General features: G+C 40.9%; 1 protein-coding gene across 7 annotated transcripts; it reads left to right on the forward strand.

The window, feature by feature from the left end:
* Nucleotides 1-47,857: 47,857 nt before the first annotated feature.
* Nucleotides 47,858-111,170, forward strand: ATL2 (atlastin GTPase 2). 7 transcript variants are annotated; one of them, XM_060168493.1, is made up of 14 exons: nt 47,858-47,995; nt 48,916-49,041; nt 77,851-78,095; nt 94,439-94,573; nt 94,870-94,974; nt 98,277-98,327; nt 98,627-98,683; nt 100,146-100,238; nt 102,438-102,576; nt 103,351-103,478; nt 104,844-104,900; nt 106,135-106,206; nt 106,889-107,320; nt 109,461-111,170. In XM_060168493.1, the coding sequence occupies exons 3-14, from the start codon at nt 77,895-77,897 to the stop codon at nt 109,578-109,580; spliced, it is 1,590 nt and encodes a 529-aa protein (XP_060024476.1). In that variant the 5' UTR covers nt 47,858-47,995; nt 48,916-49,041; nt 77,851-77,894; the 3' UTR covers nt 109,581-111,170. The 7 variants fall into 7 exon arrangements, with proteins under 7 accessions (XP_060024476.1, XP_060024478.1, XP_060024479.1 ...); XM_060168496.1 differs by lacking the exon at nt 48,916-49,041 and adding an exon at nt 108,862-108,876 and having other exon boundaries at nt 47,866-47,995; nt 108,974-111,170; XM_060168490.1 differs by lacking the exon at nt 48,916-49,041 and having other exon boundaries at nt 47,866-47,995.
* Nucleotides 111,171-111,388: the final 218 nt, after the last annotated feature.

Genomic DNA, 111,388 nt, shown 5'->3' on the forward strand with positions numbered 1-111,388 from the left:
GCAACACACGAGGGCTTACGTGTGGATGGAAGGCAGGGTAGGCAGGCTGGGGGCCTTATCTTGAGGATGCTAACACCCTATACCTTAGATCATGTTCTTTAGATAGATAAAAAGAGAAACAATTTTTTTTTTTTAACAGATGTCTTCATTCACATTGTGAAAATATCAGTTGTCTCTATTAAAGACCCTCCCTATTTTTATCATGATTTGGAGGCCTGGGGAGAACTAAGAAATTGTATCTAGCAGGGTGCAAGCAGGAAGTCAGAAATCACCCAGAGCGTTTACAGAGGGAATTGAATGGAGGGAATTGGTTATACAGGTGATGGATGAGACTGAGAAACCAACCAGAGGGCAAGGAGACAACTGGAAAATTAGCAAGAGTTGGATGTCACTACCATCCTTAGCCTGGAGGGACTGTGGAAGGGAGGAGGTGAATTCTCAGAGCCCGCAGGCAGGGGTCACCTCAAATACAAAAGTGGCCACTGCTGTCGACGCAGCCCAAGACAGAAAAGTGGTGAGAAATACCCTAGCTTCTCCTTTTCTTTTGTCTTCCAGTCTTCTGCCAGTGCTTCCCATTGGCCAAACCCAGCTGTCAGTCAGTGACATGGAAGCCTTCCTGCCATACAGAGCAGGTGGGGAAGTGGGAAGAATGGAGCCGAGGTCATTCAGGCCAGGACTGTGTTATGTAAATGAGCCAAAGAAGACCTCTGTGTGTTGGCCCCTAGATAGTTTATTCACTGCAGCCTGGACCCCTTAGCTCAAAAGCTAGCCGGCACCAGATTCAAATTTTTACACGTCCAGGGCTTCCCTGGTGGCGCAGTGGTTGAGAGTCCACCTGCCGATGCAGGGGCACGGATTTGTGCCCCGGTCCGGGAAGATCCCACATGCCACGGAGCGGCTGGGCCCGTGAGCCATGGCCGCTGAGCCTGCGCGTCCGGAGCCTGTGCTCCGCAACGGGACAGGCCACAACAGTGAGAGGCCCGCGTACAGAAAAAAAAAAAAAAAAAAAAAATTTTACACGTCCAGATATTTTAAGAATAGCCCAAACAGGGTATTCCCTGGCTGTCCAGTAGTTAGGACTCTGCACTTCCAATTCCAGGGGCCCAGGATGGATCCCTGGGCCAGGAACTAAGGTCCTGCAAACCACGTGGCAAAAAAACCCCCCAAAAACCCAAACAAGCAGTTAGTTAAGCCGTTTAGAGCCTGTCTGCTTTGCATATCATCTAGCATCTGCCGGCCATTAATAAGATAGAGCCTTGTGGTTACATGACCACCCAAGGTGGTAAGGCCCTTTGGAGTTCTCCGATCTAGAGACTCCCCACCGTGCTGCTGAGAGACATCGCCTAGCTGTGTATGCCCCGTCTCGGACTCCCGCCCACCATGCCCTCCTCTTATGGGTGGTGGCCCCCTCACCATAAGCTTCTGGAGAGTCTTCCCCTCTCATGCAACCCTGTCCAGGCACTGTTCAGTAAAGCTTTTTTTTTTTTTCAGCACTGTTGCTTTTTTATTTTTTTAAATTTTTAATTAAAAATTTTTATTTTTATTTTTGGTCGTGCTGCTTGGCATGGGGGATCTTAGTTCCCCAACCAGGTATCGAACCTGGGCCCCCTGCACTGCAAGTGTGGAGTCTTAACCACTGAACCACCAGAGAAAGCCTTTTTTTTTTTTTTTTTTTGCGGTACGCCGGCCTCTCACTGTTGTGGCCTCTCACGTTGCGGAGCACAGGCTCCGGACGCGCAGGCTCAGCGGCCATGGCTCACGGGCCCAGCCACTCCACGGCATGTGGGTTCTTCCCAGACCAGGGCTCGAACCCATGTCCCCTGCATCGGCAGACGGACTCTCAACCACTGCGCCAGCAGGGAAGCCCGAGAAATCCCTTTAAAAAAAATTTTTTTTATTATTTATTTTATTGAAATATAGTTGATTTACAATGTTTTGTTAATTTCTGCTGTACAGCTTGCATATTAATGCCTCTAGTGGTCATAGCTTTCTTTGATCAGCCCCAAATCCCTCGAATCCTTTCCAGATTGTCCTAGAGATTACAGAAGGGAACTAAAGCCCTTCTAGTCTCCCCTTGGAGTCTCCACTGGTTTCAAAGAATGAGTGACATACTACTACACTGATAGAAACAAACTTAAATGATAAGGACATAGCTTTTATTGATTTCACCATTAAATTGAGCTGTATGAATTGCCAATATTCATCCTGTTTTGACCCATAAAAATAGCTGTGTTATATGGTTCTACCTTATACTTTGGAGTTGACTTCTCTCCGTCCCATCAATCCCTGTTTGTATTGCATTCATTCATTTACCCATCCCATAAATATTATTGGGCAGCTACTTTGTGTGACAGGGTGTTTGCTTACATGTTTCTTTACCAGTCTCCTCTTCAGTATGGGCCCTGTCTTCTCTTGCCCAGGCGACTGCTTGCAGACTCTAGTGTGCCCCCAAATGACCAGGAATGCAGATTCCTAGGTCTCTCCATTGAATTCAAATTCAGTAGGTCTAGGGCGCAGCTAAGATGATGCTTATTCATTTTAAAGCAGCATCCAGGGTGTTCTGAAACGGGTAGGTGTTTGCTACCCTTCAAGAAAGGCTGTTGTCTTCCACAGTGCTGCCCAAGTGATCTTTCTAAAATGGTATTCTTTGTCACTCCCCAGCTTAAAATACCATAATATTTTCCGATTGACTACAAGATGAAACCCAAATTCCTTAGCTAACAGGGAAAGCCCGCCATGATTGGCTCCTGCCCCACTTTCTGGGCTGTCCTTCTGCCTCTTCACTTCCCTAAGAACACATGCTCCTGTTCTGCTGGGTACTTACTGTTCCCCAAACACCCACCCCTGTGCCTGGAAACTTGTCTGTTCTGGTCCCGCACTTGTAAACCAGACCAACCCACTAAGGGGCTGCCACCAATAAACAGGAGCCTGCTTCTTTTCTAGGTCTCCTCTCTCTTCCTGTTCTGCCAGCTTCTGACCCTTTGCCTCTGCTGCCAACCGATCTGGACTTTGTCGGTGATGACCTCCCGACTCTCTAAAGGGCTTGGCTGGCACTCCTCCCTGGCTCTCCCCACTCTGTAGTAAGCTTGACTTCGAGGTTCATGGCCAGCTTGCCTGCCCCACGCCCTGGAGGGGCCCACTCTGGCTCCAGGCAAGCAGAGATTCAACAGCGCTAGCTTTCTCTTTCACCTGGAATGCCCTTTCCTCACTTCTCAGCCAGGGGAGCTTTCTAAGACTTAGCTTAAAAGCCATGCCCTTAAAGATACCCTTTCCGATGCTCCCAGGAAGAACTAGCCATTCCTTTCTCTGGGCTCTCCTGGTACTCTGTGCAGACTTGGAACTGCCCTTATCATACTGATGTGCACAGTTACCTCCTTCTTGGGGCCAGGAACTTAATAGACCTGCTACTGTGCCAGGTGTTCAGTGAGTGCTTCCTAAATGTTTATGCAATGAACAAAGGCTTGCTGACTTCCATTCTGCCCCAGGTTGACACCCTGGGTGCCATATGCTGGTTACCTAGGGGACGCTAACCACAAATTGCACCATCAGTAACAGAACGAAGTTTAGAAATGTGCAAATCCTAATGAGGCTGTGGTTCTTTCTTCCTGGGCTCATTCAGACCCCTTAGATGAATTTATGGCCGTGTTGTTCGTGGTTACCTTATTCATTATTTTCTATACTGCATACTTTGACATCCCTGCTCAACATCACCTGACCTTAGGAATTAGTTCACCTTCTTTTTTTTTTATTAAGATATGTGCTCCTAAATTTTTTTAATTAATTAATTTATTGTTTGTTTTTTATTTTACGTTGGGTCTTTGTTGCTGCACGCAGGCTTTCTCTAGTTGCGGCGAGCAGGGGCTGTTCTTTGTTGTAGTGTGCAGGCTTCTCATTGTGGTGGCTTCTCTTGTTGCAGAGCACAGGCTCTAGGGCACACGGGCTTCAGTAGTTGTGGCTCAAAGTCTCAGTAGTTGTGGCGCACAGGTTTAGTTGCTCTGTGGCATGTGGGATCTTGCAGGAACAGGACTCAAACCCATGTCCCCTGCATTGGCAGGTGGATTCTTAACCACTGCGCCACCAGGGAAGTCCTAGTTCACCTTCTTAAGAGTTGTGCACTCTCTGAGTGGTATTCCCAGATGACAATTATCATGAGTCCCTCTGCAACTTATTAATAATTATAAGCAGAAATAGGCTTAGCAATGTTTAATACATGTATTGTTAAAACCCAATACATAATACTTACAGAAGAATAAAGCACAGCTTATTCTCATGGTTAATTTCAGGTTTTTCTTTTATTACTCATCTCACTAGAGGGTGACCTGTGAAAGGGTAGAAATCTGTGTCAGGACAGGTTACATCTTATCTGAGGGTTTTTTTTTTTTTTTGCGGTACGCAGGCCCCTCACTGTTGTGGCCTCTCCCGTTGCGGAGCACAGGCTCCGGACGCGCAGGCTCAGCGGCCATGGCTCACGGGCCCAGCCGCTCCGCGGCATGTGGGATCCTCCTGGACCGGGGCACAAACCCGTGTCCCCTGCATCGGCAGACGGACTCTCAACCACTGCGCCACCAGGGAAGCCCGCTGAGGGTTGTTTTTGTTGGCTATACCAGGAAGAGCTCATTATAGGAGTTTTACTTGTGACCTGATCCCACAGCATGGCCCCTAAGGACAGTGCTGGGCCGCAATCAGGCTCCAGTGAACACTGTAAAGTCTAAAAGTCATGAGGGGTGTAAAAGGTACACCCAGGTCTCCACTTGAGATGCAATACCCAAACATGAGACAAACACATATGATGCCCAGCATTATCTTATAACAGACAATGATTTGATATTTAGGAGCGAGGACTAACTTTTGCTTAGAGGTGGGGATATTCAGCATCTTCTGAAAGTAATCATGAGAATGTCAGGAAGAATTTGAATGATACTTTTACATTTTATAGGCATTGTCTCATTTATTCTCTACAGAGTTATAAACTCTGTTTGTAGGCAAGGAAAACAAAATTAAGCATTTCGACCAAGATCACAGGACATAGGGACTTTACAAGTAGGTTTCCAGCTTTAAAATCCACTATTTTATACATGATGCTGGATTTTGTTTCCTGTGGAGCAGCTAGATGTGCCAATTGGATTGTCATGGCCAAGGTCATGGGTTGTATGCTTAGCTGGCTCACTTAGCCACCTGGAGAAAAGGACTGTATGTTTCATCTTCATTCCTTCCAGTGCACATGGTTTCACAAATACGTCATTGGTGTTTTAGCAATCAAACTTTATTGAACATCTGTTTTATGCCAGGCTCTGTGCTTGGTGCTGGAAATGTAGTCTTGCCCTCAAGAAACTCAGGATTTAGTAGCAAAGACAAACAAGGAAATACAGTGTGATAAGGACTTTGATAGAGGCACACATGGGCATAAATGGAGCCAGGCGAAGCACATCTAATTCAGAATGGAAGCTGGGGTCAGCAAAAGTTTCCAGGAATCTCCTGATCACACAAATCTTGAAAACTGGTTAGCTAGGCTAGTTGGTGACAGCCAGGGGAAAGGCACTGCAGGAAGAGGGGACAGCATGTGTGGACATGCATTACTGTGAAAAAGCATGGAGATCTGGGCAATAGCAAGTGGTCTAGCTTGGTGAGAGCTTAGAGTAGACAAAGTGAGGTGGGAGAGGTAGGTAGGGTCCAAACTGAGCGTGGCCTTGGGGTCCATGCTAAAGAGTTTAACTTTGGCTAGACTGTTTTAATGAGTCATGCAGGATTTTAAATTGGAGTGGGGATGTATATTTCATAAAGATACCTCTGAAAATCATACATAGGAAGAGTAGATAGGGAGCAAGCTTGGAGGCAGAGCCCTGCGTACCCTGGGGAGTGGCCAGAGGGGGAATGAAGAAGACATCAGAAAGGGACAGAGACTGTCACTGAAGACCGAGTCTATCCAGCGTCATGACAAGCCTTCTGCATGCCAGGTGTCGTGCTATGTGTTCTTCATGCACTGTCTCAAATCGTCACACCAGCACCAGGCGGTGGATATCAACCATCCTCATTTGTAGATGGTAAAACTGACACTGTGGCTTGCATAGCTGTACATGTTGGAGCAGGCATTTGAACTCAGCCCTTAATTAACTTCAGAACCAATGAGCTTAACCTCTCTATCCATTGCCTTTTGTCGAGGATTGGCCTCATCCAGAATACAAAACAAGCTCTTTGTCTAAGACACAGGGACTCTTCAGACTGGGCAGCTCAAATTTTTTTCTCCATCGCATAGTGATAGAAAAGGGATCCTCTGTATTACAAGCCAATAAGTGGTAAGGATTCCACAGTGGCTTATCTAAAACACACTGCAGCCTCTATCTTTTGATGTAGCTGAGACACAACAGAGAAATTATTATTTTGCTAGATGGGGCTGGGATTGGTAGAGCTCAGGAACAAGTTGAGGTGATAATCCTCACTTATTCTAATCAATTGTGGCAGTTCCCTTTTTCTGGGGGGGCTATTGTGCCATGCTGTGCCATGCCGTGCCCTCAACCCCATCAAAGGCCTGTAGTGGAAGCAGCCATGTTACAAAATGGACTGATGATCTTCTGAAGATTTAGGATGGCAGACCAGAAGGGAGTGGGATGGAGGTCCTCTCTCCAGTGGAGGAGGCCAGGAGATGAAATAGTTAGGAGCTGTTGGTGGCCAGGTTTTCTACCATGAGGTGAGAGCTGGACTTCAGAGAGGAATAGGAACTTGATCTCCTGTAGGAAGAAGCAGAGACTGGCAGAGACAGGGTCCTTGCTTTTAGTTGTTTCTGAGACTCAGCTGCATCCCAGCCTTTCTTAAGATTAGATTCTTTGATTCTTCCTTGGATCCTATAAATGCCCCCAGTATCCTTCTAATACAAGCTGTTCTTCATTTAAGCTAGTTTGAGTTGGTCCTAACTAATTCATCAACTTCATCCCAAATTCTCTGAATAGTAATTGGCCCCTAGTTTCAAAAGGAGAATGATTTGGGGGAGATAAAAAGTGACCACTAGGTGGTAAGACCACCTCAGTGTGGGCAACTACACATAAAGGTTCAAACAGGTGAGTAGGGAAACTCTCAGCAAGAGGACATGTTTATGCCATGTTTGCAGCTGGTTTTCAAAAAGAGGGTTTACCTTAGTGGGGCTCCTTAGTCTATGTAGCCTGACTGGTGAAAGAGCTTGGCTACTTTTGGTTCTCTGTGTTGTAGCTGGATATCTGAATGAGGTGGGATTGTAAGGAGGGCTCAGTAGCTGCCCTTTCTGGTTGTAACAATTGACTTACTTTCCATTTTTGTCCAGCCCTCCATGTGGGAAACTAGAACTTGCCCAGCAAGGGGCTCACTGGTGTCTGTAGGCTGGGGTGTGTTCCCAGGGGAGCTTCGGGGTTAGTGCAAGTCCAGTGCTGGCAGTCAAAGCAAGGGAACTGAATTAGATCATATTCTCCAGGGATCCAGGAACAAGACACAAAACCCAAAGGGTCTCAGAAAAGATGTGACACCAAAATGGAGCAAAGGTAGACAATCTAAGAAAGTGGCTGCCAGTGGGACTGGTGTGCCCAAGACTCCCTTTGACTGATGTACGCTGACCTGTGTATATAGGTCTGTTTTTGTTTGTTTGTTTTGGCCACACCTCTCGGCTTGTGGGATCTTAATTCCCCAACCAGGGATCAAACCAGGGCCCTCGGCAGTGAAAGCACGGAGTCCTAACCTCTGGACCTCTAGGGAATTCCCTATAGGTCTGTTTAGATTAAAACCCTGGTTGCAGGTGGACAATTGTAGTACCCACTCAGGATTAGGTTACCTAATGGACAAGGACCCATGGACTTGGGGGAGGACCTGGTGGGTGCACACAGAGAAGGCAAAGAGGAGGGCAGCAGGTTAAGCAGACAGATTCTTCGACGGATCCCTAGTCCCAGGAAGCCCCTCCTTCCCCTTTCCTTGGCCATGGAAGCCGTGCAGCCATGAAGTGGAACACAATCAAGTAGCGTTCCATTATATGTCAATTTGTGTAAAAGTGACAGATAGGGGATTTCATACAACATCTTTATTTATCCAAATATTTGGCTCGTGTGGGTGAAGATCACAGGCATTTATCTGGGCTTTCTGTGGAGGCTCACCATGACATAAATAGACACAGTTGCCCCAGAGCATGAGTTTTGTTCTAATAGCTGTCTGGCACCCACTAATCAAGACGGTTGAATAAATAATGCTTCTCACTGACATTCACTTTATCCAGCATGGTGTCTGTGTCTTTCCATAGTCAGAGAGTTTAGTCTTTGTTGTTTTTTTTTAGGAGTTTTCAAAATTTTGTTTTTGAATTTAATTTTATTTATTTTTTTATACAGCAGGTCCTTATTAGTCATCCATTTTATACACATCAGTGTATACATGTCAATCCCAATTGCCCAATTCATCCCACCCCCACCCCCACCCCCACCCCCTGCCGCTTCCCCCCCTTGGTGTCCATATGTTTGTTCTCTACATCTGTGTCTCAAAGAGTTTAGTTTGTTTTTTGTCTTTTCCTGATCTGAGCAAATAAAGTACAGAAATGGTTGTTGAATCAACAAACCCAGGGCCTCCGTGCTGCTTTCTTGTGGGGAAGGAGGCAGCAGGTTGACCCAGACAGTGATGGGAGTTACTCTGGAGGTCTGGAGAATTGGGTTTGACCATCAAAGGAAAGTCAGAGTGCGCTGGTGGGAGGTGGATGAGGAACTCACTCAGCCGGCCCCTCACTCCCCATGTGCGAAGCAGACCCCTGATGTTCAAAGCTTAGCTGCTTTTGTTTTACCCTTGACTGTAGAGATAGGTAGTTTATAAGATGCATCAGAGTGAAGGAAGGCGAGGTTTCTGCACTGCCTGGAAATTGAAAGCCATCCTTTGTTTTTTGTGGGGTTTTTTTGTTTTTTTTTTTTTGGCGGTACGCGGGCCTCTCACTGTTGCGGCCTCTCCCGTTGCGGAGCACAGGCTCTGGACGCGCAGGCTCAGCGGCCATGGCTCACGGGCCCAGCCGCTCCGCGGCATGTGGGATCTTCCCGGACCGGGGCACGAACCCGCGTCCCCTGCATCGGCAGACGGACTTTCAACCACTGCGCCACCAGGGAAACCCCATCCTTTGTTTGATGGTAGTGAGCAGAGGAGAGGGCACTAGAGGCCACGACCAACCCCTCTGTCAGCTGTAGAGAAACAGCGGCTGGCCGGCGAGTCAGCAGACACCCACTTCTCTTCCTCTTTCCTCTGAAAGCGGGATGTGGCACAGGCGGCAAGGGACGTTTCTCAGAGTCTTCCGCCTAACCTGGCACAGGGCCCCACGGCTGCTGGACAGATTTAACACTTCTCACGTTACATCAGGATCCTGGTTAGAATTCTTTGGGGGTCCTCATCCACTGCAAGACAAGGTCCACACTGCTAAGCGGGCGTACGCTTAGCTTCCATCCCAGTGAGGCCCCACCTGCCTGTCTAGGTCCAAGCCACAGAAGGCTCTGGCCTCATGCCCTGTGCATGCTGTCCCTGGATTGCTTCTCTCAGTCTGCTTGGCTGGGGTCCATTCATCCTTTAAGACCCAACTCAGAGCGTGTTGCTGAGAGGCTTTCCCTGACTCTCCTGACCCTTTGCCCAGGGATACCGTTCTCCTTGGGGCTTCTCCTTGCTCATACACAGTCCTTTATTGTCTCATGCAGTACTTAACTGTCACTTGAATGTCCCCAACCCATTTCCACACTTCCCCAGCCTCACTAGGTTATGGGCACAGATGAGGTCACATTAATATTTAAAGTCAAAGCCCACTGGCTGCCCAGCCTCACCAGGATGGTGGCAGGACCTCAAGTCACCTTCCTGGGTCCCCTTCCAGCCAGTCTCTCCAGTGGGTCTTCAGGTGAGGTGTCATGGGACCATCACCCTGGGTCACTGCCTATTCTGCAGTATCTCCTCCTGCAGTTCTGGGGAAGCCACAACTGCCCTGGCCCCAGGGGATGCTGGTGCTGGGTACCATGCTAGCCCACAGGGTGGCCTGTCCTTAGTTCTACTTCGCTGAAAGCTCTGGGAGAATGGGAAGGAAAATAGACAGCCCTCCTCCTGGCTTCTAGACATGTTGGCTCTCAGAGCCCACAGGCCCAGATCTGTTCTCATGTTTCCTTATAGGGGCTTCCTTGTCAAATGGCAGAGAGACCTCCCAGCCTTCCCCTCGTGGGCTCCCTGCTCAGAGCCAGCTTCCCTCACCACCACTGGCAAGACCAGCTCAGTGCACAGCTCTAGCAGGCAGTGTTTTCATGAAACACAACACGAATGGCACCCACTGGAGCTGTTCAGTAGAGTAACTCTGACTGTACCTGTTTCCCAGACTCCTTGGGATACAGGCTCTAGAGAGTAAGCCCAGAAAGGCCAGGGAGTTCCTGCCTTTCCCTGTCCCAGGCCCTCCTTCCAAGCTCTCCTTGGATATGTTAGCTTCTGCCTCTTCCCAGCATGCTTGACAGTGGAGGGAGCCTGACCCTCACCCACAGATTGGGGTGCCTTTTGGGGCCTAGTAATTAACTAATACAAAGTCCATGACCAACTTCTGTTAAACAATTACATTTATGTGTCTGTCTCCCCTACTAGATTGTGTGCTCCCTCAAGGCAGGGACTGGATCTCATTCATCTTTATATCCCTGGAACCAACTACCATCAGTGTTGGTGAGTGAATGGGTGACTGAAAAGCATTAGGTTTAATAGGCATCAGTAGGTGATTTCTGAAAACTGTCCAAGCAAGGCTTAGCCCAGTTCTTCTCACCCTTGACTGCACATTAGATGTTAATTTTTTTTTTTTTTTTTTTGGCCGCCCTGCACCCCTTGTGGGATATTAATTCCCCAGCCAGGGATGGAACCTTGGCCCTCGGTAGTGAAAGCTCGGAGTCCTAACCACTGGACCGCCAGGGAACTCCCTTGACTGTACATTCGAATCATCTGGGGAGCTTGAAAAATATACTGATGCCCAGACCCCACTCCAGACCAGCTAAAGCCAGCTGGAGTTGAGAACTGCCCCCTTAGGCCCCCAGAAAGCCTCTCATGGCATTCTCAGAGGAGGCAGTCTCTTCAAAATCATCAGCTGGTGTTCACTGCACTCAGCGTCCGCAGTACACGTGGCGAGTCCAGAGGGGAGTAATAAAAAGTAGGAAGGGAACGCAAAGCATGTTTCTGTTCTGGATAAGAGCCACTGGGCACCTCTATCGGGACTGTCTACTGTGAGGTACGTCTGTACCTCTGCCCTGGGACTTTGGTCCTGCAATCCACCGTTGCCCAGCCTCCCGTGCACCTTTCGGTCACCGTGTGCCAGCCTGTGGCCAGTTTACTGAGGCCCTAACAGCCGCTGCACAGCAGAGTCTACTGTTCACTTACCACTCCTGGAAGCCAGGCTGGCTGCCGCCCTCAGCAGGCTCAGGCGACCTCTAGTTTAGTTGGCATTGGCGTCCTCGCAGGAGGTTGAGCTGAGGTTGCCGGCTGATTACCCAAGGCCTCGCGTCCACTTTGGGGGGAGCTGAGTAACTGCATAACCATTAGGGCGGCATGGCCATGGCCCAAGGTCAGGCCCACTGGCTCCTGAGCACGTGAAGCAACTTAATTTGGACTTCGGCTGCCACTGTGGCCGTGAGCCCCTGGAGCAGTTTCTGTTTGAAAATTTACTCATTAACCCTGTCATCATGGTTGTCTCTTGCTCAACCCCCTTCTGCCAGGGGCCCAAGGACTTAATTAAAAACCTTTAACCTTTTTGAAACTCACAGTCATTTTAATGGGAGCACTTGAATGGCGTTCTGTCCGGAGAAGCCAAGTCAAAAAACGGTTACCTGTTGTTTCTCAGAGGATCATAGGATGTCAGAGGTGGAGTCTTAGATCTCACCTACTGTGGGGTTCTCAAGCGTGACAACGCATTAGAACCCGCTGAGGAGTTTTAAAAAGCGCTGATGGCCGGACCTGACTAATTAAATAGAACCTCTCAAGGTGGGGCTCAGGCACCCGGTGTTTTTAAAGCCCCCTCGTGATGCTAATGTGTAGTCAGGCTTAGAACCATTTGGTGATTAAGATCCCTTTTCATATGAGAAAATTAGGACTGAGGTGTTTAAGGGCAATTCTGAGGCGTTAGCTCTGCTCCGATGTCCAGGGTGTCCGATGAGCCGGAGCGATGAGCAGTCATCTGTGTGTTCTGCTCTTTTCTGCCAAGTAGATCCCTCTGGACCACATGCCTGCTCTCTCACTTCTTTCCTAAGTCAGAAATCTCAGAGGCTTTAGCATCTGTCTTCTTCCTCAGTCCCCAGTCTCCTAAATTATAGATTCCGTAGATGAGCTGCAGCAGAGGGTGCCTTGCCCAGGAACCCCCAGCAAGTAGCTGTGCGAGGGTTCCATTTGCTGTTCCCACGGCAGCAATCTGCTCAATTTGACCTACTGAAGCCTGCGTGCCACAACCACGCCTAGAGCCTGTGCTCTGCAACAAGAGAAGCCACTGCAGTGAGAAGCCCGCGCACCGCAACGAAGAGTAGCCCCCGCTCACCGCAACTAGAGAAAAGCCTGCGCACAGAAACCAAGACCCAACACAGCCAAAATAAATAAATAAAATAAATTTAAAAAAAAGAAAACCCAGATGCCTAGGGCACACTCTGGACCCGTAAAATCAGAATCTCCGAGGGTAGGACCCTAGCATTATTTGTTTTTCAAGCTCTCTAGGTGATTCTAACGTGCACCAAAACTGAGAATTAGTGAACTAGATGGTCTTCATAATCCTTTCCACTCTCGAGCTTTTGCGTAGTGCAGAAACCATGTTTTTGGACTTTAGAATGCATTTCCATATCAAGCAATAATGGGTGTGTTTGGGAATTCAAAACACTCTGAAATGAAGTCTGGAAGTCTCACATCAAAGGGCTGATATAGGAGGATTTGGGAAGTTGTTAAATTTCCTCATTCTGACTTCTTCCAACTCTGCTTTACTCTCTTCTTAGTGTGTAGAGCCAGCATGAGTTTTCAAGTGGAGAGAATCACCATGCTTCTGAACCAAATCTTTTCTGGATTAGGAGGGATAATTAAGTGGACTTGGGTAAGGCAGTAGAGAGAAAGGGAGAATTAGTGGGGTTAAGAAAGAACTTTTCCCAAAACAAATGTGACTATTTAGAAAAGTACGTGTACTACTTGTATATGGAAAGTACAGAAAAGTACAAAGAATAACATTTAAATCACTCACATTATCAATTTTAGAGATACAGACTACCAACATTTCGGTTTACTTAGTTCCCCTTTAAAAATTTACATAAAGGTGGAATGATGGTGAGTATAAAAGTTTCGTATCCTGCTTTGCCACTTACTATTAATGTTTTGCACTAGATGTTGAAATCCTGATTTGAGTGGCTACATAATATTTTATCATATGGTTCCGTATTTTAGTTACCTGTTTTCTTACAAGTATCATGAAATATTGTTCCTTTTTTATAAATTTCCTTTCTAAATGGATATTTTTGGGCTTCCCTGGTGGCGCAGTGGTTAAGAATCCACCTGCCAATGCAGGGCACACAGGTTCGATCCCTGGTCTGGGAAGATCCCATATGCCATGGAGCAGCTAAGCCCGTTCCCCACAACTACTGAGCCTGCGCTCTAGAGCCCACATGCCACAACTACTGAGCCTGAGTGCCACAACTACTGAAGCCCACGTGCCTAGAGCCTGTGCTCTGCAACAAAAGAAGCCACTGCAATGAGAAGCCTGCGCACCGCAAGGAAGAGTAGCCCCCGCTCGCCGCAAGTAGAGAAAGCCCACGCACAGCAACAAAGACCCAACTCAGTCAAAAATAAATAACTATATTAAAAACTAATAAATAAATGAATATTTTTGTCCAAAATGCCTTTAAAATTACCTTTCTCTGTTGTGTGTGTGTGTGTGTGTGTGTGTGTGTGTGTGTGTGTGGTTGGGCCTCCTTCAGTTAGCCGAGGGCTTGCTACCACACACAGCAAAGATCATGCATATTGTTTGGGAAAGTCTTGCTTGTCTCCTTAGAGAGGACCAGAGGCCCTAACAAATACCTATGGCTTCCTTCTATTCATTTCATACATTTTGGTACAAAGATTTCATAATTCCGTCCCCACCCTGGCTATTCCCTGGGGCTACGAGAGAAAAAGAAAAATATTTTTTTAAAGGTCAGGGATTGTAGTGTCTCCTTGGCATGTTCCCACACAAAGTACTGTGCACACTTAAGGCTCTGTCTAAATAAATAACACAAATATAGATCTTGTCGGGGAGGGCTGTTGTTTGCTCTTTCTCTTGGGGCCCAGTGTAACTGTTTTGTTCACATGTTTATGGATTGAGGCTGGTTTGTGATTTGAATGAGGACCAAGTAGAGATGTATTTACATATTTGAATTAGGACAAAGTAGACAAGTAGATACCGACATTCACACGTAACTTGTTCTGGGAATTTGAGGAAGAAGATGATGAAAGGTGAAGGGGAGAAGAAGGAAAAGAAGGAGAACAAAGAAAAGGAGGAGATGAGGTTGCAAGGGCTCTAAAAAAACGAGGGCTCAATTTACTGTGCATCCAGTTCCCTAGGAATTCTATCAATATGCAGATTCTGATTCAGTAGGTCTGGGGTGGGACCCGAGAGTCTGCGTGTTCTAACACGCTCGGGGTGAGGCCAATGCTGCAGCCCCATGGACCTCCCTTGAGAAGCAAGGCTCTAGCTTGGGTTGTACCTTTTGGGAACTGGTGGAAAGGCGTGTTCTCTCACTGCTGCTATTCTTATGCTGCTTCTCTCACACCTGTTAATTACCTCTTTCATCACTAATGATGCTTTTTTGTCTTCGTGTCAAAAATGAGAAAGCATTTACAAAGCTTCTCTCAACATTGCATGGGAGTCACCTTCACTCTCAAAGTCCCTCCAGTAGCTTCTCCTTCCCCCCCGCAGCCTGATTCTTATTTCTCGATCTCATTTCCAGTCCTTTCCTGGTTTGAGTCACTCGTACATCAAATCTTCTGTCCTCCTGCCACTACCACACCTGGTTTTATTTCTCTAGAGATTTTAACGCACAGCCCTTGCACCAAGAACAGGCTTCCACCTTTTCTTTCTGGTTCTGCCTCAGAGCAAAATTACAAATGGAATCTCCTAACAGTGGATGGATTTAGATGAGACTCAGTTCATGGCTTTGGTGAGACAACTTTTGTTCAGCTCGCACACCACTTCTTCATGAAGTAATGGTCACCACAGTATATGGTTTCCAGAAAGTCTGGAGGAAGACAGATGTTTTCCCTAGAATGCAGTTTCTGTGTTACTGTGGTAAACAGGAATTTTCAGACTTGCTGGTGATGAAAGCCTTTAAAATTCTCTTTCGATGAGCCTAATCACCAAGGCTGCCTAACCTCCCTGTCACTGAGAATCTTACAAGGCTTGTTGCCCAAATGTTTGATTTTCCTGCCTGAAAACAATGATTTGCATGTGAATCACTGACCATACAGTGTAATGCCTAATACCATCCCTTTAAACCCACTGGGGACTCATACACGGTGATTAAACTGACAGAGCTGGAATGAAGCTTTCCAGCCCTAAGTCTGCATTTAATTTGTGAAACCTTAACACTGTTTTGGTGATAAACTCATTAGGTCTTTCCATGGTGTGTCAATTTGAAAACAACACAGTATTATTCAGAAGTTGGCTTACATACCATTCTATCAAATGGAACTTTCTGTTAACTGGCATTTTCACAGATTTATGGTGTAATGGTAAAGAATGTTTATAATGAGCCTGAAGCACTTGCTGAAATACCTTCTGAATCATCAAAGAAAGGTGCAATTTTTGCTCACTATAATATCTTTGAGGCTCATTCTTGGGAAATTGGTCAATGTATGCCTAACAGTACCTTACACTGGCAGATCAGTTTCTGGTTTATTTACTATTTTAAAGAACACTTTATCATTTACATTTAAAGCCGAAGGAATTGAGATGAAGTGACTTTCCTTAATTCCACAGGAGGCAGTCAGTGGAAAAGCCAGGACCCTGGACCCTGGTCTCCTGTTTCTTTTATGCTGGTTCCACCTCTGTCAGCTTAATCACCGTGTGCTCACATCAGAGAGGCTGCATGATTTTGAGTCCCAGATGATACTTACCTGCTTTATTTACCAGACTCGGCCCAAATAGTCAACCACATTACTTTACGGTCAAGATAAAAAAAGTAGGGAATTCCCTGGCCGTCCAGTGGTTAGGACTTGGTTCAATCCCCGGTTGGGGAACTAAGATCCCACAAGTTGTGCAGTGCGGCAGCCCCCCAAAAAGTAGAGACTTCCCATGAAAGAAAACAAAGTGTGAATCCCTGTTCCAGATGCTTAGATATTCTAAGTTTTGGGGTGTGCCCCTCCTTGGAGTTGCAAGATTGGTGAATTTTAGACATAAGTAGATCGAGTTATGATTCCAGGAGGAAGAGAAATGATCCAGACCCACTTGATGCCTAAATGGCTCCCTCCTTGGCCGTGTGTCGAGGCAACAACGGCTTTGTCGAAAGGTGCCCCAGCTCCTCTCCCAAGTAGACAATTTCCTGTCTCTGCACTTAACCTCTGTCTTTCTAGTTTGCCTCCCAAGTGTCCAATCCAAGGTCCTGAAGCTACTTATCACCAGCTGCCACTTGGTTTCCAACCAGCCTGGCTTGGCATCGGTGGGGGACGTTAGGTCTCAGGATGAAGCCTCCAGGATCACTCTCCTCTGCTCCAGAAACAACACTTTGAGGGGCATTCCATCCCCTCGCTCAGCCACCCACAGTCCACTCCTGCCTGGCCCAGCAGAGAAACAGCCATCCCATGCCATATCTGCAAACTGTTAGGTGAATAACAAAAGCCATCTTTTGTTTGGCCTAATAGCCTGTTATCTTCTTTGTGCTTATTTGAGGATCACCCACCATCTCAACGGAGTTTATACAATATAAAATCATCAATGATACGCGTAGTGCTTACAACGTGCAGCTTTGACAGGCTTTCAGGGTTCTCCAAACTTTCTCATTTCAATAAGCTAGGTTGTTGAAGTAGAAAGCTTTTTTCTCCCCCTGTTCAGGGGCAACACACTAATTTATAATTTAAAGAATATGCAAATATAATTCTTATTTACCTATGCGCCCTTCACTAATATTTTAATTATCTTTGATTCTTCCTTTGAAGGATGAAAAATTTTAAAGTACATGCTTCATATTTCTTTTGAGCCTTTTATCTTGTGCCTTTCTTGTCTTTGCTGATAGTTTTAGAGAAAGGTATTAAAAACTGTCATTGTACATACTGTAGGCTCCCAAAGGGGAGGAGGGAAAGACTTACAACTGATGTTAAGTTGAGGGTGGAGGGGAACTAGCTGGGGGTGGGGGGAGATGGCTGCAGACCTATCCCCACCAGGAGCAGAATCCATGGTCCAAGCCACTAAGCTTGGGGAGTGAGGCTGAGTCTGCTCCAGGCTGGGCTGGTGGGTAGGGGATTCTATCTGGGTGGAGCAGGCAGAGCACAGGGTGGCATTTCTAAGGAGAGTTCGGGTGCCCTGTGTGTATCCAATGTGTTTATCCAAGGGTCCATGTGTCCTGGGGAAGAGACTAGAATGAACAGGGCCACAACCAGGGGAACCAAGGTTCAGGGATGGGCCCTGGACCCAGTAGGGAGCTGGAGAGGGAACTGGAGTCAGAAATTATGGCAGAGGAGAGTCAGACGCATGGGCCAAATGTGGTTATAATGATGATTCTCCTCAGAGACTCTTTGCTCTTTGTGGGATGTGTAAGTAAATCTCCACGGCACACGTGGGAGTGCTAAAAGGTGATGATGAATTCCATTCAAGTCACAAACCAAGTCAGAGATGAGACAGAAACAGGCTGTAAATCTCTTTACTCCTAAACTCTGTCTCTCTCTAAAATGACAGACAACACTGGAGAGTCCGGATCCTTCTTCTATTCGGCTGGGATCAAAGAGCTAGTTATAAATCTCCTGCAGTAAAAAGTGTCAAGAAAATGATCAAAAGAGACACGATGCTACCAGTCATTCTTTTCTCATCTCTTGGTTTCTTTTCTAACATCCAAAGCAAATGTTTTAGAGAAGATTCTAAGGGTGATATGGTCACAGTGTAGGGTTTTACCAAGTACTCAGTGAAGTACTCAGTACTTCACTCTCCCACTGCCTAATTCCAAAGGTACATATGGCTCTTAATCTGTGGACTTTGCTCGGGGCCCAGGTTGGGCCTCATGCCAGGATGTTGGTCATGGGATCACATCTCTGCAGTCACCTGAGCATCAGCTGCAGTGGGTCTTGGAGGCTCATGGCTTTTTGACTGTGTTTGAAAGTGGACCAGACAGGTTTTGAGATAGGAAAGAAATGACACTTTTCTTATCACTCTGTGTCTTAGGTCAGGTACCCTGGAAGCCAAGCCCCAGGCAGGGGTTCAGGTGTGCATGTCTTGGTGGGGCAATGCTCTAGGAGAAAGGGTGTGAGAGAAGCTGAATGAGACAGAGGGAGAAGCTAAGCAAAGATATCTCAGCTGGAGTCAAGCTTCAGTCAAAGAAGCATAGATTTAAAAATTGTGAATCTCCGCCTGCCAATGCAGGGGACACGGGTTCGTGCCCCGGTCCGGGAAGATCCCACATGCCGCGGAGCGGCTGGGCCCGTGAGCCATGGCCGCTGAGCCTGCGTGTCCGGAGCCTGTGCTCCGCAACGGGAGAGGCCACAACAGTGAGAGGCCCGCGTACTGCAAAAAACAAACAAACAAACAAACAAAAAAATTGTGAATCACTGTGTTCCATACCTGAAACTTATATGATATTGTACATCAACTACCTCAATTAAAAAAAAAAAGAAAGAAAAGAAAAAGAAGAAGAAGAAGCATGGATTGCACCACAGAGCTGGTCCTACCCTGAGACAGGACTGCAGCCTTTTGTTACAGGGAGGGGGCCACTCTCCATCACTCAGACATTGGTTCGCTGCCCTGCTTGAGGGTGGTGGAACAGCCTCCAGGACGAGGGGCTCCTATGCAGTGGAGGGCAGTTCTCTAGAGGAGGGGAAGCTGTGAGCCTTTGCAGCCATCCAGCAGGGCACCAACAGAGCCTACTGACTACACAGGGATGAATGGTGATCAATAAGGGCCATTTGACAGAGCTGAAGTTGTAGAGATGCTTGTCATAGTCCTGCTTTCTGGTAATAGACTGAGCAGCTATTATTAGGAGACTGATCTAGGTTTTGTGGGTCCTGAAGCTTATTACAATTTGGGGATCCCTTTTAAAGAAAAAGGACACAGGACTTCCCTGGGGGCGCAGTGGTTAAGAATCCGCCTGCCAATGCAGGGGACATGGGTTTGAGCCCTGTTCTGGGAAGATCCCACATGCTGCGGAGCAACTAAGCCCGTGCGCCACAACTACTGAGCCTGTGCTCTAGAGCCCGCGAGCCACAGCTACTGAGCCCACGTGCCACAACTACTGAAGCCTGCGTGCCTAGAGCCTGTGTTCCGCAACAAAGAGAAGCCGCTGCAATGAGAAGACCACGCAACGCAAGGAAGAGTAACCCCCGCTCGCCGCAACTAGAGAAAAGCCCGCACACAGCAACAAAGACCCAACACAGCCAATAAATAAATAAATAAGTAAATTTATTTATGTATTTAAAAAAAGAAAAAGGACACAAAGCTGAATTCAAAATTAGGTTCACAGCCTGTGCAAGTGGCATGTCCTAAATCTAAAGTTTCGTTGGCTTCATCTGTCTCTAGGTGTTTAAGCTCCTTTGTGCAGAAAGGAAAACTTAAAGTTTAGAGCTTAAGTGAAATTGCCTAAGTACATCAATCAAGGAAGCGGTTGGAGCCAGAGCCCATCCTTCTGACTCATAGTCCAGAGCCTGCTGTGATAGCACCAGCCAAGCCCATTGCAGAGGACTACTCAGAGGGTGAAGAGATACCAAATGAGAACATGCTTTGTAAGCTCTCCCTGCAATGTCATGTGACTACAAGGCATTATGACTAAATGGGCAATTGATCTGTGAAATGAGATGATGCCAACTTGAATAATTTGGTAAAAGGGGAGATATATATATATATATATATATATTTCTCTCCTGAGGTTTCCACACTGGCTAGCTAGGTTTGTGTAATAGTAGAGCTCCCTAGTTTGATTCTAAGTTGTAAGCTTCAAAATTGGCATGAATAATAAATTGATAAATCTCCCAGGCTTGTGGCTACTTACCCAATTGGGGAAGCAGAAAACAGGCTTTATCACAGAAGACAAGAGGATTCCTCCTTATCACTCAACCAGAATGAATAGTTGATGAACACTCAGTGGTTCTTAAGAGGCAAGGCTGAGGAGATTAAGAGAAGTAAGGGGGGAGGGGCTCTTGAATTTTGGTTCAGAGCAATGATAGAGTAGGTTCCTAAAAACATCGTCTCTGTCCCAAAACTGTAGCCAATAGGCTCAGCTAACTCCACGTCCTGGATGCTACATTTTATGCCCAATGAGTTTTCCTTCATCCAGGTTTTCATCAGCAGTGGGTCTGAGGGGACCACCAATCCCCTGAAAGTGTAAAAAAGCCCTTCTTTCAGAGAACTTTTATTCACTCTGTTGGGGGTGAGGTCCAAGACTACAGGACTTGAGAATCTGAGCTGGTAGAGCTAACCTCCTACCCTGTGTGGGCATCCCTTGTGGAGTGTTTCTGTCAGGTGGTCATCCAGCCTCCAGTTGAGCCCTCCCAGTGACAGGGACTCACTTCTTCATGATGCTGCCTCATTGTTGGGAGCTCAGGACAGCTCTTCTTATTCTGCCCCGGAATCTGCCTCCCTTTCACTTCTACCCGCTGATATTTCTACCCATGAAGACTCATTCTGTCTTACTCAGGACTAAGACCCAGACTCCTTGTCATCTCCCTTTACTACCATGCAAATTGTTATACTTGCAATGATTTCTTTAAAATCTGTCTTCCTTGCTACACTGTGTAGGTATATTTGGCTTGTCTCTCACTGTTGCCCATCCCCTAGCTCAGTGCCTGGCATGTGATTGGTGTGTGAGAAATGTTTGTTGGATGAATAGATGACTGAATGAATGAACAAAATTCAGTTCTTTTTCTGCATGACAGCTTTTCAAATATTACAACACAGTTGTTAGACTTTCTCTCCTATGCCCCATCTTGCCTTTTTCTAACAGGCTGATTACCCTTCAATAGTCTCTTGCATTTTTCAGACCCGCCTAGACTTGTCAACTTCCCTCACTGGTATCCCTATTAAATTGTGGCTCTTACAAGTGTTCACAACACCACAGATGAGGCCTCACTAGTGTGGAGTAGAGTAGGATCATCTTGTGGACACCATGAGCCTTTTTCAGAAGGAAGGCTCCACGAGTTCTTTTCAGTATTTACGTGGAGAAAGCGAGGTTGAAGGAATTTCCATGTCCTGGCTGTTCCTACTCAGGCGAAGCAGTATGTCCTATCACTGCATTTGGAATCAGACGTATCTGAGTTTGCATTTGGGTTCTACCACTTGCAGCTGTGCTCTTGGATGTTACTTATACTTTCCGCCTTTTAGATTTGATATCTGTAAACTGGAGATAATACTACAAGTCTTCTGTGAAGATGAAATGAAATGATGTATGTAAAGTACCTGAGACATTTACTGACCTGCACATAGTAGACACTCAATTCATGGGGGCTAGAATATTTTTCACGATCTTTGGTTAGGGTAATATCAAGGGAATCAGATTCAGGTCAGATTCACACTTAATTAGAATACATGATAGTTAAAGCATGCTAACAAATAGAGACTAACTTTCAGAGCTTTGGATGTGAAGAAAATATTCAATATACATTCTGCATTCAAAAAGCAATGTGTATAGCGATTATAAGATCACCTAGGTCAACGTGATAATACTCTTTGAGATTTCCCAGAAGTTTTTATAACATAATCTTTCTAGGTGAAATAAGCCTGGGTACATCTACAAGGGCATATAGGCAGGACAATAAATAAGGTGACGCACACTTGGGAGGTTTTGCAGCTCCTATGGGCTACAGATTAGGCCACAGAACTGTCTTGTATAATATCTAGTAGACCAGAAGTACAGGACACAGCACAATGCTCACACCGAACTCAGAGCCACCGGATGAGCAGAAATAGTGTAAAATTGGAGAACTTAGAGGCCTGTTTCCTGGGACTGGTTTTCTCCTTTCCTGTGCACTTGACAACTAGGCTCAGATCCCTGCTCGAGAGCTCTGACAAGTGCTTGCCAAGGGTATCTAGACCTGGCGCCCTGAATTTTGCCTTCCAGCACATTAACTGGAAGGAATTGCTCCACGCTTCAGGCCCCAGTAAGACAGTGGATGTTTTGGGTTCCTTGAGTCCTCTGCTCTAAGGTACCCGGCCCGAACTCAGCCAGCTGAGAGGCCAGCACTTGGTTGGCCTGTTTGCTAACAGAGGACAGGCCATGATCAGCTCATAAGGTCTATGGAGAATAAAGGCATGAGGGCTTGAAACTTGTCCCTCTCCTATTTATGTCAGTGGCCTACTCATCTTACGTGAGTAGAAATTACTGGTGGCATGCTGTTTCTCCCTCATCTTCTAGCCTTTCCTGGTTTGCATGCAGTAAGGCCGTTTCTTTTAAGTGTCCCTCAGCTCCTGGGGGGATGGGGATGGGGTGGGGCATGTGGATATTTTTTCTCACTCACCACTCTGTTTGCAGAGTTCCTCTCTGCTTGGCCTTGGAGAAGGTTCTTCAGGGCCACTAAGGTGTGGGAGGGATGGAGAAATGAGTGTGGGTGGGTGTTAGTGGGTATGATGAAGCACAGAAGTTGAGGAGACTGGGTTTTCAAGGTCCTGGGATTTTAGTATCTTGTGGATTCAAAATGTGATTTTCCTTGCCCAGATTGTATACTGAAGATCAACCCCTCGAAATAGAAGTGGGCCATTCTGGGACTTTCCTGCTGGTCCAGTGGCTAAGACTTCACGCTCCCAAGACAGGGGGCCCGGGTTTGATCCCTGGTTGGGGAACTAGATCCCGCATCCCGCATGCTGCGACTAAGAAGCCTGCATGCCACAGCGAAGATCCCAAGTGCCGCAACTAAGACCCGCTGCAGCCAAATAAATAAAAAATAAATATTTAAAGAAGTGGGCTATTCACTGAGGCTGAGATGGGAGCCAAAGAGGGAACCATATCTTTTTGGAATCTTCCTAACTTTCCTTTTTGTGCGTCCCAGGGCTGCAACCAACAGTCCCTTAGATGTTACATTTAATGCGGCATTTTGACTAGGAACTTTATAGAAGTAATAACGAAAGCCAGTTGCAAAGAACTCCAAAATTAGAATGTGCACCGTTCAGACTTTTGTCCGTGGCATGTGACACTGCTTGCTCCTGCCTAAAAAGTACAAAGGTAACGCAAATTGATTTTTTTCCTTCCTTTGAAAGAAATAACACACAAATAGGGGATGCAAGTTAGAAGGTCTGGACTTTCTGTCTGTGCTAAAATTCTCTAACATTGGCCAAGATCAGTAAGATGGAAACCGCTCTCATCAGTAAATGGAAAGGACAATGGAAGTTACCTTCTTACCTCAAAAGAGGGATTGTGATTAGAAATAATTGAAATGTGAGTGTACTGGAAATAATAGGGCTTTGGGTGACATCACAGGCGTGGTCCCTATAGAATGGCCATCTCACTCCTCCCCACCTTCCCATTTCTACCACTGGTAGGACTGAAATCGGCCATGCAAAGGGCCCCTTTCCTCTCAGCACTGCTTGGAGAATATTGGAGGTGGGAGGAGCCAGGGTTTATGGAGCACATTCACGGGCTTTATCCATATGTGTTCAGAGCTTAATCAATATTATCTCACTTATTCCTCATGATAAGCCTTTGCGGCGTCATCATTTTTTAGATGCAGAAACTGAGACTCGGAAAGTTTAAGTCACTTGCTCGAGATCACACAGCAAATAGAAATATAATTCTTTCACTTCCTCCAAGTGTCTTTCTTATTCACTCTGGCTCAGATCAGCTTTCTGTTGTTGTTATTTTGCTCCTCTCGTCCTTTTCTGAGGTTTCCACCTTAGCTGCCTGTTAATTTCATCGGTGTATCTATAAATTCAAGTGGATCCAGCTGGATAAATCGACCAAATTGCAAACTCTATGAGAATAAGGAATTTTGCCTGTCATGTTCATGGCCATATCCTTTGACACATAGTAGGTACTCTATAGATATTTGTCAAGTAACTATTTGTTATTTAATGAATGATATATCCACAAAAACTCAGATCCAGGGATATGTTTGGGCTAAGGTCAGGCTTCTTGAAGCCCTGGGTCTGGGTTGGCTGTCCATGGGAGGTGTCCCCTGCGATTTGAGAGTCTGGGCAGGCAGTTTCTCCCCAGAGCAGGCCTGATAAACCACAGATGCAGGATCCATGCAGGATATATACCTGGGTTCTGAAGACCGTTTGCAAGAAACCCCATAAGGTAGCGTTATGGTTCAAGAGATGTATGTCTATCCTCAGGATTAGGACCAGAATGAAATTTGTCCTGAGGATCCTCAAAAAGAGGGTCTTGCACGATGAATACACCGTGTCTTCCATGACATTCATACAAGAGACACCATGGAGATATTCTGTGGCGCTTTCCTGTGGCTGCACTCAGTAGAGGTGGATGGCAGTCTTCAGAAGTTCCATGAGAAGCCATCAGGCGCCGCGCTCAGATGTTGCTGGAGAAGCAGCCCTCTCCCTGTTTTAACCATCCCTTCTTCCTGGCTGACTCACAGTATGGGTTTGCCCTCTGGGAACACTGGGCACCCTGGGAAGATTTCATCCTCTGATTGTTCTAAAAGCAGCACTAGAAATTTAAACACATGCTCTCTCTGACCCCATTACTTATTTCAAAATATGCTGGACCTAAAAGACCATTCCACTTGGAGAGAGCCAAAAGGAACGAGAAAGGTCTTAGTGCTTTCTAAATCAGATGATGGAAAAATGCAAAACAACCCAGCAACAGCCACCCAGTTTGAGGCTTGTATCCTTTGTTTTGATGCAAATCTAAGACGGCCACTGCTCAGTAAAGAGGAAAAGGGCAGCGCGGGACCTGGTCCCTCAGAAATGCAAGTTGTCATTCTCTCCCGTGCACTTCGCTGGTATGGCAGGATTTTGGAAAAGCCAGTTATTCAAAACTAATTCTTCTAAAATTCTGAAGCCTACGGGGAGTCTTACAATTTTCTCTGGAGTGGCAAAGTAAATTTCAGACCTATCATTTTGTCATTTAAAGCCCCCAAATCTAGAGCCAGAATGATTAGGGATGCTGGCAGAGTTGCAGGGAAAAAGCTCTTTCCCAAGGCCTCATTCCATTCCAGGGAGCCTGCCAGTTCGGCCTGTCCATCCAGCAAGAGATTGTGTAATTCCCAACACCCCTGGGACACTACCAGTCCTGCCAGAGCCTGCCTCCTACTGTAACCTGGTCCGGCAGGTCCCTGAGACAAAGAAGCACTTCATTGTCCATAGAACCAGCTTGGACCATTCTGCTGGATTTAAAGCACTAAGCCACCCACCTACTGGCACAGGTGGCTCAGAAGTAGCCCTTTTCTCTTTGTGTAAGTCAGGATTTCGGAGCTGACCAGTGTTGTATGTCCCCAAGGAGAATAACACCAGAAGACATGGCCTCGGATTACAGCATGGCAAATATAGCTTCCACTAAAGGAAGAGTCTGGCCAGGGCAGGTGATGGACCCCAGGATGGGATTACTGGTCTCTGAAGGAGGTGGTGCGGGCCATTGGGTAGCTCTGATTGCCCTTCGAGCAGCGGGAGGGAGACTGGACTGCCTCTAAGCTATCATCTAAGGGAGGTCAGGACAGCCCAGTCTCTGAGTATTTATCTGTTAAATGTGTCCACTGTCACGACTCTGTTTCTTGTTGAAAGCTGTTGGGTGTTAAAGAGTGCCCTATTGAAATGCAGTTATCTTGGGAAGGGTTCTGCCTTAAACCTGACTGGTTTTCTAGTACTGTACTGATAATTGAGGAGGTTGCGGGGGGGAAGGCCGGGGGGCAGAGGAAGGGCCACTAGGTGGGGCAAGGCTTGGACCGGAAGAGAGAGAGAAGAGTAGGCTGAAAGAGAAAGAAACATTTTGTTTCCGGACAACACTGCCTTCCAGCGCCACCAAGAAGAGAAAGCAGGGCTTCCCTGGTGGCGCAGTGGTTGAGAGTCCGCCTGCCGATGTAGGGGACACGGGTTCGTGCCCCGGTCCGGGAAGATCCCACATGCCGCGGAGCGGCTGGGCCAGTGAGCCATGGCCGCTGAGCCTGCGCGTCCAGAGCCTGTGCTCCGCAACGGGAGAGGCCACAACAGTGAGAGGCCCGCGTACCGCAAAAAAAAAAGAAGAGAAAGCAATGGCTAAGGTGCCTCTGTGCCACCAGCGGGTTGAAGACATAGCCAGGGGAAGGGAAGGAGGAGAAAGAAGAGAGAAGGAGAAGAGAAAGGAAAGGGAGGAAGGAGAAGGCTTCAGGTGGGCAGGTTGGGGGCTAGTGTCGTTTGTTGGGGGCAGGGGGCACACCCAGTTGTCACCTCAGCCATCGATTGCCGACCGCGGGCCCATGGAGGTGTCAGAAGGTGCAGGTAGTGTGGTGGAGGGGAAGTGGCCACAGCCTGGACGTCAGCAGGTCCAGTCCTATAGTAACTGTGGAATGGTAAAGATTTTGAAACCCCATACTTATACCACCGCGGGGGAACCATGACTTGCCCAGAAGATGCCCTAATTAACCCCCGGGAATGGCTAGCTGTGTAGCCTCTGTCACCCCTAGTTCCCAGCGCTGAGCTTCATTGTTGGCAGAAAGTATATAGGAAAAGTGCTTGGAAGCTGCCCCTAGTCTTAATCCCTTTCTCTAACCTTGAGATAGGAACGCCTTTGTTCGAGTCTCAAGCAAGTCTCAAGTTATGTAACTCACTCTTATGAAAACTCTCCCTGGCTGTTTTATATTCAGCCTTTTCGCTGCCCTGGTTTGCAGCTTTAATTGAATAGGTGGCCTTGTATTTGTGCTAAGTTTTTTTGTCTTTCTCTTTCAGATCTTGACAGGATAATCACATTGGTTTGTTTAGTAAACACTGAGGCCAGCTCGGCAATTCAGCGGCCTGACGAATGGCCAGTGACTGCTCTGGAAAAGAAAGCTTTGTTCCTCTTGCAGGACGTCAGGAAAAGCTTCCAGGAGAACAAGCTCTCACCAAGCCAGACCCCCTTAGAGAAGCAGACAGTTTCCCCAAGGACAAGATTCATTTATCATTTACACCTCAAGAGAGGTCATCCCTTACGCCCTCTCCAAGCTAGCTCCCTTTCCCGATCTGTAGTCCTTTTAAAATGGTCTTCATTGCACTTACCACTGAGATGATCTTATTACTTATTTTTGTTTAGAATGATTGTCGTGCTCCACCTGGCACTGGAGTGTGGGCTCCTCCCAGGAGCAGGGGTGCTGAGTGCCCACAGCCTCGCCTGCGAGAGTAAGTGCACAACCAAGCGGTCCATAACCACTTATGGAGCACCTAGTATGTACTAGATATTGGGCTTGCTGGGATGCATGCGTCTATAAAAAAAAATGAAATGAAATGAAATAAATGTGTTACATGCTTAGAGGTCTGTTGGCAAAACTAGAAGTTTCCTCAAACCCTCGTGTTCTCTCCTGCCAAGAATTTGGGAAGTTGCCATCCACTGATTCACCACTTGATGTTGTACCGGGTCCTGGGATGGGCAGGGGAAAGCGGGAGATGAACAGAATATGTTCTCAAGGAATCCACCCTTGCAGTGTAGGGTGGGCATCCGGGGGAGGACAGACGTGGAAATGAGAGCCCCACTATGTGAGATCGGTGCCTTCCTTCATCGAGTGATACACACGGTGTCCTGGGAGCAGCAGTCAGAGGAGGGGGACAAGACGTGACTGAACCCTCGTGCTTTACAGCTTTAAAGCTGAACCATGATGCTTTACAGAGCATGAGCATTCAGCAAGAGCGTGACAGGAGGAGAGAGGAAAGAGCCTTCAAGGCACGAGGAAGAGCACGTGCAAAGAGACGGAGCCAGGAGAGGACCCGCGTGAGACTGGAAGCGGGATAAGTTGGTAGAGCTTCGCACAGGCTCGGGGAAGGCTGTGGAGGTGGAGGAAGGAGGCGGCTGGGAGAAGCCACAGGGAACCGGGCTAGAAAGGCTAAGTGAGGCCAGACTCTGGAAAGGCTGGCTCCAGGGCCTCGTAAGGAAAAGAGAGGCGAAATAGCATCTCAGACTTCTGGGACTGGACGGGGGACCCTGAGGCAATCAAGGGAGACAGAGTTCCAACCCTCAGGGTCCTGACTTGTTGCTGCAGCTCTGATTCTAGAAGTTTGCCATGGCATTTGGATGCATTCAGTGGTAGGGGAAGATTTGGGGAGATCTTTTAAAGAAAAAGAGTATAAAATTTGATGGCAAATACGCCAGGGTGCCTCCCAGGGCTTTGGAAGAGCCTGGTACAAGTGAGGCGCCCTGAAGCTTATACTCATCAGCTTCTTAGTGACGCCACCTCTGGAACCTGCGTGGTGTTTGTCCTAAATTGTGCAAGGCAGAAGGAAGGCCTGATTTTATGATTTCACAGCTATTTCCCTGGGAGGAAAGTCTTTTGCTGCCAGTTCTTCCTCTGCTATAAACAGCGCTTGGTCCTGTGCCCTCTTTTCTACCTACACCCTTTCCCTAGGGGACGCGCCCTCACCACGTCTTCTGTGGTGAAGTCCCTGCCCGCCCTCTGACCATCTCGAGCCTCTCTTCCAGCTCCAGCCACACTGGCTCTCGCTCTGGTCCTCAGACTGTCAAGCTCCCTCCCATCTCAGCACCTTTGCATCTACTGTTCCCTCTGCCTGGAACACTCCCCAGAACTTCTTTGTCACATTCAGGACGCAGCTTAAATGCCACCATCTCAGAGAAGCCTTCCCTGATCAACAAATAAGAAACCTCCTAGTCACTCTCTATTACACGGCTTTGTTTTATTTTCTTCCTAGCATTTTGTTTTTTTTTTTACTAATCAAAGTCATCTTATCTTTTTGTTTGCCGTTTTCCTGTCTGTCCTCTCCCCCCACATGAGCTGCTTGATAGCGGGGACCTTGTTTGTCTTGTTCACTGTGCTATATCCTGCAGTGGTTCACATAGACACTCATTTTAAAAAGAACCCAACAGAGTTTACTGCGAGCATTTTCCCATAATTATAATACTTTGTATAGCACTTTCTCGTTTCCAAAAAATTTTTAAATACGTGATCTCACTTCCACCTCAAAACAACCCAAGGAGGTAAGTAGGAGAGGGATTGATACGGCCCCAAATTAAAGAGGAGTAAATTGAAATTTAGAGAGGTGAGACGACTTGTCTAAAATTTTCTAGCTATTAAGTGATAGCACAAGGTCTCTTTCCATCAAAACCAACTCTTAGGCTTACATTCCTAAGACTTGTTACTTCTCCTGGCCCCTCAGAACCAAAGAATCTATCCATGTATGGAATGAGAGGACACCTCTCCCCACTCCTCTGAGAGGGAAGGAGCAAAGGATTTGGCTTCCACATAAAGGTTCATGGCAGACAGCCCAGTCTTCACCTGTGCGTTCAGCAGAGAATCAGCACAATTATTATGTAGTGATAATGATTAAGTTTGTACAATAACAATACATCCCTTAGATGCAGTAGAATTTTGTTACCTATCATGAAAATGATGAGGGACTTGAATTTTCATTTTGATTTATTGTCAAAAGTACTGACTGCTGGGCAATTTCACATATCTCACCCATAAAGGTAAATCTATTAGATGGTGAATGAAGAATGAAAGCCAACCTTGCTGTTTTTTAAAACAGAGGCATTGGAAGTAATGTTTTCCTAAAACTGTCTGGAGAATCAGTGACAGAACAGGGAGTTCAGAATCCTGAAATTCCTGGTCCTTGTCAGAGACTACTGAAAGTCAATTTCTACAACTCTTTTGGGCTTTACTTCTCCACTGATAGAAATCTTTAGGAAAATGTTGATGCATTTGTGATACTTGATGAGACCCTTGTATGGAGTTTTTAATTGACAAATTACATGCAAATCACATAGAGTGCAATGAATTTGTACAAAGTGAACACACTCATGTAATCAGCTCCCAGATCAAGATATAGATCATTACCAGTACCCCAGCATCCTCCTCCTGGCTTTCATCTCAATAACTACTCTCCCGGAATGGAATAAGGGTAACCACTGCCCTGAGTTCCACCACAATAGATTAGTTTTACTTGCTTTTGAACTTTAAACAAATGGAATCATATAGTATGTAGTCATCTTTTTCTGTCTGGCTTCTTTTGTTCCACATCATGTTGGTAAGACTCATCCATATTATTGCATACGGTTGTAGTTTGTTTTTTCTCACTGGTCTATAATAGTTGCTTGCCTGACTGTGCTGCACATATATTCTACTACTGATGGTCATTTGAGTTGTTTCCAGTTTGGGGCTATTATAAACAGTGCTGCTGTGACCACTCTTATACATGTCTTTTGGTGAAAATATGTATGGATTTCACGTGCACATAAATCCAGAAGTAGAACTGCTGGATCATAAGATATATTCGTAGATATAGGCAAAGAGTTTTCCAAAGTGGTTTTACCAACTTATTCTCCCATCGTTGAAGTATGAGATGTCCAAATGATCCATGTTCTTCTTTTTTTAAAAAATATTTATTTATTTATTTGGTTGTGCCGGGTCTTAGTTGCTGCACGTGGGCTCCTTAATTGTGGCATGTGAACTGTTAGTTGCAGCATGCATATGGGATCTAGTTCCCTGGCCCGGGATCGAACCCGGGCCCCCGGTGTTGGGGGCACGGAGTCTTAGCCACTGCGCCACCAGGGAAGTCCCCATGTTCTTCTTAACAGTTGGTGTTATCTATCTTCTAATTTTAGCTCTGCTAGAATGTGACCTATGATGGATTTTAATATATTTAAATTATAATTAATTAAATTTGTTATAATTTTGTAAATACATTTGTGAAATGGTAGATAAGGAACCTGAGATTAGGTAGACATTGGATCAAAAAAAATTTTTTTAATTGGTGTATAGTTGATTTACTACTTTAGATCAATTTTAATGCTCAGTTATATTCTTGTGTTGTTCCCTAATTCCTTCATGTGTATAGGTTCAGCCCACCCAAAAGATGACAAGTTCTGGAGGTCAAGGGCTTTGTCACAGGCTCCTTTCATAGTTGTTATAGCCTTAGCACAGTGCTGGGTACAGAGTAGGCACCCAGTAAATTCTGATTGAATTGAGCTGAACTAAGTGATGGAGGCAGACCCACCAATGTCTCTCTGTTCATGGTTCCCTGCCTAGTCACTCCACTTTCCTAGGGTGATAAAAGGACCAAGAGAGAGGAATTCTAGAAAATGTCCAATTCCTTCATGTTCCTCTAGAGCCTGCATTCCAAGCGCTAAAACTTTTTAGGTAGAATGAGCCCCTCTATTTTCAACAGGATTTTCCGGAGGCATGTACCTAAGTCCACTAGAAAGCGGAACAGACAGAAGACTGTCTTACCCAGGGCTGTCAGGAGAGAGCATTGTTTGTGCCCTTCCATGCTTGAAGGGGTGCTTTGGACTCAAAATGTCTGATCTTATTACACTAACCTGATTTCCCTATGGCTGCATCCAGTTTGAAAGAAATTTCTCCAAAGGCCACAGTAATCTCTAGGATACTTAGTTCCTTTTTTTGCTGATTTAAAAAAAAATCCGTCCTAATTGTTAAGAACTGTTTCTGTCATCTCATCAGCTGAAGGATCCGTACTCGGTTTTCTGTTTCAACACGCAGCAGTGTGTCACATTACGCACATTTTTGTTCATACCGAATATTAGCTCTTTCTGACTGAGATCCTGAGATGTCACGTTAGTACATTTTAACTGTTCTGATTGAGTTTGGAATTAGGCACTTATTGAAAACAATTGGTGGAAATATCCACCCTCCACCCCCTTTCTTTCAGTTTTGGACTCTCTCATTGGGAAGATGGGTTTTAAAGGGCGTGGTCATGAAGGGGGGATGAAAGAAGGAAGAAAAGATGGATCTTGAGAAACATATATAGCGCGCTGATCAAACTAAGCCAGTTTTCCAGACTCCATCTGGGCCCCCTGCTGTCAGGCATATCAAGGTAGAGAGTGTGTGTGCTTGTGTCTGGGGGATGGTGGCAGAAATGAGAAATCCCTGAAAAGAATATTGTGGTAAGATCCCCAAAGCATATCAGATTGTAATTGTATACAGTCACTAATGGGAACAGGCTTGTTCTGCAATCTGCAATCATGATCAGCAGGTAATCAGATCTAGTGCTCTGGGGCCTCCCACGACACAGCGATTGTTGTAGACTAGACTCAAAAACAATGGGCTGTTTGACTCTCTCTTATCCGGGCTGGGCAGCTTCCCAAGATTTGTGGGGAGAGGGAGGGGGGCTATGAGTTTCAGAATGTTTTTCCTCTGGGGATGGGCCTCATGTCTCAAATCTCCTGATAGGAGATCACATGTCACATACATATATGTTTCTCCCTTCGTGTATGTATTTGCTTTTCAATCTCAGATTGAACTGGCTCTGACTCTTGGGTTTATTAAATTCAGGTCCATTAGGTTACTCCATGGGTATATTTGTTAGGTAGCCAGGTGCCATAAGTTCAAATGCTTGGGGTAGATCAAGCAGGCAGCATGAATATGAAGTGGGGTTTGTAGCGAGCTGGAGAATCTATTTCTCTTCCAAAGGGGGGATACACTAGTCAGCACCAGACAATGGTGACTATGTAGGTAGGCTGGCCCAGGGGGCCAGATCTTCTGATTTTTCAAGAAAAGCCTGAAATCCAGATTTTTTAAAAAAAAGTGTGTAATTTGCTGATTTTTCCAATGTTTATAATTAATTCAAAATTAAAAAAAAATCATTTTGCAGGCCAACTGTGTAACAAACAAAACAAATCTGCAGGTCTTATCCAGTTCCCAAGCCTCAGCCTCCAGGTTAAACTGATTTTCTGGTGGGAAAAACCCAACTTATTCAAGTCACTTCAAGTTGTAGAGGACTATATAGATGGTCCCTGACTTGTGATGTTTCGACTTAATGATTTTTCGACTTTATGATGGTGTGAAAGTGGTATGCATTCAGTAGAAACCGTACTTTGAATTTTGATCTTTTCCTGGGCTAGTGATGTGCAGTACCGTCCTCTCTCAGTGATGCTGGGTAGTGGCAGTGAGCTGCACCCCGCAAGACGCCACACCATCATGAGGGTAAACAACCGATACACTTACAACTGTTCTGTTCCCAGGCAACCATTCTATTTTTCACTTCCAGTATTTAATAAATTATATGAATATTCAGCACTTTCTTATAAAATAGGCTTTGCGTTAGATGATTCTGCCCGACTGTAGGCTGATATAAGGATTCTGAGCACGTTTAAGGGAGGCTAGGCTAAGCGATGATGTTCTGTAGGTTAGGTGTATTAAATGCCTTTACAATTTAATGATACTTTCAACTTAAGATAGGTTTATGGGTTTATCATGGATTTATTCCATCGTGAGTGGAAGAAGATCTGTATTATAAGGATACGTGTGACAATAAGATAAACAGGATTTTCAACCACACGGCAGGGTCTCGTAGAAAGCCAAGAACTCTATAAACATGCCAGGTCAAGGGCTGAATAGGAACAGCACATAACTGGTACTTACTGAGAATTGGAAGGTTCTTTGTCACCATCAGTGGTGTAACTTACGCTTCTCAATTGGTGGCACATTTCAATATAAGCTGCCTATGACTGCATTAATTTCTCTGGTAATTGTAGACTTCTTGAGTGAGTCTCAGGGCTTCCAGGCTGCTCCTAGCTTCATTACTTCAGTTATGCCCAGATTTGGGGGGTGTGGGGCTAAGTTTATTTTCCTTGTGGCAAGTGGATTGTTGGAGCAGAAGAGGAGGAGCTGCTGGTCAGGGTGTATTTGGAAGTCATGCCCCATGTTCTGATCTATGACAGACAGAACTGCTTCTCCATTGACCACGCCTCCTTTCATCCTTGCTAACAATATCCCAACTTTGTTCAGGTATCCGGCAATTTATGGGCTTCAGAGAAATCTGCTCCCAGCCCAAAGCAGGATGGATCTTAATTACAACAAACCAGTCATGGTAAATCCATTTTCCTTGTCAGAGATTAGTTTGAGAAATCAGCACGGGTAGCAATTCTGAGCATTGAGATAGAGAGAAAGCCTAAGGGAAATTTTTGTCCTAGATTTAAATCCCCCTCACTCATTGAACTGCAAATGATCTAAAAATGATCAAAGGATCAGTGAGCCTAGGAAGTTGCCTTTTGGCTGCGATCTCCATTTGCAAGCCGCCCTGAGGCTGTCTCCCAGATCCTAGCTCACTGTAGATCCTGCACTCCTCTCTCCCCAGCAGCACCTCCCAAGTCTCTCTTATTAAGATATTTGCTGCCTGTTGTCCTTTATATTTCCTTCCCACCTTTGGGGTCTGCATCCTTCTCCTTTCCTCTGCCACCCAAGAGAGAATAGCTGGCCAGATTGCTTTGGTGGATGTTGGAGAGGATAGACTAGAAACCAAGATCTTATTCTTTATTTCCTTGCTTGTGGGGCTTGGGAACACCATCATTTAGTGAGCAGGTGCAGATCGACCAGACTCACGAGGGACTCCAGTATATCCCACTTATACTCTCTCTTTTCTTTTCTGGTTCCTGAATTTTTGTTGCCTAATTTCTCCTTCTTCGCTCTTGACCCACAATGGGCTTTTGCTCACCTTTATAAGTCTAACTTCCTCTTAGCCTCACTTTCCCATTCTTGACTGCTTACAACTAGCTCTTTTATCCCCTAATATCCCTTTTCCTTTCTCTTCACCAGAGGCCCGTTATTTTCCTTCCACTCTCCCCAAAGCATCTGTGTGTACATGTGGAATTTCTCCTGACTTAATTTGGAAAATAGCTGTGTATTAGTCTTCTGCACATACTACTTAACCTCCCCCCAGAGTGACTACCAGCTCCTCAGGCCTCAAGTAAGCATCATGAAAGATATTAAAACCACTCTGTAATCATTTTCCTTGTTAAAGTATTACACTGAGAGGCTTTGTGTTCTCTTCTACAACTACAAGTTTTATTGTGGGAAATAACCTGCTTATCTTGTAAAGAACGAGTACCCTACCTCCAGTCATGGTGAGCTTCCCATGGTTTTTTCCATTGACCTGAATTTGATAAATCCTATCAGTCATCATCAGTGAAGGATGAAATAAAAGAAAACATGAATGTATTCAAGGAGAGAGTCCCAGCATGGGATCCAGGGTGCTGTTGGTCATGACCTCCAGATTTAAATACGTCCATGATCTAAAATTTTTAAATGATGTTTCCCAGATGGACATACCCTTTTTTGGTTCTGTATCAGTAAAACAAGAACAGGAGGAAAGTATCTAATCCATGCTGAAATTCCTAAGTGTGTTTATTTTTAACATCTGTTACAGGACAATTTTGCCGTACAGAGCTGGGGCCAAAATACAGTTAGTAAGGACAGTATTTCTCCTTCAAATCCTTTTCAGCTTTGCACCCATTGTCATCACTAATGTGCATCGTTTTGTGCTGGGTTGGTCAAATATCCAGTGCCCTTGATGGGAGGACAGGTCGGATTAGTTGAGAGTAGGGCCTGAGAGGCAGGAGGTAGAGGAGAGGCACAGCATCTGCTCCCTGCCTGTCTTCTTGGAAGCTGCTGGAGACCTTGGTTAGAGGGATGAGACCAGAAACTGAGGAAATGGCTTCATGGGACTTTGAGGCAGCAAGAGGTGGGAGGAGAAAACTGCAAAGTCTCCCTTCAGGAAAGACTTTGGGAATCTTCAGGCACACGCAGAACTGCTTAGAGCAAAGCATAGCAGGGCTGGTTGGAGGCTGATCTCGCTGTCTCTGTATGGCATCTTTCAGCCATGGTACCCAGTAGACCAGAGGCTCTAGGAGCATCAGTAATCTGCAGGCTTGGCACAGATCCTAGCTCTCTCTGCCAGCAAGGATATGGCTTTGTCCTCAAGAGCTCTGAAGAAAGCAGATGCTGATGAGTGTTGGAGGAGGTGGCAAGGCTGGGCAGAGAAGAACCCTGAACACGAATACTTGCTCAAGAAAAAACAAATCAACCAGCCTATAAATGATAGTAGTATGTTGCACCCCCTTCAGTTTGGTGGAAATGAAAGTCCATAAAGGTTAAATATGTTTTCAAGGGTTCTTATCACGGAGTCAGAATTGCAATCTAGACCCCTTGCTGCTCCAGTTTCTGGGTTATCCTTAGCAAGTGTGGTTATTTTTAAGGATGAATTTCCATGGATTAAAACATGGTTGTGCTGGAAGTGAGCATGTCTTTAAAAGGCACCATAGGCTTCTGGAATGGAAGGCGTGGTCAGCCACTGCCAGCATGCCCCAGTGTGGTATCCACAGGGTGGTGACAGCTGATGTGTAGTTCTTCTCCAGCAACAGGGGACCCTCCTCCAAAGCAGTCTGGGCTCTGGATTTGAGAAGCAGACTACCCCTGATACATTGGAGCAGCAATCTTATATTCTGAGCTCTGCCATTGATGTCACGTGGTGACATGTAGTGGGGGATAGTCAGGCCAACCCCAAGGAGCTGGTGGTATCATACACCTGGAATTCCTCAAGTTGCTACAGGAGAACAGAATTTAGTAGTTCCAAGTGTGAACTCCTGAGTTCTACCAGTGGGTTCAAAGCCTAGCTCCACTATTTTATAAGCTGGGTAACCTTGGGCAAATTATTTAATTTCTCTTGGCTTCAGGCTTCTTGGTATAAAATGGAAATAGTAATAGTACCTCTGCTTTGGAGTTATTGTGAAACTTAACTAAAAATAAAAAGTAATATAATAGAAATATATTTATTATGGTAACATGAATTACCAGACACATACAAGTACCTGATAAATGTTACTTTTTTTTGTGCTGTGTACAAGAAATGCACTTTATTTTTTTCTTCCAATTTTATTGAGGTATAATTGACATACATCACTGTATAAGTTTAAGATGTACAGCATAATGATTTGACTTACAGACATCATCAAATGATTGTCACAATAAGTTTAGTGAACATCTATCATCTCATACAGATACAAAATTAAAGAAATAGAAAACAAATTTTTTCCTTGTGCTCTTATAAGTCTTAGTAGAGGATTCCAGGGATCTTCCCCTGTGACTTGAAAATCCAATTCTAGTGTGTTAGGTTCCATTGTTTCTACTTGCTCCTAAAGCACTAGCTAAAGGAACACAGAGGGTTGCAGACAGAGTGGAGAGCTTATTCGGTTGACCACTTGGCAAGGGGAGCGTCCCAGATACACATCTGGATCCCAGTGGTCTTGTTTGGGGCCTTGCTGGACTCTGCTGTGAGGTAGCTTGGCTAGTCTGATCCCTAGGCACCTTGCACTCATCTGCGGAGCTGGAGCTGACCTGCCTGTGCTTTGTTCTTTGGTGTGTCCAGGACCCAGTGCTCTTTTTTGCTGGTTCAGGGCACCGTGGAGTGGCATACCTGTATGAATCTCGCCTACAACCTCCATCTGACTCCTGGCTTAGGGTGAACACTCTGTACTCACAACGATGACCTCTGGTTCCCAAATCAGCTACCTTCCTAGTCCTCCATGGTGTATGTGGTGGCCTCTAGGCCCCAGCCAAGGGGATCTCAGAAGGGATAAATAAGGCCTGTTTCCACTTAACCTCCGTGCACCATCGTTTTTATTTTTTATTTTTTTGGCTGTACCACTCGGCCTGCAGGATCTTCTTCTCTGACCAGGGATCAAACCTGAGCCCCCTGCAATGGAAGCGTGGAGTCTTAACCACTGGACCCCCAGGGAAGTCCCGCACCATCGTTTTTAATCTGCTATGACCATTTCTTGAAGGAGCAAGGACACTTAGTGGAGCAGTTTGCTCCCTGAGTACTAAATGGAGGAGAGGGCACAAACTCTCTCTGCTTTCTGTTTAACATCGACTTCCTGATATAAGCCCTAGCGGGGCAGACCAGATCACATGTCCCCTTTGTCTCTCTTCCTGCTCTCAGACTCAGAGGAGATAGGAACATGTGCAAGGTCAGGAGTAAAAGTGTCGACAGTGTATATGTGGGGAGTGGAGGGAAAATAATGTTTGAAAAGTATGTAGCCAGAAACTAGCCTCTGGAAGATTCTTCCAACCACTAGATGGGTACAAATGTAAAAAGAGGATTTTGTACTCATCAGTGATGATGAAAAATGGAATTTCTCTCCTGTTAAGCCTCTACTGCAAAATGCAGCACATACAATTATAAACGCCCCATGCATTTTCAATTCAAAGAGTATGTGAGATTAGTCACTGAAAAGAAAACTTGATATGCCCTGAAATCTGAAGCTCCTACTTGAAAGAGACCTGATAGAGATTTTCCCAAATTTGACAATAATCCTAAAAATTTACATATCAATAATAAAATGTTATGAAGCTAAAAGAGACTTTTCTAAGCTATCAGTAAATGAAAATTTTATTAACTATGTTGGAGGAAAAACTAAATTGTCTTTATTTTCTCTTCAGAAAATATCCCAATTCACATAATATGAAAAGGTAATCAATCAAAGACCATGCAGCCAAAAAAGTCAGAAAAAAAGTATGAGATGTATGCCATGAGCTTAATCAATAAAAATATAAATTTTCTGTACATTTGTGGAATGTTAACTTTATAAAATTTGTGATTTCTTTTCTTATTCTAAATATTTACTTTCAAATCTACTTTTGATTCATAATCTGTTTTCTTAAAGAAGTTCCCCAAATTTGTAGATGCTTTAGACCCCACAGATCCTGGATCTGCTCCTGTCGGGAGTTGCACAGCCAGTAGTCTAATTGACAGTGGCCAACAGGGGATATTTGTGCATGCCTACGGGAACACGACCTGTAAATGAATGCCACTTGTTATCTGTATCACTGTCAGATAAAACAAAACAACAACAAATTAAGAACCACTGCTCTAACTTAAATGTCCATCAACGGATGAATGGATAAAGAAGGTGTGGCGCATATATACAATGGAATATTACTCAGCCATAAAAAGAAATGAAATTGAGTTATTTGTAGTGAGGTGGATGGACTTAGAGTCTGTCATGCTGAGTGAAGTAAGTCAGAAAGAGAAAAACAAATACTGTATGCTAACACGTATATATGGAATCTAAAAAAAAAAACGGTACTGATGAACTTAGTGGCAGGACAGGAATAAAGACACAGACATAGAGAATGGACTTGAGGACACCGTGGAGGGGGAGGAAGCTGGGGCGAAGTGACAGTAGCATCGACATATATACACTACCTAATGTAAAACAGTTACCTAGTGGGAAGCAGCCACATAGCACAGGGAGATCAGCTCAGTGCTTTGCTAAGACCTAGAGGGGTGGGATAGGGAGGGTGGGAGGGAGGCTCAAGAGGGAGGGGATATGGGGACATATGTATGCATATGGCTGATTCACTTTGTTGTACAACAGAAACTAACACAGTATTGTGAAGCAATTATACTCCAATAAAGATCTATTAAAAAAAACAAACCCACTGCTCTAGACAGCAAAAGCAAACAAGTAACTATACCAGAGTGATAACCACTGTCCTGAATTCAATGTTTATTATTGTTATGTATTATATTAGTTTATACTTTTCTATGTATATATGTTCATGTTCACACATCGGTAGTACACTCTGTGCATGTGGTCTGGTTATCTATTGCTTTATAACAAATTACCCCAAAACTGAACGTTAAAATAACAATCATTTCATTATGGCTTATAATAGCTCACCTTCTTAGAGGGTGATCAGGACAAGCTTGAAAGATAAATATTCGCCAGTCAGATCAGGTGGCAGTGGTACCACCTGCAGATATATCAGCTTGAGCAAGGAACTGTCATGGGAAAAGAAAGAAGGAACTCACTTTCTGAGTGTTTATACCTGAAGACAGACCTCAAGAAGATTGGGGGTGTGGAGAAATGGCACTGGGCTGGGGGGAAGTGTTTGAGGTGAGGTGCAGCTTTAACAGTCAAAATATGATGATGAAACTACACTGGTGGCAGTGAACCCAAGGATTAAGTAGGTTACAACAGAGACAATTAATTCTAAGGGTATCGTCAAGGTGGAGTGTTTTGCCTGCCAACTAGCCAGCCAGTTTTGGGGAGTTTGGAATTAAGCTTGGGTGTGAGATGGAAAGAAAGATTTCGCTGCTCTCCAGTTACAAATACACTATGTTGATTTTAACAAGGCCAAAGTGGATATTGTCTTAATCTTAAAAGAGGCTAAGATGTGTAGTTCCTTCTGTGAAACATGGTTTTCCCACTGACTTCAAAGGCATTCCTGAGGGCGGGAGTAATGCGGGGGGCTGTAATGCGGGGGGCTGTTAGGTGTGTCTGGATGGGCTGTCTGGGGTGGATATCATTCACTGCCCTGTTCTCAGAGGAGTTGAAAGCACATGGCAGTGTTTGCTTCAAGCTTCTAGCACATTTTCGGTATCCTAGTGGCTACATTCACTCCCTCATCGTTATTTTTGAAAAGGTGTTATTGAATATAGTATAGTTCCTAAAGAGTTCTCGCCAGTGTTCTTTGCAGTACGCAGGCCTCTCACTGCTGTGGCCTCTCCTGTTGCAGAGCACAGGCTCCGGACGCGCAGGCTCAGCGGCCATGGCTCACGGCCCAGCCGCTCCGCGGCGTGTGGGATCTTCCCGGACCGGGGCACGAACCCGTGTCCCCTGCATTGGCAGGCGGACTCTCAACCACTGCGCCACCAGGGAAGCCCTCGCCAGTGTTCTTTTGTATGCTGATCTTAATTTAAAAACCAATCACTAACTACTTCTCAAAATGTTCTCAAGCAAGTTCAGTTCACGAATTGGGATTTTTGTTACTCCCACTACTAGACTAATTTAGTGACCACAAGACACCCTTGAATTCCATAGAAGTCGATCAGCAAGTAATGTTTCCATTGCATCAAGGAGAGTGCTTGTCATGGTGCTCATGGGTACACTTGTGCAGGACTTTTCTTAAAATAAATTTATTTATTTACGTATTTATGTATATTTTTGGCTGTGTTGGGTCTTCGTTGCTGCGTGTGGGCTTTCTCTAGTTGCGGTGAGTGGGGGCTACTCTTCGTTGTGGTGCACGGGCTTCTCATTGCAGTGGCTTCTCTTGTTGCGGAGCATGGGCTCTAGGCGTATGGGCTTCAGTAGTTGTGGCTCGTGGGCTCTAGAGCGCAGGCTCAGTAGTTGTGGTGCACGGGCTTAGTTGCTCCGTGGCATGTGGGATCTTCCCGGACCAGGGCTTGAACCCGTGTCCCCTGCATTGGCAGGCGGATTCTTAACCACTGCACCACCAGGGAAGTCTCTTGGGTTGGACTTTGAGTGATGTTTACCTCCACTCCAGCTACCTGAAACAGCTTCCTGGATATCCAGAAGCTGTTTCTAGCTACTTAGTGGTCAGCATAAATGGTTCTTATGATTATAACGTTTCCAGCATCTAGCCCCTAGACCATGTGTTATCCGGAGCTAGACAGTTAAGAAAATAGACTCTGGAGGCAGACAGAGCTGCATTTAGATCTCAACTCCTCAATTTACTAATCATGTGGGCTTGAACAAATTATGCCACCTTTTAAAGCCCCAGTTTCTTGTCCTGTAAAAGGCTGATGGTACCAATAATGCTTGCCTCATAGAGGTATTTTATAGATTAAATGAAATTATGAACAGGTATTATCATTTTTAATTATGCTCCCATTCTTCAGTTTCTTCTTAGACTTGATTGGAGTAATAATCATGATGGTTATCATTTATTGCCATGTGCCAGCCACTGGGCTAAATACTTTATATTATCTGTAATCATCATGAAAAAATGCTAGGAAGAGACCTTTACAGCAGAGGAAACTGAGGATCGAAGAGGTTACTTAACTTTCTCAAGGTCATAAAACCAAGTGGCATAGCTGGGGTTTGAACTCTAGAGTTGGTGTTCTTTTCACTAAGTGACACTGATGCTCATGTACCCAGTTCAGATAATTACATCTGAGGATGAATATAGATTGGAAGGGTCATTATTTCCCTCTCACATTCATGAGGGACAGCTGTCCCTTGCTTCAGAGAACAATGGACACCTAATATTAAGCAGCAAGCTGGATGGAAACCCATCTGGCCACAGTGTTCCATATGGAGCAAGTGCCTTTCAAGATGTCCACAATTCTCAACATGAGTTCAGCACGGCTGTGTCAGAGAGGCGTGCACCCACGTCCGGGGTGCTACTAGTATTAGCCTCAAGGAACCCTTGATGTTCATGATTTGATCTCCTTTATAAGATGTAATTCAGTGACCCTGGCATATCAGCTTTGTATATAAGTAAAATTTCCCTGCCAATCAATAATTCAGAGTCCCTCTTCTTTTTTTTTTTTTGCGGTACGCGGGCCTCTCACCGTCATGGCCTCCCCCGTTGCGGAGCACAGGCTCCGGACGCGCAGGCTCAGCTGCCATGCCGCGGGCGGCATGCGGGATCTTCCTGGATCGGGGCACGAACCCGTGTCCCCTGCATCGGCAGGCAGACTCTCAACGACTGCGCCACCAGGGAAGCCCCAGAGTCCCTCTTCTTGTTCACAGCTACTCCAGCAAGAACCTTGATTTCCGTCCTTCCTTGCAAAAAAATTTCCTCTTTGGCCCCTCCCTCAAAATGGTAATCCCAAAGAAAGCCAAAGCCAATGTGGCAAATCGGTTTGTTAGCCACAGTCACTGTACAACTTCTGGGATCAATCAGTGACCACTGCCCCCGAGATCAATGAGAGGAGCCTGCAAAGTCCACCAAGAGATGCCTATGATTGGATTAAGCTACTAGTGCTCCCAACGCTGCCAGGGAATTTCCCAGCTTTGTTCTTCTTTTTGTCTACTGGCCCCTGAAGCAGTCCTGCCTGTGCCCAGATCTGGTCTCAGATAGCCTCCTGGAAATGGCTCATTCATCTTCTGTCAACCATTCTTGGACAAAAAAGCACATCTCTTCACACAAAGGAGCAATGGTATGCAAACATGGTGGTTACCTTAAATTATACTTCCAGTAAACACATCACTGAAAGGATAAGGTCTACAAAGATGCAGTTTGCCCCTAACACAACCTTTTTCATCCTCAGAGAGCATTTTATCTTTTAGCCACAGCAATATTCAACGTCTTTTCTATGGTGGTCACTGTTTTATATTTGTTTACCTGTTCCCCTACTCTCACCCTGCCCTATCCATCTGATGCCCCTAAATCAAGGTAATGGTTTCCATTAATAGATACCCAAATCTCTAGCTCTTACAGGGAGAAGATTCCTTCTATCTTACACCATTTCCATGAAGGTGAAAAAGATCCTAGGGTTTGTTCCAATCACATCTCATATCCCCAGTACCCTGTGCTTTCCTTCCCTAGAAGACTCAGAAAGAAAGATAGGCTCCATCATATTTTGGACTACCTCCTTAATTTCTGCCACAAAGATGATGCTCATGGTTTGCCTTGTACCCACCCTACCCCAGCTCTGGAACTAGCCGTTTCTCCAATGACTCCACTTCTTTTTAGAAGGGAATAGTATTAGAGATCAAGAGTGGGCACTAGGTATGATCATTACTACCCGGGTGTCTTTGCTTAGGCCTTTTCTGTGGACAGAGCTAGGAAATATATGCATGTATACACACATCTGTACATATGCAACACATATACATGAATGTTTACACTTGCATACACACACATATTCATACATATTTTAGAAACCTTTGGTCAGTATCAATACCTCCAATTTAATCCATCCCATGTAGTTTATCTTACCTCCCCCTTTTGTTATTTGTATGTCCCTTCTTTCCCATCAAGAACGCTGGCTCTCAACAATAAAACACACTTACTCATTTGTTTACTTCTATAAAGTGTTGAAAATAGGTTCAGAATTGCTTTGCCCATACATCTACAAAAACAAGCCTACTAAAAAGGGTTCAGGACTTGTTTGCTGTTCTCCCTCCACCCTGACCAGGACCAAGAAGTATTTGTAGTTCAATACTATGTTTGTAGGTTACTTGGATTAGTTGGCTTTCTTTTCTTCCCTCTTCAGTTTGGTTCTGTTATTCATTTAAATACTGTTAACATTTATTTGGTTTGCTTTCAGTTTTAGTACCCCCTTCCCTTTCTTGTTGATTTAATTTTATTTTTTTATCATGTAGAACATGTTTCCAAAAGTCAACACGAGATAAAAAGGTGTACTGTGTTCTGTGTTACTTCTGTCTTATTCCCCCCACTCCCAACTCCTTGGAGGCCACTAACTTTATTATTTAACCTCGCCGAGTTTCTTTTTGGATAGGCAAGTAGATATTGTATGTTTTCTTATTCCTCTCACACAAAAGGTAGGCTCTACATAGGCTCTTTTGCAGTTTGGCTTTTTCACTTAAGAATGTCTCTTGGAAATCACTGTATATCAGTTCATAGAGATCTTCCTCTTCTTTCTTTACAGTTAAAAAGTGCTCATCATGAGTAATTATCATAGTTTACTTAACCAATCACCTACACTTGGATATTTAGATAGTTTCCAATATTTTGCAACTGCAAATAATGCTGCAGTGAATAACCTTCTGCAGAAAAAAATTTTTTTTGATTATTGGAGTTGTATCTTCAGGGTTAATGCCCAGAAGTGAGATTGGCATGTCGAAGTGTAAATGGGAATGAAATTTGTAGGATGTTGCCAAGTTCTTCTCCATAGGGGTTACACCATTTTGCATTCCCAGCGAGAATGCAATGTAGGAGAGTGCCTGCATTCCCCCATACCCTTGCCAACAGAGTGTAATCGTAAGCTTTTGAATTTTTGCCAACCTGACGGGTGAGAAATGGTGTCTCAGTGTTGTTTTAATTTGCATTTCTCTTATTATGAGTAAAACTGAACCTTTTTTCATATGTTTAAGGTCCACTTTGATAATTCTTTCTGGTGAATTGCCTGTGGATGTCTTTGCCCAATTATTAATAGGATTTTAAAAATTTTAAAGTTGTTTATTTGGTAGAAATAGCTTTTAATACAATTTACATTAACTGAAAGCAGAATCCCAAAGACCTGGCTGTGGATAAGCTATGGATTCTGCCCTCCAGGAATTCACAGTCTATAAGCTGGGCTTCCCTGGTGGGGCAGTGGTTGGGAGTCCGCCTGCCGATGCAGGGGACATGGGTTCGTGCCCCGGTCCAGGAAGATCCCACATGCCGCGGAGCGGCTGGGCCCGTGAGCCATGGCCGCTGAGCCTGCGCGTCCGGAGCCTGTGCTCTGCAACGGGAGAGGCCACAACAGTGAGAGGCCCGCGTACCGAAAAAAATGAACAAAGACAAAAAGCCACAGTCTATAAGCTGAACACTGTTAGGGTGGATATGAGCATAATCTCTGGACCCAGATTGCCTGCCTTCAAATGCCAGTCCTGCCACTTAGGCAAGTTTTTCACCACTTGGTGCCTCAGTTTCTCTATCTGTAAGATGAGAATAGCATTAGCATTTACCGTTTAGGATTACTGTTAGGATTAAATGACTTACCATATGTAAAGTACTTTGAGCAGTAAACATTCCATAAATGTTGGCTATTTTAGAGCCAAGAAAATGCTCTCTATATGTTGATTTGATCCCATAAGAATCCTGTTATATAGTTATAAAAATGAGGACCTGGAAGTTTAGAAACATTAGGTGAATCAGTGGTAGAATCAGGTTGTAACCCATTCATTCATTCGTTTATTCATTCATTTATTCCACAACTATTTTTTGAGACCCTGTTATGTACTAGGCACTGGCTTAGGAGCTGGAGATATAGCCTGAACAAGACAGATATTTGAGCTCTTGGATGCTCACTTTTTTGTGCTGGGGCGGCCTGTGTGGGTGTGGAAAGAAACAAAAACCAAGGAAACCAATTTTGTCTGTCTTGTTTGTCCTTGTCTGTTCAGCACACACAACAGTGTCAAAATTCATTTGTTAAATGAAAGAATAAAGGAATAAATGACAGAGTAGTGAAAAACGAGGCTTGATGCATAGGTAGGGCCCAAATCATGAAAGGTCTTGTCAACTATTTTGAAGAGCTTGGACTTTATCCTGAGCAGAGAAATCACATGAATAGATTTGCATCTAAGAAAACTCAAGCCAGTCTGTGTGGAGGACCCACAGGAGAAGGGGGAACAGCAGGGAGGTTGTTGTAATAAGTCCAGTGGGAGATAATGGGGTCTGAATCAAGAGGGAAGCTGAGGGGATGGAGAGGAGATGAGCTGGAGGGAAATTTAGAAGTCAGAATTGACTTCACTGGGACTTGATGGGTGTAGAGGGAGGGAGAAGTCTGCAGTAACACTGAGGTTTCACTGTGATAAGAAATTGAAGAGGGATGGCTGACGGGGGAAAATGGAGGAAGGCCTTTTAAACATAGGGATTTGAGGTGACCATGGGACAACGCTCAATCTCTTGACTGTATTTGCGTTTGGCTTCTTTACACTCCTTGGAGTCAGGAGATTTGGACCTGTCAGGGCACTGTAGTAGCATATGGGATAAACTGTCTGATAGTGGAACGGACACTGGTTAGGAGGTCACTTGACTAGTAGTGCAGCCTTAACCCTCTGGGGGTCCCTAATGGGGTGTGCTCAGGGCTAAGTTAACTGCTAACTTGTAACTGGAAGTTTATTCTTTGATGGCAAAAATACTCATCTTTGCATCTTGTCTCACACCTTAGATGATACCCTGCATAAAGCAGACTGTGGCAATATTAAATAGATGCCTCATAGGGAGATTATGAAAGGAAATCCATCATCAAGCAGGGCTTATGGCTTGGGGCTTAGGTTGTCCCGGGGCATCAAACCAGGATGCAGGGACTTAGGAAGTCCGGGAGGAGTTCCAAATCCCTTTCCATTAATACAGAAAACAGATGAATAAACAGCCCCCCAAACCCCTCTAGAATGGCACCTTGCAAGCTTTGGTGACACACAGTGCTTTTCTAGAGGTCATGCTGGATGAAAGTCTGTGAGAAGACCTGCACAAGGCAGCGATTTGGACACCTGGACACATGCCTTTACCAGAGAGAAGGAATTTCTAGTGCAGCTGGTGATAATGGAAAAAATCCAAAAGAATAGGGGCCATGTTTCACAGAAGCTTCCACAGGCAGATAGTTATTTTTAAAAGTGACCTGAACTTTCTATAGGATGTCACTGGATCCCCACAAGAAGGTTCATCACAGTTAGGAAAGGACCAGCTACAATTCATTTTCTGATTAGAGTGCTTTCTGGTTTGAACCTGTAAGGGGCTAGGAGCAGCAGGGGAAGGGTATGCACAGTAAGAAGACAGGAGGAGGGCCTCATAAGTAGAAGGAAGCTATGCCAAACAAAGCATAGGATGGTCTCTAGATGGGAAACAATATTAGAGACCTGTGCAAAGAAAGATCAAAAGGAAAAGCAGGGCACCAGCAATAGCTTGGGAGTGCGGGGCGGGGGGGTAGCGAAGGAGGGAGGGGGGAGAATAGCAGAGGAGGAGGTAAAAAGGAGAGAAGGAAAGGAGCATGAAAGCAACCTCACGTGCAGTGCACGAGTCAACGATTATGGAGAAGAGCTGCAAAGAGAATTGGGTTACTCGACTGGGAAGGAGGGACTTGGTTCTCTGGAGAGCCCTTCGGTTTTTACACAGACCCGCTCAGCGCTAAGGGGGTGTGGTCCTGGGCTTACGGCGGTAGGAGTGTGAGACGATTGCGGTGGGGGCGCCGCCCAATTTCTCCCCAAGGTGGAAGCCTGGGAAAACCGAGCGGCAGGCTGCAAGGCAAGCAGGGCGGAGGCGGAGCGAGGGCGCCGAGGGGCGGGACGAGGGAGGGCGTGGGGAGGAAAAGGAGGCCCTGGTGAGGGCGGCACTAGGACCCGCCGGCGCCCCGCCGGCTCCCGGGAGGTTGATAAAGCGGCGGCGGCGTTTGACGTCAGTGGGGAGTTAATTTTAAATCGGTACAAGATGGCGGAGGGGGACGAGGCAGCGCGGAGGCAGCAGTCGCACGAGGGGCTGCGGCGCCGGAGGCGAACCAGCGACCCAAACACCGGGGTTAACCACGTCTCGTCCACAACCCTCCTAGGTACGGGCCGGCGAGGTGTAGGCTGCAGGGCCCGGGTGGGGAGAGGGCGCGGGCCGCTCGGGCTCGCTGGCACCGGCCGCAGGCTGTAGGGTCGTCGTCCGCCGCTGGCTCGGCTCTCCTCCAGCCGCCGCGTCTGGCCGCCGCGCCTAGCCCCCGCCGCGCCCCCGCCGCGCCCCCGAGCTCTCGCGGCGCGCGGCCTGAAAGGGCGGTCCTCCGGCCGCGGCTCCCGCAGCTGTCGGGTGCACGGGCGGCGCGCGCGTCTGCGCCCGGCCCGGCCCCCTGCCTTCCCGCCCGCCGCGTGGCTGTAGCGGCGTCCTTCCCCCCAGAGGGGGCGGCCTGGAGCAGGGGTCGCAGACCCGGGGCGCGGGGAGGTTGGCGGTGGCGCGGGGAGGTCCTAGGGAGCTCCGGGCGACCTGTCACCCGGCCGGCACTCGCTGTTCTCTGTCCTTCGCGCGGAAAGGGAGGAAGGGTTAACCAGGTCGTGATGGGCCCAGCAGAGGAGGAGGACGCGCAGCTCGCGGGGGGAGGAGACACCTCGCTGCCAGGTTGGAAGGTTCTCCAGACACCCTTCCAGGAGGGAACCGCGGTCCGCAGGCCAGGGTTGTGTCTGGGGGCTCGGATTCCGGGGACCCTCGGTTGCCGAACACATTCATGCGGATAGCGCGTGTTTAGGATGCAAGTTCAGATTTAATTGTCAAAACTGGGGTTATGAGCTGTTTACTAATATTGAGATCACAGTAAGGCCCGATCGGACTGAAAGTGTCGGTGGTGTGAAGTCACCTGATCCTTCGCTCCCCGGTTTTGCTGAATGTGAGCTCCTACTGTACGTGTACAAGGAGCGCCCCTGCCCCCTGGAAGACGCATTTGCCTTGGCGGCGGAGTGTTGTGTGTCCCTCTCACTCACAACGCCCTATTTTTAGGAGTTTAGCATTTGATCCTTCACTGTGGTGTGAATTGAACGCCTGAAATCCTGATTGAGAATTTTGATGTTACTTAAAGACATAAAGTTTTTCCAAGGCTTATAAATAGTAAAAGCCTACGGTTAGGTAAGTATGGCCATGGCATAGATAAGAGTTTATTAACTATACTAAGTATGAACTGTGTTTTTCAAATTTCTCTCCACAGTCTGATAAAGGTTTTGTGAGGTAAAATGTAAAACATTTTGATAAAAGACTCACTTTAAAAGAAAAGTTTATGTGAAATGTACTTCGTCATTCATGGTAGACCTTGGACGTGTGGAACGTATGTCAGAGGTGATGACAAACTGTAAGTTTTGCTAAGGGAAAAAGAACAGGAAATAAAGCTGATTTTATTATTGCTTGCCAACCAAAGCACTTGACAGAACTGTTTACACAGAAGAAAATGCTGCCAGAGGAGAGAGGTTTGCCTTAGACCTATTCTGGTTGGAATTCTCAAGTAATAAGTTGTTCTGGAATGCTGATGGATTGGTTAATTTAGCTCTTTTGGACCCTGGAATGGGAGGGTTGTGCGTATTTATTTACTTATCTACTTATGCCGTTTTAGATGTAGTTTCAAAGCGTTTTACGTGTTTGCCTTATTAGGAAAAGCATTGCTTTATGACTCAGGGTTATGAACATCGTTTTTAGGCTGTGGCACAGTGAGAAGAGATGCTATTCTTTTTTTTTTTAATTAATTAATTAATTTATTGGCCGAGTTGGGTCTTTGTTGCTGCGTGTGGGCTTTCTCTAGTTGCGGCGAGGGGGGCTACTCTTCATTGTGGTGGTGGGCTTCTCATTGCGGTGGCTTCTCTCGTTGTGGAGCACGGGCTCTAGAGCGCAGCCTCAGTAGTTGTGGCGCACAGGCTTAGTTGCTCTGCGGCATGTGGGATCGTCCCGGACCAGGACTCAAACCCATGTCCCCTGCAGTGGCAAGCAGATTCTTAACTACTGCGCCACCGGGGAAGCCCCAAGATGCTATTCTTAAGATTTGATAAATAGGGGTCATCATTTATTAAATGCTCCGTCTGCTACTCACAGGTTTTTTCTTTGTGTGTGTGTGTGGAGTTAGTCCTTCACTTGATAGCCATTCCTATCAAACGACTGCCTAAAATAGTCCCTTTCCCTGCTCATTTGCTCTGAGTCACCCATTAATACATTAAAAACCAAGTGAACTTTTTGAGATTTGTGTTTAAAGTAAGAGCAAACAGGCTGTGAATGAGTAGGGACTCATCTGATTTTGGCTGTAGAAACTCTTTGTCTCCCTCTGCTTTCTGGATAAAGTCATAAGAGTTGAGTTGGGGTGAGTCAGGTGCCACTCTAGTAGTTTAGTCTTAGGAAGATGCTTTGTGTCTCTTAAAGAGAAGTGCTTACGCTTTCTAGGGTTATATTGTAAGACCTTTATAAAGCACTTATGAACTCTTCTATTCTAATGACTTTGTCGGATGCTAAAAATCTGTGGATGTGATTAAGTATTTAGTAAAATGTTTTGAAATCCTTTGAAATTCTTTATTTGGGGAAGAAAGAGCTTCCTTACAGTAAAGAGGTACTTATTATAGGGCAAATAAACCATGAGTTAAAATGAGATTCTGGCCTTAAGTCCAAGGCACCTATTTTCGGATTCATTTTTAGTTTACCTCTGTGTTTTAACTTTAGGATAAAGTTTTTGAGTATTCACAAGTGAAAGTAACTTTCTTGAAATTGTTAGACTGTTTCCAAAATTGTGTCTTTTCCATTCATCTGCTATTAAGCAGCTGCTAAGAGTATACCTGGAGGACTGTCATGTAGTTTGATGCTGGAGTTCAAGACATATTTAAAATTGTGAGACCTAGTAGTAAGATACATTTTAAAAAGTTGTTTATGCTCAATTGGAAGAGCTTTTTGACACACAGGATTGTAAGCAAAACTGTTTGGCAGGCTGTCAAAGAGCCAGAAACGTAAGGGATGGGAATAGAAGTTAAACTTTTTTGTAATAGTGATTTATAGCTTTACAGAAGGAGTTTTTTCCAGAGTGGGTGCAGGGAAACAGTTTTTCTTTTTTTCTTTTTTTTTTTAAGTGTAAACATATTCTGATTGTCTAGCCATTTTAGGGTTGTATTGTTTACTCTCTTGGGTATTATTTAACTTAAGGAAGAGAGATGTGAATATAGAATAACTAAACTTGATCCCCCAATTAATTCATTACTCATGTAAGTTTCTTCCTATCCTTTACTCTTTTTCACCACCCATTATACAGAAGAACTATTGAGGGTTTTCTTCATAGCTTTAAAAGTGGATATCCAGAAAAAAAGACCAACCTGAAAATATGTCAGTAGGATAATACTTGATACTTTATAAAGCACTTTAAACACCTTGCTTTGATTTTATTCTTAAAACCTTCCTGTGAGGGAATTAAGTTATTCCCATTGAAGGGAGTGATTGTGACTGGTCTACAGTCACAGAAACTACTCAGAGGTACTCTTACTGCTCCTCACCAGACTTGGAGGAGGGTAGGGGCCTTTCTTCATTGCAAATTATTACATATCATTAGAGATGACTGGGTAAAACTTTGTTGAATGAAGTCTGAAATCATACTAATGAGAAGATGGGACAGTTAAAAAGTAAAGATAGGGCGGGTCACTAAGTGGAGTGGGAAATTTTAAAGTAGGAAGGCAAAAGACGGATACTGTAGAAGGAAGTGGAAGAATTAATAAAGTAGGCTTTGGGGTTAATCTGGGCAATACAAGTAGAATCTAGGGGATTCCCTTGCTAAGGTACCAGTTTAATAAAATTATTTGTATAACTTGTATTTCTGTGATTGGCATCAAAATAAGCAGTAACTAATAACTTGGGGAAATGTGTAAGTGACGTTATTTATCTAGGCTCTGTAGCACATTTTACCTGTTTATTGTGTAATACTCTGATTGTGGGGGTAGTGTTTCTTTAATCACAGGGAATCAAGATCGTGTAGTGGAAAAAGAATGAGGAATCAAAAGCTGAGTGACTTGGTTTAAACTCTGCTTGAAACCCCTCACATACAGTAGTGATGATAATCCCATAAGGGCTGTAGGGGGAACAAATGTGGTGATAGGGTACAAGTGTTTTGTAAATTGTAGAGCTGTGTGTAAGACACAGTAATACATACGTAAGATGTGCCGGTTTGACTGCTGTTCTATTTTATATATATATATATATATTTGCAATCAGAAAGTCTCTTCTAATTTTTTTTCCCTATAATATGGACAAAGGTTTAATGTGGGTGAGGATGGTGGGTAAATTTTTAACTTTATCTGTAAAATGCTGATAACGTGTTCATGATTAGAGTTATTGTATTAAATGTGATTAAAATGCTTAACCCAATGGCAAACATTCTATTTCATGGTACTTACTACTATAATATGTGGTTATTTAAGAGATTTTGAACTAAACATTTAATTTTTAAAATAAGTGATTTAAAAGGTCTCTTCAGTTTTTTTTTTTTTTTTAAAGAAGATGTTGGGGGTAGGAGTTTATTAATTAATTAATTATTTTTTGCTGTGTTGGGTCTTAGTTTCTGTGCGAGGGCTTTCTCTAGTTGTGGCAAGTGGGGGCCACTCTTCATCGCGGTGCGGGGGTCTCTCACTATCGTGGCCTCTCTTGTTGCGGAGCACAGGCTCCAGACGTGCAGGCTCAGTAGTTGTGGCTCACAGGCCTAGCTGCTCTGCGGCATGTGGGATCCTCCCAGACCAGGGCTCGAACCCGTGTCCCTTGCATTAGCAGGCAGATTCTCAACTACTGCGCCACCAGGGAAGTCCGTTCTGTTCAGTTTTTATAAGATAAAAACAAGCATTCATGCTTCTCAGCTATCTTTATTTTAATAAACTTTCATTTTAGAGAATCATTTAATCATGTGGCAAAATAGTCTTTCAGTTACAGGATTCAATGTGAATTAATTTCTTAGTTAAGGTCATGGCAGTTTTCCAGTAGAGCACATTGGGTTTTCAAACAGTAAAGGTACAAAATCTAATTTACGTCTCTTATGCACAAGAATGCCTAAAAAAGTGATTGACTTGAAACCACACTAATCGTGAATCCCATAAAAAGCTTTTTTTCCCCTTCATGTAATAGTCATTTATAGAAGAGTCATGGGTAGTGATAAGAACATACTTATTTTAACTAAAGACTTAATTTTGAGTACTGTAAACTTCCTATGGCCTTCAGAATGGAATAACCTTTTTTCCTTCCTGATGGTTAATATCTACCCTAGCAAGCTTGTAGGTCTTTTTTTGGGTTATTAAATAGATAATAATCTATGAAGGCACTTTAGAAACTTTAAAGCCTTCTACAAAGAAACTCTGTAAAGGGGGTGAAATTGGCACATTCAGCGAGCTGCTCTTTTTGTATTTGAATGAATGGGTTTATGAGATATTAAAAGCTGGATTAAGTTCACTTTTATTGAAATGGTGGGGGGGAAGTTGAATTTTGAATGATAAGTTGGAGAGAAATTTTGACACGAAAATCACCCCTCTTCTTAGTTTTTTTGACAAAAACAGTTATTAATCATCAGAAAATGCTGTTTTATAGCCCTTTAATTTTAAGATAGATTTGACAATGTGAGCAGGCTATGTGGAATTTTTGTTTAGAGTCAAGAAGCTTTTTATTGCATAGACTTGGATATTGTTTCTCAAAAAATTCTGAAGTAGGCTAAAAGTCCTTGTGAAGGTTGAGCAATGTACCAGATAACAAATGTCTTACAACTGGATATTAAGACAGAAATTTACTGCCTTTTAAGTTACAGCTAAACTTGTGATTTAACAGGACTTGTGATCACAGCTCTTAACCTAATTGAGTAATATGGTAATTTATGCTTTGTTATAAAAGTTTAAAATTTAATTCCAAAAGCAGTAAATCTTTGTAGACACTTTGGAAAATACAAGTAAAGGAAAAAAGAAGAGAGTAGAAATCATACCAACTAGTGGTAACCACTGCTAACATTTTAGTATACATCCTTTTTAAAATGCATAGTTTAATTTTTCCTAGATTAGGATCTTACTGTAATTTTGTAATTTACTTTTTCATTTCATATTGTATTTCTCTATATGATTAAATCTCTACAACATGATTTTTTAAATGGCATTATTCTACTACTTAACTAATCTTCCTTTTGGTTATGGAATTGTTTCTCGTGAATAATGCTAGCTAAGCATCTTTATAGATAAACCTTGACCTATAGGGTAAGGTCTTAAAAGTAGATTTCTGGGTCAGATGGCCTGTACATTTTCAAAATTGAAGACACGCATCAGCAAATCCATTCAAAAAGGTTGTATCCATTTATTCTGTCTCCATTAAGGTTAGATTTGTGCTTGTTCACAAGTGGGTGTTAATTAAAAATAAATGCCAACACATAGGAAAAATGGGGATCTCACTGTTTGTTTCATTTGCATTTCTTCAATTACAGTTGATGTTGAAATTTTAATATGGTAATTGAACGTGAATTCTTTTTTAAATTGCATTTTTGTATTCTTTGACCAGCTCTCAGTGTTTCTCTTATCTTTGTGAAAACTCTTTTGTATACAAGAAATTCTTTTTTACGTCTGTTTTTTAACAAACATATGAATAGTATGTTTTAAAAATGGTATATTTATTATTATATTTATTATTTTAAAAATAGTATACTAGTATATAAAAAATAGAATAGTTTGTTTTAAAAATATTTAAAATGGTTCCATATGGGTGTTTTTCTTAAATAAATTGGCAACTCTCAACTTATTAACTTAGTGCTAGTCTCTTTTGAATATTTAGGTATGCTGTTGGGAGTTTCTTTTCTCTTTTTCTGTTTTTATTGTTTTAAATTCTTTGTGAGATGTTGAATATTTATTACTGTCTCTTTATAATGCCAGAGTATGGGCATCTGCTTCAGTGCCCAGTAGTGTGGTAGAAGTTTCCAAGCTGAGGAGCTGGGTTCAAATCACCACCACCACCAAGCTTTGGCTTCCTTAACAAAAAAATCTACTTTAGAAATTTAAGGTTAAAAGATAATGTCTTAAAACACCTGACGTGTATTGAGCGTACAAAGGAAGTTATTCCTTCTCAAGGGTAAAGGAGAACGTGAAGGGGCTGAGATTAGTTTTCTTTTGGGAGTAGAGATGGAGTAGGACAGGCAGATGGAGGACCATACTTGGACAAAGAACTACCTTTTTTGTCCCCTTGATGTTATGTTGCTGTATTGAGCACCTACCTTGTAAAAGGGCTTCTTCTCTGTTGCTTGTAATTAATACCTACGTAGAAAAGTGTAGAACAGATCCCTGTTTCTAAGCTTTTATGTAGATGGGAGATCAGATAGACCTTATGCATATTTGTGAGTAAAGTTTATCATTAAGTTTATAATTTCAGAAGTAGAAAGTAATGTGTGTTAATATTGTTGAGCAAGACTTCATGGGGGAGGTTGGGCTTATCAATCCTTGAAGAATGGGTGGGTCTTAGCAGAATTTGTAGGATATACCACTTGTTTGAAGATAGAAAGATAGGCAGTATGTTGGGAAGCTTTAGTTAAAGCCCTTGTTCCTGCTTTCTAAGAATATTTCTAAAAGGGATGCTTAAAAAGTATTTGAAAGCAATTAGATGAAACAATTGAAAAATCAAATGTGTTAGAGCATGTTTACTAAAAAAAGGAAAGGAATATGAGTTTTCCTGTAGCCAAGTAGAGCAAAGAATTGATTTAAATAACTGAATAATTCCTAGAAAAACTGAATAGTCCCCCCAAATGTGACTAAAAACTGTAAAGATGTGTGTTCCCTGCCCCTATTTTTGAGCATGTGTATTTCTCCGCCACAAGGAATCCTGACACGTACTCTAAAATTGCCAAACTTAGGAAAGGACAAAAGCAGAGTATAGTGAGAACCTCTGACTCTCTTATCCCATTTGTTTTTTTCAAATTAGTCACATTTTATCTAGCTGGAAGGATGTTTATTTGTCTCTTTTTGGCACTATTTCTTTTTTACAACTGCTCTCTTAGTAGGAATTTTGCCTGTATTGAGCCAAGGTTGGGATTTGAGTATATGCTCTACTTTTCTTTCCTTCTTTTTTAAACTGCAGCTGTAACAAGTCATTTGAGGTTGAGAGCTGGAGCAAAGTGGAACTTAGTGTCTTATTTCCAGAGTCTTGGCAGATACCTATTTGAGATTTGTCATGAAAACGCTATTCTAAATTTAAACTTGTATGTATTTTTTTAAAAAATAACTCCTTTGTTAACTGGTTATCCCAAATTTCAATAGCTCTTCTATGAGTTTAATATCTTTTAACTTACTACAGAGTTAATTTGGGGGCCACAAAGAGAATGGTTAAACTATTTGCCTAAATCGAGGCAACGTATGTACTCTGGTTTTGTTGGATTCCCGATTGCTGTGTTACAAAACCTTGGAGTCAATACCAACAATACTTTTGGAAGTGGAAATTTAGTACATTGTCGCTTTATAAAGACCTATAGAAAATAGAATGTATACGGAATAATTTAGTGTTATCTGTTGCCTACTCCAAAGAAGGATGTTGAACTAGCTAGCTCTTGCATGCATCGCTTTCTATTTTTACTGTCACATCTTGACTTTGGGCTTTTCACCTTACATTCAGGCTCTTCCATTTGCCTTATATCTGATTTCCCTGTTTTTAGACTCTCATTATACTTCTTACTCACTCATCACTTTCAGTTTATCTCTGCAGCACAGCTTTGATCCTATCACTCTGCTTCAGAATTTTCCATGGCTCTCCTCAGGATAATGCCTAGCATTCTTAGCCTAAACTTTTAAGGTTAGCTTAATCTGAGTCTCATGGATACAGCCTTCTCCAGGGTGTCTTCACTGATAACCCTAGTTTAAATAATCCAATATAGCTCTTTTTCTTTGTACTGTCCTTTTATACTTGTTTGTGTCAGAACTTTGAGAGTAAGGACTATTAGTAGCAAATTGTACTACTTTAGTATCTAGCATAGTGCCTTGCTCTCTGATTACTAGTTTGAAGTAGGTACGGTGGGGAACCTTCCTCAATTCATGACACATTGTATAGGTGTACTGAGCCTTGTTGGAATCAATGAATATGAAACGAGTTGCACATTTATTTACATATATATGCATATCTTACTAAATATGGGAAAGTATAATTTTATTGCATCTTATGTTTTAAAAGTCTGCAATTTTAAAACCTGCCCTTCTACATAGCTTATGAAGAAAAAATTGTTTCCCAAATGTTGGGGGACTGTATAAGTGATTTGCTGACTATAAATCATTAAGTTTTGACAAGGAGGTTTTTGGAAAAAATAAAGAGAAAAATAGCTGTTACCAAGATTTGTTATCAAGATGTGAAATAAACTTCTCTGCTTTTAAACAAACTGTATTTTTGTTAACTTTTTTAAGCTCTCAAAATCTTAAGCACATTAAGAATTCACTTCTGAGTTTGTTTAACGAACATGCATAGTTGGAAAATGATGGATCTGACAATTACAAAGACCTGGGTGTACGTCGTGATCTGATTACTTACAAAATGTTAAATTTTGTTTAAGCAAACTGCTTAATCTAAACCTCAGTGTCCTCCTTTATACAAATAAGGAAACTCTTAGCTAATCCCACAAAGTGATTTTGAGGATTATATAGTCATTAGTATAGAGTAAGCACTCTAAGTGTTTTTCTCTCTTCTATAGTAAAAGGAACAACACCCAAAATTATTTCATACAATAAATTATTTCAAGGAATGAGAAAGTTCCTAATAATGTTTTCACCTCTTCTCCCAGATAGCCACTTCTTTCAGTTCTCTGTTCAAATGTTTCCTTATTAGAGAAGGCTTGCCTGAATGTTCTTTTGTAAAATGGCAACCCCGGCTTTCATTTCCCTTAACCTGTTTTATTTTTCTCTGTAGCACCTAACACCAGCTGATGTCATATATTTGTTTTCTATCTCCTCACCTTTTGGATGTAATAAATTCCTAAGGGAAGGATTTTCTTTGTTGTTTATTTTGTTTGATACCGAATCTGCAGTTCTTAGAACCATGTTATAGGTGTTCAGTGAATATTGAAGGAATAAAGGCTTATGCATCCCCACCTCTAGTCCTTTCACCCCTGCATCAGAATTGCCTTGGTGGTTGTTAGTGGGGTGCTTGTTACAGATGTAGATTCCTGGACCCCATATCTGAGCTGAATCAACTTTGGAGATGAGAATCAAGAGTCTGTATTCCAAACAAGCCACCCAGGTGGTTCTTTTAAGCTTTAGTTCATGGGACTAACTGTTCTACGGTGTGGCTGGAGCTTATTAAATATTGACAGTATAACTTGGTTTCAGACCCATGTATAATTAAATTTCAGATGAATCGACTATTCTGTAGCAAACATTTTTTTTTCCTGTTGCTATGTCAAGGAATAGTTATGTATTTTTGTAGTTTTGATTATTTTGGTTACTCTAGTTTTTGTCCAGAAATCCAGTTTAATCCAGACCTTAAAATCTCAAATACAGGATGCTTATCAGTCCACCTTTCCCAAACAAAACCAAACCCTTTAAACCCATACATAATCTGTATTTGTTATTTTTTACTCATAAGAATAGATGAGCTAATATCAGGGATTTACTTTAAGTGATAAGCATCATTTAAAAATATGGACTGATTTGCATCTTCTTTCTATGGCTATACCACTGGGGAACAAAGATTGATCTTTATAAGAATTATCCTGTAACGTTGAAAGGCAGTTTGGTATAGAGGAAACAGCATGGGCTTAATAAAAGGACTTAAATAGAAATCTTGATTCCTTTACTACTTTTTAGCTGTAGAATCTTGGAAGAATTTTTATTTTTAAACTTCTTTGAATTTCTTCTTTGAAATGGGGATAATTGCTAAGTCACAGTGTTTTTGAGAGGATTCCTTTCACAGTGCCCAGCATAAAGTTATAGAGTCATTCAATAAATAAGTTCCTTTCCTATGGAAGTAAATTCTTAAGCAACTTAAAATACTTCATTAGAAACAATTGTAATGTATTTCAAACTTACAAAAATGACAGAGGAAAATATAATAGATGCCCAAGTGCCCATTGCATAGATCTAATACATAATATTTGCCATATTTGTTTTGAATCCTTTTTTTTAAAAGAAATAAAATGTTACTGTACAGTTAGTGTTCTCCTGACATCTTTCTTTTTTCCTCTTCCCTCCCTCCTTAGATATACACCTATCTTGAAGTTAGTATGTATGTTTCCTGATTTTTTAATAGTCCTATAATATATATATTTATTTTTTCCATAAACAATATATGGTATAGTGCTATATTTAAAAATTTTTAGAAAGTGGCTCAAACTATGTATTTGTGGCTTGATTTGTTTTTTCATTCAACATTGGTTTTGAGTTTTATCTATGTGTACACATTTAATCGTATTCATTAATTTTAATTCTCTATTTCATGGTTTATTTATCTGTGGATATTTAGGTTCCAATTTTTTTTTTTTTGCAGTTACAAACAATACTTCAGTGAACAAGGAACCTTGTCTCTTCTGTGCATTTGTGTAGGAATTCCTCTAGCATATAAATAACTTGTCTAAAAATTAAATTTAAAAAGTTTCAGTATTGTGTACTCTAATTCTTTAAAAATCTGGACCACAGAACAAGAGTGTGTCTCCCCACCCTTTGAAAAAAGGTACAAAAGATGTCGGACCCTTTGGGTGACTTGGGTGAGATTTTCTGCAAGACTTTCCTTTAGAAGAAAATAGAGAAGAACCTTACTGAGGACTCTAAGTTGCAGAACCTAAATATAATTTTTCTGAATTTCTGTCTTGTTGCTTAGAGTCTCCTGAGCCATTATTTATTCTATGGAGTATACTTACTTCTTATTTAAATGTATCTTTAAGAGCTGGTTAATACTTGATGATAAACTTTGGGAAAAATATTTTGTAATCTATTTTACAATTTTCTTCATCTGTTTAGATAAATGCATAAAACATTTTTTTCTTCAGTATTTTTTAAATGGGAACAGCAAAGATTCTGTGACATCAGTGCTGGTTACTGTGGAAACAGTAGATTTCAAGTGAAAAATGTTTGAATCTTATAGGAAAACAACTTTTTGTTTATCTCCTTGATTTGATAGTAATGGAGGAAGGAAATATAAACTACATTATATGCTCTTTAAACGTATTTTTAAAGCTTGGTTATTCAGGATGGTCTTGTTGGTCAAGTGGGCAAAGCTGATGGGGGAAAGTATCTGATATCTGACATTATTAGTAGGTCTTCTGGAGTCTTTATAGTTTTTATTTTTGCAGTTTGCATCATAGTTCCAGTTTTATATGAGAGAAATTTAACTTTATAAGTTATTAATAACATTATTTTATAGGAGCAAATAGTTAAACCCTTTCTTGTAGTAGCTGCTTCTCTCCTTAAATTTTTTTGAAGTCCAAGTTTGTGTCTTTGTCAGTATTCTTATTCCAGGTGGCATCTTTTTGGGCAGGGAGAGGGAAGCCTGCTATTAAAAGCTCACCCAGGTGACCGATGATGACTCCAGACCAAATTTGTACATTTATATTCTTAAAGTAGGGATGTCTACGTACACTGCCTCTTTTCACTTTATATAGAATCCACAGTACTTCGACTGGAGTGGTTAGTTTTGTCAGAGTATTAGCAGTCTCCTAGGAAAAATGGAGGATTATAGTTTAGCTTGAAAACTTTTTTTTCCTTCAGTGAAAACAGTAGCATCACTAGAAACTACATGAAGTAAAATAAATTGAACGATCTTTATGTACTAAATACCTGTAAAATATCATGATCCTTGGTACTCTGTTCAGAGGACAGAGGACATTGGCATCACCATGAAGTTATTTAGAGATGCAGTTTCAGGCTCCATCCCACATTTCCTGAATCAGAATATTCATTTTAACAAGATCCCCAGGTGATTCATATGCATTTTAAAAGTTTGAGAAGCACTAATGTAGAGGAAATAACATTAAATTAATAAGACCACGCCCAGTTCTCCCTCCAAACAGTGGTCTAGTCTTGTGTTTTCCTTATCTTTAAAAAGAGTGAATTTGGCTGCATAATCTCTGAAGCCCCTGTGAGTGATATATTAGATTTAATTTTAAGTATTGAGGCTAATTTTTTTTATAAACACTTTACTATGGAGAATTTCAAACACAGAAGTAGAGAGAATAGTGTAATGAACCCATTACCCACATTCAACAATTATGAACTTCAGCAATTATTAATTTATGGCCTATTGATTTTTTTTTAATTTATTTTTGGCTGTGTTGGGTCTTTGTTGCTGTGCGCAGGCATTCTCTAGTTGTGGTGAGCAGGGGCTACTCTTTGTTGTGGTGCACGGCTTCTCACTGCGGTGGCTTCTCTTCTTGCGGAGCACGGGCTCTAGGCTCGCGGGCTTCAGTAGTTGTGGCATGTGTGCTCAGTAGTTGTGGCTCACAGGCTCTAGAGTGCAGGCTCAATAGTTGTGGTGCACGGGCTTAGTTGCTCCATGGCATGTGGGAACTTCCCGGATCAGGGCTCGAACTCACGTCCCCTGCGTTGGCAGGCGGATTCTTAACCACTGCACCACCAGGGAAGCCCTTTAGAATTCACCTTTTATATTGTTTTGCCTCTTTTTGGTTGTTGTTTATTTTGGTCGCACCATGTGGCATGTAGGATCTTAGTTCCTGATCAGGGATCAAACCTGCTCCCCGTGCAGTGCAAGTGTGGAGTCTTAACCACTGGACCACCAGGGAAGTCCCTATGGCCTATTGTGTTTCATGTTTACTCCCTTTCTTCCCTGGCACTTCCTTCTTTCCCTTATTATTTTGAAGCAAATCCCACACATCATGTCTTCCTCCACAAAGAGTTCAGTATGTATCTCTAAAAAATAAGTATTGTAAAACTTCATACATTTAGAACTAACATACAGGTATGCACAACGATCAAAGATCATGTTTATTGGTTGAATTTTCTTTACTCAGTTCTTTTAAATTAAAAAATAAGAAGGTAGATCTTAGAGTCAGGACATAATGGAGTTGGAAAGCAATTTAGAGATATCATTGAAATGTCCTTAATTAGCCAGTGCAATATCTTAAAGTCAAGGTGTTTAAGTGACTTCCTAAAGTTGACATGCTGGTTGGAGGTAAAGTCTAAATTAGTACCCAGGTTTATCTGGAATCAATGAGCTTCAAAGAAATATACATTTATGACTGTATGGATTATAGGATTTTGTAACGTCTGCTACCTACTATGGTGACTTGGGGTTGTGTGAGATCAGCTGAGCCAGAAGCATGTTTCCTTGAATGATTTGAGTTGGAATTGGCTGAAAGAGAAAGGTATTCGAGATTTAGAAGGTGGAAAGGGAAGCAGCAGCCATGTTTACGCTGGGAAGACTGGCTGAGACTCGAGCACTATTGTGGCTCACAGCAGGCACGTTGTCACAGATCTGCTGGGTCACCTTGGTGGTGTGGGGCAATATCCAGGCCTCAGTTCTTCCAGCTCTATTGAGGCTAATTTTCAAGCATCTGTACTAGAACTTGAATGTTCTAAAATTTCTTGACATTCTAAGGAGTGTATGCATAGTCTCTTGATGCTTAAAACTTAAAACTCTTGTAGGAGTTAAAAAATGTCCCCTTCTCCAATATACAGACATATGTGTTTGAGTTATTTGTTGTCATATGTTTAATTTCTCTTTTAAGTACCTAGGAGCGTGATTGCTGGTTGTATGGTATGTGTTTAACTTTATATAATGTATTGCCAGAAAGTTTTTTTCAACTGATTGTATCGTTTTATACTCTCACCAGAAATATATGTGAGTGCTAGTTGTTTCCCACCAATTCTATTTTTGTCAGTCTTGTAAATTTTAGCTATTTCAGTGAGTATGTAGTGGTATATCATTGTGGTATTAATTTGTATTTCCTTAGCATCTAATGGTGTGAGTATATTTTCGTGTGCTTATTGATCATTCACGTATCTTCTTTGAAGCATCTCTTGCCCATTTAAAAATTGTTCTTATTGAGTTGTAAGAGTTCTTTATGTATTCTGAATACTGGATTTTGATTAAGGGTTTTTATGTCTATTCATGAGGGATGTTGGTCGGTAGTTTTGTTTTCTTGTAATGTCTTTGTCTGGTTTTGATATTGGGATAATTATATTGGCTTCATAAAATGAGTTGGAAAATGTTCCTTTCCTTTTTTTTCTGTAAAAGTCTGTGTAGAATTTGTATAATTTCATTCTTAAATGGTTGGTAGTTCACCAAATTTCCAGTGAAGCCATCTGGGCCTAAAGTTTTCTTTTTAGGGGTTTAATGCATTTGATTTTAAACCTGATTCTTTTCAGTTCTCCTTTCTAAAGACTGAGTATATTCTTTTAGTTAGCCAGCTAGTAATACATTTCTTAGAATAGGGTTTTTTCTTCCAGCTTTTAGGAGGCAAGAATTGATATGTGTTTAGAACTGTATTTCTGGAGAAGTGGGGTGAGGGGAGTGATGGGGTGGGTTCAGAATTTTATAGTCACTTGACCTTGTATATTTTGAAAACATTTTGTTTTGCTCCTTCACAGCACCCTCCTGCCCCTCCCAATCACTAAAATGCTGTGGAAGCAGAAGGAAGATTGAGAAGCAGTGTTCTAGAATATTTGAGAGACTTTTTCTCGCTTCTAATAGCTGTAACCTGTATCTCTATCTTTCGAACTTAGATCTACATTTCCTAATAAAGCCTTTGTTAGCTTCACCACTTTAAAAAAAAAACACACACTTACTCTTATGGAATTTTCAAATATGTACAGAAGTAAAGAGAACAACATAAAGAACCTGTGTATATACAACTCCCAAATTAAACAATTATCAATATAATGGCCACTTTGTTTTATCTATTTTCCATAGCCAGCCTCCCTACCAGACTATTTTGAAGCAAACAACAGATTGTATGAATGTTTTGTGACTTTAAAAGATTAAAGATTTTTTAAAAACATAGCCGTGGTACTATTATCATGCTAGAAAAATAATTCCTTAATACCAAATATCCAGACTTCATATTTCCCTGATTGTTTCAAATTTGTTAATAGTTGATTTTCTTGAACAAGGCCCACACACTGCATTTGGTTGATACGGCTCTTGAGTCTCTTTCTCCCCTTTTTTACCTGCTTTCCCCCCTTTGCTCTTGCAATTTATTTGTCCAGGTTTGTTTGTCCAGTGGAATTTCCTATGTTCTAGAGTTTTCTGACTCCATCTCTGTGGTGGTGGTGGTGAACGTGTCTCTTATCTTTCCTTTCCCATAGTTAGATCTAGAGGCTTGATCAGTTTCATGTTTTGAAAAATTTTTCCTCAGACATACATCTTTGATGGTGTCTTGTGCTTCCTGATGCATCACATCAGGAGCCACAAAACTTTTGGTTGTCTCTTTGTAATGTTAAGACTGATTGAGGAGGTTAGGCGTTAATCTAGCCATTATAATCTATCCCATCAGCTTTTCGCTCAGTAGTCTTCGTAGCCATTGTGCATTGCTGCCTTTTTGAAGTCCCCATTTCTAGGGAGTGAAGACCACCTGGATTCTCTTTATGCATGACCTTAGACCTTACTACTTAATTGGTTCCTGGGTAAACAGTGTTAAGTCAGATCATTAGTTCCCGTAAGTTTGCGTTGTTTCTAATTGAGTTTTGTTTTAGGGGATCTATTTCATTCTATATCATGCTTGATCTTGAAAATAAATGAAGACAAAATTGGACAAGATAATTTCGGGCATTTATTGAGCATAAATTAGATATCTAGCATAAATATAAATATATTATTACTTAGTAATGATTATATACTTAATACTAACACAACCTTTTAAGGACTTTTTTTTTTCTTGAACTAGATTGGCTGAATTAATTGATTGACTTTTCTTTTTTTTTTTTTTTGGGCCATGCCACAGGGCTTGTGGGATCTTGGTTCCCTGACCAGGTTGAACCTGTGCCCCCTGCAGTGGAAGCTCGGAGTCCTAACCACTGAACCACCAGGGAATTCCCTAGAGCCTCTTCTTAAGAGCAAGATAAAAATGCAAGTCAGGAGACCCTCTTTCCCTGGTAGAATTTGCTTTAGCAAGTTTAAGAGGTCTACAATATTCCAAAGACCTTATATCCAAAGTTATTATCATCTGGTTCATATTTTGCTCGGTGATACTTTAAAACTTTGAATAGCAAATGCTGTCTTCAGTGATTCCTTGCTTTTTCCACTTTGAAAGTGCCTTGTTGCTGAACTATTTTGAGTGAGGTTCTAACAATTAGATCAAGTTTGCCTTGAAACTATGCATTGCTGTCTCTTGGCTTTACTTATACATTCACTTCCTGAAAAACTTTGTTTTGTTGATAGTGATTTCAAATAGTGAATTCCTTCTTAACTTCCAGGTAACATTACTGGAAAATTTTTCAGTCCATCTGTAATGGCATTTAACAGTTCCCACTGAATTTTCAGTGCTGATCAATTTTCTTTCTAAACCTCTCAAATCATCTTTGAAGCTAAAAACCTATTCCTTTGATAGCTAACTTACCCAGTTTTTAAGCATTTTGAAGACTGTACATAGTGCCTTTAAGAAAATGTTCTCTTTGGGTCAGAGTTTTATGGATTTGCTGATACATACATTCTATCAGAGTTTTCCCACATTGTTAATCAATCTGTCCCTTTTAACAAAAATGACTGATAATTGTATTGACCTAGAGATCTGTGCTTCTTTCAGTTATATTTTCTTGTCTTTCACAACTGTACTTCGTTGAACATGATAGATTCAACCTGGAATATATCCCGTACTCTTTTATTCCTCACTTCTCTAGATTTAAAATGCCATGCTTTATTTCTAGAGTGATAATTTTTTTACTTAAAATTTTTTTTGACTTTTGATGATATACTTTTTTTTTGAGATCATAGTTAAAGGAAAATTCCAAAATTTGAAGAAAATATAAAAAAAGTAGAGAGCAGAATACATTTTTTTGTGCTAAGCACTGACTCCAGATTTTTTTGCTCGATTATTAATGTCAGCTTATTAGCCAATGATCCTTAATTTCGAGTTGGTCATAGTGTTTATAGTTATAAATTTGAATTTTGACCTTTATTGTGGGAATCTTAATTGTAATAAAGGTCATGAAAGCAGGGTAGGGTTATTGAAAGTAAAGCCATTTCAATTTGAGGCTTTGCCTGTTTGTGCTTATAAGAGAGGCAGCAATGGGGCTTTAACCAGTTTTGCTATCTGTTGTGTGTTTATAGGCAGTTCCAGCTTTTTTACCCCCATTCGGTTGAGAGAACCACGTTATTCCTATAGGAAAAACACAATTTGCTTTATAATGTTAAACTTAAACAAAACGTTCCTGACTGAGCATTCTCTAAGAAGTATATCATAGATATATTATGTAAGCAAATATATAGGAACTATAAACCTTTTTGATTAGTTTCCAGCATTAAATTATGTATTGTATACAAGGTATCCCACTGTACTCTAAAATTTGCAAGCAGCACATCATTTTTTTTTGAAAACTATCTGCAAAATTCACTGTTTAAGCATTTAATAATTTGCTACTATAGAATTAAAGGGACTTCTGGGACTAAAGGGACTACACTCTTTGTTTTCTTAAAGCTGCCTAGATTATGAATAGACAGTTCATACAAGAGGAAACAAACATTATACATGGAAAAATGGTCAGCCTCGGTCAGTTATATGCATGTTAAAGCAAAATGGGGCCTTCCCTGGTGGCGCAGTGGTTGAGAATCCATCTGCCAATGCAGGGGACACAGGTTCGATCCCTGATCCAGGAAGATCCCACATGCCGCGGAGCAGCTAAGCCCATGCGCCACAACTACTGAAGTCGGCGTGCCTAGAGCCTGCACTCCGCAGCAAGAGAAGCCACCGCAATGAGAAGCCCGCGCACCGCAATGAAGAGTAGCCCCCGCTCGCCACAACAAGCCCGTGCGCAGCAACAAAGACCCGATGCAGCCAAAAATAAATTAATTAAATGAATTTTAAATTTATTTTTAGTTTATATTTAAAAAACAAGTAATTTTGTCAGTATGGATGCACATATCAATGGAAAATGATTTTTAGGTGTTTGATTCAATTATTGGAAAACTTAAGTATGTTTGGAACAACTTGTGTATGTGAATCTACCTCTTCAGTTGTAAATTTTATGAAATCTAAGTGATCATGTGTTTTTGATAAGCATTTAGTGTCTGAATTGAAAGGTGCTGTAAGTGTAAATACACAGTAGATTTCAAAGACAGTATGAAAGAAGAATGTAAATATCTTAATTTTAAAATATTGATTTTGAGTCCAAATGAGAGTATGTTGGATATATTGGGTTAGTAAATAAACTAATATTAAAATTGTTTTCTTCTTTTTACTTTTTAGTGACTAAGGAAAACTAAGTTACATGTGGCTCATCTATCATGTGGACAGGGCTATCTGTTCTATAGTCTTAGTGGTAATTTTTTGTCTCCTTATAGCAGTTACTGAGAGAGGGTTGTTAATATCTCCAAGTATGATTATGCATTTGTCTATTTTTCTCTTTAATTGTCTAAATTTTTGCTTCATGTATTTTAAATCTCTTATTTAGGGTTATTATGTTTTTCTGATGTTGACCCATTTTATATCTAGAAGTACTTTTACTCTTGAAGTCTACTTTGACATTCATATAGCAGCACCATTTTTCCTATGGTTATTTGCATATGTATCTTTTTTCCTACCTTTTACTTTCAACCTATCTCTGTCTTTATATTAAAAGTGCCCCTGCTCAGACTTCCCTGGTGGTGCAGTGGTTGAGAGTCCGCCTGCCGATGCTGGGGACGCGGGTTCGTGCCCTGGTCCGGGAGGATCCCACATGCCGCGGAGTGGCTGGGCCCGTGAGCCGTGGCCGCTGAGCCTGCGCGTCCGGAGCCTGTGCTCCACAACGGGAGAGGCCACAACGGTGCGAGACCCACGTACCGCAAAAAAAAAAAAAAAAAAAGTGCCCCTACTATACACAGTATGTAGGGTTTTTTTTGTTTTTGTTTTTTTGTTTTTTTTTTTTTTTGCGGTATGCGGGCCTCTCACCGCTGTGGCCTCTCCCGCAGCGAAGCGCAGGCCCAGCGGCCACGGCTCACGGGCCCAGCCACTCCGCGGCATGTGGGATCCTCCCGAACCGGGGCACGAACCCACGTCCCCTTCATCGGCAGGTGGACTCTCAACCACTGCGCCACCAGGGAAGCCCCAATATATAGTTTTGCTTCTGTTATCCAGTCTGACAATCTCTGTCTTTTTTGAATGTTTAGTGTATTTACATTTAATGTAATCATTGATTTAGTTGGGTTTAAGTTTGCCATCTTCCTATTTTTTTTCCATTTGTTCCTTTTGTCTTGTTTTTTCTTTGGGTTAATTGGATATTTTTTAATATTTCATTTTGGTTCCTCATTGGCTTATTTAGCTATACCTCTTTATTTTTTTAGTTATTGCTCTAGAGCTAACAGTATGTATCTTTAATGTATCAAAGTCCATTTAGAATCAGTGTTTTTACCACTTTCCACTTCAAAATCATAATAACCCTAGAATGAATTTAATTACTTGTCCCACAACATTTGTCTTAATTTTTAAAAACCCCACCTTACAATCTATTATTTTTCTTCTAAGTGATCAGTTATCTTTTAAGGAAATTACTTGGGGGAAACAACCAGTCTTTTATTTTTGTACCCATTTATTTACTACTTTGCATACTATAGGAGGGAATGAAGAGACTTTCCATTTGGTATCATTTCTTTTCAGCCTGAAGAATGAAGAACATCATTTAGCATCTCATGTAGTACACATCTGCTGGTGACAAATTTGCTTAGCTCTTTTGCTCATTGTCTTTATTTTGCTTTCATTTTTCAATAATACTTTCACTGAATATACAAGTCTGAGTTGACATTCTTTTTTTTCTTTAAGCACTCTAAGGATATCATTTTATTGTCTTCTGGCTTCCATTGCTTCTGATGAGAAGCAGTCATTTGAATTATTCCCTCCACCACACCACTTTTTTTAAAAAATATAAATTTATTTATTTATTTTTGGCTGCATTGGGTCTTCGTTGCTGTGCCTGAGCTTTCTCTAGTTGCAGCGAGTGGGGGCTACTCTTTGCTGTGGTGCACGGGCTTCTCATTGCGGTGGCTTCTCTTGTTGCGGAGCACGGGCTCTAGGTGCGCGGGCTTCAGTAGTTGCAGCATGCGGGCTCAGTAGTTGTGGCTCGCAGGCTCTAGAGCGCAGCCTCAGTACTTGTGGTGCATGGACTTAGTTGCTTCGCGGCATGTGGGATCTTCCCAGAGCAGGGCTCGAACCCATGTCTCCTGCATTGGCAGGTGGATTCTTAACCACTGCGCCACCAGGGAAGTCCCCACCACACCACTTCTTTAAAAATTTTCCCTTTACCTTTGGTTTTTAGCAGTCTGACTGATGTGGTTTTCTTTGTGTTTACCCTACTTGAGGTTTGCTGAGCTTCTTGGATCTGTAAGTCTCTGTCATCAAATTTAGTAACATTTTGACTATTATATCTTCAAATATTTTTTCAGTATTTTTTCTCTTTGTTCTCCTTCTGGGACTCTAACTGCATATTGGATGTAGCTCTACAGGTCCCTGAGACTCTGTTAGTTTTTCTTCATTCTTTTTTCTTTTTCTTCTTTGAATTAGAGAACTTTGGTCTGATTTCAAGTTCACTGACCCTTTGTTCTGCTGTTTACAATCTGCTGTTACGTCTATCCAGTGAATATTTCATTTTAATTATTGTACTTTTCAGTTCTAGAATATTCATTTGTTTTTTAGTAGTCCGTTTATTGGCTGAGGCTTCCTAAGTATTCACTTATTAAGAACTTATTTTCCTTTAAATCCTTGAACATATTTATAATGTCTTCTTAAAAGCTTTTATCTGCTAAGTTGAACATCTGGGCCATTGCAGGATTGCATTTATTTATTTATCTATCTATCTATATATTTATTTATGGCTGTGTGTGTATTCGTTGCTGTGCGCAGGCTTTCTGTAGTTGTGGTGAGTGGGGGCAACTCTTTGGTGCGCGAGCTTCTCATTGCAGTGGCTTCTCTTGTTGTGGAACACAAGCTCTAGGCACGCGGGCTTCAGTAGTTGTGGCACGCAGGCTCAGTAGTTGTGGCTTGCGGGCTCTAGAGCTCAGGCTCAGTAGTTGTGGTGCATGGGCTTAGTTGCTCCGCAGAATGTGGGATCTTCCCAGATCAGGGATTGAACCCTTGTACCCTGCGTTGGCAGGCGGATTCTTAACGACGCACCACCAGGGAAGTCCCAGGATTGCTTTCTATCAACTGCTTTTTTTGTGTGTGTGTGGTATGTGGGCCTCTCACTGTTGTGGCCTCTCCCGTTGCGGAGCACAGGCTCCGGATGCGCAGGCTCAGCAGCCATGGCTCACGGGCCCAGCTGCTCCGCGGCATGTGGGATCTTCCCGGACCTGGGCATGAACCCGTGTCCCCTGCATCGGCAGGCAGACTCTCAACCACTGTGCCACCAGGGAAGCCCTATCAACTGCTTTTTTTTCTTTACTGTGGGCCACATTTTCTTCTTTCTTTGCATTTCTAATAATTTCTGTTCATATACTTTATGTTACACAGTGTGGGGATTCTGGTTTCTGTTATCTAGCTAGTTTTTGTTGTTACTTGCAGTTCAGTTACTAATTGCTCTTGAGCTTTTGGAGGCTTGGCTTTATACTTTTTAGTGTGGATCTGTGGGAAGCTTAGAGGCAATCCTCCTAACTTGGGGGGCACTAAATCTCCAAACTGTCTCCCCTCTTTTCAAGTCTTAGTATTAGGCTTTGTTTGGGTGGATCTTCAGTAGGCCTTACTCTAGAACATCGTCTTTGATTTGTAGATGTGGCCTTTCTGGTGTTTCAGCTTGATGCCTGAAGTGTTCATCTATTCATCATGGCTGGGCCAAAATGCCACAGTGTCCCAGTACTGTTTGACTTCTGGTATCTCTGTTCCTCTTACAACCCTGTAGTTGCTGCTTTTTGGTAAGCCTTGCATAGTGTGTTCCTCTGCACCTGTGAAGCTTATCGCCCTTGACCAAGGACTTCTGGGCTCTACCTCTGCATAGTTCCTTTTTCTCTGTCCTGCTGCACAGCTTCCAACTGCTTTTAGTAGTCCTGAACTCAGATCTTTGCTTGTGCTTTGGTTCCCCACGCTGTTTAGGAAATTGTTCTTAGCAGAGTGTGGCAGTGGATGGGAGGCGTGTGTGTGTGTGACCTTTTCTCAAGGATTACTCTTCTTCTGCCTGTTGTCCAGTGCTTGAAAAAAGGTGCCTCGTATATTTTGTTTAGATTTATAGTTTGTGGCAGACAACCAGTCTGGTAGCAGTTACTCTAATGACCGGAAGAACAAGCCTCAAATGTTGTTTCTCTCTCCCCCCCAACTCCCAAGTGTACCTGTGTTTTTAAAAACAAGGCAAAACAGAATTGGGGAAGATTTGTATTACTTTGTGATTTGCCTTTTCCCCTGAGTTGAAAACTATCTTTGATTTTTTAAATGTGTGCATGTGGTTTAAAGCTGCATAATATGTCAATATGTAGTTAAGATATTAGGCCGGGACTTCCCTGGTGGTGCAGTGGTTAAGAATCCGCCTGCCAATGCAGGGGACATGGGTTTGAGCCGTGCTCTGGCAAGATCCCTCATGCCGTGGAGCAACTAAGCCTGTGCGCCACAACTACTGAGCCTGCACTCTAGAGCCTGTGGGCCACAACTACTGAGCCCGTGGGCCACAGCTACTGAATCCCGCACACCTAGAGCCCATGCTCTGCAACAAGAGAAGCTAACGCAATGAGAAGCCCACACACCGCAATGAAGAGTAGCCCCTGCTCACTGCAACTAGAGAAAGCGCACGCTCATCAGTGAAGACCCAATGCAGCCAAAAATAAATAAATTTATTTAAAAAAAATATATTAGGCCAATTTCCAGTTTTAAGAAGTTTAACATTAGGGACTTCCCTGGTGGTCCAGTGGTTAAGACTCCGCACTCCCAATGCTGGGGCCCTGGGTTCTATCCCTGGTCAGGGAACTAGATCCCACATGCTACAACTAAAAAAAAAAAAAAAAAAAGATCCTGTGTGCTGCAGTGAAGATCCCACATGCCACAACTGAGACCCGGCACAGCCAAATAAATAAATAAATAAATATTAAAAAAGACATTTAGCATTAATTTTTACTACCATAAATAACACTGATAAACCAACTTATATATCTGTGTTAGCATCTTTGTTTCTTATAATAAATATCTACAAATAGGTTTACCATGGTATAACCTTTTTAAGGCTTTTTAAAATATGTGCTAGATTAAACTTTTGAATACTTAGATACTATTTTCATTTTGTTATGGAGTATAAATGTTGAGGTCCAAGTACCAGACATCAAAATATCACTTTGCTTTTGTTGAATAGCTAATTTTTTTTTTTTTTTTTTTTGTGTGTGTGCGGTACGCAGGCCTCTCACTGCCGTGGCCTCTCCCATTGCAGAGCACAGGCTCCGGACGCGCAGGCTCAGCGGCCACGGCCCATGGGCCCAGCCGCTCCGCGGCATGTGGGATCTTCCCGGACCGGGGCACGAACCCGTGTCCCCTGCATCGGCAGGCGGACTCTCAACCACTGCGCCACCAGGGAAGCACTGAATAGCTAATTTTTATAGATAGACTGAGTGCACTGAGTCCAGGCTACTATCCATAAAAATTTGTTACAAGTTTTTATTTGGAATGTGAATAATAAAAGTGAAATACTTTTGTTTCTCTTTCTACAAGTTTAGTTTTGGGTTGATATAATCTAATGTTAGTAACATTGTAATGCAGATTTGTAGCACCTTTTTATTGTCATAGTTTATGATTAAGATTGAAGTTTGCAAATATACCTAGGTTGGTCCTGAAGTGTAAATTTTCCTGTTGGAATGTGTGCTGAATGTATGAATTAAGATAAAGTATGATTAAATAGCAATAAAAAAAGACAGGTGTCTTTTTCTTTTTTTTTAATAGACTTATTTTTTAGAGCCGTTTTAAGTTCACAGCAAAATTGAGCACAAAGTAGAGTCTGGCCGCACACATGCGCACCCCCCAACCCCTGACCCCCCCCACCCCCGGTCCTCACACACCTGCAGCCTCTCACCCTGTCAGCATCCCACACCAGAGTGGTACACTTGTCACAATCAGTGAACTTGCATTGACACCTGATTATCACCCAAAGTCTGTAGTTTACATTAGGGTTCACTTTGGGGGTTGTATATTCTATGGGTTTTGACAAATGTATGATGATACAGCTCTACCATTAGCATCATAGAGAATAGTTTCATGGCCCTAAAAATCCTCTTGTGTTCCACCTAGTCATCTCTCTTTCCCCACTTTTTTACCAAGACGGTGTCTTTTTGTAGGCCTTGTGGTAAATAGGTTAAGTATACTTAGTGTTAAGGTATGGAGAAATATTTGAGTTGATTGTCTGTATGTGTCTTTCAGCTTTGACCCTGAAAGATCCACGTCGGGGAGAACTGACTTGCAACAGTGAATTAGGAAAATCTATTGGAGGGCTGAAATCTCTTTTTCCAGCAATCTCTTGGCATTAAAGAGTGGAAATAAAATCACTATTCTCTACATAGAATTTAACTTCAGTTTAAGATCTTAGTGCTAAATTTAAAAAGACTTCCAATTGTAGGTGATCACAGAGTATTAATATTTATAGGTATTCTAAAGAAATTTGCATATAATTCTCTTTTATATGGTGGCCTATATCAGTGTTTGATGAATGAAGTACTTTATCTGTAGTTCGTCCAAATTTAGTAGGGAAATTATGATGGGGGAGTAAATTTAGCTGAATCATGTCATTGTACTCCATGATACCTGTGAAACATATTCGCTACACTTCCCTTTAGAGGTCTGTTGACTAGAAATAGTGACAAATATGCTGCCTGTATATCTGCAGTATCTATCTTTATTCGTGCTAATAAAAGAAAACTGGCCACTGTAGTCAATTAATTTAGGTGAAATTTTAAGGTAGCAAAGATTTCCTGCCAAATGGTTCTTTAGCACTTTAGCACTTTAGCACAAATGATACTTTAGCACTTATTAATTTTGAGTTCTTTTTAATTAAAATGTGTTACTTGGTAGAACTTCATACTTTTAATTGTAATTTTGTGATAAATATACTACTCTTGAGTTGCTAGAAGTATTTCCCCAAACTAATTATGTGAATGTCAAATTTGCTTATAAAACAGGTAGGGACATGTGTAAAACTCCTGAGTAAAATATGTAAATTTCATTCATTCAAGAAATATTTATTAAGCACCTGCTAGGTGCCAAGCGTGTTCTAAGTACTAAGAGAGTGGTCAGTAGGGTGACTGGGATCCTTATTTTTGTGGCACATATTTTCTATGGAGGGGGAGATATAAGGCACACATGTAAACAAATGAAAAAAGTTATTTTAAATACTGGAAAGGGCTGTGGGAAAAAACCCTGTTTTGTTAAAGTGATGAAGAGGGGTCTGTAATTTAGACTGAGTGGTTGAGGAAAGCCACATGGAGGAGATTAACATTCGCACTGAGACCTAGATGATGGAGAAGCAAGCCACGTAAATTTCTAGGGACAGAGCGTTCCAGACAGGGGAGAACACAGGACAAAGATTCTGGGGTGGGAAACAGGTTTGGCCTGTTCAAGGAACAGCAAGAAGGGCAGATTGCAGGGGCCAGATCACACAGAACTGGGGAGACTATGGTAAGGGATGTAGAAGATTTTTTTTTTCCCCCCTCTATTTTCTGGTTATGGTGGGGAACTAATTGAGGGTTTTAAGCAGAGGATTGGCAGTCTAGGAGGGGAGACATGTAATAAATAAGTACTTACATAAATATTCAAATGATGGGTGGATTAAAATTGGGGGAGTGTAGGAGGACTGAATTTGGTTAGGAACCTTGGGGGAAGATATTCCTGAGAACATGACGTTTAAACTGAGATTTAAGGAATTAATTAGGGGAACAACATGGGAAAGAGTATTCCAGGCAGAGAAATATCATGGGTGAAATAAGGGTCTAGAAAGAGCTTAATAGCATAAGGATCTGAAAAAAGGTTAGCTTGTCTATTGGTAGTTTACACAGGGGAAAATAGCACCAAATGGGGCAGGAGAGATTTGGCAGTGAGTACAGGATTTTATGAGGCACATGTAGGATTTTAGTTGTTAATGCTCTGTAGCAGTGATTTTTAAGGAGAGTAACTTAATCACATTTACATTTAACCGTATTATTCAGTTTCTACTCTGTGAGGATTGGTTTGGAGGAGGGGGCAAGAAGGGAGACCAGTTCGATACCACCTTAAGTGAGATAAGATGGTGGTGATGATGAGAATAGGGATGGTATCAGAAGATTTTGAATGAAGACAAATTTAAGACCTTCGTTATTGGTTAGATTTAGGGGTAAGGAAAAGGAGGGATGTATCATGAACAGCCCTCAGGTTTGTGCCTGCAAATGGGTAGATGGTGATGTTGTTACACAGCTACACAGGTCAATTGAAGGTCACTGTAGAGTTTTAGCATTTTAAGGTGTAAATAAAAGCTTTTCTGTAGGATTGATTATTTTAGAATTACTGTCACCTTAATGACAAGCACCTGTAATGCTTACGATGTATCAAGCATATTTCAAATCATTTAATCCTGATGACAACTTAATGTGGTAGGTGCTATTATTATCCCCATGTTACAGATGAGGAAGCAGGCATAGAGAAGTTAAATGACACTCATCTAGGCCGTTTTGCTTCTTGGTTCATTCTTTTTTTAAAAAATTTATTTATTTTATTATTTTATTTATTTATTGCTTCTGGCAGCGTTGGGTCTTCATTGCTACATGCGGGCTTTTCTCTGGTTGCGGCGAGCGAGGGCTACTCTTCGTTGCAGCGCGCGGGCTTCTCATTGCGGTGGCTTCCCTTGTTGCGGAGCACGGGCTCTAGGCCCGCGGGCTTCAGTAGTTGTGGCACGTGGGCTCAGTAGTTGTGGCTTGTGGGCTCTAGAGCACAGGCTTAGTAGTTGTGGCACACAGGCTTAGCTGCTCTGCGGCATGCGGGATCTTCCCGGACTGGGAATCGAACCCATGTCCCCTGCACTGGCAGGCGGATTCTCAACCACTGCACCACCAGGGAAGCCCCTCCTGGTTCATTCTTAACCACTAATAGGTTTGGAAGGTTTTAATCACACAATTTGCATACTGTTTGGTAATATATTAAATTGGAATTTAACTATGTTGTACTTTTCCTGGAAGGTTTACTTTTTGTGCATTCAAATAGCATACCTGGCTATATCTGTATAGCATTGAAACAAGCAGTGATAATATCCTTTTTAATTAAATACTGTTTGCTTTTACTTTAAAAAATTCTCCTTTGAAACTGACTGCACTTTATATTACATTATATTGTTACTGTTTGCAACAGCTTTTGAAATAGTGTTGATTTTGCTTTGTACAGTTAAATGTGCCTTGTGATGTGAAGGTAAAGACTCTAATAGTCTTTGCAAATCAAATAAGCTAGATGTTTCTTTCTGTAAAGAAATTAAAAATTCATTAATGTAAGTATATAATCTTCGTGCTGAGAATAGTGTTTGTGTGGATAAGGTATTGGTGCACTAATAATGTGCCACTCCTCAGTGGACTGGCTGTCTCCTCGGTGAGGAGGGGCTGTCATTGCATTGAACACGGTAGATACCGTATGTCTCCTTAGATTGGAAACTGGCACTTAGTAGACAATCTCAAGGGGAGAGTCTTAAAAATGTTGATGTGGGAGAGGATAAGATCCCCAGGAGCGTTGCTAGTGGGATCAAGCAATTGATAGGGAAGAAAGGCAGACAAGGTACATAGTCTCTGAAACTAGCTATTAAGTGGGTTTAAAAACAAACAAACAGGGCTTCCCTGGTGGCGCAGTGGTTGAGAGTCCGCCTGCCGATGCAGGGGACACAGGTTCGTGCCCTGGTCCGGGAGGATCCCACATGCCGCGGAGTGGCTGGCCCCGTGAGCCATGGCCGCTGAGCCTGTGCGTCCGGAGCCTGTGCTCCGCAACAGGAGAGGCCACAACAGTGAGAGGCCCGTGTACCACAAACAAGCAAACAAAAACCAGAAAACAAAACACAAACCTAAACTTTAAAAAACTCTCTCACCTGTTACATATTCTATAGTTATTTCTTCATCACTATTCAGTAAAGTTCTTCTGCAAAGGTTAACTTCTTTTGGTGTGCTGGGTGAACAAACGAGTTCATATAGCTGTTTTTTAGGAGCTATATAATTTTGAAGGGGTGTCTGTGGTGTTTGGTGAAAAAGGGCCCTAGAGACAGATGAATCTCTGCACCTCGTTGACTGTTCTTCTTATGTCTTCCACTAAAACATTAATCCTGTGCTTTGTTTTAATAAGGAATGCTATCCTTTTAGGTAACTCTTATTAAATTAGGGAACCATTAGCTTTATCATGTGTCATTTTTGGAAATTTCTTAGGACCTTAACCCTTGAAGTTTCAGAATGAAAAATAATGTTTACAATTTATATGTATATTTTAATCTTTGTAACTTGGAGTAATTTCCAGGTGATGCCTATAGGGAAATTGGAATCTGAATTATTAGGTGAAATTGATTTTCCACTCACTACATCTGGTTTGCATGTGCATACAGTAGCAAAAGTTGTTTATAGAATCACACAGTGTTCAGAACAGCTGTTGCGCACGTGTAGCTGTTAAGACCTGATTGAGATAGAGGCCTTACTTAGTATTCCTGCTTATCTCTCTATATAGTAAGAAACTGACTGGTATTCTTGGTCCTATTATAGAGGGAGTGAGAAATCCAGTGTGTGTTTGAGCATCACTTTTTGTAACTATTTCCAAATGACCTATAATGGAGGAGAAGTTATTTGAAATTTTGCTTTCATTGTGATCCTTTAGGAAAAGTTTAGAATGCAGGAATTAAGGTAACCTGTTTCTCTCTTTTTTAACTCTAGGTGAGAATTATGAAGATGATGACCTAGTAAACTCTGATGAGGTTATGAAGAAACCATGTCCAGTACAGATTGTTCTTGCACATGAAGATGACCATAACTTTGAGCTTGATGAAGAAGCTTTGGAGCAGATATTGCTACAGGAGCACATACGAGATCTTAACATAGTAGTGGTATCCGTGGCAGGAGCTTTTCGTAAAGGGAAATCATTTCTACTGGACTTCATGCTTAGATATATGTATAACAAGGTGAATAGTGTCTTTTAAATTGAACTGAGTTAAAAACAAAAATTACCAACCAATATTGTTTAAATATAATAGACAAAAAACTGTAAGAGCTGTATCTTTAATTTTACGAAAATACAGTTCTTGATAAGACTTCTCAGTTAAGACAGTAATGTAAGTTTGTTTGAGCTCTTGATTCTTCTTCATCTCCATAATTCCTTTTTGCATGTAGTACATATTGAGGCATATGATTGAGCACCTGTGTTCCAAGCATTGTAGCTCTAACCTAAGATGTCTGAGTATACTCTAAAGTCTCTGAAGCACCGTTCAGTCTCTCGCTTTTTGTTATTTCCTTCCCCTTCTCAGTCACCTTTACAACAGTGGGTGAAGTAGGCTGATAGAGACTTCTGTAAAGGTATACTTATGCTCCTCAAATAAGTCTCCTTCAGAGACTTACTTTTTGAGATAAGGTTCAGTTCCTTAAAGTGACTTCCATGGTCTTCCATGATCTCTGAGCCTCATCCCTTGTCTCTGTATGTCAGGTATACTATAGTTTTTGCAGTTCCTCGAGTATGTCGTGTTATCTCTCAAATGTTGCTGTACTGTTGGCTAATCTTTTTTCATAGGAAGCCTTCCTTGGTTTCTAAGGCTATGTTACGACCATATGGCACAGGTCCTATGTTTCATTGATACTACTTTAGTTACTTATTTTTCCTGGCTAGTTTACTGTCAGGAGTGGGCTTTATCTTGGTTACCATATCTCCCATGCCTGGCACGATAATTGGCCCATAGTAAGAACTTATTTTCTATTTTGACTGATGAATCACCCTTTCTCTACACATTTTCACTTTTTGATGGTACCAGACAATTATTTCCCTCCCCTCCCTGACTTTGACTTTCTCCCCTGAACAAAAGCAAGAAAAAAAATTTTTTTTTCCCGCTTGAGTCAGAGTAGTTTTCTAACAGTTGAAAGTTGGGCTGAGGGAATGAGAGTTTGATAGGAACCAAGAAGGAGGAATTGGAAATTTGTAGTGGAGCACTTAAGGGGAAGGGCTTTATAGGAGTAGGCTTTAGACATTCAGAAGGCCACATGAAGGTGCTAGAAATAACACTTTGACAGAATTATGTAATTGTCTAAACATCTGTCAGGGTGTTCACCTTTACGTGTTCTGTGTAAATCTGTAACTGGATATGCATCCTACTTGAGATAAGTAATAAGGCAAACAAACATTCCTAGTTGATTTTCAGGAAGCTTTTCAATATTCTTTCCATAGGGATTTCTTCAGGCATGTTCAAGCATGCCTGAGTATCAAGAATGTAGTTCATGATAAAGAACATTATTTGACACAAGTTGGAAATTGAGAAAGATATAGTATTTTAAGGTTTTTCCACTTAGACTTGATTATTTTCCAGCAATTTACATCTGAAATAGAGAAATGTATAAATAGTGACTTATTCTTTTTTTGTGTGACTTATTCTTTAAAAAAAGAAAGTCTGTACATTTAAAGATGATAAAGAATTTCTGTATTTTGAGGCTCTGACTCCTTAAGTTAGCTTGTGTATATTGTTTCTATCTGTGTCTGAGCTGTTCACTGCAAATGTATTTGATTCCAAGTAGGTCACAGACAGAATGTTAGAAGGGGAAGGAAGCTTAGATCACTTGTCTAGCAAGTTTCACCTTAGGTGCCATTTCTTATTTGATCTCTTATCAATTAGTAGTGGCTGTTCAGAGGGCGAGTAGCAGCCCACATGTGTTGTATATTTGTAATCTCTGAACTAATAGAATTTCCTCCTTTGTGGGTAAGATACTGAAGCCACAGAATGGTAAGGAGGACCTCAGGCTACACACCTAGTTAGTGGTTTCTAATCTAAATGTCTTTATTAATTTTCATTCATAAAGTTTCCATATAGGATTCCTGATGTAAATAATCTTATTCTGTCAATTGAAAATCACATTAAACAGTGTTTGATTTGGAGGAATAACAGGCTTCTACTTATACTGACTTAGTGGTGGGTCATGCTTTTCCTAGGAGATGAAAGTAAAGGAGAAAAAACAGTGGGATAGTTTTGGAATATTTCATTAACCTATATGCCTGCAAAGATGGGATGGTAGTTGAAGAAGGTGGGAGATAACAGTGGCTTTATACAGTCGTCCCTAGGTATCCCAGAGTGGGGGCGGGATTGGGGGGGGGGCTATTGATTCCAAGACCTCCAGTGGATGCCAAAATCCCTGGATGTCCAGGTTCCTTATATAAAATGGCATAGTACAGTCAGCCCACTGTATCTGTGGGTTTCACATCGGGAGGACCTACTGTACTGATTTCGTATGTCTCCGGTATTGACTTGAGTCAATTTATGTAAAGCAGTTCACTAAAGGAGCCAAATGTAAATATTTTACTTCATGATTTAGAAATAGATACGTGTTTTAATTTTGATTAGTTAGTAAAGGAATCATAACAAAGCTGAATGTGAGCTCTTTTCTGTTGGATAAAAACAAAAACTTCAGTAGCTAAGTTCTTAAAACCAAGAATATTCTGAGATTGTTACCAAACATTTCCAAATTACAGGGGAAATTCTGATTTTTAGGTCTCATTTTCTTGCAAAGTAAATAGCTTCCTACACAGGTTTTTTTTTTCCTTAAGCTGCTACTTGTATTATGAAAATAGGTTGGTTTTGCTTGAAATATAGAAGGAAAGAAATCAGTCTTTTGTAAACTTGAGAAGTGAATTAAAAGTTTTTCTAGAATAAAATTCCTTCATGTCATGTTCGAATTAATCGGTTATTTATTTTTAAGATAAATTTATTTTATTTATTTATTTTTGGCAGCGTTGGCTCTTCATTGCTGTGTGTGGGCTTTCTCTAGTTGTGGCGAGTGGGGACTACTCTTTGTTGTGGTGCGTGGGCTTCTCATTGCAGTGGCTCCTCTTGTTGTGGAGCATGGGCTCTAGGCGTGTGGGCTTCAGTAGTTGTGGCACATGGGCTCAGTAGTTGTGGTGCACGGGCTTAGTTGCTCTGGCATGTGGGATCTTCCCGGACCAGGGCTCGAACCCGTGTCCTCTGCATTGGCAGGCGGATTCTTAACCACTGTGCCACCAGGAAGCCCAAGACTGAATAATATTCTATTGTATACATATATCACATTTTATTTATCCCCTCATCGTTAGTGGGCATTTGGGTTCTTTCCATCTTTTGGCTTATGAATAATGCTATAATTCTTTGAATATGTTAATATAACATATATTCACTATATATAATACATTAATATATAATAATGAATGATAATGGTATGAGGTAAGGGTTCAGCTTCATTTTTTTTGTATATGCCTATCCAGTTGTCCCAGCACCGTTTGTTAGAAAGGCTATTCTTTCCCCATTGAATGATCTTGGCACCCTTGTTGACAGCTAGTTGGCCATAGACATGTGGCTTTATTTCTGAACCCTCAGTTCTGTTGCATTGGTCTGTATGTCTGTTCTCATGCCAGTACTAGACTGTCTTGATTACCTTTGCTTTGTAGTAAGTTTTCAAAACAGGAAGTGAGTTCTCTTATTTTGTTCTTTTTTCAAGATTGTCTGTTCTAGGTCTCTTGCAATTCCGTATGATTTTTGGACTTAGCCTATCAGTTTCTATGGGAGGTTAGCTGGGATTCTGTTGGTGATTGGATTGAATCTAAAAGGTCAGTTTGGGTAGTGTTGCCATCTTAATATTAAGCATTTCAATCTTTGAACATGGGATGTTTTTCCATTTATGTGGATCTTCTTTAATTTCTTCCAAAAATGTTTTGTAGTTTGCAGAGTATGTTTTACACTTCTTTTGTTAAATTTATTCATTTTTTGTTGATGTTATCAACAGAATTGTTTTCTTTCTTTCTTTCTTTTTTTTTTGCGATACGCGGGCCTCTCACTGTTTTGGCCTCTCCCATTGCGGAGCACAGGCTCCGGACGCGCAGGCTCAGCGGCCATGGCTCACGGACCCAGCCACTCCGCGGCATGTGGTATCCTCCCGGATCGGGGCACGAACCTGTGTCCCCTGCATTGGCAGGCGGACTCTCAACCACTGTGCCACCAGGGAAGCCCCAGAATTGTTTTCTTTTTTTTTTTAATTTTCCTTTTTTATTTTTGCGGTACGTGGGCCTCTCCCTGTTGTGGCCTCTCCCGTTGCGGAGCACAGGCTCCGGACGCGCAGGCCCAGCGGCCATCGCTCACGGGCCCAGCCGCTCCGCAGCATGTGGGATCTTCCTGGACCGGGGCACGAACCTGCGTCCCCTGCATCGGCAGGCGGACTCTCAACCACTGTGCCACCAGGGAAGCCCCCCAGAATTGTTTTCTTAATTTCATTTTCAGATTGTTTGTTGCAAGTTTACAGAAATACAATTGTTTTATATTGGTCTTGTATCCTGCAACCTTGTTCAACTCATTTATTCATTCCAATAGTTTTTTTAAAATCATTTTAAGTGAACAATTTTTATTTATTTATTTAAATTTATTTATTTTTGGCTGCGTTTTGTCTTCGTTGCTGTGTACGGGCTTTCTCTAGTTGCCTCGAGCAGGGGCTACTCTTTGTTGCGGTGCGCAGGTTTCTCATTGCGGTGGCTTCTCTTGTTGCGGAGCACGGGCTCTAGGCGCGCGGGCTTAGTTGCTCCGCAGCATGTGGGGTCGTCCTCGACCAGGGCTCAAACCTGTGTCCCTGCATTGGCAGGTGGATTCTTAACCACTGCACCCCAAGGAAGTCCCCGTTCCAATAGTTTTTTAGTGGACTTTTTAATGTTTTCTATATATAAGATCATGTCACCTGTAAATACAGTTTTCCTTTTTCCTTTCCAATCTGAGTACCTCTTATCTCTCTCTTTCTTAGCTAATTTTCCTGGCTAGAGTCTGCAGTACAGTGTTGAGTACAAAGTGATAAGAGCAGATATCCTTATCTCTTTCCTAATCTTTAGGGAGAAGCATCTAGGTTTTCACACTATGTATGTTGTTAGCTGTAGAATAGTTCTGTATATGTTTTTCAATCAAGTTCAGGAAGTTCTCTGTTTCTAGCATGCTGAGAGGGTTTTTGTTTTCTTAATCATGAGTGGATGTTGGATTTTTTCAGATGCTTTTTCTGCATCTGTTGATGTGATCATATGATTTTTCTTTAGCCTGTTGATGTGATGGATCACATTATTAATTTTTTGAATGTTGAGTTAGCCTTGTGTCCCTGGAATAGTTAGTTGTGGTGTATAATTCTTTTTATACAATGTTGGATTTAATTTGCTAATATTTTGTTGAGTGTTTTTATATCTATGTTCATGAGATATATTGATCTTTAGTTTTCCTTTCTTGTTATGTCTCTATTTGGTTTTGGTATTAAGATAACACTGGCCTCATAGAATGAGTTAGGAAGTGTTCCCTCTGCTTCTATTTCCTGGAAGAGCTTAGAGAGAACTGGCATCATTTCTTTCTTAAATGTTTGGTAGAACTTACCAGTGAAACTGTCTGAATTTGGTTCATTCTCTTTTGAAGGTTATTAATTATTGATTAAATTTCTTTAGTAGATACAGGTCTATTCAGATGATCCATTTTTTTCTCGTGTGGGTTTGGTAGGTTGTGTCTTTCAAATAATGGGTCCGTTTCAACTAAGTTATCAAAATTGTGGGCATAGAATTGTTCTTAATATTCTTTTACTATCTTTCTAATGTCCATGAAATTAGTAGTTTTGACTCCTCTTTGATTTCTGATATTATTATTTGTCTTTTCTCTGTCAAATCAATTTTATTGATCTTTTCAAAGGACCAGCTTTGGTTCCATTAATTTTTTTTCCCTGTTGTGTTGTTATCCTGTTTTCTTGTGTTCAGCTTTATTGGTGTCTGCTGTATTTTTATTTTGCTTCTTTAGGTTATATCTAGTTTCCTAAGGTAGAAGTTTAGATGATTGATTTTAGATCTTTTTTCCTAATATATGCACCCAATGCTATAAATTCTCCTTGTAACTGTTGCTTTCACTGCATTTTACATATTTTCATGGGTTGTATTTTCATTTTCATTTAGTTCAAAATAGTTTAAAATTTCTGTTGAGACTTTTTTGACCCGTGTGTTATTTAGAAGTGTGTTGTGTAAACTCCAAGTATTATGGGGTTTTCCAGCTATGTTTCTATTACTGGTTTCTAGTTTAATTCAGTTGTGGTCTGAGAGCATACTTTGTGTGATCTGTTCTTTAAAATTTATTTTAAGGTGTGTTTTAAGGCCCAGTATATGTCCTATTTTGGGTAATGTTCTGTATGAGTTTGAGAGGAATGTGTATTCTGTTGTTGTTGGTGAAGGATTCTATTGGGTTGGCCAAAAAGTCCCTTCGGTTTTTAAGTAAAAATAAAAGACACATTTTTCATTTTCACCAGGAACTTTATTGAACAGCGTATTCCCCGTTTTGTTCCACTACCTTCTGCCATTTTTCAGGCAACTTCATAATTCCATCCACCCAAAACGTTTTATCTTTTTGAGCAAAGAAGAACTGTTCCAGGTGCCTTTTACAGTCTTCCAGGGAATTGAAATTTTTTCCATTAAGAGAATTTTGTAAAGACCAAAATAAATGGAAATCCAAAGGTGCAATGTCTGGTGAATATGGCGGATGAATCAGAACCTCCCAGCCAAGCTGTAACAGTTTTTCCCTGGTCGTCAAAGAAACACGCGGTCTTGGTTATCCTGATGGAAAAGTATGCATTTTCTGTTGACTAATTCCGGATGCTTTTTGTCGAGTGCTGCTTTCATTTGGTCTAATTGGGAGCAGTACTTTTTGGAATTTTCGTTTGGTTTTCCGGAAGGAGCTCATAATAGAGGACTCTCTTCCAATCCCACCATATACACAACATCACCTTCTTTGGATGAAGAATGGTGTTTGGTGTGGTTGTTGGTGGTTCATTTCGCTTGCCCCACAATGTCTTCTGTTCCACATTATTGTACAGTATCCACTTTTCATCACCTGTCACAATTTGTTTTAAAAATGGAACATTTTCCTTATGTTTAAGTAGAGAATCACGTCAGAAATATGGTCAAGAAGGTTTTTTTTGCTTCTTATGTGGAACGTAAACATCAAAGAAATGAACATAACTAGGGTGGTGCCAATGATTTTCATTGCTTGATTTGGATATTTTGAGTATGTCGGCTATCTCCCGCGTGGTATAACGTTGATGGTTCTCAATTAATGTCTCAATTCGACCACTATCAGCTTCAGCTGGTCTACCCGAACGTGGAGCATCCAGAGAGAAATCTCCAGCATGAAACTTCGCAAACCACTTTTGACACGTCGGATCAGTCACAGCACCTTCTCCATACACTGCACAAATCTTTTTTTGCATTTCAGTTGCATTCTTACGTTTCTTGAAATAATAAAGCATAACATGCCAAAAATGTGGCTTTTTTCTTCCATCTTCCGTATTAAAATGGCTACACAAAAATTCACCAACTTTGATAAATTTTTTTTAAAGGCATGCTGGTATGACAGCTGTCACAGTACAATCTAACAAAATTGTTTCGAATGAAGTTAAAGACAACTAAGCACTACTAGAGCCATCTTATGGAAAAAACCAAATGAACCTTTTGGCCAACCCAATATAATGTCAATTAGATCCACCTGATTGTTGGTGCTGTTCAGTTCAGCTATATCCTTACTGATATTCTGTCTTCTGGGTCTGTCAATTACTGATGGAGGGGTGTTGAAGTCTCCAAGTGTAATAGTGGACTTGTCTTGTTTCTTCTTGCAGTTCAGTTCTTGCCTCATGTATTTTGATGCTTTGTTGTTAAGTGCATACACATTAAAGATAACTGTTAAGTTTTTCTGGAGAATTGACCCCTTTATTATTATGTAATACCACTCTTTATCCTGATAATTTCCTTGTCCTTAAGTCAGCTTGGTCGGAAATTAGTATAGCTACTCTAGCTTTTGTTTGATTAGTGTCAGTATGGTATATCTTCCTCCATTCCTTTTCTTTATGTTTAAACTGGGTTTTTTGTGGACAACAAATATTTGGGTCTTTTTTTTAATCCACAGTGACAGTTTCTGTCATTTAATTGGTTTATTTCAATCATGCACATCTAAAGTGATTTTTGATAGGATTGGATTGTTATTTCTTAATGTTTGTAATTTTCTATTTGTTGTACTTGTTTGTTCTTTTTTATTTTTTTCTGCCTTCTCTAGCTTTAATTGACTATTTTATATGATTCTACATTCTGTTCTTCCTTAGTATATCTATTATACTTCTCTAAACATTAAAAAAAAAAACTGGTTGCCTGGAGTTTGCAATATACATTTACAACTAGTCTAAGTCTGCTTTAGAGTATTACTATACTGCTTCATGGGTAGAGCAGGTACATTATGACAGAGTATTCCCAATTCCTCCCTCCTGTGCCTTATGATGTTGTTAATTTCCTCTGTGTTATGTACCATAATCACCCAATACATTGTTGCTATTAGCACTTCATACACATAGTTGTCTATTAGATGAATTAAGAGAAAGAAGAATAAAAGATTTACTTTCTTGTCTTTCTTTGACATTCTTTTATATATATGTCTGAGTTTCTGACCTATATTATTTTCTTTCCCTTGGAAGAACTTTGAACACTTCTTTCAAGGCAGGTGTACTGGTGACAATCTCCCTCAGTTTTTGTCTAAGGAAGACTATTTCTCCTTCACTTTTGTAGGATAACTTTGCTGGATACAGAATTTTAGGTTGGTGGCTTTTTTCTTTCAGCACTTGAAATATTTCACTCTATTCTCTTCCTGTTTGTGTGTGAGAAGTCCAAAGTGATTCTTATCCTTCCTTGTTCTTCTACAGGTAAAGTGTTTTTTGTCTCTGTTTTCTTTCAGGATTTCCTTTTTGTCTTTGTTATTTTGCAGTTAGACTGTGATATGCCTGGTATAGATCTTTTGGTATTTATCCTATTTGGTGTTCTCTGACTTTATTGGATCTGTTTTTTAGTATCTGTCATTAATTTTAGAAAATTCTCAGCCATTATTACTTCTGATGTTTCTTTTACGCTTTTCTCCCTTCTCCTTCTGGTATTTCCATTACACCTATATTACACCTTTTGCAGTTGTCCCACAGTCCTTGAGTGGTCTGTTCTGTTATTCTTATCCTTTTTTGTCTATGCATTTCAATTTGGGAAGTTTCTATTGATATATATTCATGTTCACTGATTCTTTCCTTGGCTGTGTCCAGTCTGTGGATAAGTATATTAAAGGCATTCTTTACTTCTACTACAGTGTTTTTTATATGTACCATTTTCTTTTAATTCTTTGAGTTTCCATCTCTCTCTGTTTGAGTTTCCATCTCTCTCTGCTTGAGTTTCCATCTCTCTCTGTTTTTTATATGTACCATTTTCTTTTAATTCTTTGAGTTTCCATCTCTCTGCTTACATTTTCTACTTTTCTCATTAGAGCCCATAAGATATTAATCCTAGTTATTTTAAATTTACTACCTCATATTTCAAAATCTGCATCATATCTGAGTTTGGTTCTGATGGTTGCTTTGTCTCGTCAGTCTGTTTTTCCTTACCTTTTGGCATGGCTTGTAATTTTTTTGTTGAAAGTTAGGCATGAAATATCAGAAAATAGGAACTGACAGTTAAGTTTTTAGTGTGAGGTGTTATGTTAATCTAGCTTTAGCTCAGAGATGTGTTTAATGTTTTCTGCTGCTTTAGGTCCCAGAGACTTCAGTTTTCTCCCCCTCCTCCATTATCCTTGGGTTTCTCTAAGAACTCCTTAAATAGAATGTATCTTGCAGCTCTCTCATTTGTAATCCACTGTCATCGTAGTGGAGCCTGGTTGATGTGGTGGTAAGGTGTGGGAGAGGAAAGCTATATCATTTTATGATTAAATCTCAGTTTTGTAAGTGGGCCTGAGTCCCTGGGCTGTGACCTTCAGAAGTGTTTCTTAGCCTTAACAATTTTTTTTCTCCCCTTACTTGAGACAGGAAGGATAGAGGGGGCTGGAGTTGATGAATTGCCCTTTCCAGGCTTAGATAAAGCTCTGATAAGGTAGTTTGTCATGGAGGGCAGGCCTTTGTTAATGAGGACCGCTATCAGTGCTTACTTTCCTGAGTGTATTTGAAAATGGTTGCAGGGAATTCCCTGGCAGTCCAGTGGTTAGGACTCAGTGCTATCACTGCTGTGGCCCAAGTTCAGTCCCTGCTCAGGGAACTAAGATCCTGCAAGCTGTGTGCCATGGACAAAAAAAAAAAAGAAAACCTCAGGGAGCTCCTTGAGGTAAAACCCAAGAAAGTGGGGACCTATGAAGCCTGAACCTCCATGAGAGGTCTTAGGTCTCAAGCTAGTCTACTCTTAGCTTCCAGCAGTTTGTCCAAATTACCATTTAAGTGTTTCTTCCAGTTGCTCCAGCAGCTTCTGCTCCTTGGTAACTGACCTCAGCTTGTGGTTCTTTGTATTTGCCTGTCTCTCAGATTTTGGTGTGCAATTTGCCCTGTGACCTCAATTCTCTGATCTAAGAAAGAAAGTTTGTTGATTTTCGTATTGAACTTTTTTCTTGTTGTGAGGCCACTGTGCTTTTTACATTAGCTTTATATATGGGAGCACTGAGGCTGGAAGTCCAGTGGAAGACTGTGAAGTCAAATCTCCATGCCAAACCTTAATTTAATAACTAGAGGTGTTTCGCCTTTCTGTTCTAGTAGCACTCAAGTACGCTTAAAAAAAACTGTGGTTAAAAAATGCATAACAAAGTTTACCATTTTAATCATTTTTAAGTGTACAGTTTAGTGGCATTAAGTATATTCATATTATTGTACAGTCATCATCACCAGTGCATCTCCAGAACTTTTTCCTTCCCAAACTGAAACTCTGTACACATTAAATTCCTCATTCCTCCCCTTCCTCCAGCCCCTGATAACCACTTTTCTACTTTCTGTATGAGTTTGACTACTGTAGGTACCTCATATAAGTAGAATCATACAATTTTGTTATTTTATATCTGGCTTATTTTACTTAGCATAATGTCTTCCAGGTCAAGGTCACCTTTTAACCAGAGTCTTAAAAAAAAGGTTATTTACACTTCTTTGATGTGTACCTAAGTTGATATAATTGTCCTTGTTTGAGCTAGTGCTTTGGGTCAGTCATAATGTTATCAGTTTGTCCAGCCCCAAAAGGGAGGAGTTGGACATGGGGGTGGTTAAGATGTTAGACAGTTTTAAAACTGTTTTAAGAGTCTAATGTTGCTTAATTTGTTCCAGGACCTGTAGAGTATTCTTACATATTCAAATGAAAACTGTAAATTATGTTTGGTGGTCAGAATGTTTATATTAACTCATTCTGTCCACTGATTTGTGTGTTTAATGTTAATAACCTATCTCCAGAATTAGGTACTAGTTTTATACAGATTAAGATTTTCATCTGTTATTTTATTTTATTTTATTTTTTTGCGGTACGCGGGCCTCTCACTGTTGTGGCCTCTCCCGTTGCGGAGCACAGGCTCCGGACACGCAGGCCCAGCAGCCATGGCTCACGGGCCCAGCCACTCCGCGGCATGTGGGATCCTCCCGGACCGGGGCATGAACCCGTGTCCCCTGCATCGGCAGGCGGACTCTCAACCACTGCGCCACCAGGGAAGCCCTGTTATGTTTTTTAAATTTATTTTATTTTTGGCTGTGTTGGGTCTTTGTTGCTGCGTGCAGGCTTTCTCTAGTTGCGTTGAGTGGGGGCTACTCTTCGTTGCGGTGCGTGGACTTCTCATTGCGGTGGCTTCCCTTGTTGCGGAGCACGGGCTCTAGGCACACAGCCTTCCATAGTTGTGGCTCATGGGCTCTAGAGCGCAGGCTCAGTAGTTGTGGCACACGGGCTTAGTTGCTCCGCGGCATGTGGGATCTTCCCAGACCAGGACTCGAACCTGTGTCCCCTGCATTGGCAGGCGGATCCTTATCCATTGCACCACCAGGGAAGTCCCATCTGTTATGTTTTTATGGGGAATGTTTCATAACTAGGAAGGATCTGCTCTTTCATTGTACAGTTACTTGGGTCTTTAATTTCATCCTTTTTGTCCCTTTTCCTCCTCGCTGTGATGAGTTACTATGGCTTTTGAATGGGCCTTTATTCTTCTGGCCTGCCCGTTGTTGGAGTCAGTAAGACTGGGAGCAGGGTGTATGGTCTGATACATGTAGACCTGGTTGGACCACCAAGTCTGTGTTTCAAGTTTACCAGCTGTTGTTTCACTTTGTTGCTAGAGAATGTTATCTTTCCTATGGTGAAATAAGAATTTGTTTCTTATTATTTAGAGTAGGTAGGGGTTCTTTATTGTTTTTTTTAAATTTTTTAAAAATTTATTTGTTTATTTTAATTTTGGCTGTGTTGGGTCTTCGTTGTCTTCGTTGATGCATGTGGGCTTTCTCTAGTTGCAGTGAGGGGGACTACTCTTCGTTGCAGTGTGCAGGCTTCTCATTGCGGTGGCTTCCCTTGTTGCAGAGCACGGGCTCTAGGCGCGCAGGCTTCAGTAGTTGCAGCATGCGGGTTCAGTAGTTGTGGCTCACGGGCTTAGTTGCTCTGCGGCATGTGGGATCTTCCTGGACCAGGGCTCGAACCTGTGTCCCCTGCATTGGCAGGTGGTTTCTTAACCGCTGTGCTACCAGGGAAGCCCGGGTTCTTTATTGTTGACAATTATATTACACTAGTAAGTCTTCTTGGCAAGAGTTTATGTTTATTCACTATAATATTTGACTACATTTAAAGTTCAGGTGTTTTCATATTGCCTTTTGCAACTGAGATTTATTCAATAAGATTTTTTTATTTTACTGGAGGATTAAAATCATTTTAGAAATTTCGAGTTTTAAGGCCTGTTTTGTCCCTACAGTAGTAAATGGTATCAGATTACTGTTTTTCAAGCTCTTAAGTTTGCTTTTACTAACTTATGACAGCAAATAGTATCTGTTATCAGCAAGGCTGCTTCTAGAATTCATTTGAATGCTCCTTGAGGGCAGGAATGTTTGTTCTTTTTCACTGCTGTATCCCTAGAACCTAAAACAGTGGCTGGCACATGGTAGGGGTTCAATAAATATTTGTTGAATGAGTATATATGAATATATTAAATTTATCAGTATTCAATATGTTAGAGAAATAGTAAGACTTCTTAATTTCATGTTTTGAAATATCAAAACTTAGTGGTTTTAATTAGCTAGGTTCTCTGACTTACTTTTTCTTTCGTCCTTTTATTGATTAATCAGTTTAGTAAACATTTCCATTACAGGGTAAACTAAGAAGAGATGATATATAGTCAATAGATTTTTTAAATGAGACACCAGTTCTTTTTAAAGTTTCTTTGGAGAGGGTAAGGTTAACAAACATCTTAGCCTATGATATCAGTCATCTATACTTTTTAAAATTTATTTTTACTCTCTTGTTCATGTAATTGTTTCTAGGACTAATTAAAAGGATCATATATTTTTTTTTTTTTTAGGAAACGTATTTATGTATGTATGTATGGCTGAATTGGGTCTTTGTTGCTGCACACGGGCTAGTTGTGGTGCACGGGCTTAGTTGCTCTGAGGCATGTGGGGTCTTCCCGGACCAGGGCTTGAACCTGTGTCCCCTGCATTGGCAGGCAGACTCCCAACCACTGCACCACCAGGGAAGTCCCTAAAAGGATCATATTTCTTAGGTATCTCTTACACATGCTCAAAAGGGAACACACTGAAGCTTAATAATTAAAATTTTTAATGTATTTATTTATTGAGCAAATATTTTGAGTGCCTACTGCAAGCCAGGCACCATTCTCTCTTCTGGGAGTACTATTCTATGTTTTGAGAGAAAAAAAAGGCAAAACTTTCTTTCTTCATGGAACTTACATTCTCATAGGAGAGATAGGGAAACAAGATGTAGAATAAAAACAGATTTCTCTAATAGGGTAGATTCTTTTAAGTTACTTTTGTAGGTTGGACCTTTTAAAAATAATCAGTTCATTAAATACCACTTTGACATTGTTGGGGAATGAGATGCCACATGTGAGAGCCTAGAATAGGGCAAGGCACTTTGGTAGGAACAGTTTTGTAAACAAAAATGGAGTTTACAGCCCGTGCTCTCAGTATTCACACAAGAACTGCAGTGCAAAGCTATTTAAAGATAACCACCTGCAGTGTCGGTAATATGCTTTCAGAGTCCACAAAAGTCGGAGTTTCTTGACAGCTGGCTCAGTCTAGGCAGACAGTGGGTGGAACAAAAGTATAGAGATGCTAAACAACATACGTATTTGGGAATAGTGACCTTTTTGGAGTGGTAGAAACTGGAAGAGGTGTGTGTGTGTGTGTGTGTGTGTGTGTGTGTGTGTGTGTTGGGGGAACTTATGAGTAGTATCAGGAGCAGAGATAGAAAAAGTAAATTAAAGGTGGATTGTATGCAGCAGGTCTCTAGATGGTCCTGTAAATAATGGGGAGCCGCAGATGACTTTTTAGTAGGACAGTGGCAAGATTACATTTCTTGTTGAGAAAATTAAGTGACTATGGGAAGGATGGGTTGAGAGTACGACAGGGAGGTTCCAGGCTATTTGGGGCATCTAAAGTATAGCCCAGGGGCAAGACCATAATCCCTGTAAGGGTGCCTCCTGAAGCACAAGTCCATAGTATATAATGTGACTAGAATTGTGCCATGTGGCAGGCAGCCTTGTGACCAACAGAGGGATGAGGGTCAAAAGTTGAAGATACTGAAAGTGAAGAAGAGAATCCAAGAGAATTTTGTGGTTAATAGGATTGGTAACCTACTGGGGATGGGAGTTTTGTGGGATAATAATAATTATAGATGGTTTGAAGTTTAAGACGGATCTTCACATTAGGTAATGATGGTCTGGACAACACTTTTTTCCCCCACCTTGTATCTCGTTTTCATAAATTGCTTCATCCCTCATTGAGCCTACCATACCCATCTTTTTTCCACCCCTAATTTGAGCTTTGATATCTGTTTTGGACTATATAGTAAAGCTTATTAGAAGTATTTCTGAAACAAAGGAATTTTTCCTGTGGGGGGAGGTACTTTGAGAAAAGGGTATATGGGCTTTAAGTATACTTAAAGTATAGGGCTCTTTTAAAAAAAATTATTTATTTTATTTATTTATTTTTGGCTGTGTTGGGTCTTGGTTGCTGCACGCGGGCTTTCTCTAGTTTTGGCGAGCGGGGGCTACTCTTCGTTGTGGTGCACGGGCTTCTCGTTGCGGTGGCTTCTCTTGTGGAGCACAGGCTCTAGGGATGCAGCCTTCAGAAGTTGCGGCTCGCTGGCTCTAGAGCACAGGCTCAGTAGTTGTGCCACATGGGCTTAGTTGCTCTGCGCCTTAACCACTGTGCCACCAGGGAAGTCCCTAGGGCTCTTAATATATGTCAAAGTTAACTCATTTATTATATTCCAGATTTAATTTTCTAGATAAATTACCTTATGGTATAGTAACTTTAATATAATTTTATGATATTTAATTATAACAGTCTAGCCCTGTGAGGTACGTTAAAACATTTGATTATGGAAAAATTTAAATATACCCCAAAATACTAGAGTATAATGAACCCCAGTATACCTATCAACATTTTGCTGGTCTTGTTTCATCTGTTTTTCTCTCTGCCCTTTTACTCTTTTTTTTTTTTTTTGCTGAAATATTTTAAAGCAAATGCTAAGCATATTCTTTCACCATAAATACTCGAATATTTAACAGTTAAGGACTTTATTATTATTATTAATACAACCACAAAACCATTATCACACCAAGCAATCATCTTTACCCCAAGTTAACACCATCTAATATAATACCCAGTCTGGATTCAGATTTCCCTTTTGGTTTCGAAAAAGAGTTTTGTAGCTGGATTGTTTGAATCAGGTTTCAAACAAGTCTTGTGGTTATTTTTAAAGTTGATATTTTTTAAAGAGAAAATTAAGGCAGTGTGAAAACATTTTAGTATAAGCTATTCTAAGAGAGCAATGCTGTTTTGACAGCCATTCTGTCTGGAACTTAGTTTTGTACAAGGAGGTATCGAAATAGCTAGTATCTATTTTTTATGATTTTTAAACAGGAAATCTTTCCAAAATGGGGGAAGTGGGTGTGACCCCACTTATCTAGAAGCCTAGAGTATGAAAATGTGAGCTATTCAAGAAGGTTCAGGTTTGGGGGAAGACCACATCTCTCTTAGTCAAAACACCCTAGATGGGATTTGGGACTGTTTTTGTAACTACTTGTGTAATGTTACAGTATATTTTATCTCCCTGGATGTACCTTCCTCATCTATAAAATGAGTGGCTGATTTTTTTTTTTTTTATTTTTATTGAAGTGTAGTTGATTTACAGTGTTGTGAAGAGTGGGTGATTTCTTATATTCCTTTTGAGTTCTTATTTTTGTGTGTTTTATTTTCTATTTATTCTTAACTTTAACAGGATTCTCAAAGTTGGATTGGTGGAAGCAATGAACCATTGACTGGCTTTACATGGAGAGGTGGTTGCGAAAGAGAAACTACAGGCATACAAGTCTGGAATGAAGTGTTTGTGATCGACAGACCTAATGGAACAAAAGTGAGATTCTGTTTATAGTTTTTTACTATATATAGTAAAAAATATATATATAGTTTTTTACTAAAAAAACTAGTTTTTTTTCTTCCATATTCTTTCTTGAGCAAAACAACACAGAACTATTAATATCTGATAACTTTAACATATGTGGATTATTATGTCAAAATGTGTGAGATACTTAAGTTAGAGGACTTTTCTTGACTTAATTACTGATTTTGATAGTAACCATTTTATATTTGACTTTTATAGTCACTATTGGTGAATTTTTTACTTAGTATTTTAAACTTTTAAATTCCTAGGTGGCTGTGCTGCTAATGGATACCCAGGGTGCCTTTGATAGCCAGTCAACTATCAAAGATTGTGCAACAGTGTTTGCTCTGAGCACTATGACTAGCTCTGTCCAGGTGAGATACAGAGATGCCGCGGTATGATCAGGTCAGACAATCCTAATACCTTTGCTCTTCCTCAAAATGCCTTTTGATTGAAGGGAAAAAAAGGATTAAAATCAGAGAAACTATTTACATTTAGTATTGGTCACTTACATTTCTATGCTTGCTGTTCTGGCTTACAATGTGAAATTTCATACTTTTAGTGCTTACCAGGGAAACAGTGAACCAATAGCCAATCCCTTTGGTATTTCATCATAGCATCTATGCCTTTTTCTTTTTAAAGGAATATATATTATTGCATGATATCCTTAATTGAATTCAAGGATATTCAGTTGATATTGAATTCAATTGAATTCAGTCATATACAGTAAAGTATAGGGTGTTTCTTTATTTTTTGGCTAAACCAACCAAACAAACAACAAAACCAAGTAATTAAATTTAGTTTTCTACTCGATATGTATGACAACTAATACATGATTATTTGAACTAATGGAGGTAGAGGCATAATAATTCTTATTTAGGAAACCTTAATGATGTTTATATAATAAACTAAGGACTTAAAGCATCTGTTTCATTTAGAAAGGGGTGAAATCCTTTCTGTTTTTTCACTTATGCTGTACCCTAGAGTTATGTTTGGTGTTCTATCAAGTTCTAGTCTCTTCAAGCTAGGCCATCTCTTTTCTGTATAATTTAGACTAATTGCACTGAATTAAACCACCACAGGTCATTTTTTATTTCTTTACTTTCTCTTTCCTGAGCTCGTCTGTGGTTGATACTTCTCTGGCTGAAAAATGAATTATTGAAGTATGGTGGTTAGATCCAGCTGGTGATGTATCAAGGTGTATATTTGCAAATATTTTAAAAAGTATGTGCTTCTCCTGAGATAAATATTTCTTATGGATGGTAGATTATAGGTGATACCGTCACAGTGTCTTGGAATTTTTGTGCTTTCCATTAATATCTGGAATGTGTGACCAGTTTCTATTAAAGTTCCCATTTCCTTTCTTCCTCAATTTGAAGTATCTCGCTGTCAGAGTGGAAACAAGTTTTGGAATTATTATGAGATAAAAGAGAAGTGGCTTCTTTTTATTATAGGGATGGGAATATCTGTCACTACAAACTAAGTGATGTTACTGGGGACTCTCAGAGTCTCTTTTTCTCAGTTTGTCCTACCTCTTTTTCTCTGATCTTGCAGGGCAGCACAACTGCCATTTTCTTGAGGCGAGCAGAAGCCACATCTTTGTATTTATATTATCGCATTATAGCCCTTCAGATTAGCTGGCTCTGTGGCTTGCATTAAATTATAAGTTCTCTGTCCTAAAACTTATACCATGGTGTTCTCTTGTTTATTCAACTTTATGATAGCAAGAGAACTGGTTTTGGACAACCACGTAAAGCCATTCAGCCACTTTCTTACCGTAAAACAAAGATTTTGCCCATCTTGCCTATCTCACATGTGGTTTTGTGTGCAGTCAGAAATGAGATACAAATGAGATAATGCATAAAAAAGCGGTTTGTAAACTAAATAATCAAGAAGATTAATTTTTTTTTCTTTTTTAAGGCCGAACCGTGCGGCATATGGGATCTTAGTTTCCCAACCAGGGATTGAACCCATGCCTGCATGCATTGGAAGTGTGGAGTCTTTTTTAAAATTTATTTATTTATCTATTTATGGCTGTGTTGCTGTGCGTGGGCTTTTCTCTAGTTGCAGCGAGTGGGGGCTATTCTTCATTGTGGTGCGCGGGCTTCTCTTTCTCTGGCTTCTCGTTGCAGAGCACGGGCTCTAGAGCGCAGGCTCAGTAGTTGTGGCACACGGGCTTAGTTGCTCCGTGGCATGTGGGATCTTCCCGGACCAGGGCTCAAACCTGTGTCTCCTGCGTTGGCAGGCGGATTCTTAACAACTGCGCCACCAGGGAAGTCCCAGGAATGCAGAGTCTTAACCACAGGGACCACCAGGGAAGTCCCTAAAATTAGTTTTTATTATTGCTTCTTTCCTGATTCTTGAGGCTAGATTTCTCTCCTTCCTTACGTAAGTTATCTGGCTGATAGATCAATAACAAATTGATCCCTTTGTCATTTATTCTTTCAAAAAATAATTACTGAGCATCTATTAAGTACAACACAATATGCTAAGTACTAATGATCTACAATAAACAAATCTTTTCTGTTTGCTATTTACAACCTGGCCCTGACAATGTAGGGATCTGGTCCTATTTTCTAAAAGCTAAGGCCCATATGAGTGAGAATAGGTTGGTTATTCTTTCAGTTTTTAAGTTTAAATCTAGAGTTTAATCACCTCATCATTAATTACTTTGTAAGAACCTGTTTGGAATTAGTCAACTGAGAATATCATTTTAGGTTTGCCAGGCTATATTGGCTGTTTATATTCTTGACCTCCAAGTGATTAAGTTAGATTATCACTTATTTGCTGTTAGAACAAATTGTTCTATATTTGGAGTAACCCTATTTTCTTAGATATAAGTTATTTCCTAGCAGAGGTGACAACTATGGACATCCACTTTTGTCCTTTGGTGGTCCAGGTCATCTTTTAAAGACCTGACTCAGAAGGATTGGACCTAGCGAATCTTTTCTCCAATTACTGTTTCTTGAGAGTAGTGAAGTTTGCGTTACCAGCTCTGGTCTGTGGGCCTTGGAAAGTGGAAGAGTGTTACCTACTGTGTGTGTGTGGGGGGTGGGGGTGGGTAAAATGTTCATGTTAAGTTATTTAGACTGACTTTGCTTAAGTAAAACGATAACCATAATATTACAGTCAAGTTAGTTGAGGCACCCACTGAATAAACCATAAACTATATACTATGAATGCTCCAGGGAGGAATTTATCTTTGTATTGGGTTGGCCAAAAAGTTCGTTTGGGTTTTCTGTAACATCTTACAGAGAAAAACCCGAACGAACTTTTTGGCCAAACCAATAGAACTATGCCCTTCACATTCATTGATTTAGAAAAACAGTTGGGTAGTTGGGGGAACTCTTCACTTAAAAAAAAAAATCATGTCATAACATTAAAGAAACTTACTATGTAATATACTTTTTTTTTTTTTTAATGTCTGCTGCCTTCTTGGCCCCATATGTGTATATTCATGATTTTTACACAGTTTACCACCACTGCTTCCCCCTTAATGTTTTATCCTAACTGTTAGGAAAAAAGAAAATTCTTTTCATGGACCACTGGTTAAGATAGTGACTGAGTCATTCATTTGTGCTCAGGTGTAAAATAGCCTTCGTTTCCACAAGTAAAGTTATACACAGCTGGGTATTCAAAGTAAAACACTAATAAAAACAAAAATTTGTTTTAACAGGTGTATAATTTGTCTCAAAATATTCAAGAAGATGATCTTCAACACTTGCAAGTATGTATGTCTCAAAGAATGTATGCCAAAGTGTTGAAAATTTAGTTCCCACTTTGTTGTGACTTTACACCAAGAACCTGTAATATTGTAAGAAGATTGACTATTATATGGTTTTAAAAAGATGTACGACTTCTTAACTAGAAGAAATTTTAAAGTATATGCAGTCTTAAAAAATTAAATGCTTGGCTTTCAAATGATTTTAAAGGCTCTGACATGTAGTCGTCTGATATAGAATAGCTTTACAGAGGTCTTCTTTCAACCTTTTCGGGGGCATTATTTTAAATAATTTGATTTAATAGTTATTTACAGAATACGGCAGACTTGCAATGGAAGAAATCTACCAGAAGCCATTTCAGGTAAATAAATATTTTATCATTAAAAAAAATTTTATCTATGAAAAGCTATCATCTTGTATCTCTGGAGATATGAGGACATTATGCGAAACTCATTTTTAGCAACAGATCTAGTGGAATTGAAACTAATTTATGGTAATGTCATCACCATCTTATCAGTAGCAGCTTACAGGATAGGAAATAGAACAAATGAATATAGACTGGTTCTTAATACTTTTACTTAAAAGGTTAATAACATTTCTTTTAACTGGATATTACTTCCAGAACTTGAGATAGTCATGTAAATTTCTTTTATATGTGATAAACTACTAGAAAATGTTATTGGTTGTACGTGTGTGTGTGTGTGTGTGTGTGTGGTATATTACAAGTTGAGGTTAGACCTATTATTCTTTATTTTTGTTTCAAATAGAAGAGTTTCAGAATTTATTATATCTCTCCCCCATGTGTTTTTTCATTACTTTTAAATGCTAGGTACAGAATATTAAGTCAGAAATTAACCTTGATTTGAGAAGCATATGCTCTGCTTGCTTCTGTGGAGTCTTATCATTAGAGATTTTTAAAAAAGCAGAGCTAATTTCAGATAGATTCTTTTTTGAAACAAGTGTAATTTGTAAGTAGACATTGTACTATTTGGTTAGTTGTGTTATAGTAGGTGAGAATGACTCCACCCTGTTTGCTCATCAGTGTGTGAAGTCCTTCCTGTGTGATAGCATCACTGGTGATTCTGTTAGTGGGTTACATTGATTCTGCCTCAGTCTTGTCTGGCTCAGGTGATCACTTTTATGAAATATTTGGGCAGGTTATGGTGTTATTTTGTGTATATGATGAAATATACTCTATTTGGCCTCTATCAGTTTTTCTGAACTGGGGTAATTTTGCCACCCAGAGGGCATTTACCAGTGTCTGGAGACATTTTTGGTTGTCACAGTTTTGGGGAGGAAGTTCATGCCATTGGCATCTAGTTTATAGAGGCCAGACATGCTGTTCAACATCCTACAAAATGTAGGACAGCCATGCACAGCTAAGAATTATCTGACCCGAAGTGTCAGTATTGCTGAGTTGAGGAACTTAAGCATATAGGAATTAAAAATTCTATGAAAAGAACTAATTGGTCTAGAATTAGGTTAGTTGGTCTTCTAGTTACACAATCTTGACTTAAAATTATGATCTGTATACCCTGATATGTCTTTTGTTTCTTTTTAAAATATCCTGTATTATTGCTTGTGGTGACTCTTACACACAGTGAGGTTCTCAGATGGAGGTAGTTTCTTGGTATAGGAGCTGGGAGTATTGTTGGCTTATGTAGGCTCTTGTTATAACTATGAGTAGTATTAAGCCACTTGGTTACTATAACTTTTGATAAGGATTGTTTTTGGGGAGTAAGGGGTGCTTCAGTTATTAAAGTAGTAATTTTTGGTAAAGTTTTATAAGAAATGATTTCAATTTTTTCCCCTTCTTTCTGTAGACACTAATGTTTTTGATTCGAGACTGGAGTTATCCTTATGAACATTCATATGGTTTGGAAGGTGGAAAACAATTCCTTGAAAAGAGATTGCAGGTAAGCCCCCATTTCTTAGAGAAGAGAGCATAAGCACCAAGCCCCAGGTGAAGGTGTGGACTGTCTGGACTGCTGCTTAGACTACCAACCTCTGAGTGTCATTGGAACAAATTGAGTATCCCAGGTTAACCCAGATAACTGCATATATAATTGATGAGAAGTAAATTGGTAGCACTCCTGTGAAAGAGGACAATAGAAATGCCCTCAAGTAGAAGTTAAGGAATGGATATTTCTCTCCAGAGCCAACTGCCCCTTCAATAAATCAATATTCAAAGGATAAAAGTTTGAAGTGGACTAACTTTTTGATCTGCTCAGGTTGCATGCATTTCTCTTTCTGGCCCAGCTGAGCTTCTGAGCATTTGGGACAGGCTGGATAATCTAGTGTGGATGCATTGAACACAGATGATGTGAGACTCTCTTTCCAAGGATACTATCTCGTAGAGTGGCAGCATATAGAGAAAAAAGGGATCTTAAACATTATCTAGTATAGCCTTTACACACACACACACACACACACACACACACACACACACACACACACACACACACACACACACACACACACACACACACACACACACACACACACACACACACACACACACACACACACACACACACACACACACAACTGGGACCCAGAAAAGTGACTTGCCTTTGGTCACTTAACTAATTATTGATAACTGGGAGTAGGACCCAAATGTCCAAGCTCCTGGCCTGGCCTGTGCAAATGCCACACCAAGTCATTCCTGGAAATAACATGGAAGTACTTTGGGAAACCCTCAGGTCAGATACTACCTACCTACTGACGTCCACAAAAGATACATAAAAATACCTTTATTCATAAGTAGGAGGTTTAGCTCTTTGGGGGAATAAAATTTTGTTTGTTTCCTATGAAAAAATGCATTTAATTTCGCAGCCACATTCAAAGACTTAGGGTATAATGTAATTTTTCTTAATCCTAAAATAAGATCAAAACCAACTCCTCATTTCTTGGATTATTTGAAAGGCATTTCTAGACTTGTCAGAGATAATTTCATTCATCAGCGTTTTCTCTGGTTTTTTCAGAAGAAATTAACCCACAGCACATCAGGCATATTAACTAAATTCAGAATTATGTACTTCAAAGATAAGGAGGTTTTTAAATATATTATTGAAGCCATACAGAAAAGTACTCAGATCGTAAGTGTGCAGCTTGAGGAGTTTGTACAAATTGAACATAGCCATGTAACCACCCAGAAGCAACTGCCTGTATCCACTAACTCCCACCCCCACCCACCCCCCCGCCAAACCCTTCATTACTCTTTTGACCTCCAACAGGCTTGGTTTTTGGACTTTTTGTGAAAGGAATCATATACAGTATGTATTCTTTTGTGTCCAGCTTCTTTTGCCCAGTATTACATTTCTGAGATTAATCCACATTGTTGCATGTAGTTTAGTTCACTTATTCTCATTGCTATGCAGTCTTCCATTGTATGAACAGGCAACAGGTTTTCCATTCTACTTTTGATGGAGATTTAGGTAGTTTCCAGATTTTGTTGATTACGAATGGTGCATGTTTTTTAGAATGGTTTTTGAGACGAGTTTGGGAGAATATGTGAGTTATATTGGGATAAGTAGTTATTAAAAATCTAACATTAGGATTTCCTTCCAGAAAATACATAGCAGTCTCTCTTCTGCAAAACACTGGTAAACTAGCATAAATCATAAATAATCATTTGGAGTAAGTGCCAAAATCCTAATAAATTTTTAAGGCTCTTTGGACTGCATTGGAGCTTTTCGCCTTATCTGTTGTTTTGCTCAGGGGCTGATCTTTTTATTCGTAGGCAAATTAGTACTTTGTTTTTCTCTTTGCCATTATAAGTACTTTAAAGGCAAATTCTTAATTTATTTACTGGTTTATAAATCACAACCACACCTGTTGTTCTGGTGTTAGATATTATGATTAATTATTATTTGTATTTATTCATATCCTTGGCAGCTAACATGGGAAAAAAAAAGTCTTTTTTGGTTTAAGACAGAGTGGGGTCTTATCAAATGGTTAGAAATGGGTCTTTAGTAAAATTTTATTGTCAAGAAACACACACCTAGACTAGCATCTGAGTTAATGTGCGTGCATGTGAGTACGTATGTGTGTTTTCTTAAAAAAATGTGTTTTTCTCTTGTTTGCACCTTCACCTTGTCTCCTTCTGTCCCCAGGTAAAACAAAATCAACATGAAGAGCTACAGAATGTAAGGAAGCACATTCACAATTGTTTCTCAAATCTTGGTTGCTTCCTTTTGCCACATCCTGGTCTTAAAGTTGCAACTAATCCTAGTTTTGATGGGAGATTGAAAGGTGGGAATTCCCATTCTTGCTAAAATCAGAACTTAAGTTTTAGAGGCTGAAAGTTAAAAAAAATACATGGTTCCTTAAATTTTTTCTTTTATACTGGAGGACGTTTTAATGCATTATTAATGGTGTGATTGTAATGTATTGGTTTCTTGCAAACACCTGGCATATTGATTTAACATTTTATAAGGTGGTCTGTTGCTCAGCACTGACGTCCTAAAAATACTGAAGGCTAAGAACATTTCAGTATTTCATCTGATTGCACTCTGCTAAAAAGCATCACCAATATATTATATTGATGTAATTAGATTTAAGTCTGTTCGGGGGTGATGGTGTAATTTTTTGTGTATGTTTTAGGATTATTTTGAGCATGATGGCAAAAGGCTTGAGGATCGACAAAACTTTTAACAGTATGGCTGGAGAAACAAAATTTAGTATTAAAATTTAATACAATTTCATGAATTGCTTGCCATTTGGAAAGGATAGTTTAGTTAAATTAGTTGATGTGGAATTTGTTCTGGTAGGCCACAGTTTTATTTGTTATTTGGGCTGAAAGAATTATTGGGAGATGACGGAAGTGGGGTAGTAGAGTGGAGGGGTGGTTATATTTTTTCCTAGGAGATGTGACAGTGTGATGTGTTTGGATGAGTTTTTTGAAATGAATCTACACTTACGTAGCATATTTTTAATTTATGAAATAGAATTTTATTAACTCTTACCAATGGGGACTTTACTTTTTTTTTTTTTTACTAACATATTGACTAATTTCATGTCCACTAGATATTGATGAAGAGTTTAAACGAGAGCTTCGAAATCTGGTTCCATTGCTGCTTGCCCCAGAAAATTTGGTAGAAAAAGAGATAAGTGGATCTAAAGTCACTTGTAGAGATCTTGTAGAATACTTTAAGGTAGGAAAATTCTTACATTAAATGGCTTTGTCTAAGTTAGAAATATAGCTGACTTAAAACTCATTTGTATGTACAAGAAATTTCTTACCTTTATTTTAAAGCAAAAAAGTAAAATTTATATTTTTTTGCCTTGAATTGGATGTATCAGTATTTAAGAATATTTAAGATTGTAGCAGACAACATGTATCTTCTAGACAGTGATTTTATTCTTTGTAGAGTTATCCTACTTTTTCTCCAGCTCTGATATGGAAAGAAGAACCATTCACCATAATACTACAATACCACTCTATCATTTGAGAATGATAATAGGTATTGGGAGCATAATTCTGTATCCTGAGTTCTCACAAAAGCCTTCTCTCAGAGTCTGGGCCTTGATAAGAGCAGCTGAAAGTATCCAGACTGGGTTTGAGCTCAAGTAAATTATGCATAGATTTTTTTTCCCCCTCCGCTGTTCTCTAGTCTTTTTTTTTTTTTTTTTTTTTTTTTTTTTGCGGTACGCGGGCCTCTCACCGTTGCGGCCTCTCCCGCTGCGGGGCACAGTCTCCGGATGCGCAGGCTCAGTGGCTGTGGCTCACGGGCCCAGCTGCTCCGTGGCATGTGGGATCTTCCCGGACTGGGGCACAAACCCGTGTCCCCTGCATCGGCAGGCGGACTCTCAACCACTGCGCCACCAGGGAAGCCCTGTTCTCTAGTCTTTATAGCTTGCTTGCTAGAGCAAGACTATTGTAGAGGTTTGTATTTATTCATTGTAGTTGTAAATAGACAGAAGGGAAATACAGTTAACTAAGAGTGTATTTTTGTATTATTTAATGGACACTTGATCACTTTCATACTATCTTTGTTCAGTTATGAATTAATTTAGAGTCAGTAGAAAGTTGAGGTGAAAGATTCCTATATAGAACTTACTTAAAAACGTTCATCTTTCTTTCTTACTCTTAAACCACAAATTCAGTAATTTTTTTCCCCTTGAACTGAAGTATATTTTAAGCTGGTCAAAGTAAAATACTGAGTTAAAATATTTTCTTACATATTTATTTGAAATGTTGGCATTAGGGGAGAATTATGGATTTCTTTTCATAAAGTAGATGGCATTTTATATATAACTTTTAAATATGAGACATAATTTTTATGCCAAGTTGGAGTTATATTTAGAGACATTTCTCTAGGATATTATTTAGCAACATACACACTTAATAATGTTGAGAATAGGGTTAACTCTGTTGGAATGAGAGTATATGATTTTTAAAGCCTAGACTTTTCTTATAATAGTGTGAATCATTTTTCTATTTAATGATTTTTCTTTCTTTGGGGATGTGGAGCCAACTTGCATAACCTATGAATATAATGAGTCTTCTGTATTTTTAGGCTTACATTAAAATTTATCAAGGAGAGGAACTTCCACATCCAAAGTCCATGCTTCAGGTAGTGTGTGTGTTGTACATACATTTATTTACGAAGGAGAAAAAAAATCTTTGCTTTAGAGATAAATGCTGGAAATGGGGTAGTGTTTCTTTCCATGCGAATACATTTTAGATACTTAAGGCATGGGTCCTGAAGTTTTAATGGGTTTTTGTAACTACAGGTTGCACACCTTGCACACCAGAAGTGAGGGTCCTCGGTGCCTTCTCTTCAGTTGCTCAAAAAGTGTAGGAGAATTTCTGCTTCAGAAGATAGCTTCATATGGGCCTTGCCAAACCAAGAGCCTTGCTTCTGCTTTCTGAGTCTTCGACAATGAATGTTGTTTGAAATAAGGCTTATTTTCTCTTGATGTTAATGATTCACGTCTGGTTCTAGTGAATATAGATTTTGTTTTTATTTTTTTAAAAAAGGTGTTCTTTAGGGACAATGTTATTTTAACCTAATTCATTTTTTTAAAATTAATTAATTAATTTATTTATTTTTGGCTGTGTTGGGTCTTCGTTTCTGTGCGAGGGCTTTCTCTAGTTGTGGCAAGCGAAGGCCACTCTTCATCGCGGTGCACGGGCCTCTCACTATCGTGGCCTCTCTTGTTGTGGAGCACAGGCTCCAGACGCGCAGGCTAAGTAGTTGTGGCTCACGGGCCTAGTTGGTCCGTGGCATGTGGGATCTTCCCAGACCAAGGCTCGAACCCGTGTCCCCTGCATTGGCAGGCGGACTCTCAACCACTGCGCCACCAGGGAAGCCCAACCTAATTCATTTTTTAAAAAATTTGCTACTTTGGGCAGTTTCTCAGTTTTATAGTGGATTAAACTGTTTTTTCATAAAACCCATCCAATAAGCAGTTTTGTGGATTTAAAAATGTATCTTGTGTGTAATACTGATTATGAGAGAGAGGACCATATGAGTAATTCTTGATTCTTTGCACCTGGGGACTTGACACATTTTAGGGTTGTATATGTTTAATTTTCTATAATTTCCTGGGCATATGTGGTATTTTCTACAAACCCACTTTAACAAACCTAAGCAAAACAAGATTAAGCAGGTAGTCCTATTAGAAGCAATTATTATGTCCTTTATACTGGTGTTTCCTTCAATTAGAAAGGGAAACTGGAAGTTGATAATATTTTCTCTGATTCATTTTCAGACTTGGTCATTGTACATAATTTATTGTCTTAATCAGAATTTATAGTTATCAGGTATTTCACATAAAATTGGCACATTTTATTTTATTTCTTAGGCAACAGCTGAAGCTAATAATCTTGCTGCAGTAGCAGGAGCAAGAGAGATCTATTGCAAAAGTATGGAGCAGGTTTGTAACTAAAATCTAAATTTGACACTAGAGTAAGATAGAAGATTTTTATATCTAAAATAATTGAACCAATTTGTGCTCCTTTTACATTGTCATGTTACATCATTCCCAAATTTCCCTTTATCATCTCTGCTGGAAATAAACTAAGAATATAATTCCCATGGTTAGAGTGCAGGATATGGGTAGTAAGTTATTACATAGACCACACTGAAATATTTTCTGACACATGATTCAGAGTGCTGTTATTAGTAGCTTCTGACGCAAGCAACATCAGCTTAAGGGCAATAGCAGCTTCTTTGCTAAGCTTGCTAACTCAAACATTAAAGTACCTTTTTTATGTTATCTTTTACCCACTTTCTTGCCAGCAGTCTTTTGTACTCTTTTGGTGTATTGCTGGGTCAGGTGAAGTCAGGTACAGATTGCAGTGTAATTCTTTTTGTCTTTATTGGTATATAATTAATACCAATATAATTAATTTTGGAAAGTTTATTTTGCTTGAGTCAGTTAAACATATAAGAAATAAGTAGGTTATGATAATGTGTGAAGTATTATGAACAGATGTAAAACTAAACCATGTAGGTGGTTTGACTTTTTGAGATTAAAAATTATGATCAGGGAATTTCTTTCAAGTGTGAATTATTTCCAGCATGTAATCTGTCCTAATGTAACCCTGCCTTTACAGGTATGTGGTGGGGACAAGCCTTACATTGCACCTTCAGATCTGGAGCGAAGACACCTGAATCTCAAGGAAGTGGCGATTAAACAGTTCTGTTCAGTAAAAAAAATGGGTGGAGATGAATTCTGCCGTCGTTATCAGGACCAGCTTGAGGCTGAAATAGAAGAAACCTATGCAAATTTTATAAAGCACAATGATGGCAAAAATATCTTCTATGCTGCTCGTACCCCTGCCACACTATTTGCAGTCATGTTTGCTATGTATATAATCTCAGGACTGACTGGCTTCGTTGGCCTAAACTCTATAGCCGTCTTGTGTAACCTTGTCATGGGGTTAGCACTGACGTCTCTTTGTACTTGGGCATATGTTAAATACTCTGGGGAGTTCAGAGAAATTGGAACAATGATTGATCAGATTGCTGAAACACTATGGGAACAGGTTGGTATCTGTCTTTTGGTTTTTCAGTGACTAATCTTATCCCTGTGACTACCCACCCCTCCTTCCAGTCCCCCATTCCCCACCCCCAGTATTTGCACACCTACTTTTCCTTTATCTGGAGAATGGTAAAAGGATAGTTTCCTTTTTGTTTAGATGCATAATTTGAATATAAAGTATGAACTGGTTTTTTTTCCCCTTTAAAGTTGTAATTATAGTGTGCTTTGGTTGGCTTACATCTGTAATATCCTTTGGATAGATTCTTAGTCATAGGCCTGATTATACTAGACAAGTGGGCAGGGCCAGAGTCTTTAAGGATTTTTTTTTTAAGAAAAGAAAATATAATTAGTGCAAGAGTTATGAAGGTAAGGAAAGAAGTTTGGAAGTGTAATTCTTTTGCTTTAGGAAAGCAAAAGAAGTTTCTTACTAATATTGGCAAGAACCAAGGCATGCTTATATTCCAGGAAAAATATTGTGTCTTCATTGCCTTCCATGAAGTTAGTAGTGATTTACTGATGTACTACAAGGAACAATCTTATAGGGAATTCTTTACATCAAAGAAACTTTGTTTGACCTCTATACTGTGGAAATACTAATGAACAAAGCAAAGCACCACAAACAGAGAACCAGCTTTTCTTAATCATAATCCGTTATCTCAACCAGAATTCATATCATGATTTTTTACCTCAAACCAGAATTCAAAGTTGGGCCTGACAAGTATCTACTAAGGAAAGCCTTGTTGTATATCAGCCAACTGTTGTCTGGAATTGCCTGTGTTCAGAAAATTTCATTTAAGGATGTTGTCATTAAAATGATCATCGTGAAATACTTGAGCATCATGTCAAGGACCAGAATGAAAACTACAGTTATTACCGATGGACAGTTATAAAAGGTGTTTTCAGATACCATTTCTGGGCTGATGAAGTATTGGGCTTATTTGAAGATCTAAGATATGCAGGTCCATGTTGGTTTGGCTTTAAATTCAAAGACTGAAGTTGATTGGATGTTGACTTTTCTATTAATAATGTCATTATTATTTTATACAGTGACCCACTATATTAATTTGGATTTTATATTTCTTCTTTATAGAAATGCTCTATTTATTCAGATCTGATTTGGAAGCTTGTGTCTGGATATTTGTAAAATTTAAATTTTTATATCAAAAATAATCTCATTCTTTATATTCCTTTGATATCTTCTGACCGAAGATGGATTAAAAGCTATCACAACCTCAAAAAAAAAAAAGCTATCACAATGTCACTTAAAATATTACCTACTTTAAAAATGTTGGACCATTACTAAATTTGTGCAACATGAATTTCGATAGTTGTACATTGTCTTCTTTTGAAAACCACTCATCTCCCATGCAGCATTGATTCTAGGAGTTTAGAAGTGCCATTATTACAAAACAAGTGAATGGAAGAATCTAAAGTGTGTAAAATTATTTTCAGTATAGTTGAGGTAAGATGATCACTAGTCAGAAGATCTGTGCTGTGTCAACACTTGTCTAAATTTTTTTGCATTTCTCTTTTCTTTTGCTTCAGAGGAGTCCCAGGAAGGTGAGAAACCTACAAAGTCTCAAATTCTTGTAGTCTTAAGTTCTTTAACTTCAAGGCACTCTGAGTCATTCTCCTAACGAATCACTCCATGTTTTAGGTGTTTTCCAAACTGTTTGAAGTTACTAGACGTCGAATGGTTCATCGTGCTCTTTCATCAGCACAGCGACAGAGACTGTCATCCAACAATAACAAGAAGAAAAATTAGACAGTATTTTTAACTTTTTTCTCTATCCGAAGTGTTCACACTTACACATGTAGGACAATAAGCAGGACCGTCTGGGCCGGTCTGCATAAATGCTGTATACATACCAGATTTGATGCTGCATATAGGGTATGGAATTGCACATCCATCTCATAGGAATTGTAAATGGTTTGAATAGGAGGAAAGTAATTTTTGTTGCATTATAAAATGTCTAACTGCATTATTTGTAGCATCATAACTTTTTTTGGGAGAAGCACCTTTTTATTTCCCACATTCCTGGTTATTTTCTTCATTGCTTTGAATTGAATTTTTATATATTTTTATATGTAACTCTTTTTTTACCTCATGTTTTTATTTGTTTTGCACATTTCTCATACCACAGGTATTGAAGCCCCTGGGTGATAATTTGATGGAGGAAAACATAAGGCAGTCTGTAACAAACTCTATCAAAGCAGGCCTGACTGACCAGGTGTCTCATCATGCCAGATTAAAGACAGACTGACAGTTCATCTCCTCATGGACTCCACTCTTTCTTTTTTTCATGCTTGCTGTACAATGAGAACTCAAATAAAAATAAACCAAAGTTTACAATCAACTGTAGAAGTAGTTTAGATAACTGGCTTCACAGATGGCTGCCACAGAGTGTGAAATTGTTTGTTGGTTTTAAGCATTCTGTTCATGGCTCCTAAGGCATGAAGACTGGCTGAGGAGCATTAGTTTTCATGCACACTTGTACCATGTTTAATTCTTTTTTTCCCCTTTTTACTTAATCTAATGTTAGTGAAATTTGTCTTATGTAAAGGATATTTCAGGGAAATATTTTAAGAAATCTATTTAGAGTCTCTTTAACACAGTGTCCCATTGAAATTTTAATTTTTAGAGAAGTTATGAATCACTGTATCAAGAATCAGATTGGAATGACAATGAAGCCTTTATTGAGCCACGACATTAAAAGTATATATTGCTTTACTGCCTTCAATACCAGTATTACATAAATGCATGTATCAGAAACTTCACAGAAATTACATGACAACTCTTGTAGCTAAGAAAGTGATTCTGAGGTGTACATTTGTCTTGCCTTTTTAAATTTATAAACCTGCCCTAAAAGGAGATGCATATCTGGGAAACTGAACTGTCTTTATGCAGTTTAGCCTTCATGTACATAAAATATGCCGTTAATTTATTGGGGGAGAAATTCCATCCAAAAATGTTGCCTACAGCTATGAGTTAAGAGTGTCTATACAGTGTGTAGCTTTTATTTTCTAAAATCACAGGTAGGGCATGTATATGAATTATAAATATATAAATACGATTTTGTATTAAAAGTTTTGTAGTTTATGACAAAATCTGGTTCTGTGGTAGGCTAATGAGTACAGTCCCTGTGAAGGAATGTTTGTGGCTCATGTCAGTGTGTGAATGCATAGACAATTTGAAGTTTTTGATATATTTGTGATATTTATCTTCTTGAGCACTGCAGTCTCACCACCCTCCCCCCACCCCCTCCCCCCAGGGGAATTCAATGGGAATGTTTATCGTGACTTTGTCCTCTGTTGCATTTTAAAGTTCCTTCCTGTAATTTATTTTCAGTACATAATTAAAAATTTGTATATATAAAATGGAACTTGTGATTTTTTTTTTAAGGAATTCTTCAAATATGTATTCCATTACATAAACCTATTTGTTTATACTGAAAAGAGCATGAGTGGGAAACACCCAAGTGAGAGCTGTAAGGTATCGTACCTCATACCTCGAATCTAAGCTTGTAAAAAGTTATTTTTCTGTGTCTGTCTCTGTTAGGGAAAACTTGTTGTGATTAGCCTAGGGGATTTATTAATTTTGTTTCTCTCTTTTTTGTGGTGTACGTAAGGCTAACATTCTGTAATACTTTTGTAGCCTTCTCTATGAACACCTATTAAAGCGTCTAGTTTGGTTTTTAAGTGAAGAGAACTCAGATGTTGAGTTGCATGGCCGAAAGCTCTAAATTTACTTTGGTTGATATATCCGCCTCCTGCTTCAGATCCTGTTTTTATATGGATTGTATTTGTTTCCATCTGTATTAAACTGCTACCAACTCATCTGTTCTTAAACAGAATCCACCTGAAATGTGTCTCTTTTTATTTCTTTTACCACCCTGTTTTATGAATGCCGTAGACTGTTTTTATGAATGGAAAAAATAAAAAGTTTGTTGTATAATAGCAATTCTTCTGAAATTAAAGACAGGTTGGTTATTTATTTATTTTTAAGCAAAAGTGCTGTGAAATCTAAACCATTGGATTTCTTAGTATTTCTTGTTGGAAAGAGTGTTTTCCC

This window comes from Lagenorhynchus albirostris, chromosome 13 (assembly GCF_949774975.1).
Source record: "Lagenorhynchus albirostris chromosome 13, mLagAlb1.1, whole genome shotgun sequence".
Taxonomy (NCBI): domain Eukaryota; kingdom Metazoa; phylum Chordata; class Mammalia; order Artiodactyla; family Delphinidae; genus Lagenorhynchus; species Lagenorhynchus albirostris.

Coding starts and splice junctions, on each gene's coding strand:
- ATL2 (XM_060168496.1), top strand. CDS start 47,878: ATGGCGGAGGGGGACGAGGCAGCGCGGAGGCAGCAGTCGCACGAGGGG. Junction 78,096..94,438: donor TTAGATATATGTATAACAAG/GTGAATAGTGTC, acceptor TAACTTTAACAG/GATTCTCAAAGTTGGATTGG. Junction 106,207..106,888: donor ATTGCAAAAGTATGGAGCAG/GTTTGTAACTAA, acceptor CTGCCTTTACAG/GTATGTGGTGGGGACAAGCC.